Source organism: Polypterus senegalus, chromosome 14 (assembly GCF_016835505.1).
Source record: "Polypterus senegalus isolate Bchr_013 chromosome 14, ASM1683550v1, whole genome shotgun sequence".
In the NCBI taxonomy this organism is placed as follows: Eukaryota; Metazoa; Chordata; class Cladistia; order Polypteriformes; family Polypteridae; genus Polypterus; species Polypterus senegalus.
Genome location: NC_053167.1, coordinates 142,982,427 through 143,126,605, shown reverse-complemented (window position 1 = coordinate 143,126,605; position 144,179 = coordinate 142,982,427). Strand labels below are relative to the sequence as shown.

The 144,179-nt window shown below is 42.1% G+C and overlaps 3 protein-coding genes across 4 annotated transcripts in view; 1 reads left to right on the top strand and 2 right to left on the bottom strand.

The window, feature by feature from the left end:
• The window catches only part of LOC120515064 (interferon-induced protein 44-like), an 82,960-nt gene extending 52,402 nt beyond the window's left edge, over positions 1-30,558 (top strand). The window contains exons 4-6 of one of the 2 annotated variants that reach the window (XM_039735784.1): positions 21,754-21,924; positions 26,875-26,975; positions 30,005-30,558. In XM_039735784.1, the coding sequence (XP_039591718.1) occupies positions 21,912-21,924; positions 26,875-26,975; positions 30,005-30,199 (309 nt within the window). In that variant the 5' untranslated portion in view covers positions 21,754-21,911 and the 3' untranslated portion in view covers positions 30,200-30,558. Of the gene's footprint in view, positions 1-21,753; positions 21,925-26,873; positions 26,976-30,004 lie in introns of both variants that reach the window. The other variant, XM_039735783.1, reaches the window with a different exon arrangement.
• Positions 30,559-66,582: 36,024 nt separating this feature from the next.
• LOC120514707 (interferon-induced protein 44-like) lies at positions 66,583-111,552 on the bottom strand. The gene is made up of 8 exons (XM_039735217.1): positions 111,518-111,552; positions 101,185-101,646; positions 84,276-84,327; positions 77,588-77,783; positions 77,253-77,405; positions 71,119-71,290; positions 67,228-67,328; positions 66,583-67,134 (listed from the first exon to the last, which is right to left on the bottom strand). The coding sequence occupies exons 2-8, from the start codon at positions 101,636-101,638 to the stop codon at positions 66,952-66,954; spliced, it is 1,311 nt and encodes a 436-aa protein (XP_039591151.1). The 5' UTR covers positions 101,639-101,646; positions 111,518-111,552; the 3' UTR covers positions 66,583-66,951.
• Positions 111,553-131,315: 19,763 nt separating this feature from the next.
• LOC120515155 (interferon-induced protein 44-like) overlaps positions 131,316-144,179 on the bottom strand; it is a 21,713-nt gene continuing 8,849 nt past the window's right edge. The window contains exons 4-7 of the mRNA XM_039735909.1: positions 140,442-140,594; positions 139,780-139,951; positions 131,742-131,842; positions 131,316-131,632 (exon numbers count right to left, since the gene is read on the bottom strand). Of these exons, the coding sequence (XP_039591843.1) occupies positions 131,447-131,632; positions 131,742-131,842; positions 139,780-139,951; positions 140,442-140,594 (612 nt within the window). The 3' untranslated portion in view covers positions 131,316-131,446. The remainder of the gene's footprint in view (positions 131,633-131,741; positions 131,843-139,779; positions 139,952-140,441; positions 140,595-144,179) is intronic.

Genomic DNA, 144,179 nt, shown 5'->3' with positions numbered 1-144,179 from the left:
TTGCAAAAGCAAATGAACTACTGTAGGATCTAATGCACTCCATAAAGCTTTTACTTTTGGGTACATTGTTAGTCAAAAGCTTTCAGAAATATTCAGGATATTCATCCAAAGGAGGCAGGTTAACTTTACCCTTTTGAGAACAAGCGTAAACTCGTCAGTTTTTTTTTCAAGGAAGTTAAGTGAATGACAATGACTTCTAATGACACTCATTAATCCCAATGAATTTTCATGAACAGTGGACTCATTATAGAATGCATTCTAAGCTAACTGGAGGAATTGTTCAGCTGCTCTCGTCGTCTCTCTTGTTGTCTCGCTTTGCACACCTCGCTCTTTCTTTGGAGCCGTGACTCCTTTGCTTTGGTGTTTCGAATACTGCTGGCACTGTTGAGGCACACTGACTGCTGGCATTACATGCTTTACCTGAAGTTCATTTTACAGGTTGTGTTGTGTTACTTTGGCACCACCTACTGACTCTGGGAAGCGCTGGGTTTGACTCTGGGCGCTTGAAGCTCTATAGTACAGCAGGTTTTGGTGCCACCTAGTTCCCTGTTGGTGACACCGTGCATTGGCGCATTGAAGTGTCCATGGTGGCAGATCCCGGCTTGAGATCTAATATTACTAAACGAAGGTTGTATATGCGGTGGCGTGCTGCTCACGGTTGTATTGTGAGCTGAAGTTTAGTTAATCGTGAAATCCAAGAATGGTAATCACTTTCTGTTCCTCTGATATTTGGAGTGAAGAAAAATCATGGAGGGTGGGTGCGTCCTGGGAAAGTTTTCATTTAATTAAATAAACGTATTTCTACTAAAGCGTTTTTTTTGGAGCTGTGACTTATCTGGTTCTGGTGTTTCAGAAGCACGTTGTAGCGCCTGCTCATTGTTTATATCCATGCAGTCTCGCTTTGTGTTTTTCTATGGCTGTGTCGTTAGCTGAAGTCGCTTGCCGAAGTGACCATGGCGGCGGATCCGGGCTTGAGGGCTACATTACTAACCGAAGGTGGTATATGCGGTGGTGTGGGCGTGTTCGGGCAGCAGTGGTAGTGTGTACGACTTGCTTGTGGCCTCTGGCATCTTTGCATATTTACAACTTGGCGTGCACGCTTTACCTGAAGTTAGTTTACAGGTCGTGTTTTGTTGTTTGGGTGACACCTACTGGGAAGCCGCTGGGTTTGACTCTGTATGCTTATGGCGCAGTGCGGTGTGTGTTCGTGCATCTGGCATCTGGCATCTGTGCATATATACAACCTTCATTTAGTAATATAGATTACCTCACTGTAAACTTGCATTACAACTTATGCTTTCATATTGCATATTTTTCATTGTTTATCATCTTATTATTATTATTATTATTATTGTCGTTTTGTTGTTGTTATTTTACCATTTTATAGGAAAATAAGTATATGGAGGTTTTGTATATTGAATCTCATTGTACCATACAATATCAAGAAAGGAATTCAGTTCATTTCAATAGAAGAGAGTGCCTCAGATTTGCAGATGATGACGACTGGCTTCTAAGTCGATTTAGGATTTCCAGGTGCTATCTTCTTGTAGCTCTTGATATTTTTCAGATGAAATGTAGTAAAGTATATTTATTACATTATATAGATACATTTTTAACTTCATTTAAATAATGTATACTGTTACGTTATTTATTATACAAGCTGGCTCTCGCTCAGGGATTGTTCCTACCTCATGCTGTATGCTTGCTGGAACTGTATGGATAGATGCATGGAATAATTACACATGTACTACAAAGATATTTCAGTGTTCCTTAAAATGTTTAAAGAATCAGTGTTCTAAGCTTACAGATAGCTTGACATTTATTAAAGAGCTGATTGTGTGGCCTGTCGGTGTAAGAGAAAGTCCATTTAAGAAGCAAGTAGTGATTCACTCACATAAAGAACATAGAAGATTGCATAGAATATGAAGCATTTAACATGCTACTTTAGTTGTAATGGGATTTGAGAAACTGTAAAGTACTTTACTAGTAAAGTAAAAGATTTTAAGATGAAGTTTATAACATTCTACATTAATGACGAAATAAACTACGTGATTAAAGTGGAAATTTGAGATTAAAGTTGACATTTGAAGCTTTTTTTTCTAATGTGTCCCTATTTTTTTCTTTTCTCTGTACCTATTAAGCTTCCAAATTTAAAATTCAGATGGTGGGCTAATAGAGTCAAATTTTAACTTGACAACTTTAGTATCTGACAACTTCTTTTTAAATTGGGTACTGTGCAACTTTCTGAACTTGAACTTTTGATCAACTTCCTTTTGTTGTTTATACAACAGCTTAAACCATTCACTGAAATTCTTCTTTTTCCCTGTGCTTTTACCATTGTCTTTTCACAGAACGCTGAACCTAAGGGAATACTTATATTGATTTGAATATTCAAAGAGGCGAAATCTGGGAGGAGTCTGGGAAGGGTGGCAAGTACATGCACGAGCATTACATTTCACGCTGCCCGTCGATTTATGTAGTGGAAGTGTGTGGAAGCTGACTTACGCACGGTTTTGTGTGTCTGAATTTTTTTGCGTGTACACACATTTACACTTTGTCCATACGTAATGTTTTAGTGTGAATTCTGTGCACTGCATTATGCATGAAGTCCCAGTTCTTTTTCAGGTTGGCTCTGGAATTATAAGCGAATTTAATTTGAAGATCTGAGTTTGTGACTTGAAGTGTAAGGGGACAAACAACAACAAACCAAAATAATGGACAGGACGAGACTATTTAATGGCTTTGTATTAGTATTTTAAAGTCAATTCTAAATGACACAGGTAACCCATGTCATGATGATAAAACTGGTGTGATATGCTAGCATTTTCTTTTCCTAGTTAAGAGTCCAACAGTTGCATTCTGCACTCGTTTTTGAGTAGTCCTGAGAGGAGTGCGTACGGTAATCTAGTCGACTGAAAACAAAAGCGGAACTAATTTTTCAGCATCTTGCAAAGTTATAAGGGGTCTAACTTTTGCTACATTCCCAAGTGAAAAAATGCTTTCCTAGTATTCTGATTAATATGTGATTTAAAATTCAGGTCAGAGTCATTAATTACCCTGAAATTCTTTCACCTCCTTCTTATCTTTTAAGCCTAAGGGATCAAGTTGATTTCTCATACCCTCATTATTTCCATTTTTGCCAATACAGAAGAGAACCAAGAGCATCAGGGTCATCAGGCGCCATCAATAAATAAAGCTGTGTGACATCTCCATAGTAGTGGCAGCCCACTTTGGGCTTTGAGATAATCTAACCTCATGGAAGCGTTTGGAAGATTGAAAAGAGAACGGACCTAGGAGAAATCCTTGTTGTACTTCATATACAATATCAGGGGTCTCCAAAGTACAATCAACACAAAAATAATAACACATTTTCTACCTGTTAAGTAAGACTGAAACCAATTTAAGACACTGCTAGGGAGGCCTCACCCATTGACCTAGGCTATTTATAAGAATACTGTGATCAATGGCTGCAATTGAAGTCCTGTAAATTCAATTCATCTGGGTTCATTTGAGCAAAATAATGAAAAACTTAATATAAACAGTTATCAGTTCAAAATGGAAATTTTCCATTCTGCGCACACAAATGTTATGGTCATATGGCCATGGAGGAGAGGAAAACAAAATATCCAGCTGGCAAGTGATCCCAAAGGACCATCCAGCCCCTCTGATCATTCTGTTGAGCATTAATGTGTTCATAAATATTAATTAAAACAATCTGAAGGTAGTCTTGTGTAATTTTCTTCTTAATTCTGCCCAGCATCACAGGTGTGTTTGTAAGATGCTTTATCTATGTGGCAATGGCACAAAGTACCCATTTCATTGAATACTCAGAAACACAAAAGTAATGATGAGTGAATAATCTTTAAAACTGTGGTTTGTGTAATCATTTTTAATTTAAATTAGTTAATTGAAAATCACAAACAATAATTTCAAACTTAAATGTTTTTGGAACAATGAGATATCCACCTTATGATGCCCAGCCCCAGTTTTGTATGACTAGAAATGACACTGATGGCAATACAATAAGGCCAAAGAAAAAGAGTCAGCAGTAAAATGAATAATAATAACAAAAAATGATAAACTTGTATGCTAGATCTCCATTACAACATACCAGTGAGTTAAGGTTTGATTTATGGTCTCTGATAACGAGGAAGTACCTTATAACATCAACAATTTATTTCTTGTTTAGCCCAAAATCACTCAAGGAATGCCCTCAGTGGGTTTAAACAGCCTCTGTTTTTTGACAGCCTTCAGCCTCAGCTCTCTATGAAGACAAGAAAAAACTCCCAAGTACCTTGTAGGTCAAAATGGAAGTAGTCTTGGCAATTCAGATAGAGGCCTCCTTATAGATAGAACATTAGAAACAATCTAGACGAGAACAGGCCATTCAGCCAACAAAGCTCGGCCAGTCCTCTCCATTTATTTCTTCCAAGAAAACATCAAGTCGAAGTTTTGAAAGTCCCTAACGTCTTACTGTCCACCACACTACTTGTTCTCTTATTCCAAGTGTCTATCGTTCTTTGTGTAAAGAAAACTTCCTAATGTTTGTGTGAAATTTACCCTTAACAAGTTTCCAACTGTGTCCCCTGTTCTTGATGAGCTCATTTTAAAATACAAGTCTCGATCCACTGTACTAATTCCTTCATAATTTTAAACACTTCAGTCAGGTCTCCTCTTAATCTTCTTTTGTTTAAACTGTAAAGGCTCAGCTCTTTAATCTTTCCTCATAATTCAACCCTGTAGACCTGGAATCAGCCTAGTCGCTCTTCTCTGGACCTTTTCTAGTGCTGTTATGTCCTTTTTAAATATATTAAAAATAGCAGCGCCCTAGCACTGACCCCTGCTGGTCACCACTCTTAACATCGCCAGTTCTGATGAGGTTCCTCGCACCATCACCCTCTGCTTCCTGTGTCTGAGCCAATTCTAAACCCATCTAAAAACATCACCCTGAACTCCCACTTCTTAACTTGATGCCCAACCTCTCATGCACCTTATCAATTGCTTTCTGAAAGTCCAGATAAATAATCTCATAAGCTCCAGTTTGATCAGATCCTTTGTTGCCTCCTCTTAGAATTCCAGCAGGTTAGTAAAACCGACCTCCCTCTTCTGAACCCACACTGACCGCTCCTAATAACTCCGTCCTTGTCAGGTGTTGCTCATCCTTGCTTATCCTTAATAATTCCTACCATTAATTTTTAATCTGAGCAGCACTTCCCTCTACAATTTGCAAATCCCCAGTACCTACTTAGTAGTCCCTGTTACCACTCTGATGCACTTGACCTCCTCCTCCTTGACTGTTCTTTTACTACTAAAATACTGAAAGAATCTCTTGGGGTCTTCTTTTAAGCTTATCTGCTCTATTCCTCTCCAACTGTCTTTTAGCCTCCCTGATATCCTTCTTAATGGTTGGCCTCTTGTTCTCATATGCTCTATGATTCACTTTGCAGTCATTAGTCTAATATGCCTTATAAAGCAGTTTTTTCCTTTGCAACTTCTTTTTTAAATCTTTATTAATCCACCGTGAGTTTTTTTAGTTTCCTATTAATTTTTTATTTATTAATTTTATTACAATCAATACATAGCAATCAAGTTTTTACAAAAAAAGAATTATGTTAAGAACAGATCGATCCCCACCCTGAGAGAGAGAGAGCAAGCCAAACGTGTAAAATTTAAGGCTTGTAAACATACTAAATTAATAAATTCTCTGTGCTTTATAAACTTATTTTAAAATATTACTGATTAGATCCTGCCATGTTTTGAAAAAAGTCTGTACAGATCCTCTAACTGAGTATTTGATTTTTTCCAATTTCAAATAATATAACACATCGGTTTCCCACTGACTTAAAGAGGAGAGTTTGGGTTCTTCCAGTTTATCAGAATAAGTCTGCGCCAATAGTGTAGTGAATGCAATCACGATTTGTTTGTCTTCTCCACTTTAAGCCCTCTGGAAGACCCTCAAACACAGCTGTTAATGGGTTAGGAGGGATTGTGAGTCCAAGGCTGTCTGAGAGGTAATTAAAATTTTTGTTCAGAATAATGTTAATTTGGTGCAGGCACAGAACATGTGACCCAGTGAGGCTGGGGCTTGGTGCAACGTTCGCAGGTTGGATCAGGCCCTGGAAACATTTTGAGAGTTTAGTTGAGACAGATGTGCTCGATATATAATTTTGAGTTGTATAATTGTATGCTTTGCACATATGGAGCTCAGTGAATTCTCTGCATTGCTACTTTCCACTCCTTTTCTGATATATTAATTGAGAGATTTTTTCCCAGTGTCCTCTTGGATCTTTGAAAGGAAGGGATTGTAAAATGATTTTATATATTGTAGAGATGGGTCTAATTCCTCAAATTGAGCAATATTTTTCCAGCGTGGATGAGGGTGCAAGATGAGGAAAATCTGGAAGGTTCTGTTTAACAAAGTTCCTGATTTGAAGATAGTGAAAGAAATTTGTAGCTGGAATGTTAAATTTGGAATGTAATTGTTCATAGGATGCAAAGACGTTGTCTATATAAAGATCTCTAAGCAAGTTAATTCCAAATTTTTCCAGATATTAAAACTGCATATGTTTGTGAAGGTTGAAAGAGGTGGTTCTCTTGCAGAGGTGCCACAGATAGAAGCTTCTCCGCCTTAAAATGCTTTCTACATTGGTTCCAGATTCTAAGTGAGTGGAGCACAATAGGGTTATTAGTGTATTGCCGATAACGCAGTGTTTATTGGAGCGCAGAGAGGAATACAAAGAAGTACTGCAGGATTTTACTTCTATTGCGGTCCAAGCCTGTGTATGTTCTTCTATTTGTGTCCAGGTTCTTATCCTGTATATTTGCCGCCCAGTAATAAAACTGGAAGTTAGGTAGAGCCATGCCGCCTTCTGCCTTTTGTCTTTGTAGGGTCGCTCTTTGATGCGTGGATGTTTTGAATTCCAAATAAATGAGGTTATTGTTGAATCTAATTGCTTAAAGAATTATTTATTAATGTATATTGGATTGTTTTGAATTTAAAAAGGAGCTTAGGAAGAATATTCATCTTAACAGTGTTAATTCTTCCAGCTAGTGTGAGATGAAGGGTTGACCATCTATGCAAGTCTTGTTTAATTTTTTCCATGCAGATGACGAAATTTTGTTGATAAAGAGCTTTATGTTTACTTGTGATGTTTACCCCGAGGTATTTAAACTGTTCTGCAATGATAAAAGGTAGGGTGTCTAATCTAATATTATATGCTTGAGAATTCACTGAAAGAGTACACTTTTATTCAGATTAATTCTGAGACCAGAGATCTTTTGAAATTCTGTGAGTGCTGCTAAGACTGCAGGCACAGAATTTTCTGGGTCCCATATATACAGTACCATGTCATCTGCATATAAGGAGATTTTCTGTTCCAGTCCTTCTCTGCTAATCCCCTTTATCTGATCAGTATTTCGACAATGTATTGCCAGTGGTTCAATGGCAATTGCAAACAGCAGTGGTGACAAGGGGCATCCTTGTCTTGTGCCACGTTCTAGTTTAAAGTAGTCTGAGCAAATGTTATTGATGCAAACTGAAGCTTCTGGGTTAGTATACAGTAATTTAATCCATGCACAAATGTTCGGCCAAACCCAAACTTCTCCAAAATAGTAAAAAGGTATTTCCATTCAATCATCCATCCATCCATCCATTTTTCTAGCCCGCTGAATCCAAATACAGGGTCACGGGGTCTGCTGGAGCCAATCCCAGCCAACACAGGGCACAAGGCAGGAACTAACTCTGGCAGGGTGCCAACCCACTGCAGGACACACACAAACACACCCACACACCAAGCACACACTAGGGCCAATTTAGAATCGCCAATCCACCTAACCTGCATGTCTTTGGATTGTGGGAGGAAACCGAGCGCTCGGAGAAACCCACGCGAGACACGGGAGAACATGCAACTCATGAGAGGACCCGGAAGCTTAACCGGCCTCTAACATGCAGGCAGCAGCGCTACCACTGCGCCACCGCTCGCCTCCATTCAATCATGTCGAATGCTTTTTCTGCATCCAATGATAATAATATTTCTGGGGTGTTTGATTTAGTTGGTGAGTATATTACATTAAACAGGCGTCGAAGATTTGAAGATAAGTGTCGGCCCCTAATAAATCCAGTTTTGTCTTGTGATATTACGAGGGAGCACTTTCTCCATCCTTCTAGCTATGATTTTAGAGAGTATTTTAACGTCGTTATTCAGAAGTGAAATTGGTCTGTATGATGCACATTGTAATAAGTCCTTATTTTGTTTTGGAAAGACAGTGATTAGTGCTTGGCTTAAAGGTTTGTGGAAGAGATTGGTTATCTCTGGCTTCTGTAAATGTTGCTAATAGGAGGGAGCTAGCTGAGCGAGAATTTCTTGTAAAACTCTGCAGGGTAGCCGTCAGGGCCTGCTGCTTTTCCACCTTGGAGTGACTTTATAGCATCCAGTAATTCTGATAATGCCAGAGGTTTATCAAGTTCCTCCACACTAAAAGCGTCAATTTGTGGTATCTGTAATGTATCCAGAAATGCATTAGATTGTATATTGTCTTCTTTAAACTCAGTAGTATATAGGGATTTATAGTAGTCTCTAAAAGTGTACATTATATTTTTGTGTTCGATGATTTTATCTCCGTTCGTGTTAGTGATTACCGAGATTGCGTTGCGTACATCTTGCTTGTGAATTTGTTGCGCTAAAAGCTTATTAGCTTTCTCCATGTTCATAATAATGATGTCTGGATTTGTAAATTAGTTGTTCAGTTTCTTTAGTTGTCAAGAGGTTTAATTCTGAATGTAGAGCCTGCCTCCTCTTATGTAGAGTCTCGCTTGGTAGTCTGGCATGTTCTTCATCTATTTTAGTAATTTCGCTTTTTATCTCTGCTACTTTCTTCGCTTCGGATTTATTTCTGTGGGAAAGATATGAGATAATCTGTCCTCTTAAGAAGGCCTTAAGAGTTTCCCAGAGTATTCCTGCAGAGATCTCAGGGGATGTATTTGTCTCTAGAAAGAATTTGATTTGTTTGGATATAAATTCAGTACAATTCTCGTCAGCTAATAGAAGCGGTTGAGGCCATCTGCGGGTGAGTGTATGGGGCTTAGTAATTTCAGCTCCAAGATCATCGGAGCATGGTCTGAAATAACAATAGTTATTATCTATAAAGAAGTAATCAATCCTTGAGTAGCAATGATGTACTGGTGAGTAGAAAGAATATGTTCTTGAATTTGGGTTTAAAAACCTCCAGGGATCTGATAAGTTGTGATCAGTTATAAACTTTGTAATTATCTTTGCGTGTTAGTTGCCGCCCCTGTGGAGGAAGTCTTATCTAAAAGTGGATTTAAACACAATTAAAGTCCCCAGCCATTATAAGTTTATGAGTGTTCAGATTGGGAATGGATGCAAATAAATTTTGTATAAATTCCTTATCATCAACATTAGGTGCATAAACATTTATCAAAATCATTTTACAGTTAGATAAGTCTCCCATGACCATTACATATCTCCCTTCAGGATCCAATACTACATCTGATGCTACAAATGGTACTGTTCTATGTATGAGAATTCCCACCCTCTAGTTTTCTTTGTAAAACTAGAATGGAACATTTGGCCAGTCCAGTCTTTTGCAGCCGGAACTGATCCTTACTTAGTAAGTGGGTTTCCTGTAAAAATACTATTTTAGCATTTAGACCTGTTAGGTGAGAAAGTACTTTCTTTCTCTTTAATTCGTGATTCAGGCCTTTAACATTCCAGCTTACGAAGTTAACTGTCCCATCATGGAGACACTGATTCTGAGTTTTTGATGTCATTTTATAGTCTTAACTGGAAGTGAAATAGTTTAGGTCTTAATTTCCTATTCCCCAAGAGTTGTTGCCATGCAGCTTATTATTACGTTGATAGTTATAATTATAAAGATTGAGATGATAGATTAGGTATAGATCAAGCCTGCTCTCTTTCTCTTCCCCCCTTAACCCCCACCCTCCCTTTTTGCCTCCCCAGGTGAGGCTAAAACCCACTTCACGCAGTCCCAGTCCTCTGACATACCCAGAGACAGAGCACGTCCAAAGCACATCAAGCCCCCATGCAGTGGCGCTTTAGGTTAAAAGATAGAGATATCTGTTACCAATATAGTCTTTAAAAGAGAAAAAAAAAAAAAAAAAAGAATTTTGCACTTAATATATATATATATATATCTTCAGCAATTTTAGTGCATTAAGATGATACCCCCAGATAATAAACCCAGGTGATGGTGTTAAAGATGTGTCCAAAATAAGCATAACAAGTCTTAATGCAGTAATAGCAATAACAGTAAACCAAGGGTATGATATTGAACAGTCTCATTTAGGGTACACATGAAATAATTAGAAAAGAAAAAGAAAAAAAAAGGAGGAAAACGTAATTAAGCACAATAAAACATAAACATTTAGCGCCCTAGTAATACTAAGTAATAATAATAATAAGTAAGTAATAATAAGAATATGAGAATATATGCTGATAAAAAAACCCGTATTTTAAAACAAATAGATCAGACAGTAGATTATTAATCCTAGCTTTATCATTTACCGCCATGACTCACAATTATGTATCAGAATAGTCCCGGGATCAGCTTTCTTAATTCATTTTCTGCTTCTTCCTTGCTAGCGAAGACATAGAAATGACCCTGCCATTCCACTTTCAGTTTTGCCGGATACAGGAGGCTGTATTTGACACTGGCTTGCCGTACCGCTGTTTAATATTATAGAAGGCTGCGCTTAATAGCTGTTGCTGGAGAGAAGTCAGGGAAGATACGAATGTGGCTATTTTCATATATAATATCTTCCTTTTTTCTGAGGAGTGCCATCACCTCTAACTTAAATGATAATCGTTCAAAACGAACTATAAAAGATCTTGGTCGGGGTCTGACGGTGTTTGATCCACGTACGCGGTAAGCCGCTGCTATCTCAGATTCTGCTTTAAAGTCGCCCCCGATTATTTTAGAAAAAAGTTCAGTTGCGAATTTCACAGGGTTTGAACTTTCTCGATTCTCCGGCAGGCCTTCAATTCTGACATTATACCTTCTACTCCCATCTTCTAAAGCAGCCAGTCTGTCTCCAAGTTTTTCTCCGAGTTTTTTACATTCCGAACTGACATTTACTGCTCTTTCCTCGCACTGGCAGCTAATGTTCGCCATTTCGATCCGATTCGTGAATGTCTCCTTAAGATGCTCCAATTGATCAGCAAGCGTGCTCAGTTTAACCGAGTTTTTCTCAATGCGCTCTTCAATTTTACCCAGCACCTGTCGAAGTTCAAGTTGTACCTCTTGACGCAGCCTTTCATTTGCCTGTTGGAATTCCTGTCGCAGCCTTTCATTGCCTGTTGGATTTCCTGTCGCAGCCATTCATTGGCCTGTTTCATCTCCTGTTTCAGTCTCTCATGTGCCTTTGCCGTTGCTTTCTCATTAGCCTTCTCGCTTTTCTTTATATCTTGCGTGAGCTCAGCGAGCAACACTTTCAGTTCAGATAGCTCAATTGTGCCTTCTTGTACCGTAGATGAAGCAGCAGACTTTGCTGAAGCCGGTGTCCCGCTGCTCCAGTCCCGCGTAATTGCGTAACTGAAGCCGCGGACCTCCGGCCTTTTCCAGTTTCAGGTAATCCTCTCCAATCGGCGAGCTATCCACATCTGCACTCACGATCGCACCTTCGCTTTTTCGCTCTCAGCCGGCGACGATGTAGCGGACCGTGGTCCCGAGGAGTCTGTACTTTCGCCCATCTGATCCAGGTCTGTCTCTGAGAGGCGTATCTCGAACTAGGGCTTGCTGATCAGCTTGGATGTAGCTTTAGTCTTCGATTCTTTGGCCCCCCTTCTTGTTGGCCATGTTTATATGTGTTTACATATACTGTAGCAGTCCCTCTCGGGTTGAATAAATACAGGATATCTCAGAATAATAAGCAAATAATATGAAAAATAGCACCACTGCTAGCGGAGCTCCACTTCAGACGTCCATCTCTCGAATCGCACAAGACCAACTGTTTCCTATTAATTCTTTTTAAATCTTTTGTATGTCATTTGTTCCAACACAGACAATGACAACTGGATCCACCCCCGCTCTGGCCAAGAGCCTATCCACCCTTCCAGGAGGTCTCCCACCTGAGCTCTCGGAAGACAGCACACCATGCGAGACTCTCTCTCTGGAGCACACCTGTGCTTCAATCCCCTAATGAATCCCCAACTATCACTACTCTCTTTTTTGGGAACTGGTTTTGAGGTGGTCCATTGGGGCTCCTCTTCCCTGCCTACCACCTCAGAATTATCAGAGACACCCGTCCAGCTCCACAAGGACATGATAGCGGTTTGACACTTCTAATTCTGGGGTTGATGCCCCAGGACAGTTTACACCTTTACCTTACCTTGTGACCGTGACCCACCTATTTCTACCTGTATGGTCTGGAATCTCCTCCAGCGCCACCTTGGGGTACACTATCTCTCTAAAGGGACACCTGGGCCAAGTCTGCCATTTCTCTATTACAAGCGCAGGTCAGCTAACTGCTCCTCCAGTTCAGCGACCCTGAGCTCGAGGTTGGGCAAGCAATCGGTATCAAAAATGGGTAAATACAACACACAAAACAAAACACAAGTGATCCTCTATTTTGGGATCCATTTTTGTGTATGCTTTGTGCAGTTAGTAATTTAGGGAGAGTGTAATGAGATTTAGGCGGGCTCTTCAGATAACCTCAAGGCAATTTACTGAATTCTAACTTCAGGCTTTAATGGAATGCCTTACATCTCAAAAAAGGGTACATTTAATTACATCAGACAAAGATATTATATTGTTGGCTCTGAGACTTAGAAAATGAGATTTGTTTTCCACTATTTCAGCATGCAAAACTACAGCTGGTGGCGAGCTACACAACCTTGCGTCGGAGAGCCTGTCAAACTTACTAACTGCAGTTGCTACAGTTTGTCGCATCAAGGAAGTCAGATTATACAGATAGAAATTACAGGGGATTGTGGATTACACAATTTCTCAGATAGTTTAAAACTTCCAAAGTATTGGAAGCTCCACGTACTTTGACAGTTTATATGTTATCTGACAGTGCTGGTGACTGTATAAAATGTATTCTAGGTACAGTGATACCTTGAGATACGAAGTTTAATTGCTCCGCTGCGACCTGCCTCGTAAGTCAAAATGCTCGTATCTCCAAATCAATTTCGCCATTGAAATTAATTGAAATGAAATTAATTCGTGCCAACCCCAAAAACCACACAATTTTTTGTTAAATATTTTTCAACATAAGAAAATGTATTTATAATGAACAAATATTGTATACAAACAAAATAAAACCTAATACATAAAGAGAATCTAAAGAAATAAACAAATGTTGGCGAAGCCGATTAAGCGTATTACAATGCTTTTTCTTTCGCTACGCTTTTGCTTAATTTAATTTTTCTTCTTCACTAGTTTTTTTTTTCTTTTCTGCCACGCTTTCGTCACTTTCATTACGCAGGGGCATTTTACTAGAAACCTGTCCAAGGAGCTTTCTTTAGTCCTCCCCTTTAGCATGTTTCTGATATAGTTACGCAAGTGTCATTAAATAGCGCCACTGCGTGATCAGCTGCAACTTTTCAGAGTGTTTCTTTTCTTTAAAGTTCAAACTTTTCCCACATTGCAAACACTTCCTTTATCTCACTTTAAGTGATAACCTCCTCCTTGATACCAATCTCCTGCAGAACTGCCGTATGTTGCCACGTCTGTTATTCCGTTGACTCCTCTGTCATCAGTTCCTCGAAATGTGTGGTAAGCTCTTTGATGGCTCGTATTTTGAATTTTGGCTCGTAACTCAAGGCAAAAAATCGACTTAGTGATGGCTCGTATCTCAAAAAACTCGTACGTTGGGGCACTCGTATCTCAAGGTACCACTGTATTTGAGTTCAGTCGCAGTCTTGGTCGACCTTTATTTTGTCTCATTCTGCTATCTCACCAAAAACATGAAATGTTGGATACACAAGCTCTTTTCTGTTTGTGTTACCAACCTCAAGCCCTAGGGGAACCTGGGCCAGGTACAAGCCACTGTAGTTACAGGGTGTAGCCACAGCCATAGGGTGAAAGGCATAAAGAGACAGGCAGCAGATCCGAGGTCAGACCATACTTCTCTGTTCTGCTTTATTCTCCTTTTACCAGAAATATATATATGCTTCAGTTTCTGCATAAATCAACAAGACAATCCAGTGAAACAATGGTGCAAGCCAATTTCCTCCTCTAGAACAAATAATGTAAACACATTTACTTTGGTTCAACAATGAGTATTGTGGCCAGCTATCAAAAAGTACTTGATTAGAAACCAATGTCCCCAGAACTCATTAATTTTCCAAGGAGGCAGACAGTTCTATTTATCACCACATTGTGTATAGATGAGATACTTAATCAAAGCAGGTGACAGATAACCATCAACAATAACCTGGAGCAGAATCTTCTGCCTTATCTTTAGTACACTGGTTTTACAGCCCATTACACTAAAGCAACACACAGAAATGTCATTTTCTTTAGAATACTGAATTCCAGCCCATTACACTTGAATGGAACAAACTCACCATTTACAAAGGAGTACTGTACGAACAAGTAGGAAAAAATTAACTTGTTTTGCCAAATAAGCTGGAAATCAGTTGTCCTTAAAGCCTCCATGATGATATGGGACATATCGATCTGACAAGGTGATTCATCTAGCCAGAGAAAGATTTATTGGCCTTATATGCAACGCAGAGGTTGAAGATTATGTAATTCGACAATGCGCCTGCATCAAGCAGAAGCACCCTAGTCACCCAGACAGAGCACCCATGGGCTCTATTACTACAAGCGAACCTTTGAACTGCTCTCTCTGGACTTTCTGCATCTTGAGCCAAGTAAAGGAGGTTATGAGTATGTTCTGGTCCTGATGGATCACTTCACTCGCTTTGCACAAGCATATGCCATCAAAACAAATCTGGAAAAACCATAGCTGAGAAGATTTTCCAAGACTTTATCCCCGTTTGGCTACCCTGCAAAGAGAAAAGTCAAAATGGAGTGATTACCACAACTTGTGCATGCATACAATTGTATATGACACGAATCAACTGGCTATTCACCATTTTTCCTCTTGTATGGCAGAGCTCCAAGATTTCCTATCAATTTGTTGTTTAATCTTACAACTGACAATGAGGAAACAGACAGCCAGTACTTTGTAAAAAAATGGGCAACCAAGATGAAAGAAGCTTACCAGATTGCTGCAGATAACAGTCGGAAAGCATTGGCCAAGGGTAAAGCAGTATTATGACCGTACAGTGAGGGCACTATTCTTCAACCAAGTGACAGAGTCTTAGTCAGAAACCTATCTGAGAGAAGGCTCAAGAAAACTCTGTGACTACTGGGAAAAAGAGGTATGTAATATTATGGAGCGATTTAAAGACAGCCCAGCGGATACTACAGTACACGCAACCTCCTGCTGCCTGTCAATGACTTACCTCTTGAAAAAGACACTAAATCGAACACGGTGAAAAGGAAAATGCAAAGACCAGCAAGAACAAGTAGTGGGACACCAGACTCAGCGTCTGATCACTCTGATGAGGAAGCTGAAACCTCATATGGCCCTGTCACTTGCCTTACTTTCCTGCACATGTCAGATCTGAGATAATAGAATCTGAGTCACGCTCCAGGCTCAGAGCCAAGGCCCGAGTTCTACCCTGAACCACGAGAACAACGACAACCTGACAGAAATCCTTCCAAGGAACATCAAGGGAACAAGGACTGGAAATGGAGACCAGTGTTGCTGAACCCCAGGTGGGAACATTAATGAAGCAGTGGAACCCACAAATGGTCAAGAAGATCTAGAACAAAACACCAGAGTGACATAGAAGGGACACTTTAAGAAGATCGGCTCCACTGTCAGACCCAGAGTAGTATTCACATACCACAGACTGGGGCAGCCATCATACCAGCCTTGGAATCCTGGTGTCCATGCAGTTATACAGAATCCTATGTGTCTGTTGCCAAGCCACACAATAGTGTATCCAGCATACCCAGGATTTGATTATTACCTAAGACCACTGATTGAGACATAATAGACACTGAACCAAAGGCTGAGCCTTTGCAGCAAGATGTCAGGAGACATCACAAAAAAGTAGGGGAGAGTGTAATGGGCTAGAACTCAGTATTATAAAGGAAATAACATTTCGGTGTGTTGCTTAGTGTAATGGACAATAAACTAGCATTTTAAAGAAAAGGAAGAAAATTCTGCTCCAGGTTATTGTTGATGGTTATCTGTCACCTGCTTTGATTAAGTATCTCATCGACACACAATGTGGTGATAACAGAACTGTCTGCTTCCTTTGAAAATTAACGAGTTCTGAGGACATTGGTTTCTAATCAAGTACTTTTTGATAGCTGGCCACAATACCATTGCTGAACCAAAGTAAATGTGTTTACATTATTTGTTCTAGAGGAGGAAATTGGCTTGCACCATTGTTTCACTGATTGCCATGTTGATCTATGCAGAAACTGAAGCATATATTGTCACACGGCAACTAGGAAGACGTTATGGACCAAGCAAAAGTAATTCCACGCCAGGCCAGGGGTGACAGGGTGCACTAAACCTTCTCCTGTTATCTCTACAGACCAGCGCGGAAAACCTGTCTGATTTAAAACAGATGCGTCACTTCTGGTTCCGCGCCTAGAAGAATATCACTTCCATTACCTACTCTAACTAATGAAGAACATCACTTCCGGTTCCCTTACATCACTTCCTTTTGCAATCCCTTAAAACCGCCATCTTGACAAACCATCATCAGTTCTGTTTTGGACTCGTATAGAGAACATCTCTGTATTTATCAAGATTTTTTGCAGCCAGGAATAATATACGGATGGCTGCCCCAAACCTTTTAAGTGTGTCAGTCTATTCCTTTTACAATATATATTTCTGGTAAAAGGAGAATAAAGCAGAACAGAGAAGTCTGGTCTGACTCAGGAATGCTGCCTGTCTCTTTTATGCTTTTCACCATATGGCTGTGGTTACACCCTGTAGCTACAGTGACTTGTACCTGGCCTAGGTTTCCCTAGACCATGAGGCGTAACATATGCTTTATGCAGTTAGTAATTTGTAAAGTTTGCAGACAAGACCAAAAATATTTGGGGGCCAACCAGGCAAAACCATGTTTAATTTAATTCCAAACAAAGAAAAAGTTTCTAAGCCAAATGAGTACTGCATGGCAGTAGGCAAGCTGTTGCTCCTCGTTGTCCTGACATTTAGTGCTAAGATTCCCTTACTCTTTGTAAAATGTGGACGCATCTCATGATTGATTGAGTGATTTGCTAAAGGAGCAGGCATCCAATAGTCCAAATGAATTAATCAACTGAAAGGGAAACCATTTCAAGAAAACAATTCAAAATAAATCATAACCCACAACACCATAAATTCAAAGAACTAAATAACAATTAAAAAAGCAAACTAACACATCAAAAGTTTATGTAAAGTATGATTAGATTGATCGGTGGGCTGACGCCCTGCCGGGGTTTGTTTTTCTTGCCTTGCGCCCTGTATTGGCTGGGATTGGCTCAGCAGACCCCTGACCCTGTGGTTTAGGATATAATGGGTTAGATAATGGATGGATGAATAATTGATTGAATAGCAACAAACACAAATAGAGAAAGAAAATTATTCAAAAGAAATAATTTATTTTTTATTTGTGATGGTGTGGCTTTTATTTTTAGAATTTTTTTGCAGTGTCTCCCTGGCCTCTAAAAATAATCGAAACTCCGTTTGGAGGGTTTAAAAGTCAAAGTATCTTATTGAAGTGACATTGGGTTTTGAATCTGATGCATTTTAATAGTGTTAAACATTAAATATCACCTCCCACAGCATCACCTTGTTTTCATTATGGGCGCCACTCTTTTTAACGAATCATAACTCGAGACATATTCATGGGTTTCCAGGTAAACATCTCCTGGAAGTTCCGTCAAATGAATCTGTGTGCTTAAATGGGAGTTTTAAACAACGGAATCAGTTGACACCACTCTTAACATCGGCCAGTTCTGATGAGGTTCCTCACACCCTCACCCTCTGCTTCCTGTGTCTGAGCCAATTCTGCACCCATCTAAAAACATCACTCTGAACTGCCACTTCTTTTAGTTTGATGTCCACCCTCTCATGTGGCACCTCATCAAATGCTTTCTGCCAGTCCACATCAACAATCTCATATCCTTCACTTTGATCGTATCCTTTTTGTTGCCTCTCAGAGAATTCCAGCCTGTTAGTAAAACACGACCTCCCTCTTCTGACCCCACACTGACTGTCCTGTCCTTGCCAGGTGTTGCTCAATCGTATCCTTAATAATTCTTTCCATTAATTTTCTTTGATGCACATAAAGCTTACTGGTCTATAGTTGCTTGGATCTGCCTGGTCACCCTTTTATATAATGGATCATATTTGCCATTTTTATCCCTGCGAGGGTTATAAACTGTTTCATAACCTGGCAGAACTGGTTTGGATGCAACAGAACCTTCTGCCAAATGGAAGTGGGACCAAGAGACCAAGGTAGTGGTGGTCCTCCAATGATAAGCTTTGTAATGCATTGCTTTATAAACACCTCTTTATTGGGGGCAAGGTTCCCAATGATCATTTCTCAGTCCTGTTGTAGAACTGCACGGTGAGAGATGCTGCAGTTCCTGAACAGACAGTGATGCAGCTATTCAGAACACTCCTGGTGGTCTCATGTCCTGGCTATGTTTGCTAAATCTTGTCTTTCAGGTTTTGACCTTGGCTAGTCAATTTTTACAATACATGCCCTGTATGATCAATACAATGCTTATAAACACAAGCGAACAAACAGCACATGAACATAAGTGCGTGCATTTAGCATATAAAGGCAACCAACACAGTATGAAGTGCAAGAACATTTTCACGCAAATACAGTGCATCCGGAAAGTATTCACAGCGCATCACTTTTTCCACATTTTGTTATGTTACAGCCTTATTCCAAAATGGATTAAATTCTTTTTTTTCCTCAGAATTCTACACACAACACCCCATAATGACAACGTGAAAAAGTTCGCTTGAGATTTTTGCAAATTTATTAAAATAAAAAACTGAGAAATCCATGTCCATAAGTATTCACAGCCTTTGCTCAATACTTTGTCGATGCCCTTTGGCAGCAATTCAACCTCAAGTCTTCTTGAATATGATGCCACAAGCTTGGCACACCTAACCTTGGCCAGTTTCGCCATTCCTCTTTGCAGCACCTCTCAAGCTCCATCAGGTTGGATGGGAAGCGTCGGTGCACAGCCATTTAAGATCTCTCCAGAGATGTTCAATCAGATTCAAGTCTGGGCTCTGGCTGGGCCACTCAAGGACATTCACAGCATTGTCCTGAAGCCACTCCTTTGATATCTTGGCTGTGTGCTTAGGGTCGTTGTCCTGCTGAAAGATGAACCGTCGCCCAGTCTGAGGTCAAGAGCGCTCTGGAGCAGGTTTTCATCCAGGATGTCTCTGTACATTGCTGCAGTCATCTTTCCCTTTTATCCTGACTAGTCTTCCAGTTCCTGATGCTGCCACCACCATGCTTCACTGTAGGGATGGTATTGGCCTGGTGATGTGCGGTGCCTGATTTCCTCAAGCGTGGCGCCTGGCATTCACACCAAAGAGTTCAATCTTTGTCTCATCATTTTGTTTCTCATGATCTGAGAGTCCTTCAGGTGCCTTTTGTCAAACTCCTGGTGGGCTGCCATGTGCCTTTTACTAAGGAGTGGCTTCCGTCTGGCCACTCTACCATACAGGCCTGATTGGTGGATTGCTGCAGAGATGGTTGTCCTTCTGGAAGGTTCTCCTCTCTCCACAGAGGACCTCTGGACCTCTGACAGAGTGACCATTGGGTTCTTGGTCACCTCCCTGACTAAGGCCCTTCTCCCCCGATCGCTTAGTTTAGATGGCCGGCCAGCTCTAGGAAGAGTCCTGGTGGTTTGATCTTCTTCCACTTACAGATGATGGAGGCCACTGTGCTCATTGGGACCTTCAAAGCAGCAGAAATTTTCTGTAACTTTCTCCAGATTTGTGCCTCAAGACAATCCTGTCTCGAGGTCTACAGACAATTCCTTTGACTTCATGCTTGGTTTGTGCTCTGACATGAACTGTCAACTGTGTGACCTTCTATAGACAGGTGTGTGCCTTTCCAGATCATGTCACATCAACTGAATTTACCACACGTGGACTCCAGTGAAGCTGCAGAAACATCTCAAGGATGATCAGGGGAAACAGGATGCACCTGAGCTCAATTTGGAGCTTCATGGCAAAGGCTGTGAATACTTATGTACATGGGATTTCTCGGTTTTTGTTTTTAATAAATTTGCAAAAACCTCAAGTAAACTTTTCATGTTGTCATTATGGGTGTTGTGCGTAGAATTCTGAGGAAGAAAATGAATTTAATCCATTTTGGAATAAAAGCTGTAACATAACAAAATGTGGAAAAGTGATGAAGCGCTGTGAATACTTTCTGGTTGCACTGTACTTGGTGAACTTCAGTCCACCATAATGGATGTTAGTACTGCTGCACAAGCTTCCTCCAGATACCACATGATGTCACAAAGGTAGTCAGTGCCTTTCAGGAGAACCACCAAAAAGGAGCCAAAGTCTATAAATCTCCAAAGAGAGTGGGTAAACTGTAACCCTTGATTTAAAGATTTAAAGAAGACAACAACAAAATATAGTCCCCTAACATGAAACTCAAATCTGAAAAAACAAATTAAATCCAAATTCAAATACCAAAGACAAAGAGCCAAACGTCCAAAATCAGAGGTCAAAAATGGATACTTAGAACATTAAAGAAGAACAAAGAGACTCAAAAACGATGACCCATGGGCTAATGCAGTCCACCAAAAGTGCTGAGGCCTCACTGTGTTATGTACATTAAGTCATTATACCAGTTCTGCTTTGTTCTCTGTGTTTTAACAAATCTGCATTTCTATGTGGACCAGTTCAGTATTTAGTCACTCGTATCATCTGCACTTGCATTTTAACTGAGCATTGGTCACAGTGCTTTATACAGAGTGATGTACAAAATAAGATGTTGTTAAGTGTGTATTGATTTACCTCATTTATTCTTTTAGTGTGTCACTTTTCATTCTTATTCTTGACTAATTTTCCAATTTGTATTTTTCTTACAACTTATTTTTTGCTGTTTTGTGAAACACTCTGATGAGCATTCTTTATATGAAAATGTCCGTTAGAAATAAATGTTGCTGTTGTGTTGAGCTTATAAACCAGCAGTGTCATTGGAGCCCCGACCCTTTGGATTCAATACACAGAGCAGAAGATACATAACAAACTGAATTGCCAAATATTACAAGAACACAATAATTTTTAAAATCAAAAACATTATATGAAATTAGACTGAACAAAATTAATCAACAACAGAAAATAAACATTTAAAAACTAAGAATATGTTATGAATTGTTTATTTAAAAAATTCTCTGCAATTGTTACTGTCTTTGGATATATTAGGTCCCTTCATAATTTCTGTCTCTAATTTTCACCTCATTTTGGAGTTGTTTGTTTTATGTTTCATTTTCTTGCAGTGCATTGCTCTTTTATTGTGAATTATGGTGAACATTTCATGATGAGCACTCAAGTGTGGACAAGCATAAATTATGTGGTACATTTCTGTGTAACTAATTGGAAATAACCAGGAGAAAATGCTTGTGAATAACAGTAGATATGTGTTTGTGTGTCTGCGGGCTGCACCCTCGTCTCTTATTAATCTGTCCTTTTCTTTCCAGTTCAATCCCAAAGCACCAATTTCAGATAAATTCAAATGCTACAGAGAGAAGCCCACACTGGCTGAAAGGTGCACTGCATTGTCTATGTTGTGGAAGCAAGCAAAGTCAGCCTCATTAGTCAAGTTCTGTTGCAGAAGTTTAAGTTCGTCCAGTCCAACATGAACAACAGGGTGAGTAACTGCAGCCTGGCAGAGCCTGATGGGACATTAATCAGGAACGAGACAAATGAGCCCATGAGAGGAGTAGATGACCTTCCAGTAGATTAAGTGAACACGGCCATTCTCTACTGCCCTCCAGTGACCAGAGCTACTCGAGTAGCAATCAGGTTGTTCCTTCCATTGTGTGTAACAATAGTCTGGTATTGGGATACTTTGTGTTATAAATGAAGTGATGTGACCAGCACATGCATGTTGTTTCATCGCTTTGGTTATTATGCAAAACACTTATTATGATGATCCCATGAATGTGTTTATATAAAAAACCTAACTGATGGGTTGTCTCTGGTGGTCCTTTGTTTTACTTAAGCTGAGCAGCAGGACTGTGCAATTGGACTCTGATTCTCTGATTTAATAAGCTGGACGACAACAGCCACTTTTAAGGTGTTCATTCACTAATAAAACCCACTGATACGGCAACTGCAAAGTAATTTGGTTTTAAATGTACTATTTTACAAGCCGAGAGATGACTGTTTACAATGGTAGCTCAGGTGGACCTGCTGCTTGGTTCAGCGACGGGCCATTTCAGAATGGCATCAACTTTGGAGCACTGTGGCCTTACGGTACCCCACCCACCAGGTAGCCTAAATATTTGGCTTCGCTTAACAAAGAAGCATTTCTTGGGATTAATCCAGAGCCCGGCCTCACTAAGTGTCCGTAATACCACCCGGACATGCTGTAGGTGTTCCCTCCATGTGCTGGAATAGATGACCATGTCATCCAGGTAGGCAGCACTGTATGAGTTATGAGGCCCGGAGCACTTTGTCCACCAGATGCTGGAAGGTTGCTGGAGCCCCGTGTAACCCAAATGGAAGGACACGATACTGCCAGTGTCCGCTAGGGTACTAAACATGTTTTTTTCTTTGCGGAGTCCGTTAAAGGAACCTGCCAGTACCCTTTGTCATGTCAGTGTGGTCAAATATTGAGCCTGTCCAAGCCTCTCGAGGAGATTAGCCCACGCATGGCATTGGATAGGCATCAAATTGGGAGACTTGATAAAGCTGGCGGAAGTCATTGCAGAACCTCCAACTCCGTCAGGCTTACCACGAGCACAATGGGGCTGGACCAGGGACTATAACTTTCCTCAATCACACCTAGTTCCAGCATGCGCTTGATCTCAAGCTCCACTTCAGCCCTTTTGCCTTAGGAAGACAATGCAGGCGTTCTCGGACAACAACCCGGGCTCTGTCACAATGTTGTGCTCAATCAGAGAGTCCTTCCGAGACTGACTACCTCCCGAGCGGTCCGGATAACTGTTTCCAGCTCCTGCCGTTGTCTGGGACTTAAGTCTGTACCAAAGTTAAGGCTGTGTGTGTGGCGAAGAGTGGCCGGGGGCTGGCGGAGGAGGGATCGGGGTCCCTGTCCTTCCACGGTTTCAGCAGGTTCACATGATAAACCGCTCCTTTGGCCGGCGATTGGGTTGACTCACCAAATAGTGACCAGTCCCTTCCTCTCCTTAACCGTAGGGGCCTTGCCAATGGGCAAGCAACTTAGAGTGGGAGGTAGGCACTAGGACCATGACCCGATCTCGGGTGGAACTCCGAAGAGACGTGCAGCGGTTGTAGTAACGGCCTGTGCTGCTTGGCCTCTTCCATGTGACTTTTAAGGAGGCCAAATCTTTCCAAATCTATCGCATAACTGCGTGATATACTCTAATATGTTTGTAGAGGAAGAGCCTCTTCTTCCCATCCTTCTTTAGAATATCTAATATGCCCGAGGTTGTGCCCATACAGTAATTCAAAGGGGAGAACCCGTGGAGGCTTGTGGGACTTCCGATAGGCAAAAGGGCGAGGGAAGGAGCTGATCCCAGTTCCTTCCATCCTCGCTGACCACCTTACGCAGCATTTGTTTGAGAGTCTGATTAAACCTCTCTACTAATCCGTCGGTTTGAGGATGATACACCAGGTCTTTAAATGCTTTATTTTCAGTAACTGGCAGTCTCCTTGAACATCTCTGAGGTGAAAGGGTCCCCTGTCCATCAAGACTTCCTTGGGGATACCCACGCCAAAGACCCTAGTAATTCCGTGCGATGGCTTTAGAGGTAGCTGAGCAACAGAACAGCTTCGGGGTATTTTGTAGCATAATCCACGAGGACTAAAATGTACTTGTGTCCTCAGGCTGAGGGCTCTAGGGGTCCGACCAAATCGACCCCAATTCTGTGGAAGGGAATGTCAATTAAGGTATAGGAATGAGAGGAGCACAGTCCCTTCTAGGAATTTGTCGCAGTTGACACTCCGGGCAGGAGCGCAAAAGCGGCGAACCTCCTCATTGATCCCAGGCCAGTAGAAATGGAGCTTGATCCGCTACAGAGTTTTCGGTGCTCAAGTGACCACCTAGGAGGTGGCGTGTGCTAGCTAGCAGACCTGCGGCTGGAAGGTACGCGGAATTAGCAGTTGCTTTCTCTCCTGCCCATCATGCATTACTACACGATAAAGAAGGTCGTTGTCTAAAACAAAGTGAGGGCCCTGTGGCATCGGCTGATTAGTGTGCTGGCCATTGACAAGGACCACTGCATTTTTAGCAAACTTCAAAGAGTCGTCATTCCATTGCTCCTTCTAAAAGAAGCCGGCGTCTCTTTAAGTGGAACCGCAACAAGGAGAGGGTCAGCGTCGACCTCAAGGGCGTGGTTTCCTCCGTTCCATCTCGGCGTCGGTGGATGGCGTATCCAGCCGCGTCACTCGTCACTCAGGGAAGCTGCCGTCTCTCTGCCGGCTGATTACACGGCGTGGAGGCAGCCTGAGACGGCTCATTCCCGTCTATAACGAGGCCCAAAGTAATCCTGGGAGTGGTATGTGTCTCACGCTTTTAATTTCAGGCCAGTCTTGCCCCAATATCACGGGTGTGGAGGATCAGGAGGATTGCCACGGTTAATTTCGAACTGATCCCCTTAGCTGATGACACAAGCAGAAGTCCTGTACCAGCGGGTTTCCCGTGGACACAGGTTATACCAGCCTTAAATTTCAACCACTGTTGCAGTAGCACAAATCGGGCAACAATGGAAATGTTGCTGCCGGTATCGAATAGAGCAGGCGTTTTATACCGTTAATGATCACGCACCTGTGTGTGGGACCGCCAACGGGTTTATCAGAGCACACCAACTGCTCCTCCCCCTCCACCTGTATTCCACCTTCTTCCCAAGCGGTTTTGCCTGCAGCCTCGGGACACCGGCACAAGCTCTTTGTTGTACCTTGGGGGGTATTAGGTTTTGGGACATACCCCGGTTGAGTTTGGTTAAAGGGCGGTTCAGCTCCCCGAGATTGTGAGGCCATCCTTTGTCTTTCTACGAGCTCTATGGGCTCTGCCATGTTTTTAAATTCTCTACCCCAGACCGGCTGGGTGATGCCCGGGGGTAGTGTGTCTAGAAGCAGGTAGAAAGCCACCTGCTCTATTATTTGAGAGGGCTTCAGTTCCTGTGGCTGTAGCCACCCCTACTTTGCCCATAGGGACCAGGCTTGTTGAGGGTGGGCGCTCTGGGTCGAACCTCCAGCTTTTCAGGGTACTCACCTGCCAGTCTGGGGCACCCCTAGGTGGAAATCGGGGCTCTGGCTTTACAGGGAGGTGGGCACTCTCTCAAGAGATCATAAACAGCCCTCTTTGCCTCCCCTTCCGAAGCAGCCCAAGTCTGTGAGCTCCTCCCAGCACTCCCTGGCCTGTCTAGGTTGCCTAGTAGAGCATGCTGGGAGCAGAGCCTGTACCAGGCCACTACAAAACACGGGACACCTTCCCCGCCTAGAAACTCTGCCCGGTACACTCCCACCTGGATGGGTTGCAGGTCCTGTCCCCTTCTCTTCCAGGACTTCTCGATCCTGCTGACTACACAAATGTCACAAAGATGAGACATACTCAAGATGAAGGTTTGGGGCAGCCACCCGTATATTCTGGTATCCTGGCTGCAAAAGTCGTTATTTCTTACAGTAAACAGCACTGATGTGCATACCATAGAGTCCACAACAAGACTGAGGGGAAAAGGCAGGCTTTTAAAGGGGAAGACAGGAAGTGAGGTCATAAGGATCGGGCACGCGTGTTCATCAACCATTGGATCAAGCCGGACATGACATCAGAGGGCGGTGCTGGTAAGGTCTACTGCCATTGGCTCGGTACCAGAAGTAACGTCAAAAGAGCCAGGTGGAATCTCCCGGGAATGGTCTACAGGAAAAGGGAGAAAAGAGTCTCTCTGCCACATCCCGGCATGCCTCAGAGCTGCCTTCACTCAAGCCCTTTAGCTGCTTCCCATGCGCGTGTGTGGCAACAGACAAATGTGTGAAACACACAACAGCAAATCCAGCACCTTCACACGTAACACACAGGAAAAATATACAAATTATCCAGATCTCTGTGCTTATCTTATGGAAGACTGCACTTGTGAATAATCAAGACAGGCATGCAGGCAATTAAAACGGTGTGGATGGTGTCCCTAAAATATAAGAAAAATATAAGACTCACAAAATCACTTTGTGGAAAAAGAATCTCTATAGTCAGCTTAGATAATCCTGTAGAATTATGAACATCCCTCAACTCTTCCAAATAATCGGAGGTGGAGTCTGCTTTACTGAGATTCTGAAGTAAATGGTCTTCCTCCTGGAATCCAAACCGCGTCTCATTACGGTTTCCTTCATTTTGCTCGTGACATTTTCAGATCACAGCAAACACAAACGAAATAAACATCAGTGAAAGAGAGCTGCCTCAGTCCTGCCATGGGTTCGGAAACCAGAGACAACTGAGATGAATCTAATTAGACAAGAAAAGGAAATGGTGATCTAATAATAAATAATTATCTCATATTCGATTAAAAATCTTTAAGATTCCTTAAAGATTTGTCAGGGTCTTCTTCATTCTGTCATAAGGGATGTGAGAAACAGAAAGTACCTCCCAGAATTTCACGGACTCTCCTCTTTTTGTCCCACAGGGATTCCTCAGCTTGTGATAGTCACTAAGATAGACGATGCCTGTGCAGAAGTTGCAAATGACCTGACCAAAGTGTACCAAAGCCGCTACATTTATGAGAAGGTGAGTCAAAGTGACAGAGAGAGTGCAGCTATTCATGAGCCTTGATCAAGTGACAGTGACATTATTATAGTAAGGACAGTAATGCAGTGGTATCTGAACTTTCAGAAATTCTGAGTCATATCTCCAGGTTTCTTCTTTCTCTGAGTTGCCATCTTGTCCATGACCTCTGAACTTTCACATTTGTGCTGTGATGGAGTAACTGAGCCTGCCCAGTCAGGAGGGTGATGTCAGATCCAGACCTGACCATATACCTGGGCTGGTTGCATTTGAAATGGGGTCTCTTTTAGCTTCTCCACATGATACTTGGTATTTACTCAGCACTTTTTACTAATATGGTTTAAGTTATAAAGCCTCTACCGTCATTCGAGTATCCAAAAGGAGCCCAGCAGTATCATTGATGAAAAGGTCATCTCTTGTCCTGATATCACATCACTAGTGGCCTTTTTCCAGTGTCTTAAGTGCTGGAAGGAGACAGCCAGGGTGAATGGGCATCGATCAGGCTGTTCAGCCGTGAGAAGAGTAGAAGCCCTGGAGTGGCCCCTGCTTCTCTCTGTGATGTCAGCCAACAATGTTCACAATTCTACCCACTGTGTGTCGCTTGGTCTGTGTGAACTGAGAAATGCAAAATTTGAAGATGGGCTTCCTGAGACATGGCATACTAGTTTTTCACTATTTTGTTGAGCCTAAAAGTGCGCAAAATGTTATTTTGTTTTGCAAAATTAAATATATTTTGAGTCCCAAATCTACAATGCATACAAACAGATCGTCATGAAGGTTTAGGAGTAAACTAACGTAGACCACCTTAAAAAACAGTGTAGACTTAATTTCAGTCATGGCCATCCATCTCCATCACTCCTCCTCCTGTGTGTGCGCTGGTGGGACAGCAGGCCAGTTCTGGAAAGGCATGATGGGCAAGGAACTGCTCCTCAGGTGCAGTGGATTGGTTTCAATGGAGATTTCTTGCCCTTCTCCTCTTGTTGATGTGTCCATTGTTCAAAGTGATGGATTCCTTCATTTATTGTCCATCTCCAAAGTGTGCAGTCCTCAGCATGTTCCTCAAGCTGCATATGTCAAATGGAGCAAGCCCTGAGAGAATGTCCTTCCATCATTTCTTGGTACACCTTGAGGTCAGGATCCTTCCAGCAAGCTCACCATACAGGACCATCAGGAAGCCGAGACTCATCCATTCAGATAACATGCCCGATCCAGCAGAGGACACGGTTAAGCAGCATGGCTCAATGCTTTTGATGAGTTGTATTACAAAATTTTAGTGTGTGGAAGCCATTCCTCCCAAGTGAAGCCCAGAATCTTATGGAGGCAGTGCGGATTTGCTTGCTGTCCAGGACTCACATCTATAAAGGAATGTTAATATACATACCATGTGATAAACCACAACCTTGGTTCATGTGGAGATTTTGGTTACAAAAGACACCCTTGCATAGGCAGCTGAATGCAGAGGAAGCTAGTTAGAGGCGGTTCTCAATTTCTTCAATCACAGAAGCACAAGGTTGAGGAAGGATTGTATGTTCCCCTGTGTCGTCTTGCCAATCTTGATGTCCACTGGAGGATCTGTGTGCTGGAAGGCAGTCTGAAGGGTCAGTGTCTTGGAGTTGCTGATTTCATGGCCCATTCAAGAATAGGCTGAATGTATGGACTCAATGGTCCTCTGCAGACTTCCTGGGTGAAAAGCTACGCCTGTAGCTCATAAATGTTTGTCGAGGAGGTTTTCAAGGAGCTGGTAATCTTCAGAGGTTGAACATAATGCCATCCAGACAGTACCAACCAATCAATCAATCAACATTTATTTATATAGCACATATTCATACAAAAATGTAGCTCAAAGTGCTTTACAAAATGAATACAAAAATAGAAGACACAATAAAAATAAACATAAGTCAACATTAATTAACATAGAATAAGAGTAAGGTCCGATGGCCAGGGTGGACAGAAAAAACAAAAAACTCCAAAGGCTGGAGAAAAAATAAAATCTGTAGGGTTCCAGACCACGAGACCGCCCAGTCCCCTCTGGGCAATCTACCTAACATAAATCAAACAGTCCTCTTTGTATTTAGGGTTTTCATGGATGGACCAGAACTGCACTCCATCAGTGGTGGCCAGGGCACATCTGGAGAGAAGGCAAATGTTGAAAAGCAGTGGAGCCAGGACACTATCTTGCTTGACACCAACAGTGATTTTGAAGGGAGCAGATGTGTCCCTGCCAACAAGGACCTTCACCCTCATTCCGTCATGGAAAAGACAGGACATAGTGAGAAATTTTGGATGACATCCAAACTTCCCAAAGTATTTCCCAAAGCATCTCACGGTGGGCGGTGTCAAATGCTTTCCATAGGTCGATGAAGGCAAAGCTGAGATGGGTTCTTCACAGCCCTATTGGGATCTGGGGTGGCCGCCAGGTGCTGCTTGGGTCCCTGAGCCTGCGTGGATGACTCTAGCCCTACCCAGAAGTACAATCAGAAACAGGTGATCAAACACCTGGAGCACTTCGGGTGGGCTATAAAGAGGCCAGCAACCACCACTCAGTTACCAGAGTTGGGAGGTGGTGGGCGACACTAGACAGGAGGAGTGGTGGTTCCAGAAGGAAGCATTTTGTGTGCTTACTTGGACTGTGTTGTGCCTGTAGGGTTCATGGGAAGATGTCCCCAAAGGTGAAGAAAAATAAAGTCTTTGTGTGTTTTACGTGTCTCAGTGTGAGTCTATTCCGGGTTGGGCAATATAGTACAGTATAGCGCCCTATATCACAGTAGTTAATCAGCAGCTCTAGTCAGGGTGTGCTAAACTGAAGTAGTGAGTCTTCAATCAGGGATTTAAAAGCTGAGACTGAGGGGCACCTCTTATAGTAGCAGGCAGACCATGAACACTGTAATATAAAATGAATGGACCTGTGGGCTCGACCACCATCTGAGATGTTTCTGTCACTGTACATCAAGTCTCATCTGGGTTTGTCTCAGCTCTCTTCTTCATGTCGACCCTATCAGCTCACCCTCTTCTTTTCTGTTTTTTATTCCCAGGTAACTCAACTGGCACAGGTGTTGGGAGTTCCCCCCTCTGCTATCTCCCTGGTTAAGAACTACGCTGTAGATTTCGAGCTCAATCTCAATATGGACGTCTTGATCCTGACGGCCCTCCAGCAGATGTTGAGAGCTGTTGATGCCTGCTTAGATGAAATGAAGCAGAGAGGCCTCATTCAGGAGGGCAGCTCTTAGTATTTTTAGTCAGTGGTAGTCCAGCAGTTTCCTTTTTACTCTTCATTCATTTTATTTTTCTAAAATGGTGCAGATTAATGTGAACTTCAATCACAAAGGCTACATTTTGATTTTGCTTTACTGCCTGCGCTTGTTAATTTGAGAAAATGTTTTATTTTTAGCAAACATGGTGGCCTGGTTAGTACCCGACATTTCATCTTGTCTCTTGTCTTACCCTTGATTGTGACAGTGGACATAGCAAACTTTGATCTTCATTTAATCCAAATCTGTCAATAAAGGTCATGTAATGTAGGAAACATCAGGCCCCTTTACATTTTCAGTTAATTGTATAATTTAAATAAAAAGAAATGCAGATTTTACATGTGGAAAAACTAAGTGCATCCCAACATTTATCACCACCTCAAAGTCCTCAAATTAGAATCAGGACATCATCAGAGGGGTCTCGTCTGAGCCTGCCCTCCTGTTATTTAAAGATCTGACATTTAGATGGATTTGCTTGTGTGTATGTTGTCATTATCATCATCATCAAGAGCTGAATGAGGCCATTGAAAGAAGTGTGGCAAGTGGTTCTATTAGAAGACCACCTGCAAGTGGGGAAGATCTCAAACAACTGCCAAAATTGCTCGTCAGGCTGATCCAGCAAAGTCAAAATGCTGACAGAAGTCCATAAGAACCCCAAGAACCCCTAGGTAGCTCCTGTCACCGTTGATGAATGAGTCTGCACAAATGAGGTCTACAGTACATGGCAGGTGTGCCTGGATGAGCACTTTGCTGTTCACAACTACAGATTCAAGACTGAGCAGGAACACCTCAGCACACAAAGGCTAGGACTTCTGAAACAATGTGCTCTGAGCAGAAGTGGCAAGGACAGAGCTACTTGTCCATAGTAGCAGAAGACATGTTTGGCAGGAACCGAGCGGCATTTGAGCAGAAGAACCTGATCGGAACTGTAAAGTGTCATTGTCATTGTGATGTGATTGTTTGTTGCTGCTTTGCTGTATCAGGGCCTGGGCAGTTCATCATCATAGAATCCGCTAGAATTCTTCATTTATACCACAGGGTGTTTGAGAAAAATATGAGACCATCTGTCCAGGTTATGACGTTAAACTCCATCTGGTCCTTCAACTTGCAGGGAAATCACGAGGGTTGGTGGTGGGATTGTCACTCCAGCCACCGTAAAAAACTTCACACATCTCCAAAATGCCAGGTAGGACCCCTTTCTGCTCTGCTGCGCTCGCATTATGAAGGGATGGGAGAAGTCCTCAGGAGCCTCATCCTGGGAAGTGTCAAAACCCGAGAGCCAATGAGGTCAGGCCTGTTCGGGATCAGAACTGGTGTGGTGCTGGGCGTCGCCCGCTGCTTGGCAGTCGTCATGTGGTGGATGCAGCAGCGCGCTGTATCAGTGAATGCTACCCAACCTGACCTGATCTGTCAGAAGATTGACGATGACCCTAAATATATCAGTAAATACATCAAGGAATGGCTAAAAGATGGAAAAGGAGGATTCTTCAAATGGTCACGTCAGTGCCATCAAGGCGATTTGGGTGAAAGCGGGCTGCACGTAAGACACCCCTCAGACACCATGCAACTGAAAGGGTTCTACATGGAGGAGTGGGAGGCTCTTAGACACTTATTGGAAACGTTGACTTCAGGAGGCAATACAGCTAGGGGGACTTAAAAGATGAAAATGGCAGGTCTGTTTATTCTTCAATGGATAAATAATCACAAAGTCAGATTTTCATTTATTGTTCACTTCTACATCTCCTTTATCTAAAGATTCTGTTTAAATGAAGTTCAAATCTGTCTAATGTCTACAAAATGGAAAAACCCTTCGTGGGGTGTCCTTACTATTTCATGTGACTGTATGTACCAATACTTTACACCAGTATCCACCAAAACTCCTACCCACATCCAGTAGCAGGCCAGTAGAGGAACACCAGTCAAACCAGTCTGTAGGAGACCCTGGAGGAAGTAGGAGCCATGGTGGGGATGTGCCGACTTCCTCTGGACACGGACTCAGCCTGGAGCCATGAGGAGCCATGTGGGAGCCATAAGGAGCCATGAGGCTCATCTCCACACCACGTCATTGGTGTTACTGGGAGTGCTTTTGGTGTAAAAGGCGCCCCCTCTTGTCTGCTCCCTACACATCCCTCACACTTCCTCATGTTTCTTTCATTTCCGTCAGCAGTTTTGTTGTTCATTTCCTGTTACTGTGTTAGCATTTCCTGACTACCACTTATAGACGGTTGATGGTTTCCCTGCTTTGCTTTCCTCAGCGTTTCTTGCTGATCTAACACAGACGTTCATCATTATATGAATATTGTCAGTCAGTCATTATCCAACCTGCTATATCCTAACACAGGTTCACGGAGGTCTGTTGGAGCCAATTCCAGCCAGCACAGGGCACAAGGCAGGAACAAATCCTGGGCAAGGTGCCAACCCACCGCAGTACATGAATATTGTGCACTTGAAAACTGATTTGTAAAGCATCTTGAGCTTGTGCTGACTGTATCGAAGACATGTAATTAAATAAAGTTTGCTATGCAGTAGAAATTCATATTTTGAGTTTGCTTATTCTTCTCGTTTGTCCATCTTTTATTGCACATTACAATTAGATGCATATTCGGGTAACTAACATCTCTAAACTTTTTAGTGTGAGTGAGTGGGCCCAGTGGTGGACTGGCATCCTGTCCAGGGTCAGTTTCAATACTCTGACACTCTCAGCTGGATTCATTTGACTAGAAGACATGTGGATGGTTATGAATTCTGGCTGACAAACTCCGTCCTGATGCCCCCTGTAGTGGCGATTGTGCTGTGCAGAAGGCGGGGGCCGAGGGAGGGACAGTGAGAAGAAGCTCATGTGATGTCACCAGGTGTAGGACTTATCCTGTCAGCTCCTGGCATAACGATGAGCTGCTCTCAGGGTCTTTGATATTCACATCTGGACTTCAGCAGCTGCCACAATTCAAATGTCTGACCTCGGACGGATTGGGCTGTAGTCCTGCTAGCGGCTCTTGATTTTCACTCCATCTAGTGGAGCCATCTGCAAACTGGGGATGGACTCGTGACACAATTAATATCCACTTACTTGTACATTTAATATGCCAGTTCAAAATAAACCAGGGTTTGTAGAATATTTCTTTGTAATTTAGGAAATAGTTTTGCTTTTTTTAAAGATTTTTTATTGCCCTTGTCTATTGTTGTTGATGAACTCACTTTGTTACACATGTCTGCTGTGAGCTTTAATTGTAATTGGAAATGAACGCTATTTAAAGATGGCGACTGTTATATAAAACATAGCTCTTACAATGAGCCAATAGCACATTACATAGAAAAGACAATGGATATGACACCATCTGCTGTGAACTTTGACCGGACACAGACAGGCGGACATCTTTGTTTCACCCAACACACGTTTATTGTCACCATATTTACAAATTAGTGCACTCACAAACCCCAGTGCCTCCAGCACCGATTCCCCAAGTCCAGGCCACACAGTCCTGTGCCTCTTTTCCTCCTGGCCGCCTCCAGTCCTCACTCCAGCTCCGTCCTCTTCCACCCAACTTCCACTAATGACTGGAGGAGGCCCCTCTTATAGGAACCGGATGGGCTCCAGCTGCTTCCCGGCAATCTCCCTGGACACCCCGTGTGGCGGAAGTGCCGGCTCGCATTCGGAAGCCGTCGGGTGTCCCCTGTTGTCTTCCCCGGCACTTCCTGGTGTGGCGGAAGTGCAGCTCCTGGGATAATCAGGCACTTTGGCGCCACCTGGCAAATAACAGCCGGTCCCTACAGGGCTGGGCTTCCAAGCCCTCTACCCGAGGCCTCCAGCATAACCAGGGCCGGACGCCCCTCTCGGTCTGGAGGAGGCACAAGCCCTCCTCTGGTCCTCCTGGCGTCCCGGCCGGGCTCCAGCCCGACCAGGGACCACACTGCCTTGATAAAAGTTTGTGTGTGTGTATCTGTGTGTCTTTCTAGTTGCTACATCTGCCATTCTAACAGATGGTGCATCACATACATTTGTAATAATAAAATGCATTGCAGTTGTCATTCCAACAGATGGCATATCACACACATTAACACAAATTTTATGAATCCCATACCAATTGGCAAATAACAGAGACACAGGCATTGTATTTGTCACTCCAACAGAAGGCGAGTCACAAACATTTGTAATAATAAAATGCATTGTCACTGTCATTCCAACAGGTGGCGCATCATACACTTTAAGACAGCTTTTATGAATCCCTTACCAATTGGCATATAAAAGAGATACAGGCATTGTATTTGTCATTCCAACAGATGGTGCATCACAAACATTTGTAGTAATATAGTGCATTAATTTGTAATGCTAACTAATGTTGCATCAGAAACATCTGTAGTAATAAAATACATTACATTTGTCATTTCAACAGATGGCACATCCCAAACATTAACACAGCTTTTATTAATCCCATAATAAATGGCATATAACAAAGACATATGCATTGCATTTATCATTTCAACAGATGGCGCATCAGAAACATTTTATTACTACAAGTGTTTTTGATATGTCATCTGTTGACATCACAGATGAAAAGCAATTTATTACTAAATGAATTACAAAACCTGGTAACTCTGAAGTCTACAATGATATTTAGATTTGAACACATTATAGATGGGCAGCACAGACAGTACATTAAATAAAACATCAGACAGTTGGTTGAAGAAACGGTCATACAGTACTCAGTATGAGTGACTGCTGAGCAGCCTTATGATCTGAAGATTAAACACTGCATTTATACCACACAATAGACTGGCGCCCGGTCCAGGGGTTGTTCCTGCTCTTTGCCCCGTGCTTGCTAGGAAAAGCCTCAGCTGTTCCACCACCCTGCTCAAGATGAAGATCTAGAAAATGCATAGATGGATGGATATACAGTGCCATTAAAAAAATATTCACCCTTTCCTGCTTTCGTCTCTTTTGTTTATTTCTAACACTTGATTGTTTCTGATCTCCAAACAAATTTAACAAACAAGCTGAGTCGACATAGCACACTGTTTTTGATCATTTGATTTATTGAAGAAAGAAGGGACACCAACACCTGTCTCCCGTGTGACAAACTAATTGCTCCCTTAGTTCCTCAATCAACCAATGAATCAAAAAAACTCAACACACCTTATCTTGATGGTTGCCAGCACATTGGAACCTCAACATCATTTCAACAGGACTTTTCCAGCCATGTGAAGTTAGCTTAAGGATCTCAACAAGCAGCACATCAGGCCTCGATCAAAAGAAATTCCAGTCAGGAAAGGGTCACAAAGCAATCTTTAAAACCTTGAGACTCCAGCAAATGAGAGCCACCATTTCTAAATCGAGAAGACTTGGAAAAGTGATAAATCTGCACAGGAGTGGCCAGCCTGGTGAAATGATGACAGGAGTACACAGGAAACTCATCCGGGAAGTCATAGAAGAACATTGACAAACATCTAAGGAACTGCCAGCCTCTCTCAGCTCAGTTACAATACGATACAATACCATTTATTTTTGTATAGCCCAAAATCACACAAGGAGTGCCACAATGGGCTTTAACAGGCCCTGCTACTTGACAGCCCCCCAGCCTTGACTCTCTAAGAAGACAAGAAAAAACCCTTGTAGGGAAAGAATGGAAGAAACCTCGGGAAAGGCAATTGAGAGAGACCCCTTTGTACGTAGGTTGGGCGTGCAGTGGGTGTCAAAAAGAAGAGGGTGAATACAATACACCGAACAGAACACAAGTCATCCTCAGTACAATATAATAGTAAATTAAAAATATTACAAGTATGGAGCAAAAGTTAACAGTAGATGACATCACATAATACAATTTGGATTTGTTTAGAGTCCTGGAGACCTTGGCCATCAAGCTGCCTCCCTCTATTGGCCATTCCACAGCTGAAACAGCGCTGGCCCGTACAGTCCGATGAAAGGACCCCTCTACCCGATGATACCTGTGATCCTCCAATTAGGGATGACTTTACTTTAGGCAGGCAAAACAACTTGGCAGGTGGGCCGTGGCACCAAGTGCCACATTTGAGTACCAAGAAGAGAAACAGAAGAGGTGAGGGTTAGTATTGAATTATAATCTATCCTGTTACTTATGTTTTAGTGCTAATGACTAACAACAGAGATGCAGTCTGTACAGTTAATCAGCAGCTCTAGTCAGGGTGTGCTAAACTGAAGTCGTGAGTCTTCAGCCGGGATTTAAAGGCTGAGACCGAAGGGCATCTCTTATAGTAGCAGGAAGACCAGTCCACAGTTTAGGGGGTCCTGTAGCTAAAAGCTTGACCTCCCACTGTTATTTTATTAATCCTTGGAATCATAAGCAGATCTTAATGTGCACTCTGTTTTGTAAGTCATGATAAGTTCAGATAAGTAAGCCGGACCTTGGCCATTTACGGCTTTTATATATTAAAAGGAGGATTTTGAAATCTGCCCTAAACTTAACCGGTAGCCAGTGTAAGGATTTAAGAACTGGAGTTATGTGTTCATATTTTCTTGTTCTTGTAATAATTCTTGCAGCAGCATTTTGGATTAACTGGAAGCTGAATAAAGAACAGTTTGAACATTCAGTGAACACCGCATTGCAGTAGTCAATCCTACTAGAAATAAATACAGGAATTAATTTCTCAGAATCCTGCATATTTAGAAAATACCTTAATTTCCAAACATTTTTAAAATGGAAGAAACATGTTTTGGACAATTTTTTAATGTGCACTTGATATGATATGAAAATGATATGCTAGAGTCAAAGCTAACATCGAGATAGTTGGGTGATTCAGTAAAATTAATGGTGACTCCAACCAAGTTGAATAATGACAATATATAATATCAATGTCATTCCCTCCAATAATTAACAACTCTGTTTTATCGGTGTCAAAAGATAAGTAGTTCTCACCTGTCCACTCATTTAATTCACTAAAACAACTAATTAAAGACAACATCGGAAAACTTAATTTGGTCTAAAAGAAAAGTAGAAGTGGGTGTCATCTGCATACGAGTGAAAATTAACATGATGACTCCTAATGAGAGATCGCAGTGGAAACATGTAAAGTGTAAACAGTAAAGGTCCCAGTACTGAGCCTTGGCAGGACACCATATCTCAGTTCTGTGCATAATGATGGAGTCCTGTCAGCACATTGTAATCGATTTGACAAATAAGAATATGTCGAATGCTGCACTTAAGTCTGATTACATCGTTACAGTGGAGTTTCCTTCATCAGAATATATTAGAATGTCGTTTACAAGACGTGTTAGTGCCGTTTCTGTACTATGACCACTGTGGAAGCCAGACTGGATATTTTCAAAGAAATTGCAATGCTTAAGGTGTGACTGAAGCTGACTGGCAACTATTTTTTCAAGTATTTTAGAGTGAAATGGTAAATTTGAAATGGATCTATAGTTATTAAGAATGTGTGGGTCTAGGTCTGACTTTTTAAGTAATGGTTTAATGACTGACACTTTTAGTGCATCAGGTACTGTGCCATGCAATAATGAACTATTGATAATGTTAAGAATAGGCGCTGCAAGAACATCTATCATGCTTTTAACTAGTTTTGTTGGCACTGAATCAGGGAACAAGTAGTGGGCTTTATTTTAGAAATTAACGTTAAGACTTCCTGCTCAGTTACAGGATTAAAATATCTAAAGTGCTGAATGCAATGTGAGACAGGGTCTGCTAAGCTAGTAGATAGATAGATAGATAGATAGATAGATAGATAGATAGATAGATAGATAGATAGTGAAAGGCACTATATAATATGGGTACATATCCATACAGTAGCGATGAAAGGCTCTATATAACTTAATTTATTAATTGAAGACTGATAAAAATGCAGTACAAGTTAAAAGTGCAGCACACCACCGTGTAGAAGAGGGCGCTCGCCACAACCGTCTGATAGAACATCTTCAGCATCTTACTGAGGATGTTGAAGGACGCCAGTCTTCTAAGGAAGTATACTCGGCTCTGTCCTCTCTTGCACAGAGCATCAGTGTTGGCAGTCCAGTCCAGTTTATCATCCAGCTGCACTCCCAGGTATTTATAGGTCTGTACCCTCTGCACAGTCACCTCTGATGATCACGGGGTCCATGAGGACCGAGGACCATGAGGGCCTCCTAAAATCCACCCCCAGCTCCCTGGTTTTGCTGGTGTTCAGTTGTAGGTGGTTTGAGTCGCACCATTTAACAAAGTCCTTGATTAGGTTCCTATACTCCTCCTCCTGCCCACTCCTGATGCAGCCCACCATAACAGTGTCGTCAGTGAACTTTTGCACGTGGCAGGACTCTGAGTTGTATTGGAAGTCTGATGTATGTTGGCTGAACAGGACCAGAGAAAGTCCAGTCCCCTGCAGCGCTCCTGTGTTGCTGACCACAATGTCAGACCTGCAGTTCCCGAGACGCACATACTGAGGTCTGTCTGTAAGATAGTCCATGATCCATTCCACCAGGTGTGAATCTACTCCCATCTCTGTCAGTATGACAGTATGCGGTTTGTACTATGCTGAGATCTGGGATCTTATATTTTTAATTTTCTCATTAAAGAAGTTCATAAAGTCTGTACTGCTAATGTCTGTTGGTATTTTGTACTGTTATTCTGAAGTCCTATTTGTTAAATTAGCCACTATGCTAAATGAGGATTTTTATTATTGCTATTATTGTAGAATAGTATTCTGAGCGAGCTTTAAAGAGAGCTTTTTTTTTATTTGTTAACACTCTCTGTCTATGCAATTTGAAGGACCTGCACCTTTGTTGTTCTCCATCTGCGCTCCAGTTTTCGACACTCTAATTTAAGAGCTTGAGTGTTTTCATTAAACCAGGGAGAGTTTCTATGTGCTTTGATCATTTTTGTTTTAAGGGGAGCCACTGTGTCCAGAGCATCTCTCAAGGTCACATTATAATGTGATATTAGCTGATCTAAATTGTTTTCCAAAATTACACTCGACTTACTCAAAGTATCTATAAATTCTGATCTAGAATTACAATCTCGATGTCACACTGTCTTTGTTTTAATCTGTGATTGTATTGGTGAGAGCAGGACTAAATCAAATGTAATTAAGTAGTGATCAGAAATAACTTCATTTAATGGAGTAATATTTAAATTTCGAATTTCAACTGTATGAGTTATAATGAAATCTAATATGTGGTTATGATTATGGGTTGGACCTTTGAAACTCCTGAGAAACTCCTACTGAATTTACAAATAAGTAAAACATTTAGTAAAAGTGTCAGTTTCCACATCAATGTGTGCATTAAATTCCCCCATCAGTACTACGTGATCATAATTTATAGCCAAATCAGACAGAAGGTTGCTAAAGTCAGTCATGAACAATGAATATGGCCCTGGTGGTCTGTAGACTAACACTATAATTGTGTTGGAATCTGTTTTAATATTTTAGATGAAAGCCTCAAAGGATGTGAAGTCGCCTACATTTTTACAAGTAATTTCCATTTTGTTACAATAAATTACTCCAAGGCCTCCTCCTCGACCATAATCTCTAGACTTATGAAGGTATGTGTATCCATCTGGTGATGTCTCAACTAATGTCAGATTTACTAAACCAGGTTTTAGTAAGAAGACACAGATCAGATTTTCTACTTAATATAATATCATTTACCAAAACAACAACAACAACATTTATTTCTATAGCACATTTTCATACAAACAGTAGCTCAAAGTGCTTTACATAATAAAGAATAGAAAAATAAAAGACACAATAAGAAAACAAAATAAATCAACATTAATTAACATCGAATAAGAGTAAGGTTCAATGGCCAGGGGGGACAGAAAAAACAAAAAAACTCCAGACGGCTGGAGAAAAAAAAAAAAAATCTGTAGGGATTCCAGGCCATGAGACCACCCAGTCCCCTCTGGACATTCTACCTAACATAAATGAAACAGTCCTCTTTGGATTTAGGGTTCTCACGGAAGGGCTTGATGATGATGGTCACGTAAATTTCTGCCTTTTAATCCTTTAAATCTTTTATAAACAGCTTTACTGCCAAGAGAGTGAATGTTCAATAAGCAGCATTTAAAACTGCACACTTCTTTCTGAACTGGTGATATATTTTTTGTTTTAATTTGAACTACGTTACTATTCCAGGTGCCCCTGGTGGAGGCTCTGTTTTATCCCTTAGTCTAATTATACATCTTATTTTTTGGTTATCAAGTAATTTAAGGTCTGCATCATGACTAAATCTACTGGATGCCACACAACAGGGATTATTGGTAACAGGTTCAGGATAGTAACAGTTGGGATAAACAACAGCCAGCTCTAATTAGTCAGCCAGGCAGGTTTGCTTTCATATTTTGGAATAACATAAACGACGCCCCAACCCAATTTGGATGAAGTCCATCGCTCTTGAAAAATCCAGGCCTTTCCCAAAATCATCCCAATTGTTCACAAACACTATACTTTTATTTGCACACCAGGTTTCTAGCCAGCAGTGAAGGGAATGCAATCTGCTATAAATCACATCCCCTCTATATAATCTTGGTAAGGGGCCAGATACAACTAAATTCTGACATTTTCTTTAGCTTTGCTGCATAGAGAGATGAAGTTCCCCTTTAAAACCTCAGATTGCTGTAAATAAATATCATTAGTGCCGACATGCAGCAATAAGACAGATACTTCATCGTCAGTGACACAGTCCAATTGAGCCTCTATGTCAGAAATCTTCGCCCCGGGAGGCATTTAACATTAACTGCTGGCTTAACATAGTTTGGACTTCTAACATTCTGCACTATGGAATTGTCAATTATGAGAACTTTTTTGTGCTCGGGATCCACAGAGGCGCTGCAGAGTTCTGAGAATCTGTTCTGGGTCCAAACTGGTGACCTGGGTGCCAAGGAACTAATATTTGGCTTTTAAGAACCCCGTCTCACTGTTACCAACTCACTCTTGGCCTGGATTGGTGCTGCTGACTTTGGCCGCACACCAACTACAGTGGGACCTGGAAAGACTGAAGCCAAATCAGAAGTAGCCAAATAGTCGATCCGGTTTGCCTAATTGCTATCAGGGTCCTAACACGGCCCTCTAATTTGCATAGTTTTCCGACCCACTCTAAATTAACTAAGCACTTTTGGCAGGTGAAGCTGTCTGTATTGTCAGCTGAACTGTACGTGCTGCAGGACAAACAACACATAAACATGCCCTCAATGGGCACAAATGACGTAATACAGTCCAACTTAGCTTAACACATTGCTGGTCTCCAGATCACAGATGTGTCATGGCGAACGGAGTCAGTGACAACAAGGAAAGTATCCAAAACCCAGAAAACCACACAGCACTATGCCAGCTTCAACGTATTCCCAAACAAATACAAATCTGAACCTTCACGTCTATTGCTGGGTAATAGTGCTAATCATTGTGCCGCCATGTCTCCCAAAGCATCACTGTAATAACTGCTCGCATACACACACACACAGACACACACACACACACACATATCGGGAACATTCTGATTTTTGCAAGAAGTTGTCTCCCTTGTATTTTATCATTATCAGAAGAACATTTTTCCTTAAGCTTTGATCAGGGTTTGAAGGAAAGATGGTTTGCATGTTTAGGAACATTGTTTAAGCTCTTCATTTTGCCAAATAGCATACATACTGTAGTTTAATCCAAATTAAATCAGAGCTCTGGTTAAAAACAGTGTTAACACAAGCATGTAAATCTATATAATAAAAGCCCAGCGCCGTGTCCGTGTCCGGGTCCGCGTTCATTTTGGCTGTATAGCCGCCCCGTAGAAAAGCCCCAGTCCGTCCCCTCTCAGAATTCCTGCTGACACCCCTCCGTTCTTTCCCCTTTGCTTTTATTTTTCCTGTTCCCGAAAATCTTTTCAAAACAAAAGTAAACAAATAGACAGAGCGTCACGTTACGCGTCTTCTCCCTCTGCCTATTAAATAATCAATAAAATGAAATAAAAAAATCACGAAAAGAAACAGAAACCACAACCTACCCTTACAGCGTCCACCGCGCTTCTGGCGTTACAGCCAAACACATGGTGTATGCAGGTTATGAGGTGTGCACTAATTAACGCCCGTACTACAACAGATTATATTGTTCATATACTATTAACTATTTACAGGGATCAACTCTTTTGGGGAAGTTCATAACAAAAACAAAAAAACTTAAATCATAAATAACATGTGCACTTGAGTATTTCGAGCCCAGCGTCTGAGTGGATGGTTCCCCTGGTCACCAATTGTGTGTTTCACTATGCCTTTCCGTCTTCAGCTACCCATGTGCACTTGTACGGAGGAGACCTTACTGAACAATGCTGAAACGAAACGCAACTAAACCTGCTGCTGCGAGATAGGACACATTACAGCGTGATCACGAAGCAAAGAGGCAAAGGCGTGACAGTCGCTCGCAAGAAACGGACACTCGGCATTCACACAGATTAGCTCAACGACGCCTCTCTGCCGCTGCGAAAGGCAACTGAAACCCCTACAGAGAGAGAAGACAGATTACGGCGTGATCGCGAAAGAAAGAGGCAAAAGAGTGCAAATGAAACACACGACGAGAGGTCTTTACGATTTTGTTCTTTTCTGTATTCCCGGTAGGAATGGCTGACTATTACTTTGATGGCTCATATCAATATCGGGTGTTTGTTACTTTGTTTGTCAAACATTTGAACTGCCTCATGAATGATGGAGACGGCTCGAGATGACGCTTTTTAAGGTGGACAGTGTCATATTTATTTATTTGTTATTTTAGTATGTTGCTGCTGTGCTGATACTGAGAGCAAATGGATTATGAATTTTGGTTTCCATTGCTTTTTTAATTAGGGTGATCAAGACATTGTCAGCTTTATTGGCACTGAAGCTGTTTTTTTTAACTGCCTACATGCTACGGGTGGCTCGTCTTTCAGCGAGGTGAATAACACCGGCTTACAAATGCACGTGAGCAATGCAGGCAACACGCTTCTCCATACAGGAGGCATCTTGAAGCTGTCATTACCAACAACTAAGTATTAATTACATTTCAGTAAGCGATTTCAATACTTATTCAAATGGGGAGAAGCCCGTAGAGGCCTGGGGTACCTCCCGGTAGGCAAAAAGCACGAGCAGGAGGAGCTGATCCCAGTTCCTGCCGTCCGCGTTGACTACCTTGCGGAGCATCTGTTTAAGCGTCTGGTTAAAGCGCTCCACCAGCCTGTCTGTCTGCGGGTGATAGACAGACACTTTCAGGTGCTTTATTCTCAGTAATTTGGCAACCTCCCTGAACGTATCCGAGGTAAAGGGTGTACCCTGGTCCGTGAGGACTTCTTTGGGTATACCCACTCGGGAAAACAAACTGACTAGTTCCCGTGCGATGTTCTTGGTGTTAGTGGAGCGCAGGGGAACCGGCTCCAGGTATCGGGTGGCGTAATCCACCATAACCAATATATATTTATGGCCACGGTTCGAGGGCTCCAGGGGTCCTACTAAGTCGACCCCTATTCTTTCAAAGGGGATATCGATCATGGGTATAGGGACGAGAGGAGCGCGGTCCCGTCTGGGAATCTGGCGGGTCTGACACTCCGGACAAGATTGGCAGAAGCGCCGGACCTCATCGTTGATCCCAGGCCAATAAAATCGGAGCTTAATTCTCTCTAATGTCTTTTCGGCCCCAAGGTGGGCGCCAAGGAGGTGAGCGTGAGCTAATTCGCAGACCTCCCGCCGGAAGGTACGCGGAACTAGCAGCACTTCCGCACCTCGCCCTCGTGGGTCGCCACCCGATACAGCAGATCACTTTCGAGTACAAAAAAGGGATCGCGTGGTGTGGAACCGTCGGCTTGTGAGCTGTTTGGCAGCACCACCGCATTCCGGGCAAAGCGCAGGGAGTCATCGTTCCACTGCTCCCTTTTAAATGAGGCCGGCGTGGATCGAAATTGGTGATCCAAGCCGCTCAGAGGGTCTTGTGACCTGGACACCGGGAGGGTTCCCTGGCTAGTCCCTTCCCCGGCGGAATTGTCCGGGTCAGGGTCTGTCGCCGAGGAAACGTCCCCCGAGGTGCTAGCGTCAATAGGGCCTGCCCCAGAGCACGGTGTGGAGACCGCGGGAGGGGCGCCTTGCCCCCTCATAACCAGATCCAACAAGGCCCCGGGAGCGGTGTGTGCCTTACCGCATTTTATTTTCGACCAGTCATGTCCCAAGATCACTGGATAGGGGGGTTCGGGCAACACAGCGACTATCAACTTAGTTAACTCCCCCTTCCAAGTGATATAACATTGTGCGGAACGATACGACTTGGTCCCTTCCATGCACACAGGTGACTTGTAAGTGTTGTTTCAGCCACTGTCGCGGTAACACATAACGGCGAGCCACAATGGTAATGTTGCTGCTGGAGTCAAACAAAGCCACCACTGCATGCCCATTTAACAACACCACTCCTGTGTTTGGACTCGCTAAGGGATGCGACGGGGTACAGTACCTCTCCGTTTATGCCCAGGTGCAGTCCATCGGCTCCGCCGAGATGTTCAGGGGACAGGTTGGCAACAGATGGCCGACCTCGCCACACTTGTAACAGTGTGGAGAGGCCGGTTTTTCCTTCGGCCGTTGCGGCACTTCTGCAGCGCGTCGAGGGGGCTCGGGGTTGGCCGCCCGGCCCTGTCGGTTCCCACAAGCTGGCCTTTCTGACCCCCTGGCTTGGAGAACCGCAACCTGACGCTCCAGGACTTCCAGGAGACCCGGCATGTCCTTATAGGGATGCCGCCGGACCTGCTGGGTGAGGGAACTGGGCATTGTGTTGACCAAACCCTCACAGGCCACCTGCTCAACTACCTTCCGGGCCTGGGGTCCCTCTAGCCTTAACCATCGCCCCATCTTGCCCCAGAACTCGAAGGCCTGTGCTTGGGCGGGTTTGTCTGGGTCAAACTGCCAATCCCGCCATGCCTCCGCCTGCCGGCCCGGCGTGATGCTGTAGCGTGCCAGGAAGTCGTAGTTTGCGGCCTCCTCCTCGGGGAGGTCATAGTAAGCCCGCTGCGCGGGCCCTTTTAGGTAGGGCGCCAGAATGGACGCCCACTTGGACCGCTGCCACTCGTTCCGGATGGCCGTCCGTTCAAATATGCCCAAATATGACTCGACGTCATCCGCGTCGGTCATGGGTACCAAAGGGGGAGGCTTCGGTTTTGGCGGGTCGGTTCTTACCCTCTGGGCTTCTGCCAACCTGGCCTTCGTTGCCTTCAATTCCTGGGTGGTAGAGGCTTGTGCTTGCTGCAGGGCAAGTATCTGCGCTTTCATGCCCTGAAGCACGGTATTCAGGTCCTGACGTTCCGTCATTACTCCAGAACTTCTATCCTGCCGACTACACAACTGTAAAAGATGTAGGAGGACACAGCAAAAAGGTTTGGGGTTTTCCGGCCCCGTATATTGTAATTTCTCCACAATGATGAAAAGAAAAGCAGGTCAAAACATAAACTAAACAGTTCATATGCGCGACGGCGTATCATGGCGTCGTCGGCCATTTTATTAGGGAGGAGCCGGAAGTGGAGGAATGCTGGGAAGGACCGTGAGGGAGGATGGGATTGGTGACGTCAGGACAAGATGGCGGAGGAAGGGCGGAAGTACCGTACTGAGGTCGAAACCCAGCTTATGGTGGCGGAGGGTCCTTTTTCCTATGAGAAAGCAGAGGGAGAAAGTTAGTACCCCGCCATTCCCTGCTGGCGAATGTGTTCCCAGGTGCGTTCGAATCTGTCCATGGTCCCCTACTCACGCGTGTGTGACTATATATATATATATATATATATATATATATATATATATATATATATATATATATACTAATAAAAGGCAAAGCCCACTCACTCACTCACTCACTCACTCACTCATCACTAATTCTCCAACTTCCCGTGTAGGTAGAAGGCTGAAATTTGGCAGGCTCATTCCTTACAGCTTACTTACAAAAGTTGGGCAGGTTTCAGTTCGAAATTCTACACATAACGGTCATAACTGGAAGGTATTTTTCTCCATTAACTGTAATGGAGTTGAGCTGAAAAGACGTGGGGGGCAGAGTTTCGTGTGACATCATCACGCCTCCCACGTAATCACGTGAACTGACTGTCAACGCAGTGCGTAGAAAACCAGGAAGACCTCCAAAAGCGCTTAAGAAAACATGCATTATATAATTGAGAAGGCAGCGAAACAATAAGAAGCGGCGAGTGACATATACTACCATATTCATGAGTGCTGCTACCTGAAAGAAAGCAAGGTGTAAACCTAAACTTTAAATTAAGTTCATAGACAGGCTACGCTGGCGTTTCACATGCCCACAGGTAATGCGGGATACAAGTTTAATGAGAGGACGCAGGATATAAACGAGAGTTTTGATCACTTTGTAACTAAGTTAAAATTGTAGGTGAAGGGGTGTGCTTATGCAAATTCCGAGACTGTGTTTGTGGGGATTGACAGTTAAGGCGGGTGGGAGTCACGTCATCATCTCCCTCCCATTCACCTCATTTCGCTCTGAGCTGAGCTCAGCTAACGCCGTCTTCCAAGCAACTTCGTCAGACTGCCACCAAATACTCACAGAAAAATCCACAAGTTAATACACACGCTGTCTCTAGAGTTTCTCCACACTGAATCCTCCAGGCACTACTTACAAAAGGTCACATTGACAATCGTGTTACGTTATTTTTAAAATCTTTCCTTTTCTTAGCACAAGCACAGCTGAGAAGCTTCGATGCATGTGCTCCATAACGCGTTAAAAATAATGCATTTAATCACACTTTGCATTACAAGCAAAGGGAGCTTTTGTCAATGCATGATTTCCTGGTACACGATTACATTGATCAGCGCATCCCGATTCATTTTACCCTCGCACCACCTTAGTTTGAGAAGAAGTATGAAAAAATATGAGGTTAACACAGAAAAACAGATCACCAATTCAAGCTTTATGAATAATCGATTCGCCATCAATAATTGTTTTGGTAAAGCCATCCTCCTTCCATTTTATAATTTTTCCGTCACTAGCCATGATTAAATGAGCGGTAAAAAGTAAGAGCAAAGCGAGGGTGACTTATTTAGGCAGGCATATATATGACAGCAACACTCATGACAATGTCAATCATGTTACGTTATTATTTAAAATGTTTCCTTTTCTTTTCATTACTTCTTTAACACACTACTTCTCCGCTGAGGCGCGGTATTTTGCTATATATATAATATATGAATGACCTCCAAAGAGCTGAGACTTTTGATATCATGAACGTGTCTGCAAAACTGGTCTCCTGCCCAGCAAAAGTCGAGCAGCCAGCGCCAGCATAGCTGTGCCGGCCTTTGAGACGCTGACTGCGCTTCTGCCTTAAGTCAAAGTGAGCACTTTTAATTTTTTCATCCTCCCCTGCGCTATAGCCCAGACAAGTGCAAACACGGGACCCCTTTTCTACACCACGGCAAAATAATATTAAGGCGATTCACACTTTCTTTTGCACGTATACGATTATGAGGTCCTCACTCGGATTATGAAGACACGCACAGTGGAGGACTGACAGTGCCATCACAGCCGATTAATGGCGGGGCGTCTCACCAGTCTACACAAGACCCACGCGACTGTCCCAAAAGGCGATCATAACGTCAGCTTAACACATCTCTCTATACTATATAAAAGAAAAAGGCAACTTTCCTTTCTTTACACCTTTTTCCTTTTATCCCAAACCAAAGCCTTTCTCTCTTAACACTGCAGAGGACACAAAACTAATTTTCTTTAAATGCGGTAAGGCACATTACCAGAGGCACAAATTTGAACGTTCACATAGAAAATGTAATTTCTATACCACAGCCGTCGTGTAGCGCCTTTCAAAAGGGATCTACTACCGAGAGATGATCCATATACATTTTAGCTGCTGTTAGTTACTTACCTGTTGTGTTACACAGTCTTTAAAATGTAGTTTACCATAACCACTCCAGTAGTGCTCAATGTACCTGTACTTCTTAAAACGTTAATGTTTTACTGTTTAATAACTTATAGGCTATATTTTATTATTTCTCCCTTGCACTCAGTGACCGAAGCTATACACACACATATAGACACATACATATATATATACCTGTGTGTATGTTTGTATGTATGTGTATATATATATATAAACACACACACCTATCTACATTATATATATATATATATATATACACACACACATACATACATACATACACACACACACACACACATATATATAATTTGTGTGTGTGTATATGTAGATATGTATGTATATATATATATATATATATATGTATATATATATATATATGTATATATGTATGTGTATATATATATATATGTAGACTCAAACCCATTATGACAGCAGCAATCCAAGCTGTGAGAAAACAGTTAAAAGGAGTCATGTCAGACGTCGTGGTACATTTTCTGATGCAGCTAGACGGAAACAACTTCGTGACGCTGCCGCCAAATACACAAAACAATTACATTGACAATCATGTTACATTATTTTTAAAATGTTTCCTTTTCTTTCTCTTTCCTTCTTTAACACACTACTTCTCCGCTGCCAAGCTGGGTATATATATATATATATATATATATATATATATATATATAGATAGATAGATAGATAGATAGATATGAGAACACTCATATCAATGACAAAACAATTACATTAACAATCATGTTACATTATTTTAAAAATTTTTCCTTTTCTTTTTCATACCTTCTTTAACACACTACTTCTCCGCTGCGAGGCGCGGGTATTCTGCTAGTATACTAATAAAAGGCAAAGCCCTCACTGACTGACTGACTCACTGACTCACTCGTCACTAATTCTCCAACTTCCCGTGTAGGTAGAAGGCTAAAATTTGGCAGCTCATTCCTTACAGTTTACTTACAAAAGTTTAGCAGGTTTCATTTCAAAATTCTACGCGTAACGGTCATAACGGTCTACAATGTCCACCATGTTGAACTTTCTTATTTATGGCCCCATCTTCTCGAAATTTGGTAGGCGGCTTCCCTGCACTAACCGAACCCAATGTACGTACTTATTTCGGTGGTATGATGCCACTGTCGGCCGCCATATTGAACTTTTCAACAGTCTTTGTTACTTATGGGCCCATCTTCAAGAAATTTGGTACACGGGTTCCCAACGCTAACTGAATCCTACTTGCGTACATATATACGTCCATAGCCTGCACCTCGGTCACCGTGTGGCGCGTTGGTTCCCCATCCCAACACCTCCCACGTTGTTGGCTGCCTGCCTATATAAGGTGTCCGTCGCTCCGGTCTCAACATTCCCTTCCTTGCTTCGCCACAGGATTCACGTCTCCCAGCTGATAACTACAGCCTTTTTGTTTAATCCATGGCTTCTCCGTTGTTTTATTGTTCATTTATTACGATTATAGTTATTGTGTAGGTATTTTAGACTTACTTTACATTGTTCAGGTCCCCATTTCCTTTATCATTCCAACTGTACCCCCATTAACATGTCTATCGAGGTGATCACCATCGATCAAAGAACTGTCACTTACCGAGTGGTTTCCATGCCCGGAGATGGCACCTGCCTTTTCCATTCTCTTTGTTATATATTGCACGGCCATATCAGGCTCACTCTTGATATCTGGAGGAACATTGTGTCTTATATATTGAATGACTGGGACAGGTTCAAGGTGTGGACTGATGACGGTACAGGAGATAATTAGACTACACAGGAGCACTAGAAGAGTGAAATGCTTAAGGCCTTCACCTATGGTTCTGCATGTGAGTTGATGGCTGCCGCTGAATTGTTCGATTGTCGCTTTCAAGTGTACTTAAATGGCCAAATATTTTACACCTTTCGACAACCGCCAATGCCTCTTAAACATCTTAGATTGACAGGTGACGATTTCAGTAGTGGACACTTTGATGTTTATGAATGTTTAAACTCTCAAAAGCTGGATGTGATCTTATCGATGAAACCAGTTGTGTGCTTACAACGCTTGACAGATGCTGAATGTCTCTTCAACACAAGTCCTACAAATACTGTCGTCATTGAAACAAACCATGAAACTCAAACCGATTATGACAGCAGCAATCCAAGCTGTGAGATTTGAGACAAGATTACTGTTCACATGGCCAACTGTACGTTACATGCTCAAGAGTAAGCTCAGCGCACAGCTTGGTCATATTACAACCGGAGGGCCGAACTCACAATGTGGTATACAAAGAGATCCTTAACAAATAAGTATTGGTATATTTTCCCTCAGTTTAAAAAGGTTTCATTTTCGTCTTGATAAAAATTTTAAGGCAGTACTTTGCCGCTGCGCGGGTATTTTGCTAGTATATATATATATATATATATATATATATATATATATATATATATATATATATATGAAATACTAAGGTCTGTCCACCTGTCACAGGATTATTTGTGAACTACTGCGGCTACAACAGATCTTGGTGTTATTAGAAAACTAATGACCTGATATGTTCTGGAAATTCAAAAAATTTAAAGTAGCAGGAACCTGGTGACCCTGAGCTGTGGACATGTATTTACGTCAAAGTGAATGAGAAATCAAGTGATAAAGACCATGATGGCAGAAAGAAAAAGGACAATAGCAGCATCTGCTGAGTGTCAAGCAGATCACTGAAGACAATTAAGTGACGAAGAACGAGGAAAAAGAAGCAGACAAGATGCAGAAGTAGATACACAAGTAAGATGTGACCCTGAACATGGCGCACTTTGTTCCTAGAATTAAAAAAAAAACAGGGTGCAGCAAACTGGTGGCCAGAAAAGTTTATTGTAATTAAAGCAAAGTCCCTGCAAGCCCCACTATTGATAATCCCCCAAAACACAATACATACATGTTCAGAATTAATAATCAGGTGAAAATATGTGTATAGATCAGTGAACATCAATAAAGGATGGAGAAAGTAACCTGTGGCAGAGTGTTGATGGCATAGTGATCACAAAACAAAGTGATAACCACCATAATGGGAAAAAGTTAAAGAAAAGCAGCCACATCTGCTGAGCATCAAACAAATCACAAAACAGATAGATAGGCACTATATCCATCCATTTTCCAACCTGCTGAATCCAATCCCAGCCAACACAGGGCACAAGGCAGGAACCAATACTGGGCAGGGTGCAAACCCACTGCAGGACACACACAAACACACCCACACACCAGGGCCAATTTAGAATCGCCAATCCACCTAACCAGCATGTCTTTGGACTGTGGGAGAAACCGGAGGAAACCCACACAGACACAGGGAGAACCTGGGAAGTGAACCCGGGTCTCCTAACTGCAAGGCAGCAGCGCTACCTCTGCGCCACCGTGCCGCCCTAAGCACTATATATTATGTAGAAATAAAAGGCACTTTATCATAGATTCACTTTAATTATCCCCAAGGAGGAATTAAAAGGGTGATTAAGTGACAAAGAACAAGAAAGAATTAGCAGACAAGAAGTTGAACTGCATTGACAAACAAGAAGTAACCCTGACTGTGGAGTAAATGAGCAGCAGACAAACTAGATGGCTCAGATTCATGGAAGACAAAGTTTTAGATACAGAATGGAAGAACGACAAAAAGACAGAAACACACAACAATAAACAAGAAAATCATCAAAAGCTGAAACTTACAAGCATACAAATGCAATATTTTACATCTTTATGGATGTTTAATGTTGAAATCCAAAGAACGTCTCGCCAATAAAGACGTTCTGCTTGCTCTGGATGAGCCACTTAAAGTAATAAACACATTCTGACTTCTACAGGAACTTGAATGAAGTGACTAATGAGAAAGCCTAACACGTATGAAGAGCTCTTATTTGTCTTCTGGTCGGCGCGTTTCTCAAGTGTAGTAATTGAGTGTTTTTCATTCCAAAAGATGGTGCATTGTGAATATTAGCACTGTTATTTGGAATCTGATAGGAAATACTGTATAACTGAGGTAACAGATATCTATACTAATAAAAGGCAAAGCCCTCACTCACTCACTCACTGACTCACTCACTCACTCATCACTAATTCTCCAACTTCCTGTGTAGGTAGAAGGCTGAAATTTGGCAGGCTCATTCCTTACAGCTTACTTACAAAAGTTAAGCAGGTTTTATTTAGAAATTCTACATGTAACGGTCATACCGGTCGATAATGGTCGATAACGTCCGCCATGTTGAATTTTCTTATTTATGGCCCCATCTTCACGAAATTTGGTAGGCGGCTTCCCTGCTCTAACCAAAACCGATGTATGTACTTATTTCGGTGGTATGACGCCATTGTTGGCCGCCATATTGAATTTTCCAACGTCACCAATTTTCAAACTTCCCGTGTAGGTAGAAGGCTGACCCCATCTTCACGAAATTTGGTAGGTGGCTTCCCGGCGCTAGCCAAAACCGATGTATGTACTTATTTCGGTGGTATGACGCCATTGTCGGCCGCCATATTGAATTTTCCACACGTCACTAATTCTCCAACTTCCTGTGTAGGTAGAAGGCTGAAATTTGGCAGGCCCATTCCTTACAGCTTACTTAAAAAAGTTAAGCAGGTTTCATTTCGAAATTCTACGTGTAGCGGTCATAACGGTCGACAACGTCCGCCATATTGAACTTTCTTATTCATGGCCCTATCTTCACGAAATTTGGTAGGCGGCTTCCCTGCGCTAACCGAAACCAATGTACATACTTATTTCGGTGGTATGACGCCACTGTCAGCCGCCATATTGAACTTTCCAACGTCACTAATTCTCCAACTTCCCGTGTAGGTAGAAGGCTGAAATTTGGCAGGCTCATTCCTTACAGCTTACTTACAACAATTAAGCAGGTTTTATTTCGAAATTGTCCACGTAACGGTCATAACGGTCAACAACGTCCGCCATATTGAACTTTCTTATTTACGGCCCCATCTTCACGAAATTTGGTAGGTGGCTTCTTCCTTAGCTAACGAAACCAATGTACGTGCTTATTTGGTGGTATGACGCCACTGTCAGCCGCCATATTGAATTTTCCAACATCACTAATTCTCCAACTTCCGTATAGGTAGAAGGCTGAAATTTGCAAGGCTCATTCCTTACAGCTTACTTACAAAAGTTAAGCAGGTTTCATTTCGAAATTCTACGCGTAATGGTCATAACGGTCAACAACGTCCGCCATGTTGAACTTTCTTATTTATGGCCCCATCTTCTCGAAATTTGGTAGGCGGCTTCCCTCCACTAACTGAAACCAATGTACGTACTTATTTCGGTAGTATGATGCCACTGTCGGATGCCATATTAAACTTTTCAACAGTCTTTGTTACTTATGGGCCCATCTTCAAGAAATTCTTTCGATCAAAGAACTGTCACTTACCGAGTGGTTTCCATGCCGGAGATACCACCTATCTTTTCCATTCTCTTTGTTACATATTGCACGGCCATATCAGGCTCACTCTTGATATCCGGAGGAACATTGTGTCTTATGTATTGAATGACTGGGACAGGTTCAAGGTGTGGACTGATGACGGTACAGGAGATAATTAGACTACACAGGAGCACTAAAAGAGTGAAATGCTTAAGCCCTTCACCTATGGTTCTGCATGTGAGTTGATGGCTGCCGCTGAATTGTTCGGTTGTCACTTTCAAGTGTACGAAATGGCCAAATATTTTACACCTTTCGACAACCGCCAATGCCTCTTAAACATCTTAGATTCACAGGTGATGATTTCAGTAGTGGACACTTTGATGTTTATGAATGTTTAAACTCTCAAAAGCTGGATGTGATTTTATCGATGAAACCGGTTGTGTGCTTACAACGCTTGACAGATGCCAAATGTCACTTCAACACAACAAATCCTGCAAATACTGTCGTAATTGAAACAAACCATGAAACTCAAACCGATTATGACAGCAGCAATCCAAGCTGTGAGATTTGAGACAAGATTACTGTTCACATGGCCAACTGTACGTTACATGCTCAAGAGTAAGCTGAGCGCACAGCTCGGTCATATTACAACCGGAGGGCCGAACTGACAACGTGGTATACAAAGAGATCCTTAACAAATAATTATTGGCATATTGTCCCACAGTTTAAAAAGGTTTAATTTTCTTCCTAATAAAAATTTGAATGCAGTACTTCGCCACTGCGAAGCGCGGGTATTTTGCTAGTATATATATATATGTGTGTGTGTGTGTGTGTGTATATATATGACAGCAGCAATCCAAGCTGTGAGAAAACAGTAAAATGGAGGCGTGTCAGACGTCGTGGTACATTTTCTGATGCAGCTACCGAAAACAACTTTGTGACGCTGCCACCAAATACACAAAACAATTACTTTGACAATCATGTTACATTATATTTAAAATGTTTCCTTTTCTTTTTCATAACTTCTTTAACACATGACATCGCTGCGAAGTGCGGGTATTTTGCTATATATATATATATATATCACAGCGACACTCATAACAGTGACAAAACAATTACATTAACAATCATGTTACGTTATTTTTAAAATTTTTCCTTTTCTTTTTCGTACCTTCTTTAACACACTACTTCTCCGCTGCGAAGCGCGGGTATTCTGCTAGTAACTTAATAAAGAAGGGAAAGTTATATAGAAAATGGTGGAAATAAAAAAGAGCAGCAGAGGGAGGAACAATCTCATTGAAGTCCATTAAACATTCTGGTGGTCTGCCCTCATTAGGGTAGCAACATAAGAACCAGAAAAAAATTATGTAAATTAATAAAAAAAAAATTCGCCTAACAGCAATAGAATGGCTGACCTCCCAGGACCAGCATTTGAGACCCCTAGTATGACTGTCAGTGGACTCCAGAGAGATTCTCTCTTTCTCTATAAGTCATTGTTTTTCTAACATTGGTTTTTTTTTTTGTTATAATATCCTTCATAAGGTTACAGAGTGGGTTGCATGCGCCATCTGTTGGAATGAGAAATGCAACAAACTTTCTTTATTTTATTTACTTGACAATTGCGCCCTCTAGGGTGCGTGTTGTGAGTGACATTGTGTGCACAGTATTGTAGGCTGCAGATCTCCTCTGTTGAATAAAGTTCAATTGCCTGATACGTGTGCTCTTAGATTTAAATGCTACACCAACAGTTCATGGTTTATCATGGACCGGTCCAGATAGCTCACAAACCAAAGTGTGGAGATGTGCAGGCAGCGCTGTGCTGTGGTTAAGACTTTGGACTTCACACCCTGAGGCTGTGGGTTTCAAATTCCACCACTGACACTGTGTGACCCTGAGCAAGTCACTTCACCTGCCTGAAAAACAAAAGAAATTGGACTGATTGTATCATTAATGTTGTAAGTCGCTTTGGATAAAAGGAGTCAGCCAAATCAATAAATGTAAATGTAGAAAAGTGATTAATCAGCAGTGGACAGGGAGCCATCATCTCAAATTTTTATGACTTATCAGCCGTGGAGACCTCATAGTCCTCATAAAACAAGTCAGCATATCGCAAGATGACCTCTAGTGCATTGAGGATGAGGATGTCAGTGTTGCAGTCCAACTCCAGCTCTGATGAGTAGTTTTTCACTGGGAAGATTCAGGACAAGGGCAGGCCGAGGAGATTCCCAACAGTGTGAACCTGCAACACAGGATGAAATGTCAATGAGGAGGGCAGACGTGACCTCCTGTGCTTTCCTACAGATTTATGTACAACAAGCTGCTGTGCCTGCTGAAGACAGGAAACAGAATAATATAAAAATATTTGCTGTCTCTTGCTCTGTTTGTACCTTCTGAGCCTTTCCTCCATATCCGTGTGTGTGTGTGTGTGTGTGTGTGTGTGTAAGCCTGTCTTCGCTATTGTGGTCCCATAACTCCTGCTTCTCAGACTCTGTTATTATTTTCGAGGCGCCTTTCTCACCTCCTGTCTGGTTGTATACTTTCTGTCTTTAAAGGCGACTCTCTCGGCGTGTGCCTTTACTCCTCGTGCATCTCACACTTCCTCTTACATCACATTATCAAAGCCAAACTGACCAATCAGATGGTTCACAGGGACTGGACAGATAGAGCTTTGTGTTTTATTACATAGTAGATAGAGTGTGATAAGATGTGCAGCATTAGTGCTTACCTTGTCCTTTATGAGCCAACTCCAATACGTCATATCTGTATTTTTGTTAATGACATGACAGACTTCATCAGTGTGAGTCAAAAGAGCAACAAGTGGGATTTCTAGGATACAAACAGAAAATGACGGATCATTAATAGCAGAAAAGGTGCTGGCAGGACGTCAACATGGAATACCAAACAAGCAGACCCTCATAGATTAACAGGCCTTGAGAAGGCAGAATCACAGTACGTTAGAGATCTGATACCACCAGAAATATCTCAGCTTGGACGACTTTAATTTGTTTAGATCAGCAGTTTAGAGTCCCAGTCTGGGGACACCTGTGGCTGAAAGTTTTTTAATCCAACTGTTTGGTCCACAATAGTAAAAAAAAAAACGTTACTTTATATTTGAGTATATATTTATAAATATTCAAATAGATAGATAGATAGATAGATAGATAGATAGAGTGAAAGGCACTATATAATTGATAGATAGATATCCAGTAGCAGAGTTGAAAAGCAAGGCCTGTCTTGTGGTGATACAAAGCACTTAAATTCACTGGCCTGTCAAATTGCAGGGCTCACTACAGACAACCTTCTCCCAAACTCAAGGGCAGGCTTCAAGACCTTCACATTTTTGTCACAAAAAAATTCAATTTGTTTGGTTGGTTTTTCCGGGCATAAACATAATGCTAAGGAAATTAATACTCCAGCATTCTGTTGGCACATTCTTTAATGCCCCTTATCTGTGCCCAGTTACTAACCCAGCCACAGGGGATGCACAAACCATTGTGTTTCTTCGTGCTGGTCCCAAGCCCAAATAAATGGGGGGTGTTACGTCAGGAAGGGCATCCAGTGTAAAATTTTGCCAAATCAATATACGGACAACAATACAAATTTCCATACCAGATCAGTTGAGCCCCGGGTTAATAACGACCACCACCAGTACTGTTAGCCAACAGGGTGCTGGCGTAAATTGGGCTACTGATGGCCAAAGAAGGAGAAGAAAAGGGTGGAGACGTGTCTGGAGACAGGAGGAGAGGAGGAAGGTAAAGAAAGTGGATCTGAGGGTAGGAACTTTGAATGTCAGCAGTATGACTGGTAAGGGGAGAGAGTTAGCAGATATGATGGAGAGAAGGAAGGTTGATATATTGTGTGTGAAGAGACTAAATGGAAGGGGAGTAAGGCCAGGTGGATCAGAGGAGGATTCAAATTGTTCTATCATGGTGTGGATGGGAGGAGAAATGGAGTAGGAGATATTCTGAAGGAACAGCACGTCAAGAGTTATTTGGAGGTGAAAAGAGTGTCAGACAGAGTGATGATGATGAAGCTGGAAATTGGAGGTGTGATGATGAATGTTGTTAGTGTATATGCACTGCAAGTTGGGTGTGCGATGGGTGAGAAAGAAGATTTCTGGAGTGAGTTGGATGAAGTGATGGACAGAAAGTGGTGATTGGAGTCCATTTCAATGGGCATGTTGGTGAAGGGAACAGAGGAGATGAGGAGGTAATGGGTAGGTATGGTGTCAAGGAGAGGAATGAAGAAGGTCAGATGATAGTGGATTTTGCCAAAAGGATGGACATGGCTGTGCTGAATACGTGTTTTAAGAAGAGGGAGGAACATAGGGTGATGTACAAGAGTGGAGGAAGATGCACACAGGTAGATGACATCCTATGCAGAAGAGTTGATCTGAAGGAGATTGGAGACTGCAAAGTGGTGGCAGGGGAAAGTGTAGTTAGGCAGCATTGGATGGTGGTCTGTAGGATGACGTTGGAGATCAAGAGAGTGAGGGCAGAGCCAAGGATCAAATAGTGGAAGCTGAAGAAGGAAGACTGCAAGGTTGAGTTTAGGGAGGAGGTGAGACAGGCACTGGGTGGCAGTGAAGAGTCACCAGACAGCTGGGCAACTACAGCAGATGTAGTAAGGGTGACAGCAAGAAGGGTGCTTGGCGTGACATCTGGACAGAGGGAGGAGGAAAAGGAAACCTGGTGGTGGAATGAAGAAATACAGGAGAGCATACAGAGGAAGAGGATGGCAAAGAAGAAGAGGGATAGTCAGAGGGAGTCAGAAAGTAGAAAAGAGTACAAGGAGATAAGGTGTGAGATGAAGAGAGAGGTGGTGAAGGCTAAAGAAAAGGCGTATGATGAGTTATATGAGAGGTTGGACACTAAGAAAGGAGAAAAGGACTGGTGGGCTAGATAGAGGGGCGGAGCTGGAAAAGATGAGCAGCAAGTTAGGGTGATAAAGGATAAAGATGGAAACAAACTCACAAGTGAGGAGAGTGTGTTGAGCAGATGGAAAGAGTACTTTAAAGGGCTGATGAATGAAGAGAACGAGAGAGAGAAGAGGTTGGATGATGTGGAGATAGTGAATCAGGAAGGGCAATGGATTTATTTCTAGTAGGATTGAATACTGCACTGTGGTGTTTACTGGATGTTCAAACTGTTCTTTATTCAGCCTCCAGTTAATCCAAAATGCGGATGCAAGAATTATTACAAGAACAAGAAAATATGAACACATAACCCCAGTTCTTAAATCTTTACACTGGCTACCGGTTAAGTTTAGGGCAGATATTAAAATTCTCCTTTTAACATATAAAGCATTAAATGGCCAAGGTCCGACTTACTTGTCTGAACTTATCATGACTTACAAACCTGAGCGCACATTAAGATCACAAGATGCCGGTCTGCTTATGATTCCAAAGATTAATAAAATAACAGTGGGAGGTCGAGCTTTTAGTTACAGGGCCCCTAAACTGTGGAATGGTCTTCCTGCTGCCATAAGAGATGCCCCTTCGGTCTCAGCTTTTAAGACTCACTACTTCAGTTTAGCACACCCTGACTAGAGCTGCTGATTAACTGTACAGACTGCATCTCTGTTGTCAGTCATTAGCACTAGAACAGACGTAACATGGTAGTTCTAATTGAATACTCACCCTCACCTTTTCTATTTCTCTTCTCGGTACTCATATGTGGCACTTGGTGCCATGGCTCACCTGCCAAGTTGTTTTTCCTGCCTATGGTAAAGTCATCCCTGATGGAGGATCACAAGAATCATGGGAAATAGGGGTCCTTTCATCGGATTGGCTGGCCCAGCACTGTTTCAGCTGTGGAATGGCCAAATGGGGGAGGCAGCTTGATGGATGAGGTCTCCAGGACTCTAAAATATCCAAATCTTATTATGTGATATCATCTACTGTTAAATTCTGCTCCGTACTTCTAAATTTTTTATTTTTATACTGTATTGAGGAATTGTTCTGTTCTGTATATTGTATTGTATTGACCCCATTCTTTTGACACCCACTGCACGCCCAACCTACCTGGAAAGGTGTCTCTCTTTGAACTGCCTTTCCTGAGGTTTCTTCCATTTTTCCCTACAAGGTTTTTTTTTGGGAGTTTTTTCTTGTCTTCTCAGAGAGTCAAGGTTGGGGGGCTGTCAAGAGGCAGGGCCTGTTAAAGCCTATTGCGGCACTTCCTGTGTGATTTTGTACTATACAACAAATAAATGGCATTGTATTGTATTGTATTAGCAGGGAGGAATTAAGGACAGCGATGAAGAGGATGAAAAATGGAAAGGCCGTTGGTCCAGATGACATACCTGTGGAAGTATGGAGGTGTTTAGGAGAGATGGCAGTGAAGTTTTTAACCAGATTGTTAAATGGAATCTTGGAAAGTGAGAGGATGCCTGAGGGGTGGAGAAGAAGTGTACTGGTGGGCCGATATTTAAGAATAAGGGGTGTGTGCAGGACTGCAGTAAATACAGGGGGATAAAATTGATGAGCAACAGCATGAAGTTATGGGAAAGAGAAGTGGAAGCTCAGTTAAGAAGTGAGGTGATGATCAGTGAGCATCAGGATGGTTTCATGCCATGAAAGAGCACCACAGATGCGATGTTTGCTCTGAGGATGTTAATGGAGAAGTAGAGAGAAGGCCAGAAGGAGTTGCATTGTGTTTTTGTGGACCTGAGAAAGCAAATGACAGGGTGACTGAGAGGAGCTGTGGTATTGTATGAGGAAGTCGGGAGTGGCAGAGAAGTACGTAAGAGTTGTACAGGATAAGAATGAGGGAAGAGTGACTGTGGTGAGGTCTGCGGTAGGAGTGACAGAGGTGGGATTACATCAGGGATCAGCTCTGAGCCCTTTCTTATTTGCAATGGTGATGGACAGGCTGACAGACGAGATTAGACAGGAGGCCCTATGGACTGTGATGTTTGCTGATAACGTTGTGATCTGTAGCGAGAGTAGGGAGCAGGTTGAGGAGACCCTGGATAGGTGGAGATATGAGGAGAGGAATGAAGGTCAGTAGGACCACCATGACAGAATACATGTGTGTGAATGAGAGGGAGGTCAGTGGAATGGTGAGGATGAGGGGAGTAGAGTTGATGAAGGTGGATGAGTTTAAATACTTGGGATCAAAAGTACAGAGTAATAGGGAGTGTGGAAGAGAAGTGAAAAACAGAGTGCAGGCAGAGTGGAGTGGGTGAAGAAGAGTGTCAGGAGTGATTTGTGACAGACGGGTATCAGCAAGAGTGACAGGGAAGGTCTACAGGACAGTAGTGAGACCAGCTTATGTTATATGGGCTGGAGACGGTGGCACAGGAGACTGGAGGTGGCAGAGTTAAAGATGTGAAGATTTGCATTGGGTGTGACAAGGATGGACAGGATTAGAAATGAGGACATTAGAGGGTCAGCTCAAGTGGGACGTTGGGAGACAAAGTCAGAGAGGCGAGATGGCATTGGTTTGGACATGTGCAGAGGAGAGATGCTGGGTATATTGGGAGAAGGATGCTAAGGATAGAGGTGCCAGGGAAGAGGAAGGACTAAGAGGTGTATGGATGTGGTGAAAGAGAACATGCAGGTGATGGGTGTCACAGAAGATGATGGAGAGGACAGAAAGATATGGAAGAAGATGATCCACTGTGGCAACCCCAAATGGGAGCAGCCGAAAGAAGAAGATATACTGTATATAGGGTGGTCCAGATCTAATTATGCAGTTTTCATTACGCTATAACATATTAAGTTTATTACATAGAAAATCACCCAGATAATCCTGGACCATCGAGAAGTGTGCAAACTGACGACATGAAGAATTGTCTTTGCGCCAAACTGGAATCGTCCCCACATAAATCAAAGTCATCCAGATGATCTGCGTCTGCATAAATAGATCTGGACCACCCTGTATATATATATATATATATATATATATATATATATATATATATATATATATATATATATATATATATATATATATATATATAATATATATATATATCAGCTTTAATTACTCTATCCTTTAGAAATGTCTCTAACCTTCCACTTAAAGAATATTAATAAAGGCAACCTAATCTTAATCAGTTCGCTAACCCTACAGAAATGAATAAGAAGACATGAAGGTGAAATTAAAATCTTCTCATGTTTGTAAGGAACAGATGCCATCTTGGTTACAAACAACAACTACAGGAAATATGACATTAAAAATCAGAACAAGAATTTTAAAAATCTAAGGTTAACAGAACTTAAAAGAATAGAGGACCTGGGGCCTCACGTATAACGCCGTGCGTAGAACTCGCACTATAACATGGCGTAAGCACAAAAGCCGAAATGTGTTTACGCACAGAAAAATCCAGATGCAGGAATCTGTGCGTACTCCAACTTCCACGTTCTTCCGCTACATAAATCCCGATCAGCGTGAAAACTAACGCGTGCACGCGCATTTTATAACGCCCAAATCCTCCCAGAATTACGCCTATTTGAATATGCAAATCAATATAAATCGCCCTTAAGCGCAGCCTTCTGTGAAAAGACAATGGGAAAAGCACGGGGAAAAATATAAGAAATTCAGCGAATACCAAGTGGAGGCAAAGGAAAAACATACTATTTGTTCAAATAAGCCGTGGTATAATCAACAAAATGAAGTTGATCGAGTGACATAGCGTGTTGGAGAAACTTGAAAGCTCACATTCACAAAATCGCACAGTGCCGGAAATAAAAAAGAAGTCACATATCAAAGTTGCTGTGAAAAGAAGAGTCATAGCCCACCGTCTGAGTGTCATATGAAAGTTTATTAGGGTACAGAGAAAAAAAGACACACAGTGAGGAAAAAGCACGAAATGTCAACTTCAATCTCGACATTTCCACTTTAATCACGTAGTTTATTTTGTCATTTAGTAGAACATTATAAACTTCATCTTAAAATCGTTTAATTAACCAGTTTCTCAAATCACATCGTAATTAAAGTAGCACGTTAAATGCTTTGTTTTGTATTTGATCTTCTACTCGTATGTGATCTGTGTGTGTGAATCACTACTTGCTTCTTAAACTGGCTCTCTTCCTCCAACTGGACACAGAGTCCATTACATTCGTGATATTACAGCTCTCTGAATAACTAAAATACTGAGATGTATACGTGATGTCATTTTCATGATGATAGGAGTTAAAGCACGTTATTAAACATGTGTTTCATGAGCCTCGTGCTCATGACAAGCATTTATCTTTTGTCGAAATTTGTCGCTGCGTTTTTAGCTGTGTTGTTATTTTCTCTTTCTGTTTTATATTCAATATATATTGGCGTAGCTGTCACTGCAGTCCTTGCTTTTCTTTCCCCAAGTAACCGATCGCCATACAATCAGTTCTGTAATAGAAGTTAAGCCATCTGTAAGCTTAGCGCCGATTCTTCAAAACGTTTAAAGAACATTGAAATATCTTCGTAGTACATGTTTAATTATTCTATCCTTAATGACACTCCCAGTGAAGAATATAGATTATTTAAATGAAGTTCAAGTTTTATGTGTATAATTTAACAAACATATTTTGCTGCATTTCACCTTAAAAATGATATCGTCATCATATGTAAATACGCGCTTTATAAAGTGGCTCAGGTTGTGAGATATTATAACTGTAGTGCAAGTTTACAGTGAGGTGATTGTACTTATAAGTCCTAACAGTTCTACAAGGAGCAATTGATTGAGTGCATTTAAAGTTCTTGGGATTAAACTGTTTCTGAACCGCGAGGTCCATACAGGAAAGGCTTTAAAACGTTTTGCCGTGGCTGAGACAGCGTGTCTTTGATTCTGTATACCGATAATTCTCTTTCCGATCAGCTGCTGCTGTGATTCACACTCAGATACAGTGATATAAATACAGTCGTGCAGTGAGAGTAATATGGAAAAAGATGATCTGCTGTGGCAACTCCTAACAGGAGCTGAAAGAAAGAAGAAGAAGAAGAAGAAGAAGAAGAAGTGAGAGTAACAACGTTTAAGCAGTTCTGGTATTTGGAATACTATGGCTGTTCCCTGGACTATTATATTGTTACAAGTTCATTACAATCAGATGCATTACACTAATAAACAATATGCGGTTAGTTTCTGTGTATTTATAAAGCCGCGTCATGAAAATAATGAGTAATCACACAGGAACAGTACCATTGCTTTGACGCTGGGTGCCGGCAGTTTGCAAAACCGAGCGGAGAACTTGCGTACGACAAGGCATGAGGTACCGTGGAAAAGTGCAAGGCTTTACGCCAAGTGTAGGTTTTATACATCGCGATTTGAATGTGGAAAAGTTCTTACGCAACATTTCTGTGCGTACGCACCGTTTATACATGAGGTCCCAGGAATTTAGAAAATGCTTAAAGTAAATTGAAAAGTTAAAGATCATTTTACGAAAAACGGTTTAGAACAAAGAGAAGAGCTTTATGAACGCTAACGATTATTGGGGTTTTCTTTAAAAGTATTAACGGTACAAATTTTAAAATGGGCTTGAAAGATACACTAATTCAAGGGAATTAAAGAAAAAATAAAGATACTTTAAACTAAATCGTTTAAATATGTTTAATCCGGTTTAAATGGAAAGCAAGCAGCTGATTGGCTGGAGGGAGGATCGATGACATAACTAGGACCAAACACGGAAGTTGCTGTCATTCCAAACAGAGGAGCGCTGGAGGAGAGATTGCAGAATTAGCAGACAGCGACATGAAAAGAAACGTAGTCAAGAGTATCATAAAAATAATAAAGAGAGCTTGTAAGGAGGATTAAGCAAAAAGAAAGAGATGGACAATCAATTGGTGTTTTTAACACTCGTTAATACCTGATAGCAAAGGTCCAGCGCGAGACTTGAGGGTCTCTATTGGACAAAACAGTGTTTCGCCAGCCGCCGCCAGCGGTCTACTGGGAGTTGTACATTGGCTTTTTGGCAGCCCGCTAGTGGCTGCAGCCGGTGGCTTACAATCAGTCTTCGGGTGACAGGAGAGCATTTGCTGACAAAAATCCATATGGTGGCAAAAGAGCAGCTCACTACTGAAAGCGGCAAATATAGGAGGCAGTCAGGATCGAACCAGGGACTCTTGATTACAAGTCAGCAATTCTTACCGCTACGCCAGAGAAGCTGTTGTATCGTCCTTGAACCTTTTGTGAAAGTGTTTATTTGATCTTTGGACTTCAGACGTCACACATTCTATAGTTTATGCCTACATTTTGTAACATTTATTACTAAAATATGAAAAAGTTTCTGTTTAACAATGTGTTTACACAGATTACTGTAGAAACGGAACTCACATGAAATGCATTTGTTCCAAATAACGATCTTTTATTTCCACTCTAAAACTCCAGCAGTTCACTCACTTCCAGATAATCAAACAAGGCACGAGCTGGGAGAACTTAGTGAACATTCTGCGATGGTGGGGGGATGGAATAGCAGGCTGCTTGCTGCTTGTCTTAATCAGCACATTTACAGGACAAAAGACACTGACGGAGAGGTGCGAATGGATTTAAGGTGGGCCGGATTTACGAGTTTTCTCTTGGCTCTGGTAATTCTAGTGTTAAAGCTGTCATATTTACGACTTTTAGTTACATGCAGGGACTGCTTGAAGTCTGCGATTCCTAGACATCACCAGGTGCCGAGGATCTTCTCTGGTGATGCTCTGCCAAGCCTCTCAAGCAGCTATCTTCAGCTTCTGCTTGTTTTGGGTGGTTGTCCACTTAAGGTCTGCTCAATTGGATTGAAACTGGGTGACTGGTTTGGCCTTTCAAGAATTTTCCATTTTTTACCTTTAAAAAAGACTCCTCTGCTGCCTGGGCTTTATGTTTGGCTCATCATCTTGCTATAGGATGAAGCACCACCAGTGAGCTTGGAGGCTTTACTGGAACTCCTGCAGATCAGATGTTTCTATCCACCTCACAATTCATTGTGCCACTCTCGTCAGCAGTTCCATTACCAATGTAGAGAAGTGTGCCAGGACCAGTGGCAACCACACATGCCCAAGCCGTAACACCCCCAGCACTGCCGTGTTTAACAGATGAGGTGGTCTGCTTCGCACTTCTCTTTCATTGCCACACATTGCCCTTGTCATCACTCTACGCAGGTTCATCTTTGCCTCGTCTGTCCACAGGACATTTTTTTGCAGAATTCTTCTGACTCTTTTAAGTCCTTCATCACAAACTGTAATTTGGCCATCCTGAGTTTATGGCTAAGTAGTGGAAGAAGAAAATAGCATCAACCCCGAGATGCTTGGGTTTTGTTTCATCTCGGCAGAGTGACGTCCACTGAGCTCCTCCATTTGACCCAATTTATCGGAGCTCGCATGGCACTGCCATATCTGTCCGTGTCTTTTGCAGACACACATGTAGACCTGGAGATGCCGCCTTGGAGACACCTGCAGCTTTACGATGCTTTTCTTGGATGCACTGCACTGGACTTGATAACTAGAAGATGCGGAAACAGTCAGCATTTAAATCATTGAAGCTTTATGAAAGTGAGCAGTGGCTGATCATTGTAACAAGCCAACCAGAAGAATCACAGCCTCATATAAACCAACAGGACCAGCACACAAGTATTTATTATACATATTAATATCCATAATTATCAGAGCTCATACTTTATTTCTAATTGGCACAGTAAACAGCAGCTTACCCATCTAACTCTCTTACTGCACATTGCTTTTTGCTCCTTTTCTCCCATTTCTTACAAAGTTAAGGAGTCGCACTGTTGTACTGGGCAGTGATTGGTCAGGACCTCTGAGAAGAAAATGGCACTTGGGCCAATGAGGAGAAAGGGGAGGAACTTGCTCCACTGTAGCCACACCTCTGTAAACATCTCAGCTGAAAAGTCAAGTCATGGTGACAAAGTGACATCAAAACAGTGGTTCTCAAACTGTGGGCCGTGTCCCCCCTAGTAACAAAAAGGGGGGCACAAAGATGCGAAAAAAAGAAAACAAGAATCAATAATATGAAAAATACATCTGTTGAAACCAAAACAAATTAACTTAAACTACATTCTAATACTGGAAAAATAAATCTAGAGTTAGATAAATGTCGATAAAAGTTACGTAGGTATAATAACATATGCATCTATGATATATCATTAATTAAAAAGAACAAATTGGTATTAGTGGGCTCCTTTAAAAAAAAACGTGAGGGGGGGCGCGATTGAAACTGTTATGAAAACTCGGGTCATAAATACTTAAAGGTTGAGAAACACTGCATCAAAAGCAAAAGAAATGAAATTCTGAGCTCTGTGGCCGCAGACTGGACACTTACTGTAGCGATCGACGGGGTTTCTGCTGAGCTTTGGAATCTCCTTCATCACAAAGAAAGTTTCCTTCTGTATGCACTGGTCAATTTTTACGGGGTGAAATAGAAAACAAGAGTAAATGATGGCAGCCCAATGGGCATTTCCACCTAGCTAAGTCGACTTGCAATGTTAACAAAATGTTGGAAATCACGTTGTGTTCAATTCAACAATAAAAAAAACCCTAAAACTACGGATTCTAATAAAATGGCAACATGACACCAACGCACATTACTGAATGGCTTTGAAAAAATCGTAATCATCGTAAAACAAATCAGCGTATCGCAGGATGAGCTCCAGAGCTTTGAGGATCAGTATGTCGGTGCTGCAGTCCAACTCCAGCTCAGATGAGTAGTTCTTCACTGGGACGATGCAGGAGACGGGCAGGCCGAGCAGATTACCAGCGGCGGTCACCTGAAACACAAGGCGAGTGGTCACTTACTGCTGGACAGAGGGTGGGCCGATTTCTCTCACCAGATGGAGAGAAGCAGCAGAAACTCGACTTGCCTTGTCTTGGACGTGTCGGCTCAGATAAACACGACTCACGTCCTTATCGACGCCGTGGCAGACCTCATCGATGTGAGTCAGCAGAGCCAGCTGTGGCACCCCTAAAAATAAAAAGAGGGCAACGTGAAATCCCAATGTGTCTGACCATCTTATTGAACTCACTGTGTGTGAAGAATACATGAAACTAAAGTAAACCTCCACCAAGGATATGGATGGTGGAGTGAGACGAGTGCATTTGGTAACCGTCTACTGGCCTGTCCAAGTCTCGATGTTTGGTCACTGAGTTCTGGCCTGTCCTTCTCAGGATGCACCCTGTCGTCTTGCAAACAAGCTCACCTTAAAGTGATCGAACCGCAACATGTAGGAGTATGGAAGACCACCTGTAATGTTCTCAAAAATTAGATGTTATCCTCAGCAAGGTGGCTGCATCTCGCTGCAGCGTTTAAATGTAAAGGACGACCAGACGTTCACGACACCAAACTCAGGGCAAATGTCCAGGGTGGCTGTTGAAGGAGGGAGCAGAACATTTCTTATAGCATTTAAACAGTGGGCTTTCTATGCTAAACCAGCTTGCCACAGTTATGTGAGAAAGTTAGTGCACCCCATGGAAATGATTGACTTTTTCATCATATTTGAACTGGCAAACATTCACTCTTCATGCAAACCGCGCCTAAAGATAGAGGTGATCTACTTGAAGAAAAGACGCATCAAACTGACACGGTGTGTTCATTCTGATAATCTAAATGAATAAAAATGGAGATCTGTCACAGGAAGAAGTGAAGTCCACCCCTACACTCCTCAGCAATTCAAACCCATTAAAGTAGAATCAGCCCTCCCAGATGAGGTGCCAATGGTTAGGATGTCTGCAGGTGGACCGGACTGTCTTCTTTAAACCTCAGATATCGAGGGTCTGGAATTGTCTTTGATGTGTGTGGTGTCATCATGAGAAGATTAAGAGAGCTCTCTAAGGCCCTCAGAAAGAAGGTTGTGGACACCTCAGAGTCTGGCAAAAGATATCAAAAGATCACCAAGTTACCTGAAACCAATCACTCTATTGGAAGGAAAATCATCTACAAGTAGTGTAGATTTCAAATAACTGATAATTTGTGATGGACTGGTCAGTCCAGCAAATTCAGTCCAAGAGGTGACTGTTGGATAGTAAAAGAAGTCTCCAAAAACATCAACATTTCACCACTGGATCTGTAGGTAAATCCTGCAAAAGTTGATGTCAAAGTCTGTGCATCTACAATTAGAAAGAGATTCCACAAATCTGACCTGCATGTCAGGTGTGCCAAGAAAGCCAAAAAGAACATCAAAGCAAGATGACAGTTTAGCATTGAACATCTAGACAAAGACCAGACCTTCTGGAGCAATGTGCTCTGGACAGACGAATCAAAGACAGAGTTGTCTGGCCACTGCCACAGTAGACATGTTTGGAGAAAACAGAAAAGAGCATTTTTGGAGAAGAACCTCATAGCAGCAGAGAAGCATAGTGGTGGAAATGTTCTGGTTTAGGGTTCGCTTTGGGCAGCTTGAGGTCATCAAGTCAGCTATGAATTCTGCATCACAAGAAAGTGTGCTTAAGGAGAATGTGAAGCTGAACAGAAAATGGACCTTACAACATGATAATTATCTGACTCACACAAGCAAACCCACCAAGGAATGGCTCGGAAAGAATTCATGGAGAACTAATGACTAGCCCAGTCAAAGCCCTGATCTGAATCCCATTGAAATGTTGTGGAGGGGTTTGAAATGGGCAGGATATGCAAGAAAACCCACAAACAACTTGAAACTGAAAAATTTACATGAGGGAACGGGCAAGTTGATGTTAGAGACAGGTGGGTTTTATGAAAATTACCTACAAGAAGGGGGCTGTACCAGTATCTCAGGTCTTTTTCCCCCTGTAGTCCATCACATCTGTTGATCTTGAATACATCAGTGAAAATGCTAATTTTCTGTTTTTACTTGAGTTTATCACCTTTATCTGTTGACAGTACCTGCATGAAGATCTACGGTTTGTTTTTCAAATATGGTGAAAAAGACATCAATTTCCATAGGGGGGGGTCTACTTATTTTATCACATAATTAAAACTTACTTGTTGTAATGGGAATAAAATAATGCTGAGAAATGAGCCGAATGTAGGCCTGTACAAAAGGAATGTGTCTTCTGAAACTTGATTTGTTCAAATCCTTCACTGTTGTTTCACTTTGCTGCTGTTTACTTGTAAAATGTGGCATTTTATGATGTTTGTCTGTGTGGTGTCTTTATAGGATCAGTTTGAACTGGTTAAGAAAATACACTGCTGACACATTAATGATAAAGAACAAGAACACCCATGTGGCAGGCGGGCAGCCGGGACGCCCCTTCTACACATGTTCTGGGGGAGCAATCATGGACTACTCAATACCACCCCCGGGACGCTTGGTGGCAGCCTCCTTGGCTGAGGATGGCGCCTCAGTTTCCCGCAGGGCTCCATGGCAGATGGAGTTCTCCACAGCCCTGTTGGGATCTGGGGTGGCTGCCAGGGGGTGCTGCATGGGTCCCTGAGTCGGCCTGGAAGTGCAATCTGAAGCAGGTGATCAAGCACCTGGAGCTCTTCTGGGTGGGCTATAAAAAGGGCTGGCAACCACTCCGAGCCAGATTCGGGAGTTAGAGGGTGAGGTTGCCAGGGAGGAGTGGTGGTGCCAAATGGGAGTGTATTTGTGGTTTGATAAAGTGCTTTTGGGACTATGTTGTGGCTGGAGGGTTCATGGGGAAGACGTGCCCTCCAGGTGAAGAAAAATAAAAGTCTTGTTGGATTTTACACGTGCCTCTGTGTCAGTCTGTGCCAGGTCGGGCGCAATACAGCGTCCACTTTCAAAACCCCTAATGATGCCACCTTTATATTTTGTAGTCATCCACCTTTATATTTTGTAGTCATCCGTATAATATAACGAAACTTGGGTGGTACGGTGGCGCAGTGATAGCGCTGCTGCCTCACCGTAAGGAGACCTGGGTTCGCTCCCCAGGTTCTCCCCATGTCTGCGTCGGTTTCCTCCCACAGCCCAAAGACATGCAGGTTAGGTGCATTGGTAATCCTAAATTGTTCCTAGTGTGTGTGTATGCCCTGCGGTGGGCTGGCGCCCTGCCCGGGCTTTGTTCCTGCCTTGCGCCCTGTGCTGGCTGGGATTGGCTCCAGCAGACTCCCGTGACCCTGTATTTAGGATATAGCGGGGTGGACAATGACTGACTGACTGACTGACTGACTAAATGCAAACTTTGCATGTGGAAAAAGTGCACCCTTCCATTCTTCACTACCTCAGATACCTGAAATCAGAATCAGGTGCAAATGATAAGAATGATCATTTCAGAGGATCTTGGAGGCGCCCGTCTTATTTAAACTAACTCAGACGTTTAGTTTGTGGTTGAAGTGTGTGTCCTCACCATGCTGAGATCGATAGAGCTCCCAAAGGCCTTCATAAAGAAGCTTCTAGATGCCTAAGAGTCTCAGAAGGGACTTCAAAAGATCTCCAGACAATCGGGAATCAACCGTTCCAACGTCTACAACTGGAAAAAACTTCACACAACTGCCAACTTTTAAACTGCAGTGAATGAAACAGTGTTTTTATCGTTTGGGCCAGGGGTTTTTGACTGTTCCCCTTTCCCTTTCTGATTTTTTTTTTAATTTAGAAGCCTTTATTTCTTTGGATTTGCTTTGTGGTTTTGACTTTTCACTTTGTTCATCTCCTGGTCCTTCCTCTTTAGCCCTGTGCCCTGCCTTAATCCACCTCACAAAGAGCTTTTGATAAATAATCTTTCAATCCCCAAAGGGCCGGATGCTTAGGCAGACCATAAAAACAGTGAAGCAGGTTCCCTTGAACTGACCGTCTCCCCCGCCCTCACTTGATTACCAAGGTCTCGGATCTTCAGCCGCAGCTCCTTCAGCCCTTGCTGGATGTCATCAGGATAGGTCTGCACTTTTCTGGCATCGACCGCAAAGGCCACACAGGCGATTTTGTTTGTTATGCCCGGGCTGCTGACATACCCGCTGGTGTCACTGCAAATGGCATGAGAGGAGTCAAACTGCAGAAAGAGAAACACAGAAAGATGTCAGAGAAAAAAGGGCTTCACTGCTTCAGTGTGCGCCAACATCACTCAGGACACGGCCACTGACATCACTTGTGACACTCCAATTGTTGACAAGTCAAATTAATGAACGCATTGTTTCAATGGCTAAAGAAGAAAGACGAGCACAGTGAACTCAAAGAAAGAATATGTGGTAGAAGTTAAGATGTCTGCAAGTTCGCTGTGGTTGGTTGATATTTTCACTGCTAAATCTTTTGAGACATCATCTGCACAATGGTTAAGCATTGCATTTTTCATTCCAACAGATGGTGCATCTCAGTGTAGTAGAGATTCCTCTAATCAGTGCCTCACAATTGAAGTGACAGATAAACAGACAACACTATAACTTAATAAAGCAAAATTTAAATAGAAAAAATAATGATCTTCAATTAAAACAATAATAAAGGGAGAGCGAATTTTACTGGAGTCCATTAAGTATTGTGGTGATCCGTCATTATTTATGCCACAAAATGACATCAAATCCAAGCAATAAGTCCAATTAACAGCTGCAAAGAGAGCACATTAGCCTCTGAGGGATTAATGATGGTTGTGCCATCTTGAAAATTGAGTCAGAGTCTTCATGTTGCTTGTCCATTGCCTTAATGGTATCTTGTGAGTTTCCTTCCCAACTGAACTCAGGACACCTGGGAGAACTCAAAATGTGCAGGCTTGGCCTCCAGAACTCGGAGGCATTCTGCTCGAAATAAGCCTTAACCCAAAATCTACAAGCAGGATTCTGGCCTGCAAAGGCTTAAATAAAATAAAAATGAGGATTTAAAAAAAAACAAAAAAACACTCAATACAGGAAGAGGGGGAACCACAGTAAAACCCTGGTCCAGAAATATTAAAAACAACTATTCTTTATTGTTATGCTACAGCTAGGATTGCTGCCCTAACTCAAGTTAATGCCTTGCGTAAGTAATCTTTTAGTTGTTTACTTCAGTTCTTTACGTATTTTATTTATTTAGTATGGTTAATATGGAGTTGTTTATTAATTATTTCTCAACTGTGCATTATATCGATTTTCTCTGTCATAGTGTTAATCATTGTCTGCCTCAACTCATGTAGGTGCAGCCTAAGGAGGTGGTGCCCCCTAATTAGCTAGCTGGGGTGCTGGCTGGTAGCAGCAGTAAGGCTAAAGAAGGCTCAACATGTCAGGAAGATGACCTTTCATGGCTGCAATAAGTAAATGAACCCTTTGGAATTCCCTGAATTTCTGCATTGATTGATAATAAAGTGTAGTCTGATCTTCAGTGATGTTAATTCATTTAACTAGTAACAGGTAATTTAATTAAACTAGTAACACATGTACAGTTGGACTTTTCATGCTGCAGGTCCATGTCGGTTGCGAACTACAAGATGTGCCAACAGGGGTAGGTGCCAGGGCTGTAGGCAAAGGGGCAGCACATTAGTCTACAAGTTAAAAAGACATCATAGATGATTAACAGAATGTGCCGTGTGCACTGTTTGCATTTATGCTCAGCCTTTAAGTGTGTTATTGTGGGAGAAATTGCACTTCTTGCTTTCAATAATATCAGGTTTACTATTGTGGTGTGAAATTTTGCATATAAGTTGATAAATATTTTGTTTAAGTCTTTATTTGTAAGTTATAACACTAATGTCTATCATTGATAAGAACAGCAGTGGTTAGATGGTTAACAACCCCCTTTTAGGACCGAGTCTCTTTGACATTTTATGACAGAGTTGGGTGAAGTGCCTGGAACCAGTATGGCAAATGATTCTCTGCAGGACCCTCTCAGTCAACCCTGACAGGAAAGTCAGACTGCCTATCTGGCAAGCTTCACCTTAACATATGGCTTTTGGGGCGTTGGCAGGTGTGAAGGTATTCTGTGCCCCATTGATCTGAAGTATGGCTGTTTGGACTTGGCTTGTATCAGAAGCCTTTAAGTACCACAACGCCTTATTGGCTGTAGGGTGTGGACTGAGAACCTATAAATTTGCTTTCTTTACACCCCTCTCTCTCTCTCTTACCAAACTAATGAAAGGCCATCTCACACCATGAACTGAAAAGGACAACACAATGGAGAGCGCAGCTCGGCAGCCATATTGAGACAGGCATGCGGCCTGTTCTGAAGAAAGTTGACCTCAAATGACGACTTAACTAGAGATATTTAAAGTAACTAACAAGTCTGTGTGCCACCTGACTCTGCATTTATCAGATTTTATGGTTGCCAATGTTCAAATGTACTTTGCTTATTGTTATTTTTATGAATATTCTCAATAATACATTGTTCAAAGTGTAACTTAACTCCTGCTTGTCTTTTACTATACCTAATTGCCGGAAGTTATAAATGTAGAAGAGAAGCTGGGGAGAAGTTATAAAGTATAATACCTTAGAAACAGTGGTAAGTCTGGGAGATCTGAGGCATTCTGACAAAGGCTACACATTAATAATACAAAAGGGGAAAGTAGAGTTATAGAGAACTCGTACAAGACAAAACACTATTGTTTAGAAAAGTCTCCATTAATGTTCTTTTTACTTGAATGTTTGTTTTAATATTTCATGCATACTGCTTACCAAAGACTGCAGCAATTATTCAATTAACATTTAATGACATTTCTAGCCATTTACTCCTCAAGGCCTATGCCAGGGTTCAGGAATGGAGGGTCCAGCTGTTGGTCGAGCCTCGGATTCAGGTGATCAATGTGGATTTCATCCCGGCTGTGGAATGCTGGATCAGCTTTTTACCCTCACAGTGATTTTGCAGGATTCATGAGAGTGTGACCAACCAGCCTGCATGTTGTTTTGTGGAATAACGATGGGGTTCATCAGGGGGAACCTGTGGGTGGTGCTTCAGAAGTATGGGGTATCAGGCCAGCTGTTGCAGGCTGTTCAGTCCTTGTACAACTGGAGTGAGAGTTTGGTTTGCATGGGTGCCAGTAAGTCAGACTCGGTCCCGGTTGATGTGCCCTTTGTCACCGATTCTGTTCAGAATTTTTATGGACGGAATTTCTAGGTGCAGCCAAGCAGTAAAGAGGGGGACCCAACACCGCCTCACACGGTGACCGAGCTGCAGGCTATGCACGTATATATGTACGTAAGTAGGATTCAGTTAGCGTTGGGAACCCGCGTACCAAATTGCTTGAAGATGGGCCCATAAGTAACAAAGACTGTTGAAAAGTTCAATATGGCGGCCGACAGTGGCATCATACCACCGAAATAAGTACCAAATTTCAGCCTTCTAAAGTTGGAGAATTAGTGACGTTGGAAAATTCAATATGGCGGCTGGCAGTGGCATCATACCACTGAAATAAGCATGTACATTGGTTTCGGTTAGCGCAGGGAAGCCGCCTACAAAATTTTGTGAAGATGGGGCCATGAATAAGAAAGTTCAACATGGTGGACGTTGTTGACCGTTATGACCGTTACACGTAGAATTTCGAAATGAAACCTGCTTAACTTTTGTAAGTAAGTTGTAAGGAATGAACCTGCCAACATTTAGCCTTCTACCTACACAAGAAGTTGGAGAATTAGTGACGTTTTAAAGTTCAATATGGCGGCCGACCATCGAAATAAGTACGTACATCGGTTTTGGTTAGTGTAGGGAAGCCGCCTACCAAATTTCGTGAAGATTGGGCCATAAATAAGAAAGTTCAAAATGGCGGACGTTGTCGACCGTTATCGACCGTTATGACCATTACGACCGTTACGTGTAGTATTTCGAAATGAAACCTGCTTAACTTTTGTAAGTAAGCTGTAAGGAATGAGCCTGCCAAATTTCATTTTTTGGATTAAGACAGAGAAGCTTTTATCTGTGGCACCTCTATACCTGTATGACAACCCTGTTTTCCACCCTCTCAAGCATACACCATATTCTGTGTTTGGAAAATGTTCCCAATTAAAAAACATAGAGATTTGTACATAGATAATGTTTTTGCATTCTTACACTTCAAATTTAACTTCCCATCAACAAAATTTCTCCACTACTTTCAAATTAGTAACTTTGCTAAACGGAACTGCCCAATTTTCCTCACCTCTCACCCATTTCTATTCAAGAAGAAATATTGAACAGTCTTAAAGACTCGCAAAGCATCTCTACAATATATAAAAACATTTTTAAGTTACCTTCCTTTCAAAGATCTCGGGTATGGTGGAGAAAAGACCTTTCACTTAATATTTCGGAAAAGAAATGGAAGGCAGCCATGCACAGAATACACTTGAGCTCCATAAATACAACGCATTCAATTATTCAACTTAAAATCTTTTATCGAGCGCATTTATTCTCATTTAACACTAGAATTACCAAAGCCTATGAAAAAACTCGTAATTCTGGCCCACCTTAAATCCCTTCGCACCTCTCCGTCAGTGTCTTTTGTCTTGTAAATGTGCCGATCAAGACAAGCAGCAAGCAGCCTACTATTCCATCCCCCCACCGCTGCCAAATGGGCACAAAGTTCTCCCAGTTCAAGCCTTGATTATCTGGGAGTCAGGTACCTAGAGCTGTATAGGGAAATAATAGATCGCTATTTGGAACACATGCATTTCATGTGTGTTCCGTTTCTACAGCAATCTATGTAAAAACATTGTTAAAACAGAAATGTTTTTCATATTTTAGTGATAAATAACAAAATGTAGGCATGAACTGTATAATGCGTGATGTCTGAAGTCCAAAGACCAAATAAACACTTTCACAAAAGGTACAAGGATGAAACAACAGCTTTCGTGGTACAGCGGTAAGGACTGCTGACTTGTAATCAAGAGTCCCCCGGTTCAATCCTGACTGCCTCGTAAATTTACCATTTTGAGTAGTGAGCTGCTCTTACTGTTAATATTATACAATAAAAACATACATTTGATTTGTGTCTGTAACAGCTGGTGTAATATTTATAGCACTTGTAAAACTCAGCATTGTTTTTTCACTTTTATTCTCTCAGTCGCGATCACGATACAACACTCCCGGATCAGATGTTGTTAGTTTTTATCCGAAACTGGGAATAACTGTAGATGTGAGTGGTGTTTTGAGACAATGGAACTAGAAATTCTCTCAATTTGTAGGCTTTGGTAATTCTAGTGTCTAAAATGTATTCAGGACAAGATTCAACCTATGAAACATTGCAATCGAGCTCCAGCCTCACTGGGCCACATGCTTTGGGCTTACACCAAATTAACATCATTTTGGACAAAAATCTTTGAATGCCTATCAGACAGTCTTGGCATCACAATCCCTCCTACTCTACTAACAGCTGTGTTTGGTGGGCTTACAGAGGGCCTTAAAGCGGAGAAGGGCAAACAAACAGTAATGGCCGTCATCTCAATACTAGCACATAAACTATCTCGCTCAACTGGAAGAATGCTAGCCCACCTGTTTAAAGTCAGTAGCTAACTGATGTTATATTCTATTTGAAATTGGAAAAAATCGAATTCTCACTCAGAGAACCTGTTCAGAACTTTTAAATATAGGGATGGATCTAATCAATAACTTTTTAGAATAAGCTTCTGTATCAGTTGAAAAGGATATTCTTCCTACTTTGCTGCTTTTGAAGATATGCTCTAGTTGTTGGTTGAGGATTAAATTTCTTTATTAAGTTTTACTTGACTGTATAGAATGTTATTGGCTTCAAATAAAGAAAAAAATACAAAAAAAGAAAATTGCAATGCAGTTCAAGCGAGTGACTCGGGACATGTCGATGATGACATCATTGAGTGGGCATGTCACTGGTGTCCTCGTGGTTTTTGCACTTTAACACTGGCTTGTAGAGTTCTGCACCAGACGATGGTGCAGTTGTGCTATCTGGCACTTGGCCTGGCGTTTCTCTTATTTGACTTTCTACTCCAAGATTTCTGCATAACAAATTCAAGGGAATTCAGAAGGGGACAGCATTTTGGAGGGGCAGAGTGAGTCGCTCTCAGTGTTATAAATTCCACTAAAAGAGAAGATGATGGCCACTGACTGCTCACCTTGTACCCCTCGGGCACGTGCCCCTTCACCGCCTGCAGCACGTCGTTCACCTTCACTCCTGGTAGGTCTTCTCCGCCCAATCCCATCATGTCGCACAGAACCAGCGGGGACTGCTCTCCACCTTGTGAAGATTTGGTGTTGTATGATCTAAACTGTAGAAGAATAAAAATAATAAAACAAAACAATGAAATTTAAAAATTTTTTAAATAAAAATAATAATACATAAATAAAAATAGCAGGGCTTTTACAGGAGATGCCCCTAAAGCTTGAATACAGATTGACTTATGCCAGTCATGACTCACATGCCCAAATAAAAAGAAGGAAAAATTCTTACCATGTTTGTAAAACTCTGCACCGCCGTGCCCACCATTGCACGGAGGGCAACCCAGCCATGAAAAACAGAGCCCACCGAGCTGATGAAACTCGACTTGCCTGCACCCACAGGGCCCACAAGCAGGACCCTTGTCTTGGAGACCAAATTAAGGGGAGGCTTGTAGTTGATGATGGAGTTTTTCAGTTGGTCCCTCATCCTGCATGAAGACAACAAAGGGTGAGGGTCTGAGATGAAAAGAAACACCAAAGAGGTTTGTCCACAGTGCCCTGGCCCTGCTTTTCTAATTTGACCCCTTAGCCATCATACACTTGAATGTGGTGCAATAACTGGGCACTCGAGTGGGCTGCAGACCTTATGTAACTGAGCATAAAATGGCACAGCGGGCATCCCCATTCAGACATCATACCTAGGGTGACATCACATGACCCTTTAATTGTTACAGCAGCTTCATGTACAGGACATGTGACGTCACATCTCTGCCCGTCCAGAATCTGACCATTGGCATATTTTGAAATATTGCTGCCCAAAACTAGAAAACGAGAACAATTTGATCTCTCCTTGTCAGGTCCATCCAGCTGCTGTGTCAGTAGAGAGATGTGCCATCAGTTAGTGATGGGCTGCCTGCTTATCTTAGGGTACAGGTGGACCCAGGTGTGTGATAGAGAGGCCAGACACCCAAACAGTCCTAGAACAGAACTACCTGCTATGGTGCCATGTTGCCCCCTTACTGTGTCTGGGCAGGAATTAAAACCCAAAATCTAACAAGCATGTCTGAATGTGAGGTGACTGACTGTCACTCTACACACTGGCCAGCCATTACTTCACCTGAAGGGACTCAACACTGCAGTTTTAAAGTCATCTCTGTGCAATGCTGGCTTTTTGCTTGGGCTTGTTGTCTTGCTGTTCTTCTCCCAAGCTGTAGACTTCATGAGATTTTCATCCAGAATGTTCTTGTATTTTGCTGCATTCATTTGTCCCTCATAAACCTTCCAGGGCATGAGGAAGAGAAGCAGAATCTCCACAGCCTGGTGATGCCACAACCATGTTTGACGGTGGGAATGGCATGTTGTACAGATAAAAATCTAATAATTCACACTGTGAGTCAGGACTAAAACCAAGCCATGAACTCCAAGGGAACTCTCTATGGAACACTGCGATCAAATTGTGGTGTGGCATCGATCAGAACGAGTGGATCAAACCATCTGCAAAGCTTTGAGTGTTGCCAGGAGCACAGAGGATTCAAAGATTGTGAAATGGAAGAAGTTTGGAAGTCACCTGGGGCCTCTTGAATAAACGGTGTGTACGCACAAAAATGGTGTGTACGCCCATTTCCATGTTCACTTCGAGATGTATAAAAACTAAACTTGGTGTAAAGCCACAGACATTTTCATGGTAGGGACCCCTTGTGTACGCTCGTTTCTGCTCGATTTTGCAAACATGGCGGCACCCAGCATCAAAGCAGTGCTACTGCGGTCTACTTTCCTTTTTTAGAATCACATCTATGATGCAGGTTTTATCAAGTACATCGAAATTAACTGTATATCATTTACAAATTTAATTCACTTGACTGTAATTATTCTATAACAATATAATGGTGCATGGAATGGCCAAACTATTCCAACTACTATAGCTGCTTTGGCGGTGTTAGAATGACTAGCAAATGGAAGAATTAGAAGAGAGCGCATATTTATCGATGATGATGATTGGTTTCTAAGTCGATTTCCAACAGCTATCCTCTTGGCACTGTATGCTGAACAGGCGCCGGAGTTACAAAGGCAGACTTTGAGGAATTATGCTCTACCTGCTCATTTGCAAGTTCTATCCACCGTTAAACTTTTAGCCACAGGAGCTTTTCAACGTGAATTTGCTGACTGATTGGGTATTTCACAAACATCACTGAGTCACGCCATGCCAGCTGTATAGGATGGGATTATTCGCTTGTCATTCAGATATCTATACTAATAAAAGGCAAAGCCCTCACTGACTCACTCACTGACTCATCACTAATTCTCCAACTTCCCGTGTAGGTAGAAGGCTGAAATTTGGCAGGCTCATTTCTTACAGCTTACTCACAAAAGTTAAGCAGGTTTCATTTCGAAATTCTACGTGTAACGGTCATAACTGAATCCTACTTACGTACATATATCCGGTCATAGCCTGCAGCTCGGCTGCCGTGTTAGGCGGAGTTGCATCACCCATCACCACGCCTCCCACGTAATTGAGTGCCTGCCAATATATGGCCATCCATCAGCAGCAATCCAATAGACGCGCTAAATATTCGTGGGTGAAGGACTGTGCTTATGCAAACCAAGATGAGATGGTCAGGTATAGACTAGTGTTTGGCACAAACTCAGCAAAAGTGCGAGAGAAACTTTTAAGTGCCGGGTCTTAGCTAACATTAAGTAAAGCCGTAGACATTGCAAGATCGTACGACATAGCACAAGCACAGGTGAGAACCTTCGATGCATGTACTCCGAGCGGCTCACATGAACTGACTGTGAACGCAGTACGCAGAGAACAAGCAAGAGCTCCAAGGAGCGCTGAACAAAAAACACATTACACAATTAAGAAGGCAGCAAAAGAATATGAAGCGAGTGATGCATACAAGCATATTCATAAGTGCACGGTAAAAACCTTAAGTTTAAATTAAGTTCATAGAGAGGCTGCCGCTGGCATTTGTCATGCCTACGACAAATACGATATTCGCGAAATACAAGTTTAATGAGAAGACGCAGGGTATAAACGAGAGTTTTGATCACTTTGTAACGGAGTTAAAATTGGTGCTGAAGGACTGTGCTTATGCAAACGAAGATGAGATGGTCAGCGATAGACTAGACAAACATGGAATGTAACTTGAACACAACACATCCTCCAAATACGAACCTGATTGAAACAAATAATGATAATCAAATCCTTGATGACAGCAAAACTCACAACAGTCACAAAACAATTACATTGAAAATCATGTTATGTTATTTTTAAAATGTTTCCTTTTCTTTTTCATAACTTCTTTAACACACTACTTCTCCACTACAAAGTGTGTGTATTTTTCTAGTACTGTATAAGATTTACTTACACTGTGGTTGAACTGGGAAACATCAAAGTGCGATTCACAACAATGTCTGGTTTTCCAAATGTAATCGAAGTGGTCAGCCATACACACATTGCTATTGCAACGATGCTGGACAAGTTACATCAGCCAGGGATGAATCACCAAAAGAATGAGCTGGCATTACATTATCTATCGCAGGACAGCCAATAAACTAATGTGGCAATAGGCAAGCAGTTCTTTAAAGGATAGTGAGTCACCTCAAATTGGCTTGTAAAGAGACGAGAATCGATCCGTTGTGACGCTCAGTGCCGACGCTACACTATAAAGGCACCTTCTGAGAATGAATTTGCTTATGTACTGTAAATAGAAAGCATTTCCACTTATTAATATGCTGCTCTATAGTAACCCAGCCACAGGGGATGCACCAACCAGTGTGTTTCTTGGTGCCGGTCCAAAGCCCAGATAAATGGGGAGGGTTACGTCAGGAAGGGCATCCGGTGTAAAATTTTGCCAAATTAATATGCGGACAAAGATGATCTGCTGTGGCAACCCGTAACGGTAGCAGCCGAAAGAAGAAGAAGAAGAAGAATGTGCTGCTCTATAGTGCACAGAAAGTGTGTCGCATTGTGCAGGCATGTAGAGTCCTGCATAATGTGGCACAAAATCATGGCTTGCCCGTACCTGAAGAGACTAGTATGATGAACCTGACCCAGAGCCACCAAATGTAATGAATGTAATTAGCAGAATGTAAAAACAGGTAATCAGATGCAGCATTTATTATTTAACCAATTCATTTAATTTGTGGTCAATATCATATAATACAGCCCTTATATTCCTTAGTTCATTGGCCACATCTCTTACAGCATCCACCACTGCATTTTGTGACCATCATGGCATATGGTTCAGCTTTTGTAATATTGTCTGAAACAGAATAAACAAATGGTGGTCTGAGACTCGCATTTTCATTCCGACTGTGATATCTGGCCACTCCTTTTTTATTTTGGGCACTGACCTTGAACTTTCAAGTGTCTCCGTCACACTTTTGTTGTTTATACCACTGCTTAAGCCAACAAATAGTACGATTTCCTTTGGCTCCACTTTGCATTTGCTGAAATTCTCTTTTTCCCCCACACGCTTTTGCCATTGTTTTTTAACCAAACACTGAATGGAAGGTGGTATTTATATTGATTTGCATATCAAAATATGCAAAATTCTGGGCGGAGTCAGGGTGGGTTGTCAGGAGCATACATGTGCGTTATATTTCATGCTGGTCGGGATTTATGTAGCGGAAGTGAGTGGAAGTTGGCTTATGCATGGATTTATGCATCTGGAATTTTTTTGTGCAAACACACATTTCCACTTTTGTTCGTACGCCATGTTTTAGTGTGGATTCTACACATGGAGTTATATATGAGGCTCCAGAACTCTTCCTAGAGGTGGCTGTCCAGTCAAACTGAGTAAGTGGGCAAGGTAGGCATCAATCAGAGAAGTGACCAACAACCCAATGGCCTCTCTAAAAGAAGTGCAGGAGTCCTCTGCCGAGATGGAAGAACCTGTTGGAAAGGATGACCAACTCAGCAAGACTCTAGCAATCAGGGTTAGACATAGGCCATCACCGTTTTTGTGAGTGATGGGGCAGATCCAAGTTACAATGGGTGATTTAGATCAATGTGCATCATAGGTAAATTATTGGAATTATTAAGGCCATCATCAAGTAGCACCTGACAAGAACAGGAGCGTTAGTGAGCAATCAACATGGGTTCTGACGGGAGTAGTTGCATTTCACTAATATGATGGAATTCTTTAAAGAAGGAGCAGTCAAACACAATAAGGAAGGTGCATATGAGATTAGCTGCCATGATTTTCAAAAGGGTTTTGATAAGGTCCTACATGAAGGACTGGAAACCAAAGTAAAAGAAATGTGGAATTCAGTGTGTAGGTGGGTACAAAATTGGTTCAAGTAAGGGAAACGAAGAGTTACGATGGAAGGAACCATTTTAGAACGAAGTGTTGTTAACAGTGGTGTCCAGCAGGGGTCAGTGCTAAGGCTGCTGCTCATTTTAATATCCATAAATGATCTGGCAAGAATAGAAATAAAAAGCTGGTCAAGGCTGCAGATGAAACCAAACCTGGTGGAAGGCCAGGTAATGCAGAATCAGCTAAAAGGATACAGAGGGACTTGAACAGAAGACAGACTTGGACAGATTTGTGGATGATGAAAATGATGGTAGTAAATGTAAAGAATTTCACACACGAAGTAGAAAAGTGAGGTCTGAATACACAACAGAAGGTGTGAAAATCAAAAGTGAACCTTATAAGAAAGATTTAGGAGTCATGGTGGACTCAATACTATTAACATCCAGATGTTGCTCAAAATATATCAAGAAGGCTAATATGATGTCAGGTTATATAGCGCCCTGATGTGTGGAGCACAAGTCCAAGGCGGTTATGCTCAAACTTTATAATGCAGTGGTGAGGCCTCATCTGGAGTACCATGTTCAGTTCTGGGCTCATCCTGAGAAGATGGACTAAGCTGATTCAGGACTGCAGGAGAAGAGATTACATGAAGCAAAAGGGGAGGAGAGGAGACCTGATTGTAACATAAGTTTAATATGTCACTGTCCTCTGTACAAAAATATTTTATAAATCTACTTTTCTTTCTACTCACATGTACTGCTAACACAAAGCCAGGTTTAGCACACAGGAGTTCACCAAATAAGAACTGCTAGGCAAGCATTTTAAGACAAGACAAGTTAGGGACAACTGCGAAATGGGCAACGTGCACCATTTCTGTGTGTCAAACTCAGCATGAAATTGTATCCTCTTTTGCCTTGTTTGGAATGGCATGATTCACCGAAGTGGGGGCCTGTACATGAAGAAAGAGTATAAAGCCTTGGAACATTGCCCGGTACACCTTTGAAGCCAATGGACGGATGAGATAGAACATCATACGAACCGGAAAATCCTTCCAACGCAGTGATGAAAATGGCAGACTCTACACATCAGGCCCCCACTCCCGAAGGTCTTGTCATGGCTTCCTTTGTCTGTTATGATGCGTAAGCGGTCATTAAAGAAAGCTAAGTTATTTCTCCTATGTGATTTCTTACCGCGGTATCACTAAGGGAGGGGTATCGCCTTTTTATATTATATCTATAAAGTTTCAGGTTATGTAACACACCGCAATTACAAAAGAACTTATTCCAAAAAGGGAGCTAGTGCCCCCTGCTGTATACACTGATTGAAGTATTTGACATCATGAAGGGAATTAGTCCGGCAGATCAAGATGGTGACTTTGAAATGAGTACAAAGAGGACATCATTGGAAACTTAAGAAGGGCAAAGTTTGCACATGCAGAGAATAACAGACTCATGGAATAAATGACTAAGTAGTGTGGTAGAGAGCAGGCCTTTAAGGACTTCCACATCTCCACTTGGTGTTACTTTGGAAAGAATTCGCTGGATAGCATTGGTACGCTTTGTTGGGCTGATGTTCTTTTTTAATTTTTGCTTTTTTATCCTTAATTATTCACAACACATGCACTGTTGTCCTAACTACAGGAGGTAGCAGTGCTAATCACTGAGACCCTGGGCATTCTTTGCCGGTCGGGGTCTGCCATGAATTGGCGTGACTACTTACTCTTCGTTCCAACACAGCTCTCGCCAGGGGGAGTCCAGCAGGTCACCGAGATCTGAAATGTAAAAGCATGAGCAGGTTATGCGTCACAAAGAGGGAATCAGACACATGAGCCACTAAAGGACCTCAGCTAGACTTCACTGTCAAGTGTCCACAGTACAAGGACATTCTGTGTTATTGTCAGCCCTTCTGATGACAAATTATAAACCATCTTCTGAAGCTCTAACACCTACTAATAATTGGATGAAGAAGAAAAGCTGTGCATTTGATTCGATTAGATAAACTTTATTAATCCCAGGGTGATATTTAGATGCATAGAGCAGCAGAAGCATATTCCAAAACGGATTGGGTCGATTCTATCTGTAAGGTTTTACAGCAGGATGTCGTTCCTAACACTAACAGTCTGGAAGAGAAGGATGTTTTCTGGGTACAAATGGATGAGGACCTTAGGGTGGTACAAGAGAGAGAAAAAATGATTCTTGGTGGTCATCTAAATGGACCTGTGGGAAAGAGTAGAGAAAAGACAGAGGGAGAAATGGGGGAAGGGGAGAGGACAGTCGATTTTGCGATGGTGTCTGACTTGGTCATAGTTGACACGTTCTTTGAGAAGAAACTAAATCAGCTTGTGACTTATTGTAGTGGAGGAAGGGAAAGACAAATTGACTTTCCAATGTTTAGAAGATCTCATCTGAAGGAGACAAAGAATTGTAAGGGAAATTGGGAAAGTGTCACAGTGCAGCATAAAGTGGAGGTGATGGACTGGGAGATAAAGTGATGGAGATTAAATGATTGAAGGGTTTAAGAACAGGTTTAGGGAGAACATTTGAAAGAAAGTGCAGTGTGGAGGAATGGCGGGAGAAGAATAGCAAAGTTGTACTGAGAGTAGGTGGGTAGTAAGTAAGGCAACAGTGAGGAGACCCCTGGTTACAAAGACACATGGTGGTAGAACAGAGAGGTGCAGAATGTGATAAAGGCTAAGAAGGAGGCAAAGAACACATGGTACCAATCATGGACGGAGGAAGGCAGACAAACAAAGAGATAAACAGGGCAGTGGAAAGAGCCAAGGCACAGGATTTGGAGGAGATGAATGAAACACTGGAGACAAAAGAGGGAGAGGAAAGGATGGTTAGAATAGTGAAGACTAAGGAACAAGGCTGGGAAGAAGAACAACGATGAGCAAGGTGTGGTCTAAAATAAAAATAACAGCATGAAGAAGAGATGGAAGAGGTACGTTGAAAAGCTGTTGACTGAAGACAATCCAAGGGTGGTGTTCTGCCCCACATCTTGTTAGTTGAGACTGTTACTTGTTGAGCTGTGCTCCCCCTTCATCTTGTCATTTATTAACACACCAGTCAGTCACGTCCCACACTCACGGTGGTACTATAAAAGTCTATGAAACTCACATAAAGCACATAAGTCCCATAATAAACATTTGAATACAATACACCCCATGTGTCTCACGTAGGCACCCCTTTATCTCTTGTTTCAGTCACGTCCAAAACATATCCTTAGGTTATATAAACCCCTGTGTCTGGTTAGTTGTGGTACGCAGCAATTTTAACCTCTGTCTACATGCTTCTCTTCGTCTTAACACTAGAATTACCAGAGCCTACGAAAAAACTCGTAATTCCGTCCCACCTTAAATCGCTTCTTAAAATCGTTCACAGCTCTCCACCAGCGTCTTTTGTCATCTAAATGTGCTGATAAAAATCAGGCTGCAAGCAGCCGGCTATTCCATCCCCCCACCGACTTAGAACGTGCACAAACTTCTCCCAGCTCATGCCTTGATTGATTATCTAGGAGTGAAGTGGAGTTTTAGAGTGGAAAGAATAGATTATTATTTGGAATACACGCATTTCACGTGTGTTCCGTTTCTACAGTAATCCGTGTAAACACATTTTTAAAACAGAAACGTTTTTCATATTGTAGTAGTAAATGACAAAATGTAAGCATAAACTATATAATGTATGAAGCCTGAAGTCCAAATATCAAACACTTTCACAAAAGGTACACATATAACAGAACAAGTATGCTGTTATTCAAAAATATAACTGCAGAAAAAAGCCACCTTAGCATGCCATATTGATACGTACGTACTGAAGCTGACACATCAGCCGCTTACTGGTATCCAAAAGCTCATGAGTTCGATCCCACGTGGCTCAGTTTTGAGAAGTAAACTGCTCTTATTCTTACTATTTTAGAATAAAAACATGCATTTGATTTCAGTGTGTAACAGCCAGTAATTTATGATACTTGTAAAGGTTGTTTTTTTTTATTCACTTTTCATTCTCAGTCTCAGTCGTGTTCAGGATCCTTCCCTACCCCCATCTGAGAATGCTGTTTTCACATAAAGATGCGCGTGGCTCTGCAGCGTACTTGTGACTGCATTCTCGTACCAATGCTTGCGAACTGAAGTGCCTGCGTGCACTTTTCGTGGCATTACACGTCTATTTTTTTTAGCATGCCCGTGTCGCTCAAACACAGGAACATATGTTGGTGTACAAGAATAAAAAACAAGTGCACTTTTATTCTAGACTATAAGTGAAGAAAAAATAAAGCAAGTTACAGTAGGCGGTTGATACGACAGCTTGCGTGGTGCAATGCTAAGAACTGCTGATTTCGATCCGTGCTATATAAAATCATCACATTCAAATATTAACAATTTCCACACACCCTTCCTACATTCACGACATGTGTACTTGTTGCAGTGTACACATCTCTCTGGGCTATGGTTCCTATTACACTGAATGAGCACCTGACATTGTACTTTCTTCCCTGTATAAATAACATTCGAGCTATACCGCGTCTCCAAATAAATCACATTTGAGTTATAGCGCGTCTTTATGTGAAAACAGCATTGTCAGATTGGGGGGGGATCGTGAACGCGACTGAGAGAATGGAACTGAATAAAAAAAAAAAGACTGAAATCAAATGTATGTTTTATTCTAAAATAGTTAAGTACATGCAATATTATTTGAAAACGAACAGCGTCAGATCGGGTTTGAATACACGCTGACGCTGAACTCCCTGTCTATCTACATAGTAATAACAGTAATTTTATTATTATATAGGAGCTTCCCTGTCTGCCTATCATATAGTGCCTTTCCTTCCTACCTATCTATATATCTATCCCCTTAGCTGTTTTTTATATATCTATTATACAGTGCCTTCCCTGTTTATTTATATATCTAGTGCCTTCTCTGCCTGTTTGTCTGTCTGATTGCATATAGCGCTGAACTTACTGCTCTGTACTTTTCTGTCCTCTGCATGTCCTGGACAAAAGAAACAGCACCATACAGCAACATGTGCGAACTGGCAAGATCGGGAAAAAACACGCGGTCACTGATTACAAACCGCAAGATGAATGAAAGAGACAATATATGTAAAAACATCATCGACTAATGCAATATTATTTGAAACGAACAGCGTCAGATCGGTTTGAATATGCCCAATCTGACGCTGTTCGCTTTCAAATAATATTGCATGTACTTAACTATTTTAGAATAAAAACATACATTTGATTTCAGTCTTTTTTTATTCAGTTCCATTCTCTCAGTCGCGTTCACGATTCCCCCCCCCAAACCCGCCAATCTGACAATGCTGTTTTCACATAAAGACGCGCTATAACTCAAATGTGATTTATTTGGAGACGCGGTATACTCGAATGTTATTTATATAGGGAAGAAAGTACAATGTCAGGTGCTCATTCAGTGTAATAGGAACCATAGCACAGAGAGATGTGTACACTGCAACAAGTACACATGTCGTGAATGTAGGAAGGGTGTGTGGAAATTGTTAATATTTGAATGTGATGATTTTATATAGCACGGATCGGAAATCAGCAGTTCTTAGCATTGCACCACGCAAGCTGTCGATCAACCGCCTACTGTAACTTGCTTTATTTTTCTTCACTTATAGTCTAGAATAAAAGTGCACTTGTTTTTTATTCTTGTACACCAACATATGTTCCTGTGTTTGAGCGACACGGGCATGCTAAAAAAAATAGACGTGTAATGCCACGAAAAGTGCACGCAGGCACTTCAGTTCGCAAGCATTGGTACGAGAATGCAGTCACAAGTACGCTGCAGAGCCACGCGCATCTTTATGTGAAAACAGCATTCTCAGATGGGGGATAGGGAAGGATCCTGAACACGACTGAGACTGAGAATGAAAAGTGAATAAAAAAAAAACTAACCTTTACAAGTATCATAAATTACTGGCTGTTACACACTGAAATCAAATGCATGTTTTTATTCTAAAATAGTAAGAATAAGAGCAGTTTACTTCTCAAAACTGAGCCATGTGGGATCGAACTCATGAGCTTTTGGATACTAGTCAGCAGCTGATACCATTATGCTACTGTGTCAGCTGCAGTACATACGTGTCAATATGGCATGCTAAGGTGGCTTTTTTCTGCAGTTATATTTTTGAATAACAGCATACTTGTTCTGTTATATGTGTACCTTTTGTGAAAGTGTTTGATATTTGGACTTTAGGCTTCATACATTATATAGTTTATGCTTACATTTTGTCATTTACTACTACAATATGAAAAACGTTTCTGTTTTAAAAATGTGTTTACACGGATTACTGTAGAAACGGAACACACGTGAAATGCGTGTATTCCAAATAATAATCTATTCTTTCCACTCTAAAACTCCACTTCACTCCCAGATAATCAATCAAGGCATGAGCTGGGAGAAGTTTGTGCACGTTCTAAGTCGGTGGGGGGATGGAATAGCCGGCTGCTTGCAGCCTGATTTTTATCAGCACATTTAGATGACAAAAGACGCTGGTGGAGAGCTGTGAACGATTTTAAGAAGCGATTTAAGGTGGGACGGAATTACGAGTTTTTTCGTAGGCTCTGGTAATTCTAGTGTTAATCCAACCGTGGAAATCACTCGCCTTGTAAGTGTCTTTTAAAGCTTTATTGTTTAATGTACACTGTCTGCTATGCATTGCTTTGTAAATCATTCTTTATTGTCTTTGATTGTACATCTGTAAATGCCTGTATGTTTCTTTTGTATATATTTCAGTTTACAACAAAGTACGTCCAGTAAAAGCATTCAAGATAGCTCACTCACCCCTTGTCGTTTTTTATGTGGATGTGCCGAGTTGTTTAAGCTCTCTGCGGCCGCATTGCACTGGAGGGACAGGGCGGAGTGAGGCAGAAAAGGTGGTATTTGGGGATGGATTCCCAAATGAATGGCGAGTACCAAAAATAAGGAGGGGAGGAAGCAAAGGGGGCACTGAAAAGAATGAAACATGAAAAGGCAGGCGTGCCGGATGAAACAACAGCAGAAGTGTGGAAGAGTTTAGGAGAGGAGGCGCTAGGTGTGTGATGGGATCTGAAGCAGAAGATCTATGAACAGGAGAGAATACCAGTGGGGTGGAGGAGCAGTGGGATTGTACACATTTATAAGGAGTAGGACGACATTCAGGATTGTGGGAATTCTAGAGCCAGGGGTCTCTAAAGTACGGCCCACGGGCCAGATCCGGCCTGCAGAGGAATTATGGGGAAATGTGCCAATTGGTCTAATTATCCAATGAGAATCCAATAAAAAAAACACGGGGTGTTGATAGATTTCAAATTCATTACATTAAAATTGTGTTCAAAATATATTGATATTCCATATTATGTTAACCCTTAAACCGCCAAAACTGGCTATAGTCAGTTCCCAATGCAATTTGCCAGCACGCCTGAGCCAAGTATATTCGGCAACGTACATTTGTTGAACACCGCAACCGGCTAAAGTCGGTTCCTAGTGCAATTTGGAAGCATGTTGGAGCTGATCAGTCCGTGCCGTACATTCATTGAACCGCCAGCTCATGACCACTGCCGGCCCCCTGCAGAACTGCAGCCTCACTGTCTCTGAGATTGAGCCGCTGCACTAGACTGGCCTTAAAGAATCAACGCTTACCTTGGTGTGCAGCCAATTCAAGCACAGTTGGCTCAGTGATTTACTAAATTTCATTAATGGCGTCAGTTGTACCTTCTACATATTGTGCCAGTGTTTTTTTTAGTTTTTACAGTTCATTGGCACTGTGTAAAATGATGAGTGTTGGAGTAACTGTGATGCTATTTGCATGAAAAAAAAGCAGAAAAAAGGATTTGGCATCCAGGGGTTTATATTATTCACAACTTTATATAATACTGAATCGTAATTGTATACTTTGCGTTATTTCTTCGTACTTGTTCAGCCTCGATCGACATGTCAATTCGCGGCTAGCTCTGGCACTGTGACTAATCTCTAAATTTAATCTTGAAGTTCGTTACTAGTCGTTTTGGTTAATTGTCCATAAGAATACTTGCAGTGGTGCAGTGTAATACTCAATCTGTCATTGCATACATTTATATTTAAAGGTGCACATTCACTTATTCACATATTTGCTTATGCAGAGTTCTCATGGTTTTAATAATTTCATAATTATTTATAAACGTATTCTCTTTTATAGTTTTAACATGGAGGGGAAAAAGAAAAGAAAAGTTGATCATGAATGTCGTGTGTTTAATGAAGATTGGGGCATAAAATACTTCTTCATACAATCGAAGTCAAAGGATAAAGCTGTATGTCTCATTTGTAAAGACTGCTGTTGCTGTGTTGAAAGAATACAATATACGCCGCCATTATGAACCAAAACCTGCATCAACGTTATCACAATTTAAAGAAAAGGAGCGTTCAGATCAATTTGAATCATGATGTTGTTGTCTGTATTCTCAGCAAGACTTATTTGTGAAAGCAAACTGAAGCCTTAACCTTGGTAAGCTACAAGGTTGCTTATGTTTTGGCTAAATGAGGAAAACCATTCATCGATGGCAATATCATCAAAGGATGTGTGATGGAAGCAGTGGCTGAGTTATGCCCAGAAAAACTTGATCTTTTAAAAATGATAAGTCTTGTACCAAATACAATTGCTCGTCCGGTCGAAAATATGGGAAATAGCATATCGAGCAAGTTGTAGGTAAAGCACAATGTTTAAGTCGGATTCTCTCGTGCTGATGAATCAACTGATGTTTGTAATACCTCACAACTCGTAGTATTTTTTCGTGCCGTCAACGATGAACTTAATGTCACAGAGGAATTAGCGGCACTTCACAGCATGCATGGCACTACAACAGGAGAGGATATCTTCAAAGAAATTCAAAAAACACTAATAGAATATAACTTGGACTGGAATCGTCTGCAGCGCGTGACAGCTGATGGAGGAAAAAACATGTCTGGTATGAAGATGGCTTTGGTTGGACAAATCACAAAAGCTTGTGAAGATGCAGGAATATCAAAACCAGTGTTTCTTCACCGTGTTATCCACCAACAATCACTCTGTAGAGAATATGTTGATATGAGCTGTGTCTTGAAACCTGTTATTTTGATGGTAAATTTCATTCGCTCTCATACACTACATCATCGCCAGTTTTGGTCTTTTCTCGAGGAATGCAGTTCTGAGTATGTTGACCTGACATTTTATACTGCAGTCTGATGGCTTAGCTGTTGAAAGGTCCTTTCACGCTTCTTTTATCTCAGGAATGAAACTGATATATTTCTAACCAAGAAAAAAAAACTATTACCCTTCTTGGATCGAGACCTTGCGGTGGGAGAAGGGCTTGCACGGTCTAGTGGTCCTCAGAGCTATGTTGTTGGGAGCTACATGTTCCTGGTAGGGATTCCCAAGGCAAACAGGTCTGAGGTGAAGATCCAGACTAGCTCAATCCTGAGACCCCACATGGATTCAAATCAAGGATCGGCATTTCCCTTGCCTGGGAAAGGGTACCCGGGGCCCCACCCTAGAGCCAGGCCCGGGGGAGGGGCTCACTGGCGAGCGTCTGCTGGCTGGACCTTTAACCACAGGACCCAGCTGGGCTCAGCCTGAAGGAGCAACGTGGTTTCGCTCTCTTGTGGGCCAACCACCTGCAAGAGAGACCATAGGGGTTAGGTGCAATGTGATATGGGTGGTGGCCGAAGGCAGGAGCCCTGGCGTTCCGACCCTCAGTTATCGAAACTGGCTCTTGGGACATGAAATGTTACCTCTCTGGCAGGGAAAAAGCCCAAACTGGTGCGAGAGGTTGAGAGGTACCGGCTAGATATAGTCGGGCTCACCTCCATGCACGGTCTGGGCTCTGGAACCATTCCTCTTGAGAGAGGCTGGACTTTGTTGCTGTGGGTGAAAGGCATCGGGTAGGAGTGGGCTTGCTTCTGGCCCCCTGGCTCAAGGCCTGCACGTTGGGGTTCTCCCCATTGGACAAGAGGGTTGCTTCCCTGTGCCATCGAGTTCGGGGAAGTACTCTGACTGTTGTTTGCGCGTATGCACCGAATGGCAGTTCAGAGTACCCAACCTTCTTGGAGTCCTTGAAAGAGGTGCCGCAAGGCGCAGCTCCTGGGGACTCTATTGTCCTGCTAGGAGACTTAAATGCTCATGTCAGCAATGACAGTGAAACCTGGAGAGGTATGATTGGGAGGAACGGCCTCCCCGATCAAAACTCGAGTGGTGTTCAGTTGTTGGACTTCTCTGCTGATCATGGATTGTCCATAACGAACACCATGTTCGAGCATAAGGGTGTCCATAAGTGCACATTGGCACCAGGATGCCCGAGGTCACAGCTCGATGATTGACTTTGTGGTTGCGTCATCGGATCTGCGACCTTATGTCTTGGACACTCGGGTGAAGAGAGGGGCTGAGCTGTCAACTGATCAGTTGGATCAGATGGCTGGAGAGGCTGCTGGACAGACCAGGCAGAGCCAACCGTATAATGAGGGTCTGCTGGGAACTTCAGGCAGAGATACCTGTCAGAAAGATCTTTAACTGCCACCTCCGGCAGAACTTCAACCTCATTCCAAGGTTCATTCGAAGGACATTGGGTCTGAATGGGCCATGTTCCGAGCCTCCATTGTCGAAGCAGCCGAACGGAGCTGTCGCCACAAGGTTGTTGGTGCCTCTCATGGCGGCAATCCACAAACCCGGTGGTGGACACCTAAGGTTCGAGAGGCCGTCAAGTTGAAGAAACAGTCCTATTGGGTCTGGCTGACCAGTGGGACTCCAGAGGCAGCTGTGGGGTACTGGTGGGCCAAGCGTGTGGGGGCATTGGCTGTCGCAGAGGCAAAAACTCGGGCATGGGAGGAGTTTGGGGAAGCTATGGAAAACGACTTTCGGTCGGCACTGTTATGTCCAGAAATGAACCCTGTGTTTCTTTAAGAGTTTGTACATAGTTGATTTACTAATAGGCAAGGCAGGAAGGGAATAAAGAAGGTGTGGTGAACTGGTGGCTTGTGGGAAAAATAAGGTGGAAATTAAAAAAATAAATAAACATTTGGGCAAAACCCATGTGTGACGAGTTTTTTGTGTCTGGATACAACATTTTGGCAGACGAGGATGGCTGAGTTCACGTTACCACCTCCTAACCCGTTCCTGACCATCGCAGGAGAGCCTCAGGTGCCCTGGCAGAGATGGATTGAGTCGTTCGAACTCTATTTGGTAGCCCTTGATGTTCAGGATATGGCGGATGCTAGGAATTTGGCTTTGTTGTTGCACTGTTTGGGAGTAGAGGGACAGCGCATTTTCTCCACGTTGCAACCGGACGCGCCTATGTATGCAGCAGCAAAGGCAGCATTAGCGGCATATTTCAGCTCTGGTCGCAGTGTCCTTATGCATCGTTTTCATTTTCGTCAACGAGCACAACAGCCGGGTGAGTCAATAACTCAGTACGTCTCTGCTTTACATGAACTGGCACGGCATTGTAATTCTGGAACCCTGCAAAACAAATTGATCCGCGATCAAATCTTAGAGAAAACCAATTGCAATCAGCTGCGCGCCAGGTACTGCACTGACTGGAGCAAAGCCAGGCCACCTTAAATGTTGAAAAGTGTATTTTTAGCGCTCCAGAAATTGACTTTGTGGGGCACAAACTTACGCGCAATGGCATTCAGCCCTTGCTGTCTAATGTGGATGCTATACTAGCCTTGCCGGAGCCTAAATCAACTACCGAGTTGGCCTCATTTTTGGGTATGGCAAATTACTACCTTCGTTTTCTACCACATTATGCTGACAAAAGGGCCCTTTTGAAAAAGGATGCTACATGGGTTTGGACTGCTGCTTGTACACAGGCACTTCATGGCATCAAACAACAGCTCACAAGGCCACCAACACTAGTTCATTTCAGCCTAGCTTCCCCCACTCTGGTCACAAGTGATGCCTTAGCTGTGGCATTGGGTGCTGTTCTATCCCAGATAGTTGATGGTGTGGAGCGCCCAGTTGCTTTTGCCTCCCGTGCCCTCACAGAAGCTGAACAGAAGTACTCTGTGGGAGAGACAGAAGCGCTAGCTTGCTTGTGGACCTGTGAACGTTGGCATATTTATCTTTATGGCCGGCATTTTACCTTGCGCACTGACCACCAGGCATTAACCGCTCATCTGGGCAAGGGGGGTTCAGGTCACAAGCCACTCCGGCTCCTCCGGTGGGCAGATCGGTTAAACCAGTATAACTTTAAACTACAGTTCACACCTGGCTGTGAAAATACAGTTGCTGATTTACTTTCTAGGGCTGTTTCCATATCCCTGCCTGTGGGTGGTCTCAGAGGAGGAGAGTGCCTGGATTCACATGCTGCAGGAAGCACTTAAGGGCACAGTAGCCATGGAGGGACTATGCCAGGCCTCCTGTGAGGATGAACTACTCCGTCTGATACGAAAATATATTGTGAAGGGATGGCCAAAAGTTGTGGAGCCAGCACTTCTTCCCTTTTATTGGGTGCGAGATGAACTTTCTTGTTGGGACGAAGTATGTGTAGCAAGGGGCCACCGAACCTTAATCCCTGAATCTCTCCGGGCAAGAGTACTCCACGTGGCCCATGAGGGCCATTTGGGGATTGTGAAAGTAAAACAACACTGCAGAGACACGGTCTGGTGGCCAAACATTGACCGTGATGTGGAAGTGCTGGTGAAAGACTGCTCAGCGTGTTTAGTGAGTGGCAAGACAATGAGGGCCACACCAGCTCCTTTGAGACCTGCGGCATGGCCGGCATCCCCTTGGGAACACTTAGAAATAGATATTTGTGGGGCACTCCATGGGGCTCCGGCTCATGCAAGGTACCTTTTGGTTGTGCATGACTTGTATTCAAAATGGCCTGAGGCCATCATGCTGAGCTCCACCATAACGCACTCTATCATACGCTCTCTAAGCCACCTGTTCAGTCAGTGGGGTTTGCCAAGTGTTATTACAACAGACAATGGACCCCAGTTTTCATCAGCAGTTTTTACTTCTTTTCTCAAAGACAATGGTATTAAACACATCAAAACAGCAGTGTATCACCCTGAAGCTAATGGTAGGGTGGAACGCCTGAACCGTAGACTGAAAGAGGGCATCAGAGCATACTTAATGGAAGGAAGGATTTTTGATGATGCTCTCCACCTAACTCTGGTGCACACACGAGCTTCCCTGCATGCTACTACAGGTGTCTCCCCTGCTTCTTTAATGACAAGCCGGAAACTAAAATTGCCTTTAACGCGACTAGCACCAAAATCCAAACCTGGTTATGGGGCACAGATGCCCACAAAAGCAGCTCAAAAGGTATTACAGTCACAGTATCAAATGAAACATAATTATGACAGGGGCAAATATGCAAAGTCACCCAGACTGGCCATTTCAGATTGGGTAACGGTAAAGCATGCAAATCGCAAGAACAAGCTACAGTCTTACTAGTCAGATCCCATTCAAATTCTAAGGCAACTGGGTCCTTCCACTTTCCAGCTTACAGTTGGGTCACGTTGGCATGCTAATCGTCTGTGTGCAGTGCCACCACCTTCATCAGCCAGCACTACACTTTCGGAGACTTCAGTCCTCACTTGGCAGTGCCCCAAAACAGAAGCTACATCTTTCGGGTTATCTTCCCAGACCCTTCCTGTTTCTTCACAAACTTATCATCAACCACAAAGGGCACGGGCTCAGTGACTATGTAACGGAAGGTTAAGGAGGAAGGGGGGAACATTTTATGTCCAGAATTGAACCCTGTGTTTCTTTAAGAGTTTGTACATAGTTGATTTACTAAAAGACAAGGCAGGACGGGAATAAAGAGGGTGTGGTGAACTGGAGGTTTGTGGGAAAAAGAAAGTGGAAATAAAAAAAATAAGAAAACATTTGGGCAAAACCCGTGTGTGACGAGTTTTTTGTGTCTGGATACAACAGGCACCAAGAAGGTTCTGGCAAACTGTCAAGTGCCTCAGGAGGGGAAAGCGGTGCTCCACCAACACTGTGTACAGTGGAGATGGGGCCCTGCTGACTTCAACTGCAGACGTTATTGACCGGTGGAAGGAATACTTCAAGGATCTTCTCAATCCCACCAGCATGTCTTCCTTAGAGGAAGCAGAGCTGTAGGATTCCGGGGGGGCCCGTCCACATCAGAAGCTGAAGTGACTAAGGTAGTTAAAAAGCTCCGAGGTGGCGGGGCCCCTGGAGTGAACAAGGTCCACCCTGGGTTCTTCAAGGCTCTGGATGTTGTGGGGCTGTCCTGGTTGACACGTCTCTGCAGCATCGCATGGACATGGGGGGCAGTGCCTCTGAATGGGAAAATCGGGGTGGCAGTCCCCTTTTTCAAGAAGGGTGACCGGAGGATGTGCTCCAACTATAGGAGGATCACACTCCTCAGCCTCCCTGGTACGGTCTATGCAGGGGTGCTGGAGAAGAGAGTTGGTCAATGTTTGAATCTCTGATTCAAGAGGAACAATGCGGATTCCGTCCCCGCCATGGAACACTGGACCAGCTCTACACCCTGGCCAGGATCCTGGAGGGGACATGAGAGTTTGCCCAACCAGTCCACATTTGTTTTGTGGATTTGGAGAAGGCATTCGACCATGTCCCTAGAAGCATCCTGTGGGGTGTGCTCCAAGAGTATGGGGTACAAGGCTCGTTGTTACGAGCCATTCAGTGCCTGTACAGGAGGAGCAGGTGCTTGGTCCACATTGCCGGTAATAAGTCGGACTTGTTTCCTGTTGAGGTTGGACTCTGCCAGGGCTGCCCTTTGTCACCAATTCTGTTCATAAGTTATATGGACAGAATTTCTAGGCGCAGCCAAGGAGGGGAGGGGATCTTGTTCGGTGACCTCAGAATCTCGTCTCTTCTATTTGTGGATGATGTGGTTCTGTTGGCTTCATTGGACAGTGACCTCCAGCTCTCACTGGAGTGGTCCGCAGCTGAGTGTGAAGCGGCGGGGATGAGAGTCAGCACCTCTAAATCCGAGGCCATGGTTCTCAGCCGGAAAAGGGTGGAATGCTCTCTCCGGTTTGGGAACACATTACTGCCTCAAGTGGAGGAGTTCAAGTATCTCGGGGTCTTGTTCATGAGTGAAGGAAGAATGGAGCGGGAGGTTGACAGACGGATCGGTGCGGCATCCGCAGTAATGCGGGCTCTGCAATGGTCCATCGTGGTGAAGAGAGAGCTACATTCCTAAGTGGAGCTGCAGGAGGTGGCCGGGGAGAAGGAGGTCTGGGCTTCCCTACTTAGACTGCTGTCCCCGTGAACTGACTTCGGATAAGCGGTGGACAATTATAAATTAAAAAGAAGGACCACAGGAGACTGGACTGGCTAAAAAGATTCAAGAGGTCTTTTGATGTGGACAGCAAGCTGCTGGAAATGTTCTACCAGTCCATAGTAGCCAGTGTGGTGTTCTACACTGTGGTCTCCTGGAGAAGCAAAATGAGCTCAAAAGAAGCCCAATGCCTGAACAAACGTATCAGGAAAGCCTGCACCATCACAGGGCCAGCCATGGACAAACTAGAAGTTGTTGTGGAAAAGAGGGTGATGGCAAAATTGATGAAAAATCCTCTCTAGGAGGCGCTCTCTCTATGGAGCACTTTTCATTCCACTACAGTGTGCTAAGAATCGCCTCTGGTGGTTGCTGGGGTGGCCCATTGGTTAGGCATTGGACTATCATGCTAAAAAAACGACCAGTGAATCCCAGACATGGACTCTCTGAGGGAGAAACTCCACATTACATTTGACACGTCACTTTCTCCTACAGTACTCACCAACCAAGGCAAACACTAATGGCTGCATCAGGCTCTTATTTATTGTTTTTCTCAGCTGGCCTATGGCGCATGTCTCAAATTCACCTAAGGCTTGTCAAAGAATATACAGTCGGCTCTCCATATCCACAGGGGTTCCACATCCGCAGAAAAATCAAAAATATTAGAAAGAAATAAAATATAAAATTCCAGAAAGTTCCAAACAGCACAACTTAAAGTGATGTGTAGGCCTAGCCAGCTGTACCCTCCTGCCATTTCACGGACCTTCAGTCTCATTCCACCTCTCGTTGTTTGAGCTTCGTTCACCTTGCATCTCATGCATTCAATACTTGTTTTATATGCACACTTTGTTTCTGTGAAAAAATGGCTCCTAAAACAATATGGGAGAACAACTGTTTACATAACATTTATACACTGCATTAGATAGTATAAGTAAATCTGCAGTAGAGATGATTTACAGTATAGTATATGGGAGGATGTGCGCAAGTTATATGCAAATGTGACACCATTTTGTATAAGGGTATTCACGGATTTTGGTTTTGCTTAATAATGGTTCTGACCGTTAGTTAATTTCATCAGTAAGCGTGTTGACGTACATTAAGGGTGTGGGGACAGGCCTTTGTGTTTGATGTAATTCTTTGTGACTTTGGACACAAGGCTCCACGTCTGCGTCGCTACTATATGTGCACAGCATGCGGCAAAACCTTAGCCATGTGCCATCAGCACGCAGGGATGTGCCTTTGTGCCAAGTATACACGTTACCTGACGTAACCTACCCTAAACTAATCTGACCTAACCTAGTAACCTAACCAAACATTACCATAATATACGTCATATAAATTAATAATCTGTACATATAAAAGGCAAAGCCCTCCCTGACTCCTCTCTAATTCTCCCACTTTCCAAATTGGTGGGAAGCTGAAATTTCACGTACTCATTCCTTGGAGTGTACTTGCAAAAGTTAGGTATGTTTCATTTCTTATTGCAAAACCCAAAGGTAGTAAACAGATGTACCCCTTAAACTGTATATAAAGATAGGGGAACCCCTCCTCACTACTTCTGTGACTTCCAATATACATACGAAGCCCAAATTTCCCATTCTCATTCTTTACACTGTACTTACAAACATTAAGTATGTTTCATTTCGCGCCGTGCCCCTTAACGAAGTTTCAAAAATAACGTCTTCTTTTTGGCGGTTCTCACCATTATGCCGTAAGGAACTTTCAAAACTGACCCCTCTGTTTGGCGGTTTTATTCCTCATTTCTGTTAACAGAGGATTTATTTCAAGGCAGAGAAACATAAGGGCCGCCCCGGTCCCCCTTCTTTTTTCCGTGCACCTACCACATGGTTGGCTCCCTGCCTATATACATTAACGACATCCCGCGGCTCAGGTGCCTCCTCACTCGCTTTCTTACTTTCTTCAGCTGTTCGTCGTGCTCGCTGCTCCCTTCTTCTTTGCTCCACCGCTTAGAGGGTGAAAGGACTGCTCATTCTACTTTCAGGCTACCTCTAAACCTCAGCCATACTGATTCCAATTCAAATGCCTCCAATTTCCAGTAAGGGTCTGCTTCACTAGGACAATAAATAAGTCACAGGGCCAGACTCTAAAAAAGGTCGGCATTGACTTGACACAAGATGGCTTCTCACATGGCCGACTGTACATTTCGTGCTCAAGAGTGAGCTCAGCAGACAGCTTGGTCATTTTACAGCCCGAGGGCAGAACTGCAAACGTCGTTTACAAAAAGATCCTTACATCCTAAAAAATGGGCATTTCTCATACACATCTACAATCCTAAATTAAACTCTTTACGATCACCAAATTCACTCTCAATACTAAAATAAGCCTACGACAATTACACTGACAATCATGTTATGTTATTTTTAAAATGTTTTCTTTCATTTTTCATAACTTCTTTAACACACAAGTTCTCCGCTGCGAAGCACAGGTATTTTGCTAGTTTTAGAAATATAATAATAATAAAACATTGAAAAAATATTAATCCTGTAATATGACCGCTTCTGAAGGCATTTCAACACTATTCAGTTTCCTTCATTGTATAGAAGCTCTGCTGTTTAAGTGCAACGTCGGTAGTTTGGACGATATTAACGGAGCCATGACTGTACTTCCATTCTTTGCCTGCTAGTCAGCTGCCACTCAAGCATCTAGCCCCGCCCAGTTCATGAAGCGCCAAATGCCAGCTGCTATAAAATTTTTTTGCAGTCCTAGCAATGGGCCCTGATTGACTTATATCACTTAAGTTACTCAAGTATCTAGCCCCGCCCATCTAGCTGCACTTCAACATCAAGACCCACCCCTCCGGCTGCCACTCAAGCATCTAGCCCCGCCCAGTTCATGAAGCGCCAAATGCCAGCTGCTTTAAAATTTTTTTGCAATCCTAGTAACGGGCCCTGATTCATTTATAACATTCAAGCATCAAGACCCACCCTGCTGGCTGCCATTCAAAAGCATCTAGCCCTGCCCACCTGGCTGGCATTCACTGAAGTGTCTATCTAGCCCAACCATGCCCAACAACATTAACATTTCTTTAAATAGCACATTTGTATACAAACAATGTAGCTCAAAGTGCTTTACAAGAAAAGAAAAACAAATAAGATTATGCAATAATATTAAAGAATAAGTAACAAAGAAAATAAAAAGCAAATGAATCTAAACAATTTTAAAAACATATAAATATGTTATCTAGCATATATAATAGATCAATCAATATATAAATATTTTAATGACACTAAATTCTAAATGACCCAGCTGACTGCGGATTTAGAACACTATAATGTGTTACCAAATTTATTTTCATCAGCTCCCCACAATTTTGATTTTTAAGTCCCCATGGACCACCAAGTGTTTCATACATTGACCCAACATGCCCCAAGTCCTACAGCTCACCTTCCACCCGGTACACCTCCAGCTCTTGCAGGATTTGTTCTTCTTCCTCCATGTAGACAACTCTAGTGACAAATAGTTTTGTAGTGTTTGTTTTGGACCGATGGAACTTTAGGCCATTCTCAAAGTTGATCACTTCATATTCAGTTGTGAAAGACTCCACGGGGGTCCTAGTGACTTTAGACTTCTCAATGGAGAAGTAAAAGGCCTTTTCATCCTTGAATGTTGTGTTCCGATCTCTGAGCCACTGACTTGTGCAGCCTCCCACTATGACGTCATCCTCCAAGTAGCCCACCATTATGATGCAGCCCTGATTGATGCTCTTCCTGCCTATTTCAGACACACTGAAGCCATGCAGGCTGCCCTTGTAGAGCAGGCTGAACTTAACATGCCCCTCAAATAGGGAGAGGAGCTGCTTCTCCGTCTGCTTGTCCAGACGTGGAATAACAGAAGACATGACGGCACCTGGAAAGAGAAAGACAGCCATGAGCCCAAGGGACTGGGGTGAGTCCTCCTCTAGTTGCTGCTGTGCAGTTTACTTAAATATACTCAGTGTGTGTTGTGTATTTGGGCCTTAGAGCTTCATCCCTTGTGCTTGGTGGGTGGAACCTAAAAAGGCAGGACTACCATGATGTCACTACTGAGGGACCTCCCTCTACCTTTATATCATTGAGAGTTGTTGGAGATCAGCATCAGGGAGACCTGTTGGTGGACATTTCTGGTCATTGGACGTCTTGCTTTCCGATTCGGGATTACGGACTGATGTGGTTAATTGGGTTGAGGAGATGAGTCCACAGGTTACCATTGATGCTTCTAGGTTATGGAGTTAAGACCTTCATAGTAAGCATTGTCTTGCATTTCCTGGTTTATGATCAATTTTGCTTTGTTTATGGATTTGGATTTAGACGTGTTAGCCTTGGGCGGCCTTTTAGGCAAACCCTTCTAACCTTTCTACCTATGCCTTCTTTTTGCTTACATACATTCATTCATTCTTTATTTAGAAATACATTTTGTTTAATTAATTTAAACCAGATTTTTCCAGGTGACCTCTCTCTCGAAGGGTATTTGTGTATTCAATGAAGCTGAAGTATTTTTTAAAAGTCTAAGCCCCATTTTGGGCCTGTGAAGACCATGACGCCTGCCTTTTGAGTTTGGGACCAGGCCCATTTCTGAGACAGACCAGTGAAATCCTGGTTGTGTTTTTGGGTTATTATTATTTATGGCCTTGCTTTGCCATTTTATCCTGCTGCTATGTTTTATAATACTCTGCTGTGTTTGTGATTCCCGCCATTTAATTAGTAAAATAAGGCATTGCCTCCAACATCTAACCCCAGGATAAACTAAGGCCTAGTATTCAACATGGGCTTTTCTCCCAAATAGAATATAAAAAGAATAAACCCATGCATCATAATAATCTACAGGGAAAGAAAAACTCTAGCACCTTAACAATTTGAAGATTTAGTACCAAAAAATACATTTCTTAAGAAAAAACGCAAAGATATAAAGCACAGAACACAAACAGTTGAAAAATGAGACTGCCTAAAGACAACCCAAAGCTAAAAGATCCAATACACAGTCCGATACTGAAATGAGCATAATAAATGTGTGTGTCTGCCCGAGATAACACACACAGACACGAGGAATTCAATGCTATGCTTTATCTTTTGAAACTTCCCTGAAAACTTTATTATTAACGTTATTATAAGTAATTATTTACTTCCATTTTCACCATCATTTTGGGATAGTTGCATAGTCATGGCCATGGCAATTTTTCCCACGATGTACTGAAAATTTAGGTGACGCCATTGGTGTATCCATACAAAGGTCATGCATGCATTCCCAGCTTACTTGAGATTAAGTCAAATAGAAAATTTAAAGTAATTTTTGGACTCCTGACATTAGAAATAAGCTCTGAACGTTTGACTTTGACTTTTAATTTAACGATTTAGCTTTGCAGTGTTTCTTTCTGACGTCTGGTATCGACCTTTGCTTGTTTTGTTGACAATGTCCTTTTTTCTGTTCATTGCCCATAAGATTCTGCACTACTTTTTCAGTCAATAAAATGCAAAAAAATAGAACAAAGAGTCAGAAACCACAATATCCACAAAAGTGCACAGAATGAAGTAAGACCCCCCAACAACTCTCAATGCCACTCTGGGGGACTGGAGAATAAATAGGGCGTGGGTGGTCCTCCAGTTGAATGTCATGATGACCCCACCCCTGAAGCAGTAGATATATTCAGGACACATAAGTCACATAAGTAAAAAAAATGAACACAAAAACAAAAGAAATGCATAATGAATAAATAATAAACAATATTCAAAACAAAAATGGGCCTAAAACATTTTACAACAACATTTATTTCTATAGCACATTTTCATACAAACAGTAGCTCAAAGTGCTTTACATAATAAGGAATAGAAAAATAAAAGACACAATAAGAAAACAAAATAAATCAACATTAATTAACATCGAATAAGAGTAAGGTGCAATGGCCAGGGGCGACAGAAAAAACAAAAAAACTCCAGACGGCTGGAGAAAAAATAAAATCTGTAGGGATTCCAGACCATGAGACCCCCTGACCAGTCCCCTCTGGGCATTCTACCTAACATAAATGAAACAATTTTATACACAGTAACAACATTTAAAGACAAAAAGATCACAGTAACTGGCACTGCATTTAAGCCACAGCTGAGATATGACAGACGTTACTTTGTCAGGGTAGGACTCTAGTGTGACCCCTGAACAAAATGACCCCAAATCGCTGCTGTAGCCCTCATATGCTTTACTACCATTTTATATCTATGAACTCAGTCAACAACACTGAGTAACAGAACAGGTAGGAGAAAAAGTTACACTTTTATTCATCATATATTATAAATAATGTGCCTAAAGTACAAGAAGAGAACAATGAGTGTTGGTAAAATAATTCAACCTGATAACAGACCAGCAGGTGACACTCTGACTTAGTATGATGACTGGTCTCTGCACCCGTATGGCATTTGTATGCAGTGGCAGACACAGACAGCCTGACCCGTCTGAATATGGCAGCTGAAAGAGTGAGACACAGCGTCTTTGTTACACTTTATGTTAGACTGGCTTCCTTTATGTATCTCTCAGACCAGTGGAATATCATAGTGTAGGCCGACTGCCTTTGCTTCATTCCAGTCCTGTTTAAGCAAAACTCAGACCCCATTTCATCCCATGCTTATATTTCTGAAAACCTGCTCTTCTTCCACATCTCTTCCATTCCAGGCCAACCTTGTGAAACTGATTACAAGTAGGTCAATGCAAAGCCTTCGGCCCCCAGTCCAACTGACAGCCTGTTAATGGTCTTTCATCTCATCCCACCTGTGCTCCCTCAAGGCTAGCTGGCCAGCCAATACCTGAGATTTGAAAAAGTGAGAGCTTCAGCTTCTTATTAAATACTGAATGGGGGCACACAGCACCCCAGCTGCATGTCCAGGTGGCTCCGCCTCTATCGGCTCTAACCAATCATAAGCAGCAAAATAAACCAAACAATAATCGGGAATTAAAACATAATTGTTGCTCTTACTACAAGTAAGAACTAATAATACATTAAATCTCAGGTATTGGCTGGCCTGCTAGACTTGGGGGAATACAAGTGGGATGAGATGAAAGATCATTAACAGGCCGTCAGCTATGGCCTATGTATAACGCCGTGCGTAGAATTCACACTAAAACATGGCATTGGAACAGAACTGGAAATGTGTGCATGCACAAAAAAATCCAGATATGTAAACTTTTGCGTATGCCAAGTTCCATGCAGTTCCCCTTTATACATCCCAATAAACATGAAATATTACGCACGTGCACGCGCCTACAGCCACAGCTTGACTCCTCACCGAATTTCACGTATTTGATTATGTTAATTACTATAAACAGCCCCTTCCATTCATTGTTTTGTTAAAAAACAATGGTAAAAGCATGTATAAAAAAGAAGAATTTCTAAAAAGAAGTGGTCAGATGTCAAAGTTGACGTGAGAAGGTGAGTATCTTACGGAAACATATTAGGGCCAGAGAGAAGGAAAAAAATGTTGAGATTAAAGTCAAAATGTTAACTTTAATTTTGAAATTTTCACTTTAATCGGGTAGTTTATTTTGTTATTAAAGTAGAATGTAAAATTCATTTTAAAATCGATATTTAATTTACTAGAGTTTCTCAAATTCCACCATAACTAAAGTAGCACATTAAATGCTTTGTATTCTAAGTGTTTCCTTCCTACGTGCTTTTTAAACGTGTTTTCTATTACGCCGACAGGATCGCACAGGCAGTGATCACCACACAGAATACATTACATTTGTGATATTACAGTTCTCAGAACATTTTAGAATTCAAAGATGTATATTTGATATCATTTTCATGATGAAGTGCATTAAAGCATGTATTAACTATGTGGGGACACAGTGGCACAGCAGTAGTGATAAGTTGGTGCCCCGTCCAGGAATTGTTCTTCGCGCAAGATGCCTGCTGGGACAGGCACGACCCAGGATGGAATAATTTACTGCAGAAGTACTGTCTCTGTCAAATGTACCAACCACCAATTCATGTCATTCTGTTTTCTTTCTCCACGTAATCAGTTGCCACAATATAAGCTGTGTAATAAATGTCAAACCAGCGGTAAGCTTAGAACGTTGACTCTTCAAAACTTTTAAGGAACACTGAAAAATCTTTACTATACATGTTTAATTATTCCATCCATCTATCCATCCAGAGTCGCAACAGTCCCAGCAAGCATCGATGCAGAAACAATCCCAGGGCCTGTTCATCACTACCACCATGCCATTGTGTCCCCACATGTTTAATTATTAACAGTATACATTATTTAAATGAACTTAATAATTAATCGGTAAATTGTAATGTACATAATTTAATGAGTTTCATCATAAAAATATCAAGTATACATCCTAGTATTCTAACAGCACAGAGTTCAAAGAGGACAGCTCTTGGAAATCTAAATCGACTTAGAATCCATTCATCATCAGGATCTGTAACTATGCACTCTCTTCTATTGAATTGAATTGAATTCCTTTATTGTCATTGTATGATACAATGAGATTCAATATGCAACTCCTCCATAAATCTCTTGTGAAGAAACTGTTTCTGAGCCTCGAGGTCCATGTAGGAAAGACTCTGAAGTGTCTGCCGGATGGGAGAAGTTCAAATAGACTGTGGAATGGCCGAGTGGAATTCATGCAGATGCTGTTGGTTTTCCTGAGGCAGAGTGTGCTACAAATGTCCTCCAGGGCTGGAAGCTCTATCACAATAATCCTCTGCACTCTCGACACAACCTACTGGAAAGCTTTCTGATCAGCTGCTGTGCAGCTATGATACCACACAGATACAATGGGCTAGTGGTGCACTGAGAGTAATAACACTAAAGCAGCTATGGTATTTGGAATAGTTTGACCATTCCATGGACCATTACATTGTTACAGAATGACTACAATCAAATGCCTTAAATTTGTAAACGATATGCAATTCATTTCAGTGTGTATGATAAAGTCCACGTCATGGATGTGAATCTAAAAAAGAAAGGGAGACCACAGAAACGGTAGCACTGCTTTGATACTGGTGCCAAGTGGAAACTTGCATATGCACAAGGTAAGGCTGCTGTGAGAATGTCTGTAGCTTTACGCCAAGCTGAGCTTTTATGCATCTCGAAGTGAGCGTGGAAACAGGCGTACGGAACATTTTTGTGGTTGAGGCCCAGTTAGTGCAGAATGCAGCAACAAGAATCTTAACTAGAAAAGAAAATCTGAGCACATCTCCACAGTTTTAGCGTCGTTACATTGGTTACCCGTGTCATTTAGAATTGACTTTAAAATACTATTAATGGTTTACAAAGCCTTAAATAATCTCATTCCTGTCCTATACTTCAGAATGTTTGTCACCTTATACTCAAAGTTGTAACCTCAGATCTTCAAGTGATGGCCTACTTATACTTTCAAAAGCCAACCTTAAAAGAAGTGGTTAAGTGGCTTTTTGCTGATATGCAACTAAAATTTGGAATACTTTACCAATAGAAATTCGCCAGGCTAATACTGTAGAACAATTTAAAAAACTGATAAAAACTCATTATTTTAAAATGGCTTTTTTTGTAGCTATGTTTTAGTTGTAGTCTATATGGCCACTGAATTCTCATTTTCCTCTGGGTTCTGCAACTCCATAATAATCCGCACTATTCTCTGCTATCTTTACCGGTTCTTCTGTGGCAGCGACCTGTGCCAATACCACCTGATCATGGCGCTATGCTCCCCCCCTGTGTTTATGGATTGAATGGCGGGTGTCGCCGATATCCACATGACCATCATCTTCGATTTCTTCCATTTGAAATCTGAAATCCATAAGGGCTGATTTAGAACACTTGTGTTAGGTAGAATGTCCAGTGGGGGCTGGGTGGTCTTTTGGCCTTTGACCCCCCATAGATTTTGTTTTTTTGTTTTTACTACCGCCTGGTTTTTCTGTCCTCCTGGCCATTTGAGCTTACCTTTTGTCTTTGTTACATACTGTATAGTATTATTGTCTAATCTTGTTTATGTTTTATATTAACTTCTTTTTATTTCATCTTGTAAAGCACTCTTAGCTACATTCTTTGTATGAAAACATGTTATATAAAAAAATGTTATTGTTTAAGTACTTGTTTAGAAGTATTTAAGTAATTTTGTTTGATTTCATTGGCTGTGTGTTTTTATTTTTTTTTTCTCCCTCTTTCTAGTCCTTATATTTTGTGATGTTAAAACCCCTTAACCCCTTTTTGGCCCATGTGCTTTTTTCTGTGTTTGGATCTGGACAGGTTGGGGTCTGGGGAGGGGTTAATGGAAGGGGTGATTTCCAGTAGGTTCAGGCCAAAATTAAAGGCGGGTGAGGCCTTTTACACAGAAAGCCTGCTTGTCTTATAAGTGCCTGACAAAATAAGTCCAATGGGGAAAACCAGGAGATGCATGTACAGTCATTTGAAAAAGTCTTGGAACCCCTCTCAGCCTGCATAATAATTGACTCTCCTTTCAACAAAAAAGATAACAGTGGTATGTCATTCATTTCCTAGGAACAGCTGAGTACTGCGGTGTTTTCCGAACAAAGATTTTTAGAGACACAATATTTAGTTGTATGAAATTAAATCAAATGTGAAAAACTGGCTGTGCGAAAATGTGGGCCCCTTGCCATTTTGCTGATCTGAATGCCTGTCACTGCTCAATGCCGATTACTTGCAACACCAAAATGGTTGGATGAGCTCATCAAGCCTTGAACTTCATAGACAGGAGTGTCCAATTGTTAGTGCTGAAAGGTATTTAAGGTGGTCAATCGCAAGTTGTGCTTCCTTCCCTTTGACTCTCCTCTGAAGAGTGACAGACAGCATGGGATCCTCAAAGCAACTCTCAAAAGATCTGAAAACAAAGATTGTTGAGTCTCTTGGTTTAGGGGAAGGTTACAAAAAGCCATCTCAGAGGTTTAAACTGTCAGTTTCAACTGTAAGGAATGGAATCAGGAAATGGAAGGCCACAGGCACAGTTGCTGTTAAACCAACTCAGCAGGTCTGGCAGGCCAAGAAAAATACAGGAGCGGCACATGCAGAGGCAGGATTGTGAGAATGGTGACAGACAACCACAGATCACCTCCAAAGACCTGCAAGAACATCTCGTTGCAGATGGTGTATCTGTACATCGTTCTACAATTCAGCGTAATTTGCATGGCAGGGTGATGAGAAAGAAGCCCTTTCTGCACTCACGCCACAAACAGAGTCGCTTGTGGTATGCCAATGCTCATTTAGACAAGCCAGATTAATTTTGGAACAAAGTGCTTTGGACTGATGAGACAAAAATTGAGTTATCTGGTCAGAACAAAAAGTGCTTTGCATGGCAGAAGAAGAACACCGCATTCCAAGAAAAACACCTGCTACCTCCTGTCAAATGTGGTGGAGGTTCCATCATGCTGTGGGGCTGTGTGGCTAGTTCAGGGACTGGTGCCCTTGTTAAAGTCGAGGGTCGCATGAATTCAACCCAATATCAACAAATTCTTCAAGATAATGTTCAAGCATCAGTCACAAAGTTGAAGTTACACAGGGATTGGATATTCCAACAAGACAATGACCCAAAACACAGTTGGAAATCTACAAAGGCATTCATGCAGAGGGAGAAGTACAATGCTCTGGAATGGCCGTCACAGTCCCCTGACTTGAATATCATCAAAAATCTATGGGATGATTTGAAGCAGGCTGTCCATCAAATAGAACTGAACTGGAGAGATTTTGTATGAAAAATGGTCAGAAATACCAACATCAGAGTCCAGACACTCATCACAGGCTATAGGAGGACAGCGTCGAGAGGCTCAAAGGAGCAAAAGGAGGCTCAACTAAGTATTGATGTCATATCTCTGTTCGGGTGCCTGTCTAATTTTGTTATGATGCATATTGTATATTTTCTGTTAATCCAATAAACTTCATGTCACGGCTGAAATACTACTGTGTCCATAAGGCATGTTGTGTATTAAAAGGACATTGCTACTTTGAAAGCTCAGGCAACGAGAAACAAAAATCCAAAGAATTAACCAGAAAAAGGGTCAAAACATCGGGAGAGCAAAATAACCTGAGCGAAAAGTCAAAGGGTGAGAAAACATCGCCGTCAATGAACAAGCAAGTCCCATTCTGAAAGGACATTGTAATAGCAAAGCTGTAATATAGCACCGTTAACTCACCTCCTTTGTTTGTTCAATTGTATATTGCCTTCCCAATTCTTGTTTTATCATATAGTGCCTTTCCTATCTATGCATCTATTAAATAGTGATTTTTTGTTGCTCTCTGTCCATATTATTGTTATATATTGCCTTTCCTATCTATTCCTCTTCATATCTTTATATAGTGCCCTTCCCACCTCTCTACAATTATTACTTAGTGCCACTCCTATCTATGTATCCATTTTAGAGTGTCGTCTCTCTCTCTCTCTCTATTCTTCTCCTTTTCTATCTGTCCATCTATGTATCTATTATATAGTGCCATTCCCATCTCTGTCCATCTTTTATATGCTGTTCTTCCTTTGTCTCCATCTATTAATCAGTGTTTTTAACATCCATTCATCCATTATAGTGCCTTTCCTGTCTCTCTTCATCTCTCACTCTATTACATATTGCCTTTTCTATTTATTATATTGTGCCCTTCCTTTATGAGTACAGAGCCAGTAGGTCTTCTCTGCCCCTGCCAGCTGTTTTATTAGACCGGGGTCCTCAGTCAACGACATGGAGGGCCGCAGTGGTCACAGGTTTTCATTCCAGCCAGTTTCTTATTTAGAACGCATGTATTTATTACTAAAGAAATACGTTTTTTTGGGTTTAAGATTCATTATCTTTCCCATTACAGTTCAGAACCTTTAACTGCCTATTTTAGTTTTTAGCAGCTGCATTTAAGTTTTATTTGTTGCTTGTTTTCTTAACTAGACATTAGTTAATAATGAAATGCTGATAACCAATAAACCAGCAGCTCCCCAGCTGACGCACTTCCTTTTAAACCTGTGTGTATGCGCCATGAAGTACCTGTGATTAAAAAATGTTTAGAAATGAATGAGAGGGGAACTGGAAGGACTGTTAAGTTTAAATCTGTTCTGCTCCACAAAACACCCGGATAATGTTCTTAGAGAACAAAACTCCACAGTGCAACTAAAATATTCTCTTGAATGAATAAAAGCAACAACAAGCCAAATAGTTAAACACCAAGCTTTATTATCAGCAAGGAGAGTCTTCTGATTGCGAAAACTGTTGGAAGGAAAACCAGCAGCCACTGCGGCCCTCCAGGACCGTGACTGGGGACCCCGTGTTTAACACTCCAGCCGGATCTTGGCATGAACAGCCTGAAATTAGGAGCGGATTACGCAGCCACACGTGTGGCCGGCCGCCTGATGCTACCTGGGCCACTGAAATGTCTGCGCTCGTTGATGTCTTTCTTATCCATCTGGGATTTAGAGGCCTTCCTAGCTCTCTGTCTTTCACCTTTAGATCCTTTTTTCTGGAATTTTATTTTTTCTGTCCTCCTGGCCATCAGACCTTAGTTTATTTTTTGTTACTTAGTGTTGCCTAATCATTTTTTTATATAAACTTTGCTTTCTTCATCTTGCAAAGCACTTTGAGTTACACCTTTTGTATGAAAACATGTTCTAGAAATAAATGTTGCTGTATTGCCTTTCTCATCTGTTATATAGCATGTCAGTTGATTATATAACGCCTTTAGCCCTTCTCTATTATATAGTGCCTTTTCCCCTGGTGGTGTATTATATAGTTATACTTATTAAAAAATAAGTAACATGATAGTTATAACTGGATACTAACCTTCACCTAATCCGTTTCTCTTTTGTTGTTTTGCTTGCCTAAGGTAAAGTCATCCCTGATGGAGGATCGCAGGAATCGTGGGGTAGAGGGGTCCTTTCATCGGATTGGCTGGTCCAGCGCTGACTCAGCTGTGGAATGGCCAATAGGGGGAGGCAGCTTGATGGCTGAGGTCTCCAGGACTCTAAACAAATCCAAATCATATTATGGGATATCATCTACTGTTACATTCTACTTCATACTTCTAAAATTTTTATTTTTATGCTGTATCGACGATTTGTTCTGTTCTGTGTATTGTATTGACCCCCTTTTTTCTTTTTGACACCCACTGCATGCCCAACCTACCTGGAAAGGGGTCTCTCTTTGAACTGCCTTTCCCGAGATTTCTTCCATTTTTTCCCCACACGGTTTTTTTTTTGGGAGTTTTTTCTTGTCTTCTCAGAGAGTCAAGGCTGGGGGGCTGTCAAGTGGCAGGGCCTGTTCAAGAAGCATTGTGCACTTCTTGTGTGATTTTGGGCTCTACAAAAATAAATCGTATTGTATATAGTGTCTTTTCCCTGGGCGGTGTGTTATATAATGTCTTTTGCTCCCTCTTTTTCTTTGATGTGTTGATGTGCTGGTGAGTTATTAATTAACCAAACACCAGCCCCTGGTTTGAAATGATGGATGCAAAAAATATATATTAAGATAACTCCTGGAGTCTGAGGTAGTCAGTGCCCTAAAGTAAATTAGAAAGAAATTCAACATTGGGTCACTTCCATCACGAACTAAACAAATCGGGAGTGCTCTCCCCTCGACTGTCTCATATATTTAGATATGGGAATGGATATTTGAGGAGTTAACCGCAAGACAATGATTCTATTTTTATATCAAAGTACCATCAACAACATAGCAAATCAAATAAATAATATATTGATCAATTATTATAAAAGTAAAGTTGAATAAATCGGACTCTGCAACCGCATGGATAAAAGATAATAAAGTAGCACTTCCAGGTTAGCGGAAAGAACCCAAAAGTTGATAGAAATCTACGTTTTGGCCCTAATAATTGTATGCAAAATTTGTTTGACTTGAGTGAAAGCGTACTAAAGTTATCGTGTTTACACACACACACACACACACACACACACGATTAAAAAAAATGTATTCCCGGGCTCAGTAAGCTCTAAAACATCGCGATTCATCAAAATCTCAAAAGGACATTTTTGGACGAATCCAATATTTTCCCTATACTTCGTATAAAAGAAAGTAAAAACAAGTTAGTGACGACTGGACAAGCAGGCTAAACGCAACAGACTTCGCTAGCTTTTGCAAGAGAAGAAGCTGAAGGCTAAAAAGTTTTGCTGATGCACCCTCCATTCCTTCCTTCCTTCCTCCCATTTCCTAACACACTTCTTCCGTCTGTTCAGCGCAGCCCTTCATGTCGGATGACACACACCGTACGAGTCCCCCAGTCTAAAATCATACCGCACATCCGCTAAGCACATTCGGTCGTGCTCGTTGTTTTGATGTCTTTCGCACCCCTTCACGGTTCCGTCGGTGCTCGGGGTCTTTGATTTACAGATCCCCACTTTGATAACGCTGTTCGGATTGCCACTCCTCATTTATTCTTTTTTTTACTTGCCTTTGTATTTTTTTCACCCGATCCCCGTCTTTCCTTATTCTTACTCTTGCCTTTTCTTTGTAGTTTAGTCCTCCAAGATTCTCTCTCAGTACATCGCCGCCACCTCCTCTTCTATCCCCCCCTTTCAAAACCACGCCCTGAGCCTGCAGCAGCAGCCCGGAGAAATGCCAACCTCTGCGCTCGGGTCCTGAAACGAGACTGAAAACTCGGTGCCAGTTTGGAAAAACGGAAGTTTTCTTCTAGGCGCCCGTCACTCCGCCCACCGCACTTTCAGAAAGGCGATCCCGCTGGATCTTAGCGACTGTCGGCTTCTTATCCTACCCTCTTGAGTTTATGAATGGATTACAGAGAACGGAGCTACCTGGGCGACTAAAATCCAGAGCGCACTCTTCAAGGAGGCGTGGTTATGAAAATCAGAAAACGGGGCGCTGGTCTGCCTGGAGGTGGGCGTGGTTTATCCGTGACTTTTGGACGGGGACCTCCCGAGTGGCGCACCTTCACAGCGGGCAACTGTCACGAGTCCCGCTGCCGTTTCTTCGTCATATGCCATCACGTCGTTAGATCAGAGCGGGCAGGACACGCATGAGGTTGTGCTGCAGGGGCTCAAACGTCCATTTTATACGAACACTGGCCGATGTGTCAAGGACAGTTATAACGTCAGAACATGTGCTGGGTGGCGTAGTGACAGGGTAATGGGCCTGAATTCAGCGTTTTTAAAAAAAGACAATATTCTTGGAAATTTCTGCTACAGGTTATTGATGATGGCTATCTATAGGGCATACATATTTAACCTGTCTTAACTGCTTTGAATAATCAGACTGCTTTGATTAATAGGCACAATTGCCTGCTTTCTTTAAAAATGAACGAGTTTTGGGGACATTGGTTTCTAATCGGGTACTTCTTGATAGCTGACAACAATACTGTGACGTTCACGTCGAATAAATACACTCAGGAGCCGCGCGTCCGGGTGAGTCTTCCAAATGCCGACTGGCTTTTTATTCAATATACCGCGATATAAACGGTGCCCTACTGCCGCCCGTTGTCTGGGTCACGGGGACACCTCCAAAATCACAAAAATAATTCACCTTCGTCCTATCTACCTCTTACCTGTTTGCTCCCCTCACCACTTGATGCTGTCTTTCTCTCACTCCAGTAACAACGACCACTTCTGACCACCACCTCCCCTTTACTCTACGCACCGTCAATTAACCCTCATCCCTGTCACTCAACTCTCTCTCTCTCTCTCTGGTGCCCCAAGCCCTTACATAAAGTGTCCCCCAAGACTCCACCCCATCACTGCTTCCACTCCCTACAGCCCATGCAATGGCAAGACACGTCACAATGTCACAATACTATTGTTGAACCAAAGTGAATGTGTTCACACTTTTGTTCTGCAGAGGAAATTGACATGTACCATTTTTTATTGATCGTCATGCTGATCTATTTAGAGATTAAAGCATTTTTATAGTCAGTCAGTTAGTCATCATCCAACCCGCTATATCCTAGCACAGGGTCACGGGGGTCTGCTGGAGCCAACCCCAGCCAGCACCGGGCGCAAGGCAGGAAACAAATCCCAGGCAGGGCGCCAGCCCACCGCAGGGCAAGAATTTATATATTTCTGGGTAAATGAGAATAAAATACAGACTCGGGACTGCTGCCTGCTTCTTTTATGCTTTTCACCATATGGCTGTGCCTACACCCTGTAGCAACAGTGGCTGGTACCTGACCCAGGATCCCCAAGGCCTGAGGCTGGTAACAACAGCACTACCGCCTTGCAACATGGAGACTAGGGGTTACATTCTGGGTCCTCCATGCGTGGAGTTTGCATGTTTTCCCCGTGTGTGTGTGTGTGTGTGACTTGGAGATGTTAATTGGCCCCAATATATTTTCAGCTTGTGATAGACAGGTGCCCCTTTAACGGATTGGCACTGCCTTGCACTTGATGCTTGATGGGATCGGCTCCAGTGTCACCCACAAAAAATGGAAATGGAAAATGGTGGATTACTGATGCCGATGAGGGAAAGTATGAGGCGGCAAACAAGAGCACAAGTAATGCCAGACACGATACCTCTCTCACCCTGATGCCAAGTCTCTTGTCACAAATGTTCCCATTTTGGTTTCTGTCCTTAACATCATTAACTGCCATGAATATGAATGTAAAAAATGTTGACAAGGATGACGATATACTTTGAGTGAAAGTCCCAGTGGTGACGATCAATGACAAGTGACAGCAGGTGCCTGCTTTTGGCAATATGATTGGTGTGGGTATGTTAAATAAAAAGTGATTATATTCATATATCAGCATAAATAGAAATGAAAACTTATAACTATTAAACTTAGTTTAAGCAGTAGTACACATTAGGTATGCCAAGCAAATATTTAAATAAAGGCACATGCCATTTTTTTTTTAATTAAAGCTTAGCTGAATCCACCAATATCTTATTTGCCCAGAGAATAGAAAAGGGGGAGAAGGATAGATAGAGACAGCCCGAGATCGGAGAAGGGGGGCACCTGCAAGTTGGTAGCAAGAGGTGGAGGTGAATCTCAAACCATGGAGAACATCAGTGGTTTCCATTAAAAACTTGAAGAGGCCAGCTGGAGCGAGGTCAGGATGATGAGAAATGATGATATAAACTGTAACTTTTATCTTCTTCGGGGCTCAACTCGGTTTGACTTCATTGCGTTGAGTCTGTGTTACTGTTTATTACAATAAAGCTAATTACTCTGTTTGCCTGTCCTCTGACTCCTAGAGCCTTCTTTTGAGGTGAGAAGTTCAGGTGCGAGGAAATGGTACATGTGTGAGTGAGTCAGGAATGCAGAAGCGCTCAGTCTTTTTTAATCCATCCATCCATTAGCCAACCTACTATATCCTAACTACAGGGTCTGCTGGAGCCAATCCAGTAAGGCAGGGTGCCAGCCCACCGCAGGGCACATACACACCCCAAGCACACACCAAGCACAATTTAGGATCGCCAATGCACCTAACCTGCATGTCTTTGGACTGTGGGAGGAAACCCACGCAGACACGGGGAGAACATGCAAACTCTATGCAGAGAGGACCCGGGAAGCTGCGCTACGCACTGCGCCACCATGCCGCCCTCTTTATCTTCTCATAAATTATTTTATTTTTTGGAAAATCATTTTTCTGTTGTGATAAAGTTAGACCGACTTGTTATTCACTGAGTCACCCCACGATGCATTCAGATGCTTTTTTTGAAAGTCTGAGTCTAGATGCGCTCGTTTTAACCACGGTTGTGTTCTGTATGCTCTCCACTAGGTGGGGATAGAGGATGGCAATGGGAGAAGTGCTGGAGTGAAGAGGAGAGACGTGGAGCTAAGAAAGGTTTGCTGTCTTTTGCAGTCGCTGGATTCAAATCCTCAGCCATTTGGACCCCCGAGTCTTTTCTTTCCATCATCAGCCTACTTTCACTTACCTGTGTTCCTGGGGTGCAATGGCAAATGCAACTGCTCCTTTTTAGAGTTGGGCATTTTGGTTCACTTTACTCATTCTGTTCCATTGATTGTTTGATTTTACTAATAAGATTTGAGATTGAGAAGTCCAGGGATTGGGGTCCCCTCTGATTGAATTGCAGATATATAATTTAATAATTCATACATTAATATGTGATCTCATAATAAATTATACATTTATCCTGCTGATAATTCATAGTACATTGTCCAGTTTCAGTACACATAGCATAAAAACACAGAATTATTAAAATAAGACGAAACGGAGAATCAGAAGTGAATGAGAATTGTGTGACTCATTCTCAGGTAATGCTGTGGCTGCACACCCCTCATCCACAGCACCATGTGATGTCATTTGGGGACCCGTGACAGGAGGGGTCTGCCACCAGACCCTTCTTAATGATTTTCTTCAAAAATCAGTGAGTTACACGCGACCATCAATGAGTCATATAAATCAGCACTTCTCCACCTCTTTAGGGTCGCTGATTGGCACAGGTGGGTCGTGCATTGCTGTTGTTGTTTTACGAGTGGCTAATCAATCGACAACGCTGCACGATGTGTTTTCTCCTTTCATGAAGGTTGGACCCCTGCTCCTCTTCATCCAATCACGCATATTCACCACCAGGAAAATAACCTCCCACCGTTTGCGAAAGGGCAAAACTGGGTCATGTGACCATAAAGGTGGAGAAACCCTGGTATAAAGTGTGCTTTAAAATAAATGTGAAATCAAATAATTATTTGAAATTAGAATATCATTTTTACAAGTTTTAATTTTGTGTGACCACTTTCTTGAATGTATAAAGGGACATAAACGTATTAATGTCATATTTTGTATATTTTGTTTAAAACTGTTCCTATAACAAAGTGCACATTTACATTAACATTTATTTTCTTAGCAGATGCTTTTATCCAAAGCTACTTACACAGAAGGTCAATACAATCGAGTAGCATCAGTCTGGTGGGCTGTTTTGAACAAGAGGTGATCACCACAAGTGAGGAGCTAAAAACCAACATAACCAAAAATGATCAGTTAACAATATGACAGAATATTCACAGCACAGTAGGGTCTCATAACACTTCTTAAACACAGCAAGGGAGTCAGCCGTTAGGATGAATGGTGGGCCGATCGATGGAGCTACACATGAAAAGAGTCTGGAATGAGATTTGGTACCACGCAGAGGTGGCGTCCTTCTGAGTGGGCAGAAGCAGCATAGCACCCCACCAGCGTCTCCATGCACACAGGTGCTGACCCATTGACCACTCTGCAGGTAAACATCACAGATTTGAACGTAATGGGTGCTGCTACAGGGAGCCAATGTAGCAACCTGTAGAGAAGAGTGACACGTGTCCATCATGGCTGGTTGAGCACACGATGGGTCACCGCATTTTGGACCCTCTGCTGTGGCCTGATTTTACTGATTACTACTAGTAGTGAGTTGCTGTAATGCAGATGTGTCAAGGCCACAGCCTGGAAAAGAAGTTGTGCTGCATACTCAATTCGATGATGTCTGATCTTGTAGCTGTTGTATTGCATGAATCTACAAGAATGAGAGACAGCTGAAATGTGGACAGAGGCAGACAGCTGCTCATCAATCATCTCTCCAAGGCTCCATACTGACTTGGCTGGTGTTAGTGGCCGTGCGCCATGATGTACACAGATGTGGAGTTGCACAGACTGTCTGGCTGCGATAACAAGAAGATCCATCTTGGCCAGGTTGAGTTGTGGGCGGTGGTCCTTCATCTAGGTTGATAAATCAGTAAGACATGCAGAGACTCTAACCGATACCATGTTTTCCTGAGGAGGGACAGCTGTGTATCATCAGCATAGCGCTGATACGAGAATCCATGGGATTGAATGATGGAGCCAAGTGAGGTGTTGTAGAAAGAGAAGAGAAGTGCCCCTTGGGGCACCCCTGTGTATGTCTGATAGACTCTGGACATCTCACCTGACCAGAACAAATGGTTGAAACTGCCCAAGATGTACAAAAGGAAGAGCTGATACAATCTAAAGTAGATGTGTTGTTACTGTGTCATACTCATTTGATGAACAAGGGAATCTTCAGTGAGAGTTTTCATTCACCAATCACGATTCGGTTCAAACTCGAAAGAATCAGAAGTGAAGTGAACAAGAATCTCTATTAAGACGGATGGCACTTACACTTGCGCTTAAACATGAACCTGCTAAATGGAAGGCATTGACAACACGACTCATGTACTGCTGTACGTCTGCTGAAGTCCACTGAATCAATTTGTTTGTGCTTGCGTTGTTCAAAAAGAATGAATCGTCGTTGAATCATCCATCACTATGTCCTTTACCCCTTCCATTTCGCTACATCTGAGTAACTGTGTGATACCATCTGACGTGTGGCCTAAAAGGTTCAATAAGAATATTCTGGCTGTTGGTGCATCATGAGATGAAAGAGAGAGATTAGGAGCACACACTGATACAGTGCATTGCCGCACCTACCACATGACAAACCAACTCAGGATCCAGATTAGGACCCGAGTGCAGCCATGCAACGGGTGATACCTCAGCACCACACTAGTTCAGATGGAGTGGAATAGCGTGAGATCAATGGCCAGAAACACACAAAGGCAGTTCTCCTTCATGGTCTGGGAACAGAATGTCAGGAGCTGTTTCACACACTTCCAAATCAAAGTATGTCAAAGGGGGGCGCCATTACGACTATACGACTTTGCTGGCTCTTTGGAGAAACAATGTTGCTGAGCAGCCTGGTTATAAAACAACAACAGCAACTCATTATTTCAACATGGCTTTCTCAGAGCTTCATTTTAGTTTAACTCTGATATTCTGTATATGCATTTAATTATCTTTTTTTTCCGTGGCTCCGAACTCCATACTAACCCCTACTTTCTCTGCTGTCCTTATTCCGGTTTTCTGTGGTGGCGATCTGAACCCCCACCACCTGATCAAAGCACCGTGATGTCTCAACATTGATGGATTGAAGGCCAGAGGTCCACATGACCATCATCATCGTCTCGTCTCATTCTTCCACGTGAAGCCTGAAAACGATGAGGACTGATTGAGATCATTTATGTGAGGTAGAATGCCTAGTGGGGGCTGGGTGGTCCCGTGGCCTCTGAACCCCTGCAGATTTTGTTTTTCTTTTTCTCCAGCCTTACGGATTTTTATTTTTTCTTTCTTCTGTCCTCCTGGCATTTGGACCTTACTTTTATTCTATGTTAATTAGCATTGCCTAATTTAATTTTTATATTTATTTCATTTTTTTCTTTCTTCATCCAGTAAAGCACTTTGACCTACATCATTTGTATGAAAACGTGCTATATATAAATGTTGTTGTTGTTGTTGTTGGTTATAAAAAACACACTCAACCCACTAATTTTAATTAAAATAAAAATGATCACTGAATATCTCATAATTTCTAGTTATTATCTCATCATTTTGGCATAATATCTCATAATTATGAAATCATACCTCATATTTTCAAGTTATCATCTCATAATTATGACTGATTATCATAATTTCAACTCTAGGCATCAAATTGTTATGATTATCTAGGTCATAATTATAATCTAATATCTCAAAATAGTGATTTACAACCTCATATCGATTTAGTATATCATAATTTTGATTTACCGTCTCATAATTCCCAGTTATGATCTTATAGTTAAAACTGTGTCAATCTCCAGGTTTTAATAGTTTGTATGTTTTCCACCACCTAAATAAAATTAAAAGTTAGGTAGTGCCGTGCCACCTTCTGCTTTAAGCCATTGTAGGGTCGCCATTTGAATGTGTGGATTTTTCGAATTCCAAAATAAATGAGGTTATGATTGAATCTAATTTCTTAAAAAAAGATTTGTTAATGTAAAAGGAGATGCTTTGAAATAAGAACAGAAACCTGGGAAGGATGTTCATCTTGACGGTGTTGATTCTCCCTGCTAAATTAAGATGGAGGGTAGACCGTCTATGCACATCTTGTTTAAGGTTTTTCCATGCAGACAGCAAAATGTTTTTGAAAAGAGCTTGATATTTGCTTGTGATGTTTACCCTGAGGTATCTAAAATGATCTGCGAACATAAACAGGAAAGTGTCCAATCTGATATCGTGTGCTAGAGATTTCACTGGAAAAAAACACACTTTTACTCAAATAAATTTTTAGTCCAGATATCTTTTGATATCCTACTAGTGCTGCTAGGACTGCTGACATAGAAGTTTGTGGATCTGATAAGTACAGAACTATATCATCTGCATTTTGAGAAATGTTCTGTTCAAGTCCTTCTCTGAATATTCTCTTTATCTCAGATGCATTTTGAAAGTAAACAGCCAATGGCTAAGTGGTGATAGGGGGCATCCTGGTCTAGTAGCACGTTCTACTTTGAGGTTGTCTGAAATAATATTCTTAACTTTAATTCTCAAACTGAAGCTCCTGGGCTGGCATACAGTAGTTTCATCCATGCACATATGTTTGGGCCAAACCCTCGCATTCAATCAAATGAAATGTTTTCTGTGCATCCAAAGATAATAAAATCTCTGGGATGTTAGAATTTATGGGTGAATATATTACATTTACTCTTTGAGAGCTGAATATTTTTTCCAGAAAACTCAGTTTTCTGAAAAGCACACAAAGCCATGGTTTCACACATAAATCAACATAAAATGTCTGTTGCTACGGGCTGTGGCTGCTGTTGGCTCATGTTTGGTGTCTCTGGTGGCAGTGGCTGCACGGGGGCACCTCGATGGCCAACAATACGGTGCAGACCTATAAATACCTGGGAGTGCAGCTGGATGATAAATTAGACTGGACTGCCAATACTGATGCTCTGTGCAAGAGAGGTCAGAGCTGACTATACTTCCTTAGAAGGCTGGCATCCTTCAACATCTGCAATAAGATGCTGCAGATGTTCTACCAGACGGTTGTGGCGAGCGCCCTCTTCTACGCGGTGGTGTGCTGGGGAGGCAGCATAAAGAAGAGGGACAAACTGGTGAGGAAGGCAGGCTCTATTGTAGGCACGGAGCTGGACAGTTTGACATCCGTGACAGAATGACGGGCGCTGAGCAGACTCCTGTCAATCATGGAGAATCCACTGAACAGGATCATCTCCAGACAGAGGAGCAGCTTCAACGACAGACTGGTGTCACCATCCTGCTCCACTGACAGACTGAGGAGACCCCACACTATGCGACTCGGGGGGTAAACGTTAATATTACACAAAGTTATTGTCTGTTATACCTGCATTGTTATCTCTCTTTAATTTAATATTGTTTTTTATCAGTATGCTGCTGCTGGAGTATGTGAATTATAAAGTATCTATCTATCTATCTATCTATCTATCTATCTATCTATCTATCTATCTATCTATCTATCTATCTATCTATCTATCTATCTATCTATCTATCTATCTAAGAATGCACAGTAGGGCAGTGGTAGCAGTCACAGTGTGACACAATATGGTTTGTACTTCTTGTCGTCATAAGTGGTGGTCCTCCCAGGCGAACACTGCTGTAGGTGTATCGGCTACACAAACGTGTTCAGTGCCACGATCAACTTGGGACTGATCAGTTCATGCTGGTACTTCACTTTCATTTTCAATATCCATCTCCTGATCACATGCATCAAATTCCAAGTCTGACAAGTCAGAGTCCGAGTCAGCAATAATACATAAAACGTCCATGGCGTGTTATTTGCCAGATGTCAATGCCATTTTAGAGGTTGTTTGCTCTTTGTTACTCATGCAGGGAATCAAGGTTAAATCAACAAAGCTACTTAACTTTCCTTCTAGCAAAGAGAGTTGAACTAAAACGTAAGGGTGAGTTTTATTGCAGTTTACAGCCGATTACCGTCCTCTACCCCCGAATATCGACAAAAGTCGACATCAGTCCTGAAAGAGTTAAACAGGCATCGAAGATTGGAAGTTAAGTGTTTGCCTTTAATAAATTGATTTGGTCTTGTGATATTACTGAAGGAAGCACTTTATCAGTCCTTCTAGCTAGACATTTGGAGAGTATTTTAACATCATTATTCAAAAGTGAGATTAGTCTGTATGAGGCAAATTGTAATCCTTAGTTTTCTTAGGAAAGATGATAATTAATACTTGGTGAAAACTTTTAGGTAGAATTTTATTGTCTGTTGCTTCTAACTTAGCTAACTTAGTGGAAATGTTTTATGCAATTCAGCAGGGTACCATCAGGGCCTGCTGCTTTCCCACTTGGAAGTGAGTTTATAGCGTCTAGTAATTCTGAGAGTGTTAGAGGTTTATGTGATTTCTCTGCACTGAGAGTATCTAGCTGTGGTATCTGTAATGCATCAAAACTCATTAGATTGTGTCTAGTCCTCTTTAAACTGAGTAGAATATAAGGACTTATAGTACTGTCCAAATGTGTGCGTTATATATTTATGGTCAATGATTATATCTCTGTTTATGTTGGTAATTATTGTAATTGCATTGTGAACATCCTGCTTGTGGATTTGATGAGCTAATATCTTATTGGGCTTCTTTCCGTGTTCACAGTAGTGATGTCGCAATTTAGAAATAATCTGTTCTGTTTCTTTTGTTGTCAAAAGGTTGAGTTCTGATTGCAAAGCCTATCTGTTTCTATAATGTGCATCATTTGCACACCTGGGGCCTCATGCATAACGCTGTGTGTAGAATTCACACTAAAACATGGTGTAAGGACAAATGCAGAAATGTGCGTACGCACAAAAAAATCCAGATGCGTAAATCCGTGCATTCGCCAACTTCCACATTCTTCCACTCCATAAATTCCGGTCAGCGTGAAAAGTAACGCACATGCATGCACATGCTGCCACTCCCAAACTCCTCCCAGAATTACGCCTCTTTGAATATGCAAATCAATATAAATAGCCCTTAAGCTCAGTGTTCTGGGAAAAGGCAATGACAAAAGCATGGGGGGAAAATAGAAGAATTTCAGCAAATACCAAGTGGAGGCAAAAAATAACTTATTATTTGTTGGATTAAACAGTGGGATACCACCACTGGTTCTCAACTAGTCTGGCTTTGGGACCCACCATCACCCCTTAATGACAAGCCATGACCCAAAATTTTCAACTTCTCTAATTTATTGAATGGAAAGATGGTGCAGTTTGAACCTGAGATAATAGAATATAATATCACGGTATGCCAACGCAAAAAACCTAATAAACCTGATGATAAACCAAAATGACCAGCAACTGGCGATGCCAGAGAGGGAAATATTCCCTTTTACACTCAAATAGCTGCATTTTAATTAAAACTAAAACTCTTCAGTAACTGTTTTTAAGAGACTCAACAATGTTTTCCTGCACAAATATGAAATAGAAAAGTCCAACTACTGAGAAGTATTTACAAAAAAAACTCAAATTATGTAGTTTTACCAGAGAATCCTCACTCGCTGAATCTATGACAACCAACACTGCACTATGGAAAAATTCAGTTTCTTCATTAGCATTTTTTAACAAAGAGAAATAAATTAAAGAGTGAAGTTCAAAAGGATTCAAGTATACTAAATAAAATTTTCTTCTGATTACCTTATCAGTATGTAAATGGTGAAAACAATTTGCTTTGAGGAAAATTAAGCAACAATCACTTCAGCCTTAGGTGTAACACTGACATTATAGACCCGAGTGTGGAGGAATTAATGGGAGAACTGGGCAAGTTTTTTTGCTCCTGACAAGATAGATAGATAGATAGATAGATAGATAGATAGATAGATAGATAGATAGATAGATAGATAGAGTGTTCTGTCACATAATGGCTCCACCAGCTGACTCTCTTCGTTGCTTGGCAACGTGACGCTTTCCATGTCAATTCCAAATGGGTTGTGTATCCAGTTATCATCCCTCTGTTTCTTGGGAAAGTAGTCATTAAACTGCTCAAAAAGTTTATTTGCACGTGTCGTAATTGCTTTCCTCATTACATTTTTTCCTGCCACGTCCAGTTGCTGTCCCTCATGACAGGCATTGGGGAATGTGTCGAGTCGGATTTTAGAAACATGACTTGCCCACAGGGAGATCTCTTTTTTGAAAGCATTGCATTTATCATACTGTTCAAAAATGTTGTGCCCCCTTCTCTGCACAGACACATTTAATGTGTTTAATTGTTCAAACACATCAGCGAGGTAAGCAATGTTTGCGAGCCACACACTGTTGCTAAACAGGTCTGCAAGAAGTGAATTGTTCTGGGCAAGAAAAGTTGCGATTTCAGCTTGTAGTTCATAAAAATGGGACAGTACCTTTCATACCTCGGCATGATACAACACCTGTACGTGCTCACTACCAAGATCTTGGCACAGTTTCTAAAAACATCGGGTGTTCTTTGCACTCCGTTTAATGTAGATGACATCTTTTAATGTTCCATGAAGCAGTCGTACCATATCCTTTGCTGCCAGGGCCTCTTGATGTAATAAAACAATGGTTCTAAGAGCTTTCTCAAGCATTCTCCTCAAGACCCCTGAGTTTTTTCCTGTCATGGAGGCAGCACCATCAGTTGTGATACCAATGCACATGTCCTAGCTTAGGCCCACTGAACACAAATACAAGTCCACAGAGCTGAAAATGTCCTTTGCAGTCGTAGTAGTAGGGAGCTGTGTTGTGCAGAGAAACTGTTCCTGTAAGTCTCCGTCCCACACATGTCTCACATAAACGAGTAAAACTGCTTTGTTTGTTATGTCTGTGGATTCGTCCATTTGTAAGGCAAAATGACCACTTGCCTTAATGCAAGCTGCGGTCTGTTGTTTGATGACATGTCTTCAGTTCACCTACTAATTGTGTCATTTGACAGAGGTATAGTGTTTAGCTTATCCGCTGCGGATTGATCCAACACTTCTCTGACCATGTCCATGGCTGCAGGTAAGATGAGGTCCTCTGCAATGGTGTGGGGCTTCTTTAACATTGCAATACGATGTGCCACCAGGTAAGATGCATGGAGTGCCTGTTCTTGCTTCAAGCACAAAGAAGTAAGGCACTTTTGTGATGTCCTCAGGTCTTGAAGTTGTCTTTTGAAGTACTCAACAGGTTTATCTTTGAGATAATGGTGTTTTGTTTCCAAATGCCGCTTCAGTTTTGACGCCTTCGTGTTTTCACATGCCAATACCTTGTTGCACAAAACACACTGAGGTTTTTGTCCTCCTTTGTTGTCAATATAAAAAAAATCCATATCTAATATATTCTCTGCAGTGGGCTGGCACCCTGCCCGGGGTTTGTTTCCTACCTTGCGCCCTGTGTTGGCTGGGATTGGCTCCGACTGACCCCCATGACCCTGTAGTTAGGATATAGCGGGTTGGATAATGGATGGATGGATATTTTCTGCGTCGTACCTGCGTTTCGCCATATTCAATTAGCATATATAAACAAAGTTCTTCTATGGTGTGAAACGGCAGTTGTCAACTCGCATTACCGGGCATTATCGCCACCTACTGTTAAGAAGTGTGAACAGACAGCACTTCATTTATTTTTTCTTAACATTTTTTTGCCCAGGCAAAGGCCCGCGACCCACTGAAAACAGGTTCACGACCCACTTTTGGGTCGAGACCCACCAGTTGAGAATCACTGGTATAAACAACAAACGGAAGTTGATTGAGTGACATGGAGTGCCGGAGAAACTTGAAAGCTCAAGTTCACAAAGTGGCACAGTGCCCGAAATAAAAAAGAAGTTGTCAAATATCAAAGTCGGCGTGAAAAGGCGCTTTGTAGCCCACCGTCTGAGTGTCATATGAAAGCTTATTAGGGTACAGAGAAAAGAAAAAAATAGGGACACAGTGGGAAAAAAGCTCAAAATGTCAACTTTAATCTAGAAATTTCCACTTTAATCACATAGTTTATTTTGTCATTAAAGTACAACATCATAAACTTCATCTTAAAATCGTTTAATTTACTAGTTTCTTAAATCCCATCGTAACTAAAGTAGCACATTAAATGCTTTGTTTAGTATTTGATCTTCAATGTGCTCTATGTGTGTGAATCACTACGTGCTTCTGGGCTTTCTCTTCCTCTGACAGGACACAGAATCCATTACATTCGTGATATTACGGCTCTCTGAATAATTAAAGTACTGAGATGTATACTTAACACGGTGGCGCAGTGATTGTGCGTGACCATCGATGAAATCATTTATTGCAGAAGTACTTTCTCTTTCAAATGTACTAACCTCCAATTCCTATCCTTACTTTTCTTTCTCCAAATACCCAATCGCCACACAATCAGCTCTGTAATAGACGTTAAGCCATCTGTAAGCTTAGAACGACGATTCTTCAAAACTTTTAAGGAACATTGAAATATCTCTGTAGTACGTGTTTAACTATTCTATCCATCTATCCTTCCAGTGTTGCACCAGCACAACAAGAATACAGCGCGAGGCAGGAACAATCTGTGAACGGAGCACCGGATCCTCGCTAGCGCTGCGGCACTGCATCCTCACATGTTTAATTATTGACAATATAGATTATTTAAATGAAGTTAAAGTTTTATCTGTATCATATAATAAACATATTTTGCTGCATTTCATCTTAAAATGATATCGTCATCATATGTAAATACGCACTTTATGAAGTGGCTCAGGTTGTAAGATATTATAACTGTAGTGTAAGTCTACAGTGAGGTGATTCTACTTATAAGTCCTAACAGTTCTACAAGGAGCACTTGATGGACTGACTGAGTGCGTTTAGAGTTCTTGGGATGAAACTGTTTGTGAACCGCGAGGTCCGTACAGGAAAAGCTCTGAAGCGTTTGTCGTATGAGAGCAGTTCAAATAGACAGCATGGCTGAGGCAGCGTGTGCTTGATGCTGTATCCTGATAATCTGATCAGCTGCTGTAGAACTGTGATTCACACTCAGATACAGTGATATAAATACTCCGAGTGGTGCAGTGAGAGTAATATGGAAAAAGATGATCTGCTGAGGCAACTCCTAACGGGAGCAGCTGAAAGAAGAAGAAGGTGCAGTGAGAGTAACAACGCTAAAGCAGTTATGGTATTTGGAATAGTTTGGTCAGTCTGTGGACCATTATATTGTCACAGGTTAATTACAATCAGATCATTAAACTAATAAACGATATGCAGTTAATTTCAGTGTATTTATAAAGCCGCGTCAGGGATGAGGATCTAAAAAAGAAAGGGAAACCACACTGGAACAGTAGCACTGCTTTGACGCTGGATGCCGCCAGTTTGCAAAACCAAGCGCAGAACTTGTGTACGTCAAGCATTTAGCTACCGTGAAAATGGGCGTGGCTTTACGCCAAGTTTAGATTTTATACATCACAATGTGAGCGCTGAAACGGGAGGACACAACATTTTTGTGCGTACGCACCATTTATACATGAGGCCTCAGGTGCTCCACGTTACGAGTCTTAGTCCGTTGTGAGTCTCGTCACCGCAGCTGCTAGGTATCGTGTGCCTACAGTCTTGTTAATCATTCTGCCAGGTGGAGTGAGTACGTAATTCGTAATCCGTTTATTCTACAATCACTCAGATATTTTTGACATTTTTTTACTCCAAGCCTCAGTTTTCATGACGGACTTGTTCAGAAAGACTTTATTTCTCGTGGACAGACTGTTAGACACCGACATTATCTTGAACTGCAGAGGTGTCTACAGGAAATAATTGGGGAAAAAAAAGACATTTGTGAAGTGGAACACCTGTGCACACCTAACCGAAGATGACATTAGATTATTTATTTATAAAAACATATTTAAAACAACAGACATTGCGCCAAAGTGCTGTACAAAGAAGCATTAAAATAAACACAGTGCAAACAAGCAGATTAATAAAACAACCAATTATAACATCCGCCACAATCCCATTATACACTGTGAACAGCGGAAGAAAACAAGTAGGTCTTAAGCTGAGTTTTATAAACCTCAATAGAGGATGAAGACCTGACGTGAAAAGGCAAGTCATTCCAAAGCTGTGGAGCAACAACTGAGAAAGGTCCGTCTCCCCTTGACTTCAGCCAAGATCTTAGGACTACAAGGAGTGGTGGTCCAGATGACCTCAGTGCTCTCATAGGGGTGAAGGAGGTCACAGATGTATTTTCACTGTGCTCTGTACAATAATTATTTTATAAATCCATTCACAGTTAGCACACAGGGGCTCTCGGCATTTAGAACTGCTAGGCAAGTATTTGAAGAGAGAAGGTACAACTACGAAAATGGGCATTGAGCTATTTCTGTGTTAGAGATGAAATGGAATTCTCGCCTTCCCTTGTTTGGAACCTAAGTAAGGGTCTGCACGTGGAGAAGACCGTATAAAAAGACTTGGACAGCAGCCAAAAGCCTTGAAGCTGACGGACGAATGGGTGATTTCATCATTCGTCCTGAGAATCCTTCCAGCGCAGCGACAGAAAATGGCAGACTGTATACATCGAGATCCCACCTTTGTTAAAGTATTGTCATTTGGTTTCCTCCGTTTGTAATGCCACGTAAATTGTCATTAAAGAAAGCTAAGTTATTTTCTCTTATGTAATTGTATACCGCCGTATCACTATGGGAGGGATATCGCCTTTTAATATTATATCTTGTAAGATATGGCCGGCCATGTACCCCGGCCAATACCCCCAAGCCGCCAGGTGGAGCCCTCCTTGCAGCATAGAGGTCCCCAGAAGACCAGCAGGGCATTATGGACAATGGAGTTTTTATGCACCGCCCTGCTGGATGCCATGGGGGCCACGAGAGGGAGCTGCAGGGAGGACCGAAGAGTTCTTCGTGCCCTATGACCCGGAAGTTCGTCATAGGAAGAGCGACGGGCTTCCGGGGTGAGAAAAAGCATTGTTTACCCTGACTCGGAAGGAATAAGGACTTCTGGACTGTTGGATTGGGAACACTTCCAGGTCAGGGGATATAAAAGAACTGTGGGAGATCCCAGACAGACGAGCTGAGTTGGGAGGCAGGGTGGCTAAGCGTCTGGGAGATTGGAGGATTTGGTTATTTGTTATTATTGGTTTATTGAGTATTTGGGAGTGGAGGGTGCTTTGTGCACTTATTATTATAATAAATATTCATCTTTTGGACTTTTACCTGGTGTCTGACGTGGTGTCTGAGGGTGCAAGGGTGCGAGCAAAGCACTTAATCTGTCACAATCACAATATAGTTTCAAGTTACTTAAAATGCCGCCATTAAAAAGAACTTATTCCAACTAGGGAGCTAGCGATCCCTATCGGAAAATACCTGAGATCTTTTCTCAAGTAGGTCAATCATTGCTGATGGAGATGGAACACTCCCAATGGTGACAGTCACACTGCAGTGAAGTCTGAAAATGCTGGACTGTTGTCCTGAGTTGCAAGTGCTCTGCATCTGTAATCTGTGTATTCCTGAAGGTTAGCAAAAGTAAGACTAGACAAATGGAAGTAGTAGTGAAGGTGTGACATGGAGCACTGGGTCTGCAGGTGAAGAATCTGTTCATTTGACAAAAGGGGATTTATGTTTAAAGGAAGGGTGCTCCCCAAAAGCCTTCCCACCATAAAACATTTGGTGCTGTAAGACAACAGACAGGGTTGATTTGATTTTATAGGGCGACAAAACTCGTGCCCATTGATATCATTTATTACATGCCAACCAACATCTCTTGTCAAATGCTTATCATCGCCACCATCAGAAGATAAATTAAAGCTGGTCAGTTTATTGAGTGAAGAAGAAAGACAACATCAGTGAATTTGCTGTAATTGGTTTAAACTTCAGAGTTTGGAGAAAAATATTTGGTGAAAATGTTTTGATGTCCAACCTGTTGGAATGTATTTTGTAATACATGGCCAAGTGATTGAGAAACTGAGTGATAACCACCATGATGGCAGAAAGAAAAAGAGCAGAAGTGACATCTGCTGAGTGTTCAGCACGCCACAGAAGGTGACTAAGTGACAAAGAATGAGGAAAAAGAAGCAGCCATGACACAGAAGTACATTCACAAGAAATAAATGATCTTGAACGTGGCACACTTTACTCTTTAAAGAAATAATAACAAAAAAGTTTGCAGCAAACCGGTGGCCAGAAAAATTTATTGTAATAAAATTACAGTCCCTGCAAGTCCCTCTATTGATAAGCACCCAAGGTACAATACATGCATGTTCACAATTAATAAGGTGTAAATTAATTAGGTGTAAATATTATGTTTATAGATCAGTGAGTATCAAACTTTATTAAATGTCAATAAAAGACACAAATATCCTGTGGTAGAGTGTTTATGGCAAAGTGATCGAAAAACAAAGTGATAACCACCATAATGGCAAAAAGATAAAGAAGAGCAGCCAGTTCTGCTGAACATCAAACAAATCGCAAAACAGATAGATATGAAAGGCACTATATAATAGATAGATAGATAGATAGATAGATATGAAAGGCACTATATAATAGATAGATACTATAGATAATAGATAGATAGATAGATAGACTAGATAGATAGATAGATAGATATGAAAGGCACTATATAATAGATAGATAGATAGATAGATAGATAGATAGATAGATAGTAAAGGATAGATAGATAGATAGATAGATAGATCCATTATACATTCTGGTGGTCTGCCCTCATTTGGGTAGCTAAATCACAGTTACCCGAATTTTAGACCCCTGCCATCATACCACCAGTGTGACAGTCAGTGGGTTCCAATGGGATTAGTCCTTGTTCTATCAGTCATTTTTATTTCCTATCTTTTTTTGTATTTATAATTTCCATTATTAGGTTATACTATAGAGTGGGTTGCAAGCACCGTTTGTTGGAATGTAAAATGCAATGAACTTTATTGGTAGGCTTGGAATGGGCACCTTGAGAATGATAACCTCGAGGTGTCATGATTTATTATGGACTGGTTCAGATAATTCACAAATAAATGTGTCTGATCAATCAGCAGTTGACAGGGAGTCACCATCTTAAACTCTTATGACTTATCAGCCGTGAAGACCTCACAGTCCTCATAAAACAAGTCAGTGTATCGCAGGATGAGCTCCAGAGTGTTGAGGATGAGGATGTCAGTGTTGCAGTCCAACATCAGCTTGGATGAGTAGTTTTTCACTGGGAAGATGCAGGACAAGGGCAGGCCGAACAGATTAACAACAGTGTGGACCTGCAACACAGGATGAAACGTCAATGAGGTGGGCATACATGACCTCCATTGCCTTGCTACACATTTATGAATAATGTACTGTGATAAGACATACATCGTTAGTGCTTACCTTGTCCTGGACGTGCCTGCTAAAGTACATCATGCTTGCATTTTGGTTAACGACATGGCAGACTTTATCGGTGTGAGTCAAAAGAGCAACAAGTGGGACTCCTAGGACACAAACAGAAAATGACAGAGCATAAAAAGAAGAAGAGTGGTGCCCTGTGGTAGGTATTTTCAGCAAAAAATGAAATGAAATTAAAATTATAAAATGAAAATGCAAGAATGCTGGTAAAATTAAAAATAAAATAAAATGACACCATTTGCAATTTCATTTCCAGTTTAAACAGCAATGAAGCTTCAAAAATCAAAATTAAAGAACACAAATAAGCACTGGCGCCACCTACTGCTCACTGAATTTTAATTTTTCACTTTGCATTTTCATCAGGCAAGTATATTGTAATTAGTGTGGGTCAGTGGGCGGTGCTTTGCAGCTCGATTTCCCACAGTTCTTTGTCCTTCGTAGCTGTAGCCACTTCAATCGATAGAATACTTCTCACCTCGACTGTGTTTAAGTCACGTGATTTTGATCTTTTCAGCTCCTAATAACAATAAATATTCAGATCGAGCCAGCGATCAACCACAGATGAATGGGACAAAGGAGGAGGAGGAGGAGGTGAAAACTGCAGAGGTGTACATTTATTGTTCAATACTACAAAAATACAAAAATACAAATCATCCAATTTCCACTTCAGTGTAAATACATGTAAATTATGTCGTAATAAAGGCACATTTTTGTCATGTTAAATATTGTAATTAAATAGCATATTAATTAGTTCAGAAATGCAATTATAATAATAATAATAATAATTTATTTATATTGCACTTCATATTTTAGAAATCTCAAAGTGCTACAGAGTAAAAACAAAAATAATAAACAAGAAAATCTATGTATACTTTAACAAAATATCTTTCTAAAAGATGAGTTTTAGATTCCGTTTAAAACATCAGTCGACTGGGGCTCTCAGGTAGTCAGGGAGGGCGTTCCACAGTCTCGGCCACAGATGAAAAGCCCTATCACCCATACTGCGAAGCTTGGTTCTAGGGACTTGGAGAGTGTTAGTGTGTACGGAGCGAGAGTGCGTGAGGAGGTATGAGGGGTAAGGAGTTCCTGTAAGTAAAGGGGGGCATGTCCATAGATGCACTGATGGGTGAGGAGAACAACCTTGAACTCAATTCTGAGTGAACAGGGAGCCAGTGAAGGGTTTTCAGGATTGGGGAGATATGGTCATGCTTTCGCACCCTCATCAGGATCCTGGCAGCGCAATTCTGAATATACTGGAGTCTCTGAATACTCTTGCCAGGAATCCCGATGAGGAGCGCATTACAGTAATCCAACCTGGAGGAGACAAAGGCATGGACAGCTTCTCTGCATCTTCCAGGGTGAGAGTTGGTCGGAGTTTAGCGATATTCTTGAGGTGGTAGAAGGAAGACTTACAGAGGTGTTCGATGTGGGCGTCAAAGGTGAGTTGAGGGTCCATTTTAACACCCAAGTTGGTGACAGATGTGGAAAGGGAATGTTTTGGCCAGCAAAGTGATACTGGTGATGGTAGAAGAGCGGAGATGGTGTGATGTGCCAACTAAGATGGCTTCTGTTTTGGATCTGTTTAGCTGAAGAAAATTGAGCCTCATCCACGCCTCTATCTCCTCCAGGCAGGTAGTCAATGTAGAGATTGGCAGAGGAGCAGTAGAGGAGGTGGGGGTAGTCCTGAGGTAAAGCTGAGTGTCATCAGCATAGCAGTGAAAAGATAAACCATGTCTGCTAATGACATTTCCAAGGGGGAGCATGTAGATGGTAAAAAGGATGGGGCCTAGCACAGAGCCCTGTGGGACACCACAAGTGACGTTGTGGGTATGAGATTTTGCGCTGCCCAGGGCGCGTGCTCAGTTCTGCCGGTCAGGTAAGATGTGAACCAATTGTGAACATTTCCAGAGAGTCCAATGGTGTATTTCAGGCGGTGAAGGAGAATGTTGTGGTCTATTGTGTCAAAAGCAGCTGTCAGGTCAAGGAGGATGAGTAAAGAAGGGGAACCAGTATCTGCTGTTATCAGAAGATCATTGGTGACCCTGACCAGGGCTGTTTCGGTGCTATGGCCAGGGCTGAAACCAGACTGAAACTTTTCAAACAGATTATTCAGTTTGAGGTGGTCATGAAGTTGAGTTGCAATTATTTTTTCCAGAACTTTAGAGAGAAATGGAAGATTGGAGATCGGCCTATAATTGGAGAGAACTTCAGAATCCAGGGTGGGTTTTTCAGTAGGGTCTGATGACAGCAGTTTTAGTGAAGAAGGAATATGGCCAGCCAAAGGGACTGGTTTATGATCCTGGTGATAAGTGGAGAGACGGCAGAGACGTTGGCCCTCCGTAAAGCTGAGGGGAAAGGGTCCAGGGAACTGGTAGACAGTTTCATTTTCCTGATGACGTCCTCCACCTCTTCCCGTGTGGCAACAGAGAAGGAGCAAAGGGGCTGGACAGTCTCAGACAGTAGGTCGACAGTTGGGGGCAGGATATCCGTGGTGGAGAGGTGTAAGCGGATGTTATCAACTTTTTGTTTGAAGAAATTGATATGCATATTGCACCTCTCATCGGTGGCCTCAGAGTGGGAAGGTGAAGGAGGTTTGAGAAGGTGATTTATAATTGAAAAAAGTTTTTTGGGGTTCCTGGAACTGTTGCTGATGATGGTGGAATAGAACCTGGACCGTGCAACCTTCAGAGCTTCTGCATACGCCCTCTTGTGTTCCCTGTAAGCCTGTTTGTGGACAGTCAGCCCAGAGGCCTTGAACGCGCTCAAGGACACGCCCAGTCGTCTTCATTTTTCGCAGTTCGCAGGTGTACCAAGGTGCTGAGCACGAGAATGAGAAGGACCTGGATGTTAAGGGGGCATGGAAGTCCAGGAGACTGCTCAGGGACTGGTTGTAAAAGTCCACAAGGTCAGCAACAGAGAGGGAGCTGGTAGGGTCAGAGGAGAGAAGTTTAAGGTCCAGGGCCAAGGCATCCACATTGATGTTCTTCAGATTTCTGAAATGGATCTGTCGTTTTAGTTTGATATGGGGGGAAAGAAAGGGCAGCTCCATTGACACTACTTTGTGGTCTGAAATACCAAGATCATATACCTGTAGGTTACTGATTAAGGCAGAATTTGAAATGACCAGGTCAAGTGTGTGACCCCTGGAATGTGTCGGGACATCAACATGTTGTTGTAGATTGAGAGAATCCAATAGCTCAAGGAAATCAGCATTGAGATAACCTGTGGGATTGTCAACATGAATATTTATATCTCCTAGAATTATGATGTTGGCAGAGGTAGCACAGAGTGTTGTGAGAAGATCAGTCATTTCAGGGATGAAAGCAGAGTTGGGTTTTGGAGGTTGGTAGATAAGGAGAACAGTCATGGGAAAAGGAGGCTTACATTTAAATGCAAGGCACTCGCAGGAGGATGTTGCAGGTATAAAGATATGGGACAACCCCAAATCCTGACGGTGGATGATAGCTAAGCCACCACCACGCCCAGTGCTGCGAGCTGCTTCCAAGTAACTGTAGCCAGGAGGACAGGCTTCATTTAGGGCAGAGTAAACCTCTGACTGGTGCCATGTTTCTGTCAGACACATGAAGTCAAGTCCTTTCTCCCTGATGTGTTCTTCAATCAGTGTGGCTTTATTGCAGATGGATTGAGAGTTAAACAGTTCAAATTTGACTAATGACTGTGAGGTCAATCTCTGTACTGGTCGCAAAACATTAAAATCCACTCCACGCAGCTTAGAATCAACTCCACAAAATACAACCAGGCGGGGATGTGAGAATCTCACGGTGTTTCTCTCAATAGCTCTGGTGTTTCCCATGCTGGAGCGCAAAGATCTCACGATACTTTCAGAGTTGATAGTAGTTGGAATGACGGTGCTCTGATGACGCGTCAAACGTGCGACAGGTGACCAGAAAGATGGAATATTGGGAGCAGAGCACTTTGGCTGGTTATGGAAGATGAACTTTCGACCGGAGCCTCTATGAGTGTATCGAGGACGGCGAAGGAGTCCAAGTTCTTTAATGATGGAGATGTTAATTTCAGGAGTGGTTGTGAGATTAAGTCGGCGGAGTTGTGAGCTGGAATAACTGAGCGCCATTCTGAATGAAGAAGAAAGGAGAGATGCTATCCAGACAGCGCCGTAAAATCCAAAGCAGACAATAAAACAGAAAATCCGGGCATCAGGTAAGTGGACCGCAAAAACTTGATAAAATCCGTAAAATCCACGGCAGACGGTAAAACAGTATATCCGGGCAACAAGTGAGTAGTCAGCTAAAACTTAATAAAACTTGGTAAAATCCGTAAAACCCCACGGCAGACGATAATACAGTACAAAAAAGTAAAAGTAAAATAATAAATTAGTAATATAAAACTCATAAAACTCAGAGGGAGAAGCTGCGAACATTCAACGCCAGCGTCCTCTCCACTGTAAGTAGATATCTCTCTCTCTCTCATGCTCTATGGATTGAATTATGCAAGGTCTTCGGATTTTGTGAGACGGTTTCACAGTGAAGCTCGCATTACAGAGGTGAAAATATGAAAATCAACTAAATTAAACATAATCAAAGTGAGAAGTATTCTGTCACTTAAAGTGGAAAAATCTACGAAGAACAAAGAATTGTGGGAAATCGAGGTGCAAAGCCCTGCCCATTTGCATGTCGAGAACGTGAAAGTGAAAATGCAAAGTGGAAAATGAAAATTCAGTGAGCAGCAGGTGGCATCAGTGCTCGTTTGCTTTTTACTTTTCTTTCTTCCATGTTCAATGTTGTTCAGGATGAAAATGAAATTGCAAATGGTGTCATATCGTTTTAAGTTTTTGCACCATTCTTACGTGTAGACTTTGAAAATGAGATTACAAAAGAAATTGTATTTTCATTTTATAATTTTAATTTTCATTTCCTTTTTTGTAGAAAATATCCATACACTTGACTTGACTTATAGTTTTCAGACTCTTTCTCTGTACGTTTATCATTCGTTTGCTCAGAGGTTGATGCGCTTGCCGCTCCTTGAGCAGCTCTTCTTTTCTCCACCCTAGCGGCCCTCTTCTTTTCTACTTTCGTAGAATAGAAGTAACAAGCTGGTTAAGTTTGCAGATAATACCAAGATAGGTGGATTGGCAGATAATCGGGAACCCTTTGAATCATCACAGAGGGACTTAGAAAGCAGACGGGCTTGGGTAGATTTGTGGAAAATGAAATTTAATGTCAGTCAATGTAAAGTAACAATATAAGGTTTGATTACACAATGGGAGGTCTGAAAATCGAAAGCATGTCTTATGAGAAGGATTTAGGAGTTGTAGAGGACTGGACACTATCAACTGCCAGACAGTGTTCAGAAGACATTAAGAATGGCAGGTTATACAGTTATTACAGTATAATGGAGTACAAGTCCAAGGAGGTTCTGCTGAAGCTTTATAACACACTGGTGAGGCCACATCTGGAGTCCTGTGTGCAGCTTTGGGTCTTCAGTCTACAAAAAGGACATAGCAGCGTTGGAAAAAGTCCAGACGAGAACAACTAGACTGATTCCAACACCACAGGGGGTGAGATATGAGGAAAGATTAAAAGAGTTGAGCCTTCTCATTTTAACCTAAACCATAAAAGAAGTGTTTGAAATTATGAAGAGGAATTAGTCCAATGGATTGAGACAGTGACTTTAAAATGAGTTCAACAAGAACACGGGACACAGTTGGACACTTGGTAATGTAAAGTTTCGCACAAACGTTAGGAAGTTTTCTTTACACAGACAGCCACAGACACATGAAGTAAGCTACCAGGTAGTATGGTAGACAGGAAGACTTTTGGGACCTTCACAACTCAACTTGATGTTATTTTAGAAGAATTAATAGGATAAGCCTTGTGAGCTTGGGCTGGATAGCCTCTTCTTGTCTTGATTTATCTAATGAAATTTAATCCACTCGGAGTAAATTTGCTTTGTTTTTAGTTAAGACTTGTGACCTATGGACATGAATTAAAATGCAATACTTTACGCTTTTGTATTGCATTTTAAACTGGCACAAATATTATGTGCTGTAATGAAAAGCAATTGATAATTTGTTAGATTTTTTTTTTAATTATGACACAATAAAACTAAGTTAATGTAAAATACACAACGCGCATATGCACTGCATTTCAATATATAGCTAACACGTTGGATTGTATTAAATTCTGGGGTGGATAATCTTCTATACTCGCTAGCCAGCTCTTTTGGATGCGCTCCCACTAGTCTCACAGAGGACCTGAAGCCAAAGAATGTGGCAGAGGAAGGCCAGTGTTACAATTTTTATGTGACATTTCACATGCCCATGCTGCTGTTGTTGTTTTACTGTCACATCTCCCACAAAACGCAGCACCCCGGGGCACTCTGGTAAGGTGGCTGTAATGTCTTGTACTGTAAACAGAGTTCACCGTGCTTCTGTTTCTGTCAGCAATGCCATGTGCCTGCGTGGCTGTTGGTTTCCTGTTTACCGCAGTGTGGCACCATTTCTCGATTTCCTGTGTAAAGGACCCAAATCCCAATGTTGTGGCCAACTCTTCAGACATGTTACCCCCATGATGACATAAGCTCTAAATTGAGGCCAAGGTCAAACTTCAGGGCCCAGTGGTTTGTTGGTTTTAATAACAGACAAACAACCCTTAGCAACCCTTATCCTTATGAGAAGGATTGAGGAGTCGTTGTGGACTCTAAGCTATCGACTTCCTGACAGTGTTTAGAAGCCATTAAGAAGGCTAACAGACTGTCAGGTTATATAGCGCCTTGACGTGTGGAATACAAGTCACAGGAGGATCTGCTCAAGCTTTATAACAGACTGGTGAGGCCTCATCTGGAGACCTGTGTGCAGTTTTGGTCTCCAGGCTACAAAAAGGACATAACAGCACAATAGAAGGTCTAGAGAAGAGCGACTAGGCTGAATATGGGGTCTACAGGGGATGAATTATGAGGAAAGATTAAAAGAGCTGAGCCTTTAAAGGAGATTAAGAGGAGATCTGACTGTAGTGTTTAAAATTATGGAGGTTATTAGTCCAGTGGATCAAGACTGTGACTTTAAAATGAGTTCATCAAGAACACAGGACACCGTTGGAAACTTGTGAAGAGTGAATTTCACACAAACATGAGGACGTTTTTCTTTACACAAAAAACGATAGACACTTGGAATAAGCCAAGTAGTGTGGTGGACAGTAAGACGTTAGGGACTTTCAAAACTCGACTTGATGTTTTTTTGTTGAGAGGACTGGCGAGCTTTGTTGGGCTGAATGGCCTGTTCTCGTCTCGAGTGTCCTAATGTTCTAACACGTGCAAATGAAATTTGCTGGGAGGAGCAGAGGAGGCAAAAACCACGAGAGAGAGAGAGAAAGATGAGTCATTGTGTGCTGTGCCAATCATATATTTGTGGCTATGGTGGGAAACACTGATGTAAGAGTTTTCCACATAATAATAATACTCTTTGTGCTTTTTAACTTGTTCCCGGTTTCTCTTGTGTTGTGTTTGAGGTGCTGGAGCCCCAGTACTGTCCTATATATATTGTTATGGGCAGCTGTGGCTGTCTATATATGCATTTATTTATTCTATCAGTTCCATCAGTTTTTGCAAAATGAGTGTTTGGAGAACTAAAATACACTTTTCTAACACTAAACACTAATTCAGTAGATATAAAATAACCATTTAAGGCAAGAATTTTTGTGAACTCTCTGAAGTGCCCAAGACTTTTGCACAGTACTGTTTGACATAAACATTTTAATGGTATAAAATAAGAAAAGTCACTTCTCTCTATTCCTCTTCACCCTGCTCACTTAAAGGAGGAAATGGCATGGCAATTTACACATATAGATATTTCAAACTGTACCTCATTAGTCTACACCTTATGGCCCACCGTCTGGCCCTGATGTCCACATATTGGCCTCATTTTTTGGTTGTATATTCAGTATGCTTCTATTCATTTTCCTATAAGCGTGTCATGATGGATCTGTGCATCCATGTGGAGATCAGATAAATATGACGGCTGGATTAAACCACGAAGCTCTTCACTTACCAAGGTCTCTGATATGCAGCTGCAGCTCCTTCAGGTTATCCAGGAGAGTTTTAGAGTAGCCATTCAAGTCTTTGGCGCTGAACACAAAAACCACGCAAGCAATTTTATGCTTCAATGTTGGTTCACTGACATAGCCTGTGGAGTCCTGGGAAATGGCTTCTGACGGATTGAACTGTCAATGGAAACATAAAGAACTCCAGGTGAGTACAACTCTGACTTGAAATAGCAGATCTGGACCATGTGAGAAACTCCTGGAGGTTTAGAAGACAACAAAGGAACCATTCTTATTAGAAGAGTTCATCTGAATTCATAGCTTTCCAAAAAGGTCTTCAGTGGATAGCAGAGGGCGATGCCCGTGTGTTTGCATTTACAGGCCGAGTGATGGATTTTCATACTGTGTGTGTTTTGATATCCCTAGTCTGCTGGGGTAACAGCTGGTGGGGACACTTGGCTACTGAATTAGAGGAGGAATTCCAAAAACAGGAGGATATGGGATAGCCTGATAAAGGTGGCATGGAGAGCCCCTACAGTGATTGCTCATCTGACAGACCTTGAAAGGTCAGGCACCCTGAAGTGAAGACACCTATCTTCCAACTCAACTGGGGATCTGGAATATGTTCAAAAGGACCAAAAGTAAAATGAGACCAGCTAGTCAAACTCACCTTGTACCTCTCTGGCACGTGTCCCTTGATCACCTCCAGCACATCCTTCACATTCACTCCAGACACTTCCGCATCTCCCATCCCCATCATGTCGCACAAAACTAAAGAGGTCGCCTTTCCACCTCGGACAGCTTTGATGTTGTACGATCTAAACTGTAAAGGAAAGGGACTTTAGTTATATACTGGCAAACCGTGCTGGCGAAAACTTGGCAAGAATAAAAGCGTTAATAAAATGAAAATGAGGGAGAGAAGAACATCACACGTTACAGTAAGAAAGGATATTATTTTAATAAATAGTGACTCAATATTAGAATAGACACTTGATTACTATGGGATGTTTTTATAGTCACTTACTGTACAACAGCCTGAATAATTACAATACAAAGTGTAACAGGAGCAGGTTAACCAAACATATTGGATAAGAAGGGAAATGCAGCGCAATATGTACGTCAGTATGTGTGAAGTGTGGCTGTCAGGTAATGGACTATACCGATGTCTATAATAATTGTCAGAAAATGCAATTTGTTGCAATGTTATTGTCAGCGAAAATATTCCCCTGTGTGTAACCTGCAAGTACCTGTACGTTTAACTCAGGTTTCGATGTAACTGTGTAAAATGTAGTGTACAACTGGCCATGGGTAAAAACAAGGCCTGGCAAATAAACTCCGACGTTACTAAACGTTTGTCATTGTGACTTGGTGATACAATATGCTAAACGAACGGGGAATTGCTTACATCGTAATATAAAGGGAATGTCTTGTGTTGAGTTGTCAGTGTTATGGAATCCCTGTGGTTTTTCCGTCGTAATGTTTCTTGTTGTCTGGCAGTTTGCCGCTGCTCTTCAGATGGGTTTTGTGTGTGTAATTCATTTTTTCATTAACTGTCCAGGTGAAAGACTTGCTGCCGCTGATCTTCGGATAATGTCGCTCTGTGGTTTGTCATACGGTGTCTTTGTTGTTCTAAGGCCTGTGCTCGCCGGTCTGGCGTGATGTCGATGTTTCTAATCCTGTGTGTTGGTGTGAGTATGTAGGCCAGCGAGAACGTTTTTGTTGGTCGCAGCTATGCTGTATGTGCCTTTTCATTTTTTGGAAGGCTTCCTTTGAAGTGAAGGAAAAAGGAGGTGTAAAATGGTGGTGTCATAATGCAGTTCGGTCAGTAGCAAAGTATGCAGTGAATAAACAGTCAATTACCACAGTCGATAATCGATCACATTGAAGAACTGAAGACTTTAAGATAAACCTAAGACCACATAGGTTCTCTGCCAGGAACACCTCGCTGTTATTGTGTAGGGATATAGTAGTTGTTTATATCGAGCATGGACGTACACAAGCGAAATAATATAAGGTTGGTGAATTAGTGTTCTCAATGTCTTTAATTATTTAGGGAAGACACATTTATGTAGTCAGTATGTCGTATTGCTTCTTTTTGACTGTGATCTCTGTCTCTTATTTGACATTTGGCCTGCCTGTGCATTCTGGTTCTGATCTCTGTATTCATCCGGATATCCTCCACATTTGATGAATTCATTTCCCTGTCTATCTGATTCTCTAGCTTTATTACTAAAACAAGCTTCATCCTGCTCCTAAATGAAAGATCCAATGGCATTTTTGGCATTAAAATTGTGTCGAAGCCAAATGGACCTGAGAGAGAGAAAGAGGATTAGAAGCACCATTAGAAGGGGCGTGGCTTGGGAAAGAGACATTGTGAGAAGGGGCGTGGCTTGTGATAAAGCGAGAGCAGGACAGAGAGATGCTGACAGAAGTGACAGGGGGATGGGCAGAAAGGAGGTTAGAGAGAGAGGTGCTGTTAGAAGGGGCGGAGCTTGTGAGAAAGTCAGAATAAGAGAAGGAAGGTGATGCTACCAAAAAAAGGTGGGGTTTATGAGAGACAGGAAGAGAAAGAGACAGACAGACGCGCCATCAGAAGAGGTAGAGCCTGGGAGAGAAAGAAAGATGGAGAAATGCTGTCATAAGGGGTGGGGCTTGCAAAATAGAGACAGTGATAAAGGAGAGATGTTGTCAGACGTGGCAGAGTCTGGTAGAGAGACCATTTCAGGAAAGATGGGGCCTGGAAGTGAGAGAGAGAGAGTTTGAAGCACTGTTTAAAGGGACAGAGCTGGGGAAAGAGACCTTTCTAGAAGGGACAAGACCGGCAAGACAGAGAGAAGGGGAAGGAGACAGAGAGAGACACTGTTTGAAGGGGCAGAACATGCAGTAAGGATAGAGGAAGACAGGGAAAGCGATGCTGTGAAAAGGAGTAGTGTCTGTGAATGACTGAAAGAGACAGACAATCATACTCTCAGAAGGGGTGGAGCCTGGGAAAGAAGAGAGAGAGAGAGAGAGAGAGAGACAAATGCTTTTAGAGGAGGTGGAGTCGGTACAGAAATCATGTCATAAAGGATGGAGCCTGGAAGAGGTTTTGGGGGGATATCAGAAAAAGTTATGAGGACTGTTAAAATGTTAAGAGCTTGAGAAAGAGACCCTGCTAGAAGGAGTGAGGCCTGACAGAGAGGGGGTGGGGGAGGCACACACACACACACACACACACACACTGTTAGAAGGGGTGGAGCCTGTGGGAGAGACAAAGAGTACCAGAGACAGTGACCACACTGTCAGGAGTGGGATGGGAGAGTTAGTGACATGATAAGACCTTAAACAGAAGCACTTGCAGACAACTAAAGTAGTTCTACTCAAAACTTACAGTGTTCTATACACCAGACAATAAGGACCCTATAATATTATAAATTCATTCCTCTGTTTAAATCCATAGACATGGGGATGTGGCTGCTGATGAGCCTCAGAAGAGCTCTTAGCTCAAATCATCTCAGCTGGTGCTGCCTTCAACCCCAAATGAGTGGCATGAATGTGGAGCTGCATGGATCGAGCTGTGGAAGGTCTGAGAACAGTTGGAGGGCGGCCAAGGAAGGAGATGGCCTCCAGTAAGCCTCATGTGAAACACTGTGTGTGACAATGACTACCATCAGCAGTGATCATTAAGTTTCAATTTGAATAATGCCATAAAAAAATAACAAAGTGAAGATCTGTCAGCTGATTGTCATCCAGGACAATTCACAAAAGATGGGATTAAAAGACACATCAACATCAAATACAAAACACCAAAAGAAGAAACACAGAAAATATTCATGAATGTTTGTTTGTATAGAGGCCAAAGTGCTAAATCAATTTATAGATAATTAAGGGGCCTGATTCTCCCCGCTCTTGCTGCTGATGATGATGATGACTACTCCAAAAGAGCAAGATGTACAAGTTAATGCACACCTTAAATTGATTCACAAATGAATCAAACAATGGGATGATTAAATGGCTCAGCCTTCAATCCTCAATGCAGACCTAAAAGCTCAAGCTGCACCTTCACACACCTGAGCAAAGGCACAGAGAGGACACTGGGGGTCTGAAGGCCTGAAGCAGGTGAGCGGAGCCAGGCATGAAGAGAATTTTCATGTACTGAAAAAGAAAGCTTTATCTAGTTAATAAATTGCTTTGGCCATAACAGGAAAATTGAATTATGATGACCGAGTTATGTTTAACGGTACATTAAATTACTGAGGCCAGTTTACTATTTGTTTCAAAATCTTTTATAGAGCCCTTCAGACCAGAACAGCTCAAACTGCTGCCCACTGAAAAGCAATAAAAGACCTTCTTAAAGACCAATGTAATGGAAGTGCCTCAGTGTTCATGTCATCCAAACACAGACCTGCTCCTCATGTCACACACCTTC

Excerpts from the sequence above, each read along its gene's own strand:
- LOC120514707 (XM_039735217.1), bottom strand. The coding sequence starts at position 101,638 with ATGTCTTCTGTTATTCCACGTCTGGACAAGCAGACGGAGAAGCAGCTC. Across the intron at positions 77,784-84,275 it reads GAGCTGTGTTGGAACGAAGA|GATGAGGGACCAACTGAAAA; the intron begins GTAAGTAGTCAC and ends GTCTTCATGCAG. Across the intron at positions 77,406-77,587 it reads TGCAGAGTTTTACAAACATG|TTTAGATCATACAACACCAA; the intron begins GTAAGAATTTTT and ends ATTCTTCTACAG.